The sequence below is a fragment of the Saimiri boliviensis genome, chromosome 1, assembly GCF_048565385.1.
Source record: "Saimiri boliviensis isolate mSaiBol1 chromosome 1, mSaiBol1.pri, whole genome shotgun sequence".
Lineage (NCBI taxonomy): Eukaryota > Metazoa > Chordata > Mammalia > Primates > Cebidae > Saimiri > Saimiri boliviensis.
In genome coordinates, this window is record NC_133449.1 from 253736487 (window position 1) to 253880665 (window position 144179).

The 144179-nt window shown below is 36.0% G+C and overlaps 1 protein-coding gene across 2 annotated transcripts; it reads right to left on the reverse strand.

Moving 5' to 3' along the window:
• Positions 1-1244: 1244 nt before the first annotated feature.
• NDUFS4 (NADH:ubiquinone oxidoreductase subunit S4) lies at positions 1245-114415 on the reverse strand. 2 transcript variants are annotated; one of them, XM_003925864.3, is made up of 5 exons: positions 114276-114415; positions 73793-73871; positions 34311-34483; positions 21956-22029; positions 1245-1465 (listed from the first exon to the last, which is right to left on the reverse strand). In XM_003925864.3, exons 1-5 carry the CDS (start codon positions 114371-114373, stop codon positions 1362-1364), a joined length of 528 nt encoding a protein of 175 aa, XP_003925913.1. In that variant the 5' UTR covers positions 114374-114415; the 3' UTR covers positions 1245-1361. The 2 variants fall into 2 exon arrangements, with proteins under 2 accessions (XP_003925913.1, XP_039325904.1); XM_039469970.2 differs by lacking the exon at positions 21956-22029.
• Positions 114416-144179: the final 29764 nt, after the last annotated feature.

Sequence of the window (144179 nt, forward strand, 5' to 3'; positions counted from 1 at the left end):
AATGCAGTTGTTAAGAAAATGTATATTTAATTTATAACTTTTGAAACATCAAATAACATTAAAAATCCTAAGAAATCATCTGCCATTAACTCCATTAGCTATTTTAAATTATTTTCATAACTAAAAATAATTAAAAGTATGAGTGTTGAAGACAGACATGAGTTCATGTCCCAGATTTGGCATTTTGGACTTGTGTAACTTTTTTTTTTTTAAAGATATGGGGTCTTACTCTACTGCTCAGGCTGGAGTGTAGTGGCATGATGATAGCTCACTACATGATGATAGCCTTGACCTCTTGAGCTGAGGTGATCCTCCTGACTCAGCCTTCAAAGTAGCTGACTACACATGAATGCCACTATGCCAGGCTAATTTATTTATTTTCAAAATTATTTATTTACATGTTTTTAGAGATGGTCTTGCTATGTTCCTCAAGCTGGTCTTGAACTCCTGGCTTCAAGTGATTCTCCCACCTCAGTCTTCTGCATAGCTGAGATTATAGGCATGAGTCACAGTGCATGACCTGTGTGACCTTGAGCAGGCTATCAAGCAGCCTTGATTTTTGTCTTTTCTTTGCAAAATGGGGAAAATAATAGTTTCTGCTAATAGGGTTATTAAAATGTTTTTTGAATAGAATAGCCAAACAAAGCATGTGTTTAACTCATAATGTGTGACCTAATTAACAAACAATAAAAGCATATATCTGCTTATATTAAACAAACAAACAATGACTATTACAAATCTCCATGAATGAACTAATTTTTATTTTCTCTGAGTCTTGATTCCTAAGAATATAAAATCTTCACCAGAACTGCTCACAATCATGAAGTGTTGATTTCTGGGCAGAGATTACTATGAAATGCAATTCATTCAGGCTCAAAGTACCTTAGTAAATAATAAAATCCTAATTAAAAGAAGAGAACTTCTTTACAATGAAGAGATAGTGGTTTAAGTTTATAAAACTCCAATGTTATTGTATACTTCTCTACCTATGATAAAACCACTTCTAAGACAACATTTTAATAATATTGGCTGGTGATTTATCAACAATATTTACTTGAGAATGGCTATAAAAAGCAAACATAAAACTTCAATGTTGCAGCTGATTTCAAGCATTCCTTTTAATAGATCCTAAGTACCAATATTTTCCAGAGGTATGATCACCTCAAATCTTCTCTCTACATAGGAAATTGTAACCTGCTCAGTTTGAAACATCAGAAAACATTTAAAATAGCCACCACAAGATGTTTCTTTAGTTTAAAGGTCAAATTTATTAGGAGATTAAGAGATGTATTATACATGGACTATAAATACTGCACAGCTGACTTTATTCACAGTCAAGCACAGATATAGTCAGTGCCAACCTATTTTGTGGATACTCTTGTTCTTTTGTTCCAAGAAAAGTTTGCACCGTAAGACTTGGACTTGGGTTTTGGAACTCTCTTCTCTTCAACATCATAGCTCCATCCTAGGGGAAAAAACAAAGAAATCCCCAGGAACAGAATTAAAAAGGATACCTGAAAAGCCCAGCGAGCAGAGGCTAGCTTTTATAACTTAATGTTCATTTATCATCAAGAGTATATGTCAATACATCTGAAATATAAATACTTAGTATTTGTTCCCTTATAATCCTCTGTGAGAAAAGGGTACAAAAGATTGCCTGCAGATGATTTACCATATCTCAAGTTAGTTAAAGATATAAACGATGACTCAATTTCTCCTTGCTCAATTACTGATATCGATGCATTATGTATAAATTTCTTAATACTCTGTGGTTTAACATAGGATTTTAAAAACAGCTGCAATGAAGAGCAAAGAACAATGTAACCAATCACACTATTCTTCTAAAAGTTGGTTTATTTACAAGTCTGGAGTTCTTCCAAAGGGATACAGAAAAATATGTACACACACACACACACACACACACACATGTACGTGTGTGTGGGTGTGTACTACATAGTTGAAGTGAACCATGAGAGATTATTTGTTTCAATCCCTTGGACTTGGACAGGCTGATTAAACTTGAAAAGATTTTCAACATTTGTTTCAAGAGCTATCTTCAGTAGGTGGAATCACATGGGAGTACCTGATAAACAGTGCAAATTGTTAGGCCTGCCCAAAGGCCCACTAGATCAGAATCTCTGATGGAGGCCCAGGAAACTACATTTTAACTATCAATTCCAGGAGATTTTTATGCTTTAAAAAGTAAGGACCACTAATCAAAGCTGTCTATTCTCTTCTGAGTATTTCTATTTTCCTTCCAAAGCCATTTTAGTATTTTGTAATTTTGAAAACTGGGTATATGTATGTCTACATTTTCTGCATCAAGTCCTATTCTTCAGTTCTCCTAAAATATGGGAAACAAATCAACATCCTCCTCCTTAAATATATAATTAAGCCATTCTTTTATTCCCTAAGCTAGGCAACTGCTATAACATTCACTTTTCTTCATAAAAATCTGTTTTTCCACACCTGTAATTTATCCTTATTCTCTCGGGACTTTTATTCAAATAACTCATCTTGAAACATCGAATTCATGGCTGTATCATGCAGTCATGTACAAAATGTCCAAAATGTGATTATTATATCGTCTAATTAAGTGATCTTCTTGATCTTGGTGAGTATAGTACTTTCTGCCACAAAGTTTACATCTCAATAGTCCCTTAGTTAGTATTCAGTTTTACCACAGAAGTTAAGCCTATGAGACTCAACTCATCAAAGTATACTACTGCTACGGTACACAAAGGAAAATAATAACATTTAACATAGTATTTTAAGCTTTTAATCTATTTTATCCATAATATTACATTCCCAACTGCTGAAACTCCATCTCTAAAGGAAGTCCAATAACTATAAGGAAATGGGGAAGCAGGAAAGCAAATGAAACATCCAAGTCCAGGAGAGAAAATATTAATTTACTTGCTCAGCATAACCTTCCTTTCAAAGAGTAAAAAATATGTTTTGAGAACTTTTTTATCCATTTAAAAGTTACAAAGCTATAGCCAACTTTAATAGAATCTAGACTTATAAAGTAACTATGTTAACAAGCAGTTATCTCCATTTCCAAAAACTTACTAAAGGGCATAAAAAAAGTTTGTATTTTATAAACTTGTCACAAGAGTTAAAGTACATGTCTTGGACTTCACAAGGAGGTCATAATTCATGTAAAGTGCTCAGAAAGCACCCCAATTTACAATCACTTATTGAGTTCTATGAGAAAAGCACTTTTACTAAAACCTTTATATGAAGTAATATTATCCCTTGTACAGCTGAGTAAACTGAGGCTCAGAGAGGTTAGGTAACTAGCACAAGGTCACTCAGCCAAGAAGCAGCAGAGTCAGGATTTAAACATAGATGGCTAGATTCTGGAGGCTACGCCTTACCTATTATGCTACATCATCTCTTGTGATTTATAGTAGGCACTCAATAAATGATAAGTATGATTTGGTCTTCAAATTTGATTCACAACTTCCTAGCAACACATCTCTATATAAATTTCCATCACATTAGAGCCCACTACATTTGAATTTGTGATGTTTCGGGTATAGCAAGCCATAATCTAACCTAGTTTTTTTTTTTTTTTTTTTTTTTTTTTTAAGACGGAGTCTTGCTCTGTCACCAGACTGGAGTGCAGTGGCATGATCTTGGCTCACTGCAGCCTCTGCCCACCAGGTTCAAGCGATTATCCTGCCTCAGCCTCCTGAGTAGCTGGGACTACAGGTGCGTGCCACCACGCCCAGCTAATTTTTGTATTTTTAGTAGAGACAGGGTTTCACCATGTTGGCCAGGATGGTCTCAATCTCTTGACCTTGTGGTCCGCCTATCTCGGCCTCCGAAAGTGCTGGGATTACAGGCGTGAGCCACTGAACCCAGCCCTAATCTAGTTATTAACTACAGAAAGGGGTTTTGGTAAGCAAATCAATAATGTGATCTGAGCATAATAACTTTAAAATTATAAACTTCTTAAGCACTTCCCATATTAACCAGCAAATGATGCTGATAATTACAGAAAATATTCAATTTAATAAAGGAGGTACAACAATATTTACAAAGCATTGCCATTCATTTAATAAATATTGATTGCCAATTCCATCTTAGAGACTGTTTTTAGACAGTGGAGGTAGACTAATGAAGAAAACAGAAAAATTTCCTGAACTTCTTCAAGTTAGTAGGGGAAGAAACGTTAGTAAGTATATAGTAGGTGCCAACATAGTAATACCTAAATTATAAAATGTGTATTATATGCCAATGAGCACTAAGGAGAAAACACTTAAGATGGGGTATATAGGGGAGCCCTCCCTCTCTGAGAAGTGGGCAGAGAACAGTAACTGCAAAGGCGCTGAGGCAAGAGCACTCCTGGTGTACCATGCAGTATGCCCTAGGCCCCATGCTGAGTGCTTTAAATACATTTTTATTGAAATTTTATGTATGGAGTTTATAGGTTGCATAGCTATAAATAAGGGAGGCATTATATATACCTTAATTTTATATTAACTTATAAGAAAAAATATAGCACAGAGAAAATAAAGTCACAAGGCTAGTAAGTGACAAAGCCAGGATTTTTACTAGCCTAAAGTCACAAGGCTAGTAAGTGACAAAGCCAGGATTTTTAACCCAGACGGACTTCAACAGCTACATACTTCATTAATAAAACTGCCATTCCTTTAAAAATACCCTGCAATTACAAATTTTATCTATTTCATTCATTTCCTTTTATTTGAAAAAGTATGCTGAAAAGACTTTTAAGAATTCCTGGAAAATAAATCTATGTTCCACATATTCTCTCCTACAATTGTGAGGAAGGAAATGTTTTCTAGTGTAGATTCTGTATTTGGTTATAATGATCGATGACAAATTAACCCAAGACCTCCATAATCTTTTCTTGACAAATGATAGGTAAAAAACCTAAGTTCTCCCTCCTCTCACTACCTCCCAACACACACTCTCTAGATCAATCAAGACATTAGGAAAGAAACTGCAGAAGAAATGAGAAAGCACTCAAATATTTAGGAACTAGTACTATACACACAAACACAAACCTGATAATCACTCTCTAATTCGCTCAATTACTCTTTCAGCCACCAGGGAGAATTCTTTTTACTTCATCAGATCTCCAACACAGATCTATTATCTATTCTGGTTATGAAGTTTCCAAATGCAGTCAGGGTCACTGCAACGTGAGAAGAACGAAGTTTTATACACATAAAAGAACAACTGGTTGGGGTTTTCTCCTGGTAACTAAGGAGTGAGCTGGCTCCTGGGAATTGTGAGCCAGATTACAGTTGCTGCTGGTGGTGATAACAACAATAAATAGAAGTATCATGACAGGGATTGGAATGTGAATGGTCAAAGCACCCTGAGAAAAACAAATAAAAAAAATACATAGAAGCAGCCTGCATTTGCTAATAGGATCCACCTCCATATAATTACCACTGGCCACTCATGATTTTTAGGATGTGTAAGGCAAAAAATTTATTATCTTTCCATTTTTTTTTGTGGCAAACAACTTGTTTCTAAAGTTGTACATGCAACTGTGCTTCTCTAAGTAAATGCAAAGGAGTGTATGAGGAAGTCCAATGACAATTCACAATAGAGACAAACTAAAATCAGAATCCCTTTTGATTTTCTGTTCATTATTCAGAAAACTTTTCTATTATGTAGGGCTGTCATCATAATAAAAATTTGCTGTTTTTTGAGATACTGTAAGAATCTGATCACATTTCCAAGCATTCTCCTCCAAAGTAGTTATCTTACAGTGCCTGGATAAACAAATTTACTGGTACCACTATACTTGAATATGAAGGTTACCTGAGCAAATGGTGAGGTTGAGCTAAAAAGATAAGACTCTAAGAATAACAACACTTGAAAGGACATTAAGCATGTGTGCTTAAGAATGGGTAAGTTAGATGAATTGTACTCATCTTTTCTACTTCCCATTTGAAACTTGTTCCTAAAATGAAAGAATATCTTGCAAGAAATAAAATATAGGTATGAAATGTTTTAAATTCTCTAAGAGTATCTTTTTTTAACTCTAATTTTTTTTTTTTTTTTTTTTTTTGGTTAAAGAAAGAGCCCAAACTTGTTTTTCTGAATGGGAATATGGAAGTGAAAACACTTGCACTCTCTGAAGAATGCTTATATAAAATGAAGGTGTAGTCTACAATCACAATGGTCCAATATGTTGTCCTCTTAGGGCACTGAAAAGTAGCCCTTGCTCTTCCCAGCTGTGCAACAGAAGATCAAAGCAATGGAGTCCAAGGCAGCTGCCCCAGAGATGGGTAGAGCTCCTACTGCTGCCGTCACTTCCTAGAGGAGAGTAGCCATATGACACAGATTTGCCACAAACCCAACTACCAGCACCTAAATGATGACAAGCTGACTCCCTTTGCTGTTTCACATACTGAAACACTTTCACAAAAATATTTTGAACTTTAAGCCCTAGTATCAGAGAAGTAACTTTGGAAAATGCTATAGTAAACTTAAAATGTGACCTTTAACATCCTATGCCCAATTTCTTTTTCTGAAATATGCCAGTTTATTTTGTAGGTCTCTACACTGTGGTTGGAATATTCTATTTCCTATGATATAAATGGTATAAATGGTATAATCTTTTCAAATGCCAAAAAACCCAACCTCTGAACAAAACCAGACCACAATTATGAATTTCACATAAGAGACAGAAAAATAGAATTAATTCATTTTTATACAGAATCATTTCATTTATAGTTCAGCAATACAAAAATACAAACATCCATCAGTTCTTTTATTGCCTGTCAAACGTTTTACCTCAAGTAACCTTGATTAACATCTTGTGAAAGGTCTTTCTTCTCTAATAACCTAATCTCAAACCCTGACATGAGTTTGGAAGTGAACAGCTAAATGATTTATCCTACTCTCCATTTGTGCACAGAACAAGAACTACCATGTAATTTGGCACAAACTGATGTAACTGACAGTCACTTCCAACTGAAGCATGGGATCAGAAGAGAAAAGCTTTGGGAGGCCAAAGCAAGGTATACTGGTACTTGGAAGGTTTCAAGATTCTTCACTAGGCTCCACATTATATCTGGCTGAAAGCAGAGCATAACTCTAACATATAATTTTAAGGAGGAGAAAAGAAAAATAGCTTTTTTGGAATTTCACTTTAAAAGTCTCTTTACTTTGAAATTACCAATTAGGTATATAATATCGGGGTGGGGTGGGGTAGGGGGTAAATGGTTCAGAATAATAAAGTAACCTAGATCTTCTTTAGAAATTACTATGGAGAAATAACAGCGGTTTTGGATATACTGGCAAAGCAAGTCTTTTCATGAAATTTACATAAAGTGATTTAAACAAACAAATAAGGTGAAAACATGAGGCATCTGAAATATTTGTTAGATTATAATACCCTACACCTGCTATAGCTGTGCCACCTCTCTAAGAACAAAACCCCAAAGTATCACTTTGATGTAATAGTAAATGCCCCTCTGAAATTTTACCTTTTCAAATAATATACTTGCTATATAACATTACTATTATTTTTAAAGCAGTAGTTGGAACTATTCAGCATTTGGCACAAAACAAGCCAAGATAGTAATCCATTACTCCAGCTTTTGTGTTCCAAAAGTACATCTGAAAATCAGTCATCAGAAATTCAGAACACATTTTTCTGGAGGAAAAAACTATACAAATAGCCAAAAACAACTCCCAGAGATTTGCAAGCTACACACAGGGATTCTCAGAATCTTATTTAACCTATAATAAACCAGGAACGTCAGTAAGCCACCACATGTAATTCTCTCTCTTTTGCTTTTGCTCTTGCCTTAGCAGTATCTTCCTAGCCACAGACAGGACCTGGGATTAGAAATTGAGAGGAAAAAGCTTTGTAGGAAAAAAAAAAAAATCTTTATTAGGTTGTAGTACAAATAATCATCATTTGCAGATTCTGTATTCATGAATTCACCTATTCACTAAAATTTACTTGTGACCCTTCAATCAATACCCATGGTGCTTCTGTGGTCATTTGTGACATGTGGAGAATGCCAAAACAATTGAGCCTGAAATGTGTGTTACAGGACTAGGGTTACAAATGAGGTGAAGAAAGATAATGCTCTGCCTTCTTGTTTCAGGTCTCATACTGTCAACAAAGCATACTTTTTGTGGTCTATTTAGTGCCTTTTTTTTTTTTTTTTGCATTTCTGTGCTTTTTAGTAATTTCACTGTTTAAAACAGTCCCCAAGCATTGCGCTGAAATGTTATCTAGTGTTCCTAAAAACAAGAAAGCTGTGATATGCCAATATGTGTTTCAGATAAGCTTTGTTTAGGTCTGAGTTATAGTGCTTTTGGCTGTGAGTTCAATGTCGATGAATTAGCTATATTAAATAAAGTGTCTTTAAAAACACATATATAACAAGTTATGTATTGGTCAGATGACAAACTATGTGACCAGAGGCCTGCAAGAACCTAACCATGTATATCCCCAGGAATGTGAATGTTTGCTAATTTAGTGTTTCATAGTGACTAAAGGGCATGATTGTGAATAAGGAGAAATCAACGATATTGATATAGACAGATAAAGTCTGTCCTGTCTCATAGCTTTGGCTCCCCTCTCAACCCAGTCCTGGAAAAACCAGTTTTGTCTCAATTTGCAACTCATCTCAATATTACTTTACCCTATATAAATTTGTGCTGTTTGACTTGTCCTTTGAACTGGCTGTAACATTTGCCTGGCTCCCTTATATCAGAGGAGTAAAATAAATTATGCAATTCATGTTTATTACATATATATGTTAGAGTCAGGGTATCTTTTTCTGGACAACTTCTTTTAACAGTTTTGGAGTACCCCCTGAGACATCCAATAGATTTATCAACCAAAGGCAGGCAAATTTCTTCATCCAAAAAATGGTGCACCTTATGCTTAAGGCTGCATACCATCCTTTTGGCTCTAAAAGGTGAATCCAAAGCAGCAAGAGAACATTGCTGACTCTGGTTTTTCTAATTTTAATTTTGCCCTCTACTAATCTGGGGAATTGGTTTTGTAATCTGACTATCTGATGATTCCTGTAAATGGATTAATGGTTTGTAGAGGTCTGTTTTCTGTTGGGTGGGAAAAAAATGGAGAATCTAGTTTGTTAATCTATTCTATTTTAGACTCAAATCAATTAAAAATTTGTACTCAGAAAAGAAAAACTCTTTGGTATGGACCAGTAAATTTCTTAACTTTGTATTATTAACTCATGGCCGAAAGTTTAGAACTGAAGTTATAAACTCTCTGTGTGACTGTATGTCTATCAATGACTACATAGAGAAAAGTCTTTACTTCTTATTGCATGTGTAGATAAGCCTTTTCTACCTTCAGGTGGCATTAATGAATTACATTATAACGTCTTTTTAAAGAACTCTGTTCTGATTAGCTTATAGAGAAAAATAAGTGATTATGTAAATTGGATAATCCTAAAATTTTCAGAGAAGAAAATGGAATTCTAATACTTCCAGTGTGCTAGACTTAAAAAATACTCTTAGAGCAATAACAAACATTTTGAGAATTCAAGCTCATACCGTGTAGGTAAATCTTTCACAAACAAGACTAATAATTTTGGTTTAACAAAAACAGCAAGGTTTTCTCTGGGTTATCAGTGTTAAATATACAAACACGGACTTTTATTCCACTTGTGTATGTTTTTGTTTTTTTTTTAAAGCTATACATGTTTACAGATCAAATAAGCCAGAATTAATGTTCAGTCGTGAAATATGTAAACTTATGATTAATCAAATTGATTCATTATTGATAACTGTATTTCAACAATAATTATGTTTTGTGTCACCTTCAAAATTAATTTCCAGGATTGTCAGGTAACTAATAGATATTTATTAGATATCCAGATCTTTTATTTACTTATTTTTTAAAATTATTTTTTAAGGCTAGTCAAGTCAAGCAATGGGAGTGGAAAGGGAATAAAGAAATCTATAACTAGTTGTGATCAATTAGTTGTGAACACTAGATCTCTTCTAAGACAGAATACTATTCCATTGATAATGATGGGGTTCAGGACATGCTACCCAAAAATAATGGCATCTTGGCATTTGAAGAAAATAGAGAAGGCCACTCTGACCTCTTCCCACCCTTCTACCTTGAGGTAAACCATAAAATACTTACCTGGTCTTCCCATGAAAGAAGTTGTAAGACACTCATGTGCTCTATAACTCAGAGGCAAGGAATATCACAAAGGGATGAACACAAGAGAAGAATCTGAACAAACAAGCCTGGCTAAGTTCTCTCTAGCTTATTACCATTGGATCATACCTTCTTTATCCAATCATACTTCTGCACAACAATGTACTTTTTCTTCAAATTTACCATAAAATGCACAAGTATTCCTGCTTCTTTGGGTCTTCATTTCTAAAGGCTCCTGTACCACATAAAACTTACATTAAATAAATGTGTGCTTTTCTATTTTTAACTGTCTTTTATTATAGGAAAATACTGTAGGAGACTCAATCACAAACCTAGTGATGAGTTTTCTCTACTGTGATGACTAAGCAAAAATGTAAATTTATATACTCTTGCTGCTTATTTCCATATGCTACAGAGAAGCTGAATCTCTGGGTTGGTTAATGAACATGTTTATTTTTGCCACCTGGAGAAGGTGCAGCATAAGGAATGCATATAGCTATGGAAAGTTTTTTTTTTTTTTTTTTTTTTTGAGACGGAGTTTCGCTCTTGTTACCCAAGCTGGAGTGCAATGGCGCGATCTCGGCTCACGACAACCTCCGCCTCCTGGGTTCAGGCAATTCTCCTGCCTCAGCCTCCTGAGTAGCTGGGATTACAGGCACACGCCACCATGCCCAGCTGATTTTCTGTATTTTTAGTAGAGACGGGGTTTCACCATGTCGACCAGGATGGTCTCGAACTCTCGACCTTGTGATCCACCCACCTCGGCCTCCCAAAGTGCTGGGATTACAGGCTTGAGCCACCGCGCCCGGCGGAAAGTTTTTATGTATATTTATGAGCTCTGGTAGTTTACTAAAATGCTGATGTATAACCAGTTTCAATTATCCATCTTGCAGTTTCTCTATGGAATCAAAGTCACTTTGGTTAAAAGATGTAATTAATATACATAAATGAAACTTGAATAGGAGCAATGGTGGCAGAGAGGTGAAACTTTGCATGCAAGGTTATGAGACATGTTTTTGTTTATTAAGGGAAAAAAAGAATAGTTATGTTCTCAAGTAAAGTGACTGATTGTGCCAGAAAGAAACAGAATGTTAAGAGCTAAGGTTCTTTACCATCATATTACCTTCTATGTTTAAGTTTTATTGTGACTTTGCAATGAGTGGCCACATATCATTTCTCAAGTACTTGTGATTCTACATCTATCCCAACTGTTCACATCTCCTGACAACTTTTGATTTTTACCTTCCCACAACTGAATCCTAAATGTAAAATAAAACAAAACTTTCACCTAGAATTATCTTTGAGATTCCCTACAGGGCCTCTGGAAAATCACAAAGATTCAGTCTTTCATTCTGTGAAGAGAGGTGCTAGAAACAATTAGGTTTATTTTATATGCTATTATTAATGAACTACTTGGGAAGAGTTGTCAACTATGAGAAAACTTGCCAATCCAGAAAAAGAGATGCTTAGCCATCCAGAGGTTAAATTTCTATGGGTAAAGTTTTATTAACCAAAATTGTATGCTATATGTAAGTTCCTAGAGAATTATCAGTGCCTTCACTGCTCATGATGTTTCATTTACCTGATACTGCTTTACCTGAAAATAGATAATTACAGTACGGTTTATCAGTCATAACTTCAGTTATTTTAAAAAATATTGGCCAGGTACAGTGGCTCATGCCTATAATCCCAGCACTTGGGAGGCTGGGGCAGGTGGTTCACCTGAGGTCAGGACTTTGAGACCAGCCTGACCAACGTGGTAAAACCCCAACCCTACTAAAAATAAAAAAATTACCTGGGCTGGTGGTACATGCCTGTAATCTCAGCTACTTGGGAGGCTGAGGCAGGAGAATTGCCTGAACCCAGGAGGCGGGTTGCTGAGATCATGTCATTGTACTCCAGGGTGGGCAATAAGAGTGAAACTCTGTCTCAGGGAAGAAAGAAAAAAATTAACTTGGTCACATCTTCGGTAGTTTAAATCTTGCATCTTCTAGGCCAGTAAATGTCAACTGGAAATCCATGTCATTTTTCTGAGTTTTATTAATATATAGATTTTTAGGACATACTCCAGACTTAATCTTTTTTGCTTAGTATTTTTGGTATATTTTTAGTATATGTCAAGCTATTCACGGTATATTATGTTTCAGTTTTATTATGCCATTATCTCAAGACTTTTTAATCCATAAAAGGAGTATGTTCATTCATTTTTATAAATCAGATGAATATTTACTGTCTCTGAAAATAGGCTTTTTGCTGAAAACTTTTGTGGATTAACTTTAAGTTGCATTCTTGTCATGAACTCTTAATCATATATTTCACTTTTGAAAATTACCAGTAAATGGTTAGCTCACACCTGTAATCCCAGCACTTTGGGAGGCTGAGGCAGGTGGATCACCTGAGGTCAGGAGTTTGAGACCAGCCTGGCCAACACAGTGAAACCTCCTCTCTACAAAAATGTAAAGTATTAGCTGGGCATGGTGGCAGGAGCCTGTAGTCCTAACTAACTACTTGGGAGCCTGACGCAGGAGAATTGCTTGAACCTGGGAGACGGAGGTTGCAGTGAGCTGAGAGCATACCACCGCACTCCACCCTGGGCAACAGAGTTGAGACTCTGTCTCAAAAAAAAAGGAAAAAGGAAAAAAAAAAATCTTACCAGTAATGTTAACTATAGCCATTTTAAGTCTTTTATCATTTACAAATAGTTGTTTTGTTTTACTTTACTTTTTGATGCTTCCGGTAAGCTCTTGCAATCAGTTACAGGACAGAATATTTTTATCTTTAACAAAGAATTGTCTCAGAACCCCGTGGAAAAGGCCTATGCCAGGTGCTTTGAGGGTACGGGTTTTTGATGCCATCACTTAAACAATTTTAAAACCATACAAGTAGACTGAGTCAGGATATCCAGAGCTCTAGTCAAGAAGCAGATACATTTATGATCAAGTAGAACAAATAATAATTATATAGGACTGAAGAAATGATGAGGAATGATTTTATGTTTGGAATACTGTTATTGTTTTATTGTTTGTATTTTTTGTACATATAAGAAAGCCCTTTCTCTTTCCTCTATGATATCTATAACTCATGACAATTTAGTAGAGTTTGTTCCGTAAACCGAAATATTTGTAAATAATGTCTCACTCTCTGGGACCCCTCCAGAATTCAAAACTCTAGTTCTTATTCTTATTTTCATGACAGTATAGCTATTTGCATATGTCCAATAACAAATCTGTCCTCCTTTTTTACAAGGATTTAATTGGAAACATTGGTTATCCAACCAAGGCCTTACCTGGAATTACATATTCGAGAATGAATATTCTCATTTAGAATGGAATGCTCATTTAGTCTGATATGAACAAGTCACTTTTAAGAAACTAAAGATTGACTTTATGGAGCCAATGCTTTAAAAGTCCTTCCAGGAAAAATGGGCTGGCACTTGGCCTATAGGATTCCCAGCCTTACAACAGCAAGAACTCAGGATATTTTGGGGATCTCGAGAAAGGAGGAATTTGCCCAGATAAATCTAGTGGCAAGTTCTTGACTTGGTTTTCTAGCTCAAGAGACTTAAAAGTCCAATCAGAGAGATTCCTTGTAAAAACTTTCACCAAAGCAAACAAGAAAGCATGTATGGCAAATTAACACTCTTGCCACTCCTATGTAAATAATAAAGCTAAACAGGATACCAATCTTATTTTGTGATTATTTCTAATCACAAAATGATTAGAAATAATCTCTCATTTTGAGATTATTTCTTAATCAAAAAGGAGAAGAAATAGAAAAAAACTTTGTTTCAGTGGAAAGCTATGCATTGTCTCTAGCACATCCTTTCCCTTCCAGGTTATCAGATTTTAGATCAATTCCATCTCTTTCAGCTACTTGGCAACTCTTTTTAGGATATACACCAGTTGATACATATGCAATTTCTGTCCTGTGTTCTACTTAATAGGCTTCTTCCACCAAAACCCAATTTTGTCTCTATTTGCAACGGACTTCAACATTTCTTTATTGCATACCAATCAGTGCTGTTTTGACTTATACTTTGAACTGGTTATAATATCCTTGTTCCCTTATATGAGTAAAATAAATTCTTTTACTTACATTTTATACCTATATGAAAGTCATGATTCTTGCCTTCATTTTGAAAGTTTTTTTTTTTTTTTTTTTTTTTTTTTTTAACAGATACATGGATGTGAGGTTGAGACCTTCATAAGAGGTTAAGTTAGGTGGAAGCCCAGACCTTCCTGATCTTGTTCACTTTTGGGATAATTCTAAGTACTAAGCTGCATCTCCAATTATTTATTTCTTTATTTTTCCTGGATTCAGGGCCAGGCTTGTCTGCTTTCCTTCCCTGCTTCTACCTTCTGTTACTACAGAGGCGGGTTTTCCACCCCAATAGACCCACTATCAAGAGAATGAAGTTTCACAGCTTGTCCTCTGTCCTCCCATTCCTGAAAGAAACCTTCCTTTATTTTGAGAATTTCAAAGAGTTTTTATAGCTAACAACAATGAGAAAAACACAGGGGGTAAAATGACATACTAGAGAAAAGTCACAAAGTTTCAGATCAGATCAAACGAGGAAAAAAGGCCATTTCTGGTTTTCATTAGCATGTAAATGGTAGTAGAGCCTAGTCTTCCACCATTCAAATTTTCCACAGCTGTCTTCCACCTCCCCTCTCCATGATGTAGCTTCCTCCTCCCCCATCCTTCTACCCCATCACTTATTACATAACACAAGGAAAGACAAAAGCCACATGGGTGAGAAAGGTGGGTCTTTTTAGTACACAAAGAACTGAAGTAAGGCTCATCTACATTTCAGAGGAAACCCCAGATATTCTTTTTCCCTCTTTACAAAGAAACATTATCATTAAAGAGTTCCTGTGGAACAGATGCTAAGCTTAGGGGAAGATGTTTCAGATGAGGCCCTAAGGTTAAGGCTAAAATAAACACAGGGGTATTTATATTTGCTTTGTGTGTCAGTATGTTTGGGGACGGGGTAGTGGGAAAGGGAGAAAAATAAGTCATAAGGCGCATTCAGTCTTTTCTTCTCCACTACCCAATTTCAGAACACCAGACTTCCATAAGAAGTGAGAGCTATGCAAAAAAGATAAGCTGAGGGGACAGCTGCAGACATTATCAATAGCAGGAGAAAGAGAACTTCTTTTTGTCTCAAAAATAAAGAGTACTTTTATATAAAAAGATGAGCCTGCATAATACCACCTTATTTGGTTAAGAACTGAAAATATGATTAAAGGTGGACCTCTGGTACTTATAATAACAAAGTAATACAGAGATACTATAGGTATATAGTACATCCCTATATTATTATCCTTCCCTATTATCTCTACTATAAAGATAATATAGAAACCTATAGCATCTCTGGAGTATACTATATAGAGTATACACAGTATATGTCTCAACACAGAGATACTATCTAGATAATATATAGATTATATGTAATATGGTATATAGTCTAGACAAATTCTGTAGTCTATTCCATAGGTAAGTTTACATTTACATGTAAATTTTCAGTGCCACAAAAGAAGTAGCACTCGAATAGAAATTTCCTCAGCAAGGCATTTATTTCTATAGAAGGGTGCAGCTCACAGATGGAACAATGGTGAGCACACACCTGGACAAGGGAGGGGAAGGTGTTCTTATTCCTGAAGGAGGTCGCCCCTACTGCTGTGTAGTTCCCTTACTGGCTAGGGTTAGACTGCACAGTCTAGTCTAATTCCAATAGGCTATTTTAAGGGGAGCAGGGGTATAAGCCAGAGTGGCAGGGTGGGTAGTTTGGCAAGAAAGATGGTTATGGGACAAGTCAGAGCAGGTAACCAGGATGAGTCAGGATGAAGCAGGGGACTGGTGGAACAGATGTGAACTACTGATTAGAACTGGTAGAAAAGGTTGGTTTACTGAACTACAAGGAAGTTAAACTTTAAAATGGAGGACAAAGAAGTGAACATACTGACATACTGATTCTTTGAAGAGAAACTTGGAGTTTACTATATCTAACACATATATCTATATAGTATAGAGATATTATAGTATACTCTAGAGGTACTATAGCGACACTATAGTATCTCTGTAGAGACCTACAGTATCTCTGTATTATTTTATAAGTAACATAAGAGTTTCTACATATCCTTGATTCATTCTAGGGAAGAGTACCTGAAGAATAGAACTGTATTTCCTAAGAAATATAACATCTGAACTTTTCCAAGGTGGATATGATTTTCATGTTTCTCATATTTACTATAGAAATTATTCAATGAACTATTTACATAGAATATATATAAATAAATATAATGTATATCCTGTATACTGCTAAATACATCAGTGCTGTTCAATAGAAATATAAGCCATACAAAAGTTTCTAGTAGGCACATTAAGGAAATAAAAGTAAATATGTAAAATTAATTTTAATAACATTTTACTTAGTCCAGTATTTAGAATATTATCACTTCAACGTGTAATAAAAATCGAGATACTGTTTTTTTCATACTAAGTCTTCGAAATACAGTGTGCATTTTACATACACAGCACATCTAAATTTGAATTAAACACATACCAAGAGCAAAAATCACATATGGCTAGTGGCTACCATATCGGATAGTGTAGATCTAGCTTATTATTTTTTAAGATCTACTAGCATCAAAGAATCAGAAAAACCATCAGACTTGGAATCTAGAAGGTTAGGTACTGTCAGTTAGGAGCTATGTGATTGATGTGGGGCTTGTTCTGTTAACTTCTCTAGATCTCGGTATCCTATCAAAGGGAGAGTTTAGAATAAGTAACATACAATTTGGAAACAATTCTAACATTATGAAATAATCATTTTAATTATGTTGCAATACACTGCAGGATGCTAACCCTTAATAAACTCAGGATAAACTCCAAATTAACCTAACAGAAAAACATTCATTAGATTGTATTTTACAAACACACTAAAATGTAAGAAGTTGTTAATCATCCTACTATAGTTTTCTTTCTTGTTCAGGACTTGTTTTCCCTGGTAAATTCTTATAATCCAATATGCAGGATAAAACATTACAGTTTGAGTGTAAGAACTATGCCTTATTTAACTATCCCCAGAACCTAGCCATAAGGTGCTGACATACAATAGAGTGTGTTCAACATTTTCTGACTGAGTATAGAAAAGGTAAAATAGAAAACCATACTATAAGAGCTGCAAGAAAGGAACAAATTATTGTGAAAGTTAAAAGGAAGAAAGGAGTTCATCCAGTAGGAGGTAGAAGTGAGGGAGGGGAATAAGAAAAGGGACCAGGAAACGAGATAGATAGCATATACAATAGATTTTGAAGACTAGGTTGGAGTTTCATAAGCAGGGTTAAGAATGAGAAGGAGAACAGTATTAATGAGTTTGTAGAGGGAGGAAGGTGTATAGCAGGTTTGGAATGTCAGGACAGAAAGTAGAGTTGGAATATAGTAAGATAAGCTTGTTAGTGCTTTTGTGATAAGTCACTGCCTATCTTGTGAAGAACTCTGAATTACCAGTTGAGGAATTTTTCTATTAGACCTTTGAAGATATTGAATAAAGGGTATTTTGGCACTGATACAAATGTCAGCGTATTGAGGCAGTATACATAATGGTTTAGACTAGAGGTCACCTAACATTTTCTGTAAAGGCCAAGTAGTAATTATTTTTAAGCTCTGGGAGCCATATAGTCTCTATTACAACTACTTTTCTACCATTGTAGCCGAAAAGCAGTCATAGACCATATATAAATGAATAAACATAACTGTTCAAGTAAAACTTGTTCACCTCCTTGTAGGTATGTGACCTTGTTAATGTTACTTAATATCTCCAAACCTCAGTTTCCTTAAACAATTAAATGGCGGTAATAACTGTTCCTGCTTCATAGAGCTGTAATGAGGACTAAACGAGAATGAATGAAAAGCACTTAGCATAGTGCCTAGCTCATGATTTACTGTTTGTTACTTTCTGTGGTGATAATATTTATTATCTGAGTCTCAAAATATAATTAGAGTGCATTAAATATGTTTCATAAGGGTGGGTGTGGTGGCTCACGTCTGTAATCCCAGCACTTTGGGAGGCCAAGGCGAGTGGATCACCTGAGGTCAGGAGTTTGAGACCAGACTGGCCAACGCATGGCAAAACCCTGTCTCTACTTAAAAAAAAAAAAGTTAGCTGGGTATGGGTATGGTGGTACACACCTATAGTCCCAGCTACTCGGAAAGCTGAGGCAGGAGAATCACTTGAACTTAGGAGGTGGAGGTTGCAGTGAGCCGAGATTGTACCACTGCACTCCAGCCTGGGTGACAGAATGAGACTCTGTCACAAAAAAAAAAAAAAAAAAAAAAAAAGTTTTCTAGAAAGCAACTAAATCTGAAAATCTTACTTTCCTTATTGTATTGATTTTCTATAATCTTTAATGTCAAGGGAAACTATGCTTATGACTTCTTTTATTTGACATTTAAAAGGGAAATTTAAAAACTAAGAAGGAGATGAATGGTAGGCTATTTATTTTCAGAATAGTCCCTGAATTGATGTACAAATAATCAACTGTGTATCAAATACAATTGCTATTTGATCTGTATATCAATTATCAAATATAATTTGATAACTGTATTGCCTCAAAAGCTAATATACTTTTAGGCTGTATTAATATCAAATATCATTTGATAAGTGATACAAATCATCTTTTGTGTAGGTATGTGGCCATTTTACCTTACCTATTTCTAGATACTACTGAAAGGCAAGCATTAATGCCTGTAATTGTATAACCTTTGTAACATTTTACTATTAACACGGAATCAGCTGTATTAGCAAAAATTCATTTTCTTGTATAGAGCATATGAGTAAGGTACTGGGCTAGACAGGAAAGAAATAAAGGCGTATATGAACTAGCCTATGGGCTTTAACATCATTAATTCTATAGTTTTTGAGCATTACCCAATCCAATTTCTCATTTTAAAGATGAAGAAACATGCTTATCAAAGGCTAAGTATAATGAAGCATGACTTGTTCCAGTTGTCCTGTGAGGTAGACAACTGTGGAATGAGAATCTTAAGTTACCAGGCTCTTAATCCAGTAGTCTTTACATATTAGTGCTTCTGAACATTTTTTTTTTTTAATGCCTTATCAGAACATTGGTTCACTCAACCTTCAATAGCACTAGCTCACAACAAATGACTTTAGCTGTAGGGATAGGCAGGATCCATTTGTATGTCCTTCACCACTATTTACAGCCCAAGAGGGGAAAATCAGAATGAAGGGGATGCTGTGGAATTTGGAAAAGATCCTCCACCTCCACTTCTATAATGCTGCAATGGTGTTTACATAGATCTTGCTTCTACTATAGCTGAAGAAACAAGATTTATCTATTTAAAGACATACTATGTTAAATGTTAAATAAACGAGGCAGATCATAAGAACTACAGTGAAATCAAGAGTGAAATAATCATTGAGGACTTCCTCAAGAATTAAGAATGGTTTAAAATTCTTGAGTAGAGAAATATATTTCATTTAATTAATTAATTATTTTTTGAGACTGTGTCTCTATTGCCCAGGCTGGAGCATAGTGGCATGATCTCAGCTCACTGCAACCTCCACCTTCTGAATTGAAGTAATTCTCCTGTCTCAGCCTCCCAAGTAGCTGAAACTACAGGCGTGTACCACTACATCCAGCTAATTTTTGTATTTTTAGTAGAGACAGGGTTTCACCATGTTGGCCAGGCTGGTCTCCAACTCCTGACCTCAAGTGATCTGCCCACCTCAACTTCCCAAAGTGCTGGGATTACAGGCATGAGCCATTATGCTTATCCCAAGAAATATATTTTAGAAAGTCATTTATTCCACCAGATACTGAGTGTCCATTATATGTCAGCTTTTGTGCTACATGCTAGGCACAAAGTAGTGACCAAGACAGGACACAGTTCCTGCTATCTTATAGGTTAAAATTCCTGATTCATTATTAGCCTACAATTTTATGTCACTAATCACTAGGCTTTTTAAGGTTACACTTTCTACTGACTTTGCTAATGAATGTTCCTCAGTTTTCTTTCCCAGGGAGGTAGAAGTCAGATGAGAAAGGCACTTGATTTTAATAGGAACAGTGGCGAGTTCACACCTGTAATTCACATGGCAACTATAGTCGTGCAGTCCCTGTGACCACTTAGAGAAAGACTAACAAGAGATTTAACAATTTAATTAGATTTTCTGTTATTAAACTCACATCACAGACCTCAAATGAATAATTTTCAAGGTGTCAGACATGAAATATGGTAGACTGAAAAGATAAAAAAAAATTAATGGAATGGTTTTTCATAACCATGTTATAGTTTAAAAAGAGAGCAATGTTATTTGAAGTCAAAATAATATTTTAAAAGACCACTTTTGAAAACAATTATGTAATTAAGAAATTTAGAACTTGCCAAGAAAGTGCTAATAAGGAACTGCATTGCTTTAGAAGTTTTAAAAAGTCTATTATTAATAATAGGATATGCTTATATATTATTATATACATACTATTTGTCAGACCTTAGTCTAAGCACTTTTATTAACTCATTTAATCCTCACAGTAATTCTCACTGCACATATGAGAAAATAGAAGTATAAAGTCATACTCAACGCAGATTCAAAGGCAGATAGTTTGGCTTCAGACTTTTAATCATAAGCTATATAATATTTAGTGGAAAAGAAAAGCAAATATGTTAAGATTATAACCTTTATAGGACTTTCACATGTATATGTCAGATATTTTAGACACTAATAATCTCTTATTTTTACATACTGCCTTATAGTAACGATGCACTTAAACAGACAAATTCAATTTGACAAACTAGAATAACAGAATATATCAGGTACAAATGTACAGTAGTGCATTTGAATCCAAGGAAGACAAACAGTAGAAATACTGGCTGGAGGGAGGTGAAGGTCAGAACTAAGAGTTAACGACTAGAATATTATGTATCAGCTATCACCCACTTCATGTGGTAAGTACCCTTATTCAACTAAGAAATATTACGTCCATTATAAAATTAATCCAAAATCATATAGCTTCAAAGTGGCATAACCAAGATTAGAATCCAGAGGTCTAACTATAAAAATTCCTTTCACCCTGTGTTGGGTTAACAGCAGACAGTAAGGAAAAAAGAAGACATTTTGCATTTTTGTTGATAGCAAGATTAACATAAAACAATGAAGTCAGGTGGCTGCCCCAAAAGCTAATATACTCTTAGGCTGCATTAGTATTATTATACAGTTGAGATTAGGCTTGGTATTAAGCCCGCCATATCTAGAAAGGTAGCAGATGTGGGTATTTAGGCCAAAGGGAAATTTTACAAGGAATATGACAGTAGCAACTACTTTCAAATAATTGAAGTTAAATAGATTAATAGACTAGATTTTGGCATTAGATTTTGGCTCAAAGAAAGAACTTAACTGTACACAGAGGTGCCAAAACTGGAATAGGCTGCCATATATGTTCAACTGAAGTTTAACCAAATGTTAGTAATTTTATGGAGAAATTCATAAACAAGGTAGGTGTTAAGACATGTAGTTTCATTCCCTGTCCATACTTCACATTACAACAAGTTTGTCTTTTACACGTTATATGAGCATTCCAATTTAGTTTTTTTTTTGGGGGAGGTGGGTGTTCTGATATAGTTAAAAAGTCTAAAACCACTGGATTAGATACATTAAACGTTAGATACATTGAAACCACTGGATTTCAATTCAAATTCTGTATCCCTGAATGGTTTTGATTAAGGCTAAGAACACAGAATCACATCTTGACTTTGTCAAAAACAGACCCAACATACCATTTTTTTCTGCAAAGAAAATTGCATCTTCTTTAGTATGGAATGTTAGAACCATGTTGGATAAGGGATCAGCCCTGTAAGAAACAATAATTTTTCCAGATTTAACAATAAGCTTTGGCAGAGGAAAAAAAAATCAATATTTAAAATAAATAGCGACTATGAAATGAATTAAGTAACTACTTAAAGAATATCTTTAACTGTTAAATACCTTTTCCTGTGTTAAATTTGGAAGATTCCTAACGTGTACTGTTAAATGATAACATTTGTCATTGCAAAGGCATTCAGTTAGTCTTTTTAATCATTTTATTCAAATCTAAAATACTAATTTGAGATGAATTAAAAAACCCAAGAGGATTCTTAAATAGAGCTTAAAACTTACTAGCAAGATTACTGATGTGTAAAATTGCTAGTACTACCATTACCCAAGGAAATAAATGGCACCACCACCCATTCTTGTTTTTTAAAAATTAACTTCCTCTGAGTCTCCTTTTTGGAGCTCACCCACTCTTCTTAACCAACCTTCCATCATTAACAATATTCCTTTAAAACATTAATAAAGCTCCAAGATCTGACATACAATTGAATTCTTCAATGTAGGATAGCATTAATGTTTACAAATCTACACAGACTCTTTAGAAAATCCAACTTCAAAAAATGTCACTTTTTTTTTTGAGATGGATTCTCATTCTGTTGTCCAGGCTGGAGTGCAGTAGTGTGATCCTTGCTAACTGCAACCTCTGCCTTCCAGGTTCAAGTGATTCTTGTGCCTCAGCCTCCAGAGTAGCTGGGACTACAGGTGCACACTACCACACCCAGCTAATTTTTGTATTTTTTAATAGAGGCAGGGTTTCACCATGTTGGCCAGGCTGGTCTTGAACTCCTGACCTCAAACGATTCGCCTGCTTTGGCCTCCCAAAGTGCTGGGATTACAGGCCTAAGACACTGTGCCCAGACTACTTTTCTTCTTATAACAAGGTAGAACACTGTTTGCTACAAATGTTTATTATGAATCTCTGAGGTGAATACAGCATTCTATGAAATATTGTTTAGAAATGTGGAAGTAAAAAATATAGAAAGGAGGATTCAAAAAGTAATTTGGATAGTGGAAAGATATGAGATACAGAAAGAAGAGAAAACATGGGGAGTATCTCTCATTGACTGGAAGACCCACAAATTACTCCTGCTGAAGTTCTGGTCACAGACCGTGGTTGCTATTCTGAGATTTCTGTAATTATACAATCTTATAACCCAGCTACCCTCTGTAAGTAAAAGAGCTTCATGTGACTGGCTATATTAGTACTAATAACATCATAATTTTATATTGGTTCCTCCTTTTCAAAGCATACAAAATTTTTCAGTTGATAGTTAAATAAAGTATTTAAACTGAGAACGGAAGTGTCAACATAAATACAATGTAGTAATCTGATGAGTGTTGACAGGCACATTGGCTTAGTTGAGAAGAAGAAGACAGAAAAAATGGTAGGAAAAACTTAGGAGCCAGGAGACCAAAGCTCTGTTTCCTGCAAAGGTGGTATAGCCTTTATTATTATCCTCACTTTATTTATGAATACATACATATAGAAATCAAATAGCAACAACTTAACATCCATTGTATCTCATAGAAACAACATTCATCCACTGAAAGAAGCCACTATTCTTCCAGCCATTCAGTTTCTACCCTTCTCATTCTCCTTCAGTTCCTGTATTTTGGTAGTTCTTTTCTAGGTATGCTGCCACCACCAGTTTAAGCCCTTTTAATTCTTCCCATAACCCCATTCTAACTAATCTTTCTGCCTCCTTGACTCCAATCCACAATTCACCAAGATTAGTATTCCTGAAGTTCAAATCCCAAACTCACTGCCAAGTTCAAAACTTTCAGTCTTCTACCCTGGCATTTAAGCACTACTATAATATGGATGGAACTACTTTCTAGCCTTCTTTTTAATTACTCCTTTGAGAAGTAACCAGCTAGTCAAATGAGGTTGCTAATTGTTTTTATAAATGCAGGATATACTTTCCCATCATTTCAATTTGTTTCTTCCTCTTGAAATATTCTCCTAGTGTCTGCATATGAAGTCCATCCAAACAATCCCTCATGGTTCACTCTCAATACCAATCTATTCCATGAAGTCTTTCATATCCTACCCTCCTTCAACTATATATAATCTCTCTTTCAACCTCCACTAAATATAATTTGTGCTTTTATTTTTTGACTTTATTTGCTCAGTTCTCAATTACTGAAGTTCCAATTTGGGTAATGGCAGAATAGTATATCAGATTCATCTGCTTAACTATAAACTCTGGACAAAGCAGAAAAATAATTTTCAGAGACCAGAGACTAATAAGCAGGAAAGAAACCTAGAGAATTCAATCTTTGAAAAAAACGAAAGAACCACAATGGATTAGATCCAACTTTATACAGTGTTTCCCCTAAAGGTATTCTCTAGTTTAGACAAGCTAGGAACATGGAGAACTCAAGCAGAAAGCGGTAATCTTAGTGCAAGGAGCCTGGAGACGGATCCAGGACTGCCAGAGCAGCTGGAAAAGAGTAATTCACAGAGCAAAGAGCTTTTGAACTGTACATGATTGAGCAAGGCTTCAAAATGATAAGTGGGAGGATGAAAAGAGCTGAGCGAAGATTTCAGCAGCTGCCTGCTACAGTGGAGACTGAGTCTGAGGGAGAATGTGGTAAACACCTTGTGCTTTCCATCAAAACTTCAGAAAGGCTATGCCTTTTTATTTTTTAACACTAGGTACTAAGACTAAGGGTAAAACTGAAACAGATCCACTCCAACAATACATATTCCTCCACAAGTTCGAGGTGATCTATCAGTAATTTAACTGTCTGTTGGAACAAAACTTATCAAGATGCTACTGTCATTAACTTGAGAAGCATAAAGGATCAGATAATTAATTATTGTTATTTTATATAAATTGTTTGAATATTAACTAGTGACTGTGTCAGGGGCTAAGTAGCATATTAGAAAGCCACATATCCACTAAAAGATATATACAAGATTCTTCATTTTAGTACTATATTATACATAATAACCCAAGCAGAAATTTACACAAATAGGCAAAAAAGCCAGTCACAGAAGAGCACATAAAGGATGATTCTCTTTAATTAAGTAAAAAAAAAGAAAGGCAAAACTATATTTATAGAAGTCAGAACAGCGGTTACCTCTGGAAGGCTTAAATCAGAAAAAAGCATGTGATGAAATAGGAACTTCTGAGGTACTGGAAATGCTGTTTCTCAATCTGGGTACTTGTCGTATGTGTGTGTGTTCAGGCTGTAAAAATTCATGAAGCTGTATGCTTCTATCTGTATACTTTTCTTAATGTATATTTCAATAAAGTTTTAAAAGCAATATTAAGCCTGGCAAAATAATACATTGTATCTGTTCATAGTTTCAAGATTAATCCCCGCCCCACCACCACCCCTGGCCCCAAGACAAAGTCTCACACTGTTACGTGGATGGAGTGCAGTGGCAAATCTTGGCTTACCACAACCTTTGCCTTCTGGGTTCAAGTGATTCTCCTGCCTTAGCCTCCTGAGTAACTGGGAATACAGGCGCCCACCACCATGCTCGGCTAATTTTTTCTGTATTTTTGGCAGAGATGGGTTTTCACTATGTTGGCCAGGCTGGTCTCAAACTCCTGACCTTGTGATCAGCCCACTTAGGCCTCCCAAAGTGCTAGGATTACAGGCGTGACCCACTGTGCCCAGCCCAAAGGTTGATTTTAGGTATTTTTCCTTCAATATCATTTTCATGTACTAAATACTAGTGAACATCAGTAAGCCAAAACATATCGAAAATTGTTTCATAATTACAATGTACAACATTGGTTGGCAGATTGCTTTTTGTTCTATACCATAAAACAGACTTTGTGAAGCTACCTACTAATTGTGAATTTCAATGATCATTTTCTGCTTATGAGCAAAGTCTACTTAATATTATTCAAAAGAGATGTAAATGTCAATACAACATAAAAATTAGTATTGTAAATATCAACTGACTCTTCACCTAAAAGAACTATTTATGCATAAAAGATATTGGTGAAACATTCTGGCAATGAGAATTTTTATTAGATACCCTCTGAATGGCACAGAACAGCAAGTGAATGAGTTTCTTCTTGGGAGGCTTAGCTTATTTACTTATTTTTTAGTTTAACTATCAATAGCAGTTATAAGCGGCTCTAAATGCTCTTAGTTTGATTAGCACCACTTAGAAATATCAAGTGGTCATTTTTCTGTAAACAGAATAGACATATATAATAAAGACCATAGAGAAAAAATATGTAATACTAAAACCAATATATTAATAAATGCTTTTGTTATTTAAAAATATTTATAAGGTAAGAAATGCCAAATAGCTGGGCAAAGACTAAAATTATATTCTGCTACAGAAGTGTATGTGTGTACACTCCCACCACCCTGCATCAGGCCAATTCCACTGATTGAGTGAATGCAAAAATGTTAAATACTTATTAACAAATCAAGTAATATACTTTAAAAATAGTACATCTATGTCCAATGACAACACATTTAATTGGATCAGAACATATTTAACTGAAATTCACTACATGTCAACAGATTAAAGAAGAAAACGACCTTCAATAGATGTCACAAAAACATTAAATAAAATTCAATACCCATTCTGATTAAAAAAAAAATTATTGGTAGATCAAGATTAGAAAAGAACTTTGTCCACTGTATATCAGAAACATTTCTGCTGAAGAAGCAAAGAGGCAATAAGGATGTTGGATATCACATTAATATCCAACCTTGTAAATTATAGTCAATGCAACAAGGCAAGAACGAGAAACTGGCCATAAGGAGAAAACAAACTGCTACTCTTGTTAGATTATACAACTAAAATATCAAAGTGAAGCCCTTGAAAAACCATAAGAACTAAAGAGATAGTACATAATGTGGCTTATATGCAAAATCAACTTTAAATATTAGCAGTACTCAACTAGAAAATGTAATGAAGAAACATCATCTGAAATAGTGATAAAACTAGGCATAATTTTAATAGGAAATGTAAAAACATTTCATCAAAAGACATATAAACTTAAATATATGCATATACATACATCGAAAAAAGTCTGGAAGGATATATTCCAAATTGTTGTGGGGACTTCTAGGGAGAGGTAGTGGGTATACTGGTGAGAGGGTAGTAAGCAGGGGAGGGAGAGGAGTAACTGGTAATGTTCCTGGCTTATTCTACATATATTATAAGACATATAACTATAGTTTAAATCTACAGTGCAAACACAGTCATTTACTTGCTCAAAAGTCAGTAATGAAATGAAAAGTAGAATCCTTATATATTTAAATTTCATAAAAAAACTGAATCACCTGATCAAAGCAAATTTTAAAAGCACGAATTGGCAATGTTTTAGAATACTGTAAAGGGGAAAGAGGATGCAGGCAATACTTTCATTTGCTACTTACTAACAATCAAAAGAACTATCTGTAAACCTAAGTAAGATGTCCACTCTGATGACTTAAGGCTTGAGGACTCAAGTGATGAGCTAATTTGCAACATCTACATTAGTGCACATCTCTGCTTAAACTGTTTGACCTTCAATGTCCACAGTGACATAGAACAAATCCTTGTTTCCAGAAGCTGAATGACAGAATCATAATTTTCTAATGAAAAAGTACTTAAAAAATTTAACACAGATAGTATTGAGTCCAATGTTCACTGAGTTTCAATAACCAATGAACATTAATACGGCTGAGGAAAAAAAATCATTTTTAGGTGTTGTCAAAATTAAAGTCTTGCTTACAGAAATAAATGAAAAGTATTTACTAAACTACAAGATAAAAAATTGTTAAAAAAAGGAGATTAATAACCGATAGTAATCTTCAGCAACTTGTTACAGTATCAGACAAGGATAAGTCATGCTCTCTCTCGCCAACAGGATCAAGGAGATTTAAAAGCAAAACACTTGTGTCAAACCCAAAGGATAATTCTGCACCTTAAGATATTTTTCATGTTTACACAAAGATAAATCTTTTACCTTTGAGTTCTAACATTTAAAGACTCAGGCAATTAAAAGAGCATAGAAAAACCTCCACTTTGAATGGGAAAAGAAATGTAAATATAGTACTTTAAAATATGAATTTAGAAATCTAAAAACAAATATCAAACACATTTATCCTAAAATCCTACAAGTGAACAAAAGTGGCCTTTCAAAAAAATACTATATATAAGCAGATAACAATAAAATTTTTTTCAGTGTAATTTAAAAAAAAATAAAACCATGTTCATAGTCATGAAGCCCATTTTCACAATAATGATCCTTCCCCTCAATCCTCACCGAGGAAAATATACGGGAAAACATTTAAGATTTCGAATTTGTCACAAAAATTACCATCGTAACTTTGTAAAATTACCTTTTCCATTAGCACCATCTCTGCTGCACAATGAAATGTGTCTTTTCCTGTGTACTTAATAGCAAGATAGTAAAAAAAAAAAAAAAAAAAAAAAAAAAACCTTCCAAAGGTATACAAAAATTCTCTCTGCAGGTGTTACATTTGTCATATTTCTTATTGCTCACACTCCTAACCCTCTGCAATACTCTTACATCAGCAGGGTTAGATGTCTGTTAAATCTTCCAAGCCATTCCACCTAGACAGAAGTAATCTGTTAGAACAAATGAATACAGTTAAGCCCAAGATGCCCTAAATTAGGAAATCTTGTGGCTTTGGAAACAAATATATTCTAGGTATAGAATGGACTGTCATTTCTCTTTTAGAATAGCCTAAAATCATTCCTTGACCCACAGCAAAAAACACATTAAAATATTAATATTCCCTTTTCTCCATTAAATACAGTAGTTTTCCTGATTAAAAACAATACAAGTCTATATGAACATATCTAGCCAGACATATCTTACATACTAAAAAATTTTAAATTATTAAAAAATTTTAAAATATTCTACATATTAATATTATAATTGTAAAATAAAACATAATTGTAAAATAAAAACAGTGTGAGAACACAAACTATGGTCAACCCATTAATTTATCTGGGACACAGGTTTATTTCTTTGTTAGGTACTAAAATTTAATTAGATGATCATGAAAAACCTTCAGCTTGCAATTCCAACAATTTTATAAAAAGCTTCAAAATATTTCACAAAAAGAAGTCAGAATTCAATATGTCCAAGCAGTAATTCATATTATATACTATTTTTGTGAATTAAAATGCTAAAAAAAGAGTCCCTGTTGTCTGTTCTAATAAAATAAGTAAATATTTTAAATTTTTTTCTTATATTTTTTCATGCTATTGTTTGTTTAACATCAGAACAAAAAGAAGTAATCAATTTTTAAAAAATATTCAAGATTCAAAACAATGTCTCAGATAAACCAACTGCAGACAGGGTCTATTACTTCAAAAAACTTTCACTTCAGCAAAACTACATTTTGAAAAGAACTTTACCTCCCAAACATGTACTGTATCTCATTTTCAATCAATATGTAATAAAAGCAGCATTTCCATATTTATGCACAATAGGTTACAGTTTTGTCTTAAAGCAGCAATTAAATCACTAAGTATTTCATAATTCAGTTATCCTATTTCTAGACTAAGCAATATTGTAATAATGATTGTGTGAACTTTTGTGCAGACACAGCAAAGTAAAACTTTATTTATTTAAACAACTCTCTAATGGGCTTTAGGACACACTATCCCCAAAATATGGCACCTTGGCATTTGAGAAAACAGCAAAGCAGGAAGGTCTCTCTGACACTTCCCTGAAGCAGAACATAACATAATTCTCTGACCTTCTGAAGTCAGTCCTAAGACCCTCATTCCAGAAGTGTCTACCCTATAACAGGAGGAATAGAATGTCCTTATTTCTGAAGACACAGGGACACAGACAAGAATCTGAACAAACAGGTCTGGCTAAGTTCTTCCTAGTTTATGACCATTAGATCATAAACTTTGTCCAACCAACCTTGTGTATGACTGTCCACTCTTCATCAAAACTAAGCATAAAAATACACAGTCTGTCCACTCTTCATCAAAACTAAGCATAAAAATACACATATTTCCTTGTTTTTTTTTGAGGGGGGGGTCTTCATTTCTGAAGGCCCATCTATCACATAAATCTTATACAAAATGAAATTGTATGCTAGTCCCTTGTTGAACTACCTTTGGTTATAGGTGTCTGAGCCACAAACCCTGCAATAGATGTGAGGAAGATATTACTTTTTCTCTTCTACATCACTCAAAAATTCTTACATGAAATGTTTTACCCATAAACAATTCAGAGTATACCAAGGCACAAATACTCAAATAATGATTTATTACTAATGAATGTTACTGGCAATGCATTACTACAGTTAGTCTGCAGAATAGACGAACATATAAAAATCTCATGTGATTGAAAAACAGTAATCATTAACATTTCAATCACTGGATACGGACAAATTTTTTCCTTATAAATTCCTTTAGCTTCTAGAAGCATGTGGTTTACAAAATGACTCCATATGTTACATGAAACATAAAAAGGATGCCACAACACATACTCTTCAAAAGAAAACATACAAATGGCCAATCAACATGAAAAATGCTCAACAGCACTAATCATCACAGAAATACAAATCAAAACTACCATGAGATACCAATGAGAATGGCTATTGTTGGCAAGGATGCAAAGAAAAGAAAATGCTTATACCCTAATGGTGGGAATGTAAAACAGTTCAACCCCTATGGAATACAGTATGGAGATTTCTCCAAGAACTAAACACAGAACTACCATTTGACCTAGCAATCTCACTAGAGTATCTACCCAAAGGAAAATAACTCATTTTATCAAAAAGAAACCATTCACAATAGCAAAATCAAGGAATCAACGTTAAGTGTCCATCAACAATGGACTGGATAAAGAAATGTGGTATATAAACACCAAAAAATACTACTCAGCAATAAAAAAGAATCAAATCATGTCCTTTGTGGCAACATGGATGCAGCTTGAGGCCATCATCCTAACGGAATTAATGCAGAAACAGAAAATCAACACTGCATGTTACCATTTTTAAGTGAAAGCTAAACAGTGGATACACATGGACGTAAAGATGGAAACAATAAACACTGGGAACTCCAAAAGAGGGGAGGAGGGAAGAGCACAAGAGCTGGAAAAAATACCTATTGGGCATTGTGTTTACTATTTGGGTAATGAGTTCACTAGAAGCCCAACCCCCAGCATCACCCAATATATTCATGTAACAAACCTGCACATGTACCCCCGGATCTAAAATTTAAAAAGAACAAATATTCAATTATGTATAAATGGCCTTTGACTAAAGGGCGTCTAAAATTTATTTCCATGAATGGGGAATACTCTAAATCACTTTATTACAAAACCAAACACAAGATAGAAAATATAGATTCTTACTGTTTCCGATATAAGGTGCCAGAGAGCATCCCCTCACCTTTGCCATAATCAAATGTCTAGAACAAGTCACAGATGTAGCTATACCTTATGAAAGAGGATGATTAGAGTTGTAACCAAAAAGCAGAAATCATGGGGCATCTTAGAATTTTGCCTATCACAACTACTCTTGTACAAAAATGTGATCCTACATTTCACATTGGTGGGCATACTGTGTTTCTGTAAGAAAAAAAAAAAAAAACAGTCTCAGAAAATATTCTCCTTGATACTGGGCTTTTGATCCTCAGCATCTTTACTTTTGGGGGCCAGAAAACTCTTTCTTGATTGCAAAGGAGAGCAGTCCTGTATCTCACAGTATTGCCATTATTAACTGGATGTCAGCAGAAGCCCCAGTTGTTACAACCAGGAATGTCTCCAGACACTGGCAAATCTCTTAAGGATACAAAAGCACCTTCAGTTGAGAACCACTGCTTTTGTCTATGTATGACCATATTTAACAGATGCAGGCACCACCAGGAATCTCTTGAAACAGTAAGGTGCATTGGGAAATCTGACCTGGTATTTATTCTTTGAAGTTAGGGTTAATGGGAGACTTCTGTTTTCTTGACAACTACTGAGACTATACAACCCACCAGAGCAAGATTACTTCAGAAAATTATCTTATGTATGAAAAAGTTTAGAAGCCAAATGTTCCTCCATCTGTTGTTTTCCAGAAACTGGGTAGATTCAGTTTTCCATTTGGTAGCTCCCCTTTCTAACAATTCCAAGGCAAGTCTTGTACTACTTCCACAGGAGACATGACAATTATGGGCTTCTAGGGAGATGAGCTGATTCCATCCCTTCCTTATAACCATGACTTGGTGGCCTCATCTCACATATACAGATTCACTCCAAAGACTAAACTGGGTAGGTATCTGTTTATCAGCTTTATTATCAGTGAGTGCTCAAGACTCTACCTAGGTGGTTTGATAAAGCAGAATATTCTTAGCAAACTGTTTCATTTTCATTCTCATACTTTTAATGTTATAAGACATTTAATTTTTTTTTTTTTTTTTTTGAGATGGAGTTTTGCTCTTGTTGCCCAGGCTGGAGTGCAATGGCACAACCTCCGCCTCTTAGCTTCAAGCGATTTTCTGCCTCAGCCTCCCAAGTAGCTGGGATTACAGGCATGTGCTACCATGACCAGCTACTTTTTTATTTTTATTTTTAGGAGAGATGGAGTTTCTCCATGTTGGTCAGGCTGGTCTCGAACTCCTGACCTCAGGTGATCTGCCCGCCTTGGCCTCCCAAAATGTTGGGATTACAGGCATGAGCCACGACTCCCAGTTCACACTGAATAATTAATCTTATAACAAATCTGTGGAAGCACATTTTTATTTTTTGTGATGTTCTAATTGAATTCGTGTTGTCTTTTTCTCATTTAAAATTAAACTGCATTTAAAATTTTAAATTTAAAAAATCTCATTTAAACTGCAATGAGAAAAAAATTAAAAATTGTTCCTAAATATCATTTGCCTAATATAATTCTATTTAAACTGCAACATGACAGATGTTTTCTGAAAAAAAGTCTCCTAAGTAATCAAAAGGAAATGATGTTGAGTATTATACTTTTCTAAAACAAGACAGTTTACATTTTCTAAGTTTATAACTACCTTCAACTGGAGACTGGACTAAGAGTTTCAATGTGAATGACAATTTTCTAGCTTATCTGCCTAATGTTTTCTCTAATGGTAGCTTTTTGAATTTAACTAGAATCAGCCCTCCTACTTAACATTTGGGCCCTATTCCATTATGGAGAATTAGATCACTGACTTCATTAGTGCCAGAAGAATCTATTCTAATACACTGTTAAAAAGCAATTTAATGGCCAAGCATGGTGGCTCACACCTATAATCCCAGCACTTTTCAAGGATGAGGTGGGCAGATCGCTTAAAGCCAGGAGTTTGGGACCAGCCCGGGCAACAAAGCAAAACTCCACTTCTACAAAAAGATAAAAAAAATTAGCCAGGTGCTGTGGCATGCACCCATATTCCCAGCTACTTGGGAGGCTGAGGTGGGAGGACTGCTTGATCACCCAGGAGGAGTTCAAGGCTGCAGTGAGCTAGGATCACATCACTGCACTCCAGCCTGGGCAATGGGGCAAGACCCCATCTCTAAAGAAAATAAAAATACAAAGTAATTTATTAATCACAATATCTCAGTAACTTAAAAGTTTCCCTCAAGTTAACTAATTGCTAAATTCAACTAGTTCCTACCCACCTTACAAACAAAAAAGATATATATATATATATATATATATATATAACAAAGAAGTTTTATTGTAACTTAAAAATAAAGTGTCACTATGTTATAAACACGATTCACAGAGTATCTTAGATAAAATAGTGAGGACAAGTTCCAGAACCCCCAGTGGATGCTTAAAAATACAAATAATATCAAACCCTATATTTTCCTAAACATGTAGACCTATGATAAAGTATAACTTATAAATTAGGCATAGTAAAAAATTAGTAAGTTGTAATAAAATTGAACAATTATAATATACTATAAGAAAAGTTATATAAGTGTAGTCTCTCTCCATCTCTCGAAATATCTTATTGTACTGTTTGTTGGATAACCAAAACCGTAGAAAGCAAAACTGCAGGTAAGGGGGGACTACTGTATACACAGCTTTGGGTTTCATGGTAACACAGCTCTCAATGTCAGTCATTTTTATCTAGTAAGTAGTACTTTGAAAAAGACTATGTCAGAGTTTACTGTCCTGAGCCACATTTATATGAATATATAAATATATATAATGTATATCTTTGAGCAATGATAGCCAACAGTGTCAAAACGTACTGTTATAATCATACTGTACATAAAAGTTTGAAAATCCTATTTAAAAGAAAAATATACACAGTAAAAGAGAGCTGACAATATTCAGTTAAACTAAAGTACTCACGTCGATGCCCAACCCATCAAAGGATTTTCCCATCGCTCCCTGGTATCAAATTCCATCTTCCATTTCTTTGTGTTGTTTACTCCAGATTGCATGTTATTGCGAGCAGGAACAAAGATTCTGACTTTTCTAGTTTTTACATGCTCTTCTGGAACACCAGTTAAAGTAGTGATATCCTATAGGAAAGCACAAAAAAAAACCAAAAAACAAAAAAACAACAAAAAAACATGTTTCAAACAGCCTACATACTCACTAATGTACTTTTGTTGTTTCCTATATTCATGCAACTCTATTTAGATTTGTTCATGAATTGAGATAAACTTTCTGGCTTATTTCACTACCACTCTGATACTTTACAACATAAATTGCTATTTAGATACCTGTAAATGGTTTATTTAGGGGGTAGTGTTAGGAGACAGTGGAAAAGGGTCTTTAAAAAAATTTATGCCCTTTTGTCCAACAAAGTATTGGTATTTTCTGAAGAGACTGTTTGCTCGCAGAAGAGCCTGTAGTCAACGTGCTCTTATTTTGTGAGCAAGTGTAACTAGTCAGAGGAGAAAAAATATAAGGGACATATAAAAAGCAAATCTTTATTTGTATGTTTATTTAAATCTTAAATAGAAGACAATCTGTTACTTATAGTTTCTGTGTCAAACTGCTTACCCACAAGGCATTACCTTCAGAGGGAAACCTGAACCTTTTTTAAACAATTAAAATTAACAACTTTAATTAGTACTTTGATTTATCTTCCTTTGGTGAAACCTACTAAAGAGAATGATACAATCAAACATATTCTGCAAAAGCAACCCCAAAAAGTGGCACAATTTTTGCCAAAATGTGAGATGCAAACAATGGTAACTTTAACTCAATTTTCTATAATTTTATCCAGTAACAAATGCTCATTTAGAAAATGCACAGAATATTGGCACCCCAGAGTAGACACATTAATATAAAAACATAGTGGCAGTCAGGACACAAATTAGTAAAGTAATTCAGAGTTTAAAACTTATTTATGCCTAGTGTTCCATTATTGGAATGCTAAGCATGTGGGAGTTATTTATATCCTACTGCTCAAGGTCATTGCTAAAGTCTGGTCACAAAAATTAAAAACATTAAAAAAAAAAATTGCAGAGAGAGATCCAAGATGGCTGACTAGCAGCAGCTCAGGATTGCAGCTCCCAGTGAAGGCGCAAGGAGTGAGTGGACACCAGACTTCCAGACGAATTTTTGTTGCCTACGGACCAGAAGATTCCCAGTGGAGAAGTCCCACGGGTCGCCAGCATGACTCTTTTGGCTGGCACGGCTGTTTTGCCAGCATCCGGGCGCGGCGGTTCTCAGTACGGAGTATGCGGGACTGGGTGCCCTTTTAGTTGGTGTTTGGAGCTCCAGGAAGGCAGAGTCACCCATTCAGCTGACTGAAAGGGGGACTGAAGCCGGGAGCCAAACAGGGAGATTTCCGGGAAGAAAAGCACCACGAATCTCAGCACCACTGCTGTTTCAGCCGGCATGGTCGCTATGCGGAAAACTGCATAGATCTCGGAGCCTTTTCCGCTGGCGACTGGGGCACCTGGGAGAATTGACCGTTCCATTAGGAAAAGAAAAAAAGGGGGCTCCGAGGCGGAAGCCACGTGATCGGGCTTGGCTGGTCCTACCCCCACAAAAAAACAGCAATTGGAAACGCCAATGGTTGAGAGTTTCACAGCAAGCAGAGCTGGACCTTCCCGGTTCAGCAGCACCCAGGAAGGTCCAGCTTTGTGGGGAGGGGCGTCCACCAAAGGAAAACAAACAGAAATAACATCACCAACAACAAGCTGGACGTCCATTCAGAGACCCAACCTGAAAGAAAGCAATTACAAAGACGACAGGTAGATAAATCCACAAAGATGGGAAGAAAACAGCGTAAAAAGGCTGAAAACATCCTAAATCAGAATGCCTCTCTTCCTTCAGGGGATCGTAGCTCCTCATCAGCAAGGGAACAAGGCCTGATAGAGAACAAGTGTGATGAATTGTCAGAATCAGGCTTCAGAAGGTGAATAATAAGAAACTTCTGTGAGCTAAAAGAACATGTTCTAACCCAATGCAAAGAAACTAAGAACCTTGAAAAAAGGTTTGAGGAAAGGCTAACAAGAATACACAATTTAGAGAGGAATATAAGTGAATTAATGGAGCTGAAAAACACAATACTAGAACTTCAAGAAGTATGCACAAGTTTTAACAGTCGAATTGATCAAGCAGAAGAAGGGATATCAGAGGTCAAAGATCAACTCAATGAAATAAAACGAGAAGACAAGATTAGAGAAAAAAGGGTAAAAAGGAATGAGTGAAAGTCTTCAAGAAATGTGGGGCTATGTGAAAAGACCTAATCTACGTTTGATAGGTGTACCTGAATGTGATGAAGAGAATGAATCCAAGCTGGAAAATATTCTTCAGGATATTATTCAGAAAAACTTTCCCACCAAAGGCAGGACAATATTCAACTCCAGGTAATAGAGAGAACATCACAAAGATATTCCTGAAGAAGAGCAACCCCAAGGCACATAATCGTCAGATTCACCAGGGTTGAAAAGAAGGAAAAAATGCTAAGGGCAGCTAGAGAGAAAGGTCAGGTTACCCACAAAGGGAAGCCTATCAGACACAGCAGATCTCTCAGCAGAAACCCTACAAGGCAGAAGAGAGTGGGGGTCAATATTCCAACATCCTTAAAGAAAAGAACTTTCAACCAAGAATTTCATATCCAGCCAAACTAAGCTTCGTAAGTGAAGGAAAAATAAAATCTTTTGTGAACAAGCAAGTACTCAGAGATTTCATCACCACCAGGCCTGCTTTATAAGAGCTTCTGAAAGAAGCGCTACACATAGAAAGGAACAACCAGTATCAGCCATTCCAAAAACATACCAAAAGGTAAAGAGCATCAACATAATGAAGATTCTACATCAACGAATGGGCAAAACAGCCAGCTAGCATCAAATGGCAGTATTAAATTCACATACATTATTATTAATCCTAAATTTAAATCGACTAAATGCCCCAATCAAAAGACACAGACAGGCAAATTGGATAAAAAGCCAAAACCAATTGTGTATCCTTGCATGTGAGATGGGCCTGGATGTATGCTGCATCCAGACCCATCTCACATGCAAGGATACACAAAGACTCAAAACAAAGGGATGGAGGAAGATTTACCAACCAAATGGGGAGCAAAAATAAAATAAAAAGCAGGAGTTGCAATTCTCGCCTCTGATAAAATAGACTTTAAAGCAACAAAGATCAAAAGAGGCAAAGAAGGACATTACATAATGGTAAAAGGATCAATACAACAAGAAGAGCTAACGATCCTAAATATATACACACCCAATACAGAAGCACCCAGATACATAAGGCAAGTTCCTAATGACTTATAAAGAGACTTAGACTTCTACATAATAATAGTGGGAGACTTTAACATCACATTGTCAATATTAGACAGATCAACGAGACAGAAAATTAACAACGATATCCAGGACTTGAACTCAGACCCGGAACAAGTAAACTTAATAAACATTTATAGAACTCTCCACCCCAAATCCACAAAACATACATTCTTATTAGTACTACATCACACCTACTCTAAAGTGACTACATAATTGGAAGTAAATCACTCCTCAGTAATTGCATAGCATTTTACAGGCTTAAATGAAATATTGGTTGGCTGCTTGTTTGTTATTTTCCTCCCTTATTCCTTCCTGTCTCCATTGTTAAGCACAATTATTGGCATAAAAGAGGTTTTTGATACCCATTTTTAGACTGCATTCTAGCCTGGGCAATAAAGCAAGATTCCTGTTCTCTCTGCCTCTTTCTTTCTCTCTTTCATTCTTTTTTTTTTTTCATTTTCTTTTCTCTCAAAAAAAAAAAAAAAAATTGCAAGCTCAGCCATAAATGCATTAAATCTCCATTTAGTAGTGGTAAAATAGGTAAAATACTTCATTTGATCAAAGTAAATCACACTGGGGTCTACCATATCCTTATTAATGAAGCATTTAAAAAATCATGGTTCACTTACTAATATACATTTTGGATAACTTGGTAAAAACAAGAGTTAACATAAAATTATACCAAACTTGTGAAAACTAGAAAATGCCTGTGAATTTTTACATCATTACATACACCCTAATGAAGACTAATGTTTATTTGTAGTTTCAATCTAGCAATGCTATGAACCAAATAATTAGCAAGGATACTTAGCTGCAATATGTACTAGTGGGAAAAACACTAAGCACATTTCTGATAGAGAGACTTGACTAGTCTCTCTATCCATAGTCTCTCTATCCACAAGATTAAAAACCAATTCTTTAAAGTTATTTTAGTTGGCAACCAATCCATTATTCAACACAATACCTTTCTGCCGGCACCAATAATTAGGTGTAGCTTTGTCACAGCTTGTCTGTTTAGAGAAACTATCAAAATGATCCATATAAATATTTACACAAATATGTACTTCTAATATGTGCCTACATTTATTTTTTCTCAAGTTTATTTACATTTAGGTTAAAGTAAAAACAAAATGGGCAAAGTTGGTGCATAATTTTTAAAGGTGAAATGTTTTAGTTGGTAATTTCTAATATTGAGATTCAACTTCAAAAAAAGTTTAAGTATTACTGCATTTAATGACTTTCTGAAAAATATGTCTCTACTTAAGAGCTTAAAGTGGCTCAACTCCTGGAAAGTCCTCAATGTTTAATTCCCCCTTTGTATTCACTATAATACTTGCAATCTGGCATAGTAGTCTATTATTCAATATTACGTATTTTAGATTAATCTATCTCATTTCCTCAGCTACAGCTTAAGTAGGGTATAAACAAACACCATAAGCATGTTATAAATTATGGAGTGGGGCATCTTTTCCAAATTCCAAAGTTCATAAAAGCCCTGGAGCTGTAAGTTATGTCTCTTTTTAAAACTAACTATATGAAAGGTAACACATTAAACATTAAACTCTTAACACTAGTTACCTCAGGAAGACTAGAGGACACACTTTACCTACGTCTATAAGGTGATGCATATATGCCAAAGTGATTAAAAAACTTAAAATTTTAAACGTTTTCAAGCTTTGAAAAAAATGGAAATAGTATTTCTTGATTCATACTATAATACAATATTGGATCTACAAAGTAGAAAAGGACAGAATAAATTTTAGGATAGAAAACAGTTTTTTAAAAAGTATCTATACAATGCTGCTAAGCTCTTTATAGTCTGAACTCATAAATACCAATCTTCCATGTCTTCTCAAATTATGACAATTATTTATTGATCACTTCCCCCAATTTAAAGTTGGCATTTGAAGAAGTGGGTTTCTGATTTTGGAAACGCAAGTTGTCATGACACAGAATCACTGTTTTTGTGTGTAGAAGACATGTAAGGTACTATAGCCCAGTTGAGCTGCTGCCAAAGATAGAATAAAGAGGCTTGGCATCTCTCATATACTTGACACCTAAAGGGCACAGAGGCTCTAAAATTCCGAGTCCCTGTAGGCACACTCTCAGTCTAGACAACCTGATTTCTCACACTTTAAAAATGCATCGCGACACCCTATTGTTATCATTTCATCCACACAGCTTCAGCTAGTGACAGAAGAACCTGTTCTTTAAGCACATTTCAATGGGCTAAAGCTCCCACTCCAAGATTCCATTAAAACAATGTAAGTAACACTTGAAAAGAACTATGAGGCAGTATGCTGAACTCTACTTGTGTCTTCAGTGCTTTGTGGTTCCCTCTTAATTCTCAAGGAGCTACCTGAGATTTAACTTTCACACAAAAATTAAAAATCTGCAAACTATTTAAACTACATTGAACTAATGCTATTTATGGATTTCTACTTTTGTATTGCAATATGGATCACCTGTGAGTTTTTAAAGCCTATTTAGAAAAGCTAGAAATGCTTTGGAGAAAGATGTCACTATAGCCTTTTACAGATTTCTCATTTTACTGGTAAAATAGAGATAAATAATTTATAAATAATAATTCAAAAAACTAAATCACATAGGTATGAAAAGGCTTCAGGCTTGCACCTGAAGAACCTAAAGACTCACCAGTTAATAATTATCTATAAATTCTGATAAAACAAGCTACTCTATAAGTAACATACATAGATTTACTGAATTTTAAAACTTTTAATTGTTGAGTAGTTGGGTCAAGTATGAAACCTATGTTTCCATTATTAATAAATGTCATTATCCTAATAAAGTTTCAGAAATACAACCTTACATACAAGATGCCATTTTAATAAATGATAACTAATAAGTCAATGATAATTCACAGATTAAGGGCATTCAAGTCAAAATTTGCTAATGGAAAGATGCATGTTATAATTCCAAAGTTCATTCTTTCAACACCATATCTTCAATTTTAAATTTTGGAGGAGATGATAGCTGATGCTGCATTTCACAAGTCTACATAAATGAAGAGGAGTTTTAGAAATCACTATGAATGTACCACTGTATGTGTATGAACTTTACTCTTTCAAATACCAATTTCCATGATAAAATATTAGTTTTCCATATTAAAACTGTATGATTCGGTTATCAACTGTCTCCATTTATCTTATGTGAATTCAACTTTTTTTTTCTTTAACAAAGGAAGCAGGGAACAAGCAATGGGAAGTTGGTGTCAAAATGCAGAAAAACCTCCCAGCAAGCTTCTTGCAACCACCCAGGATTTAGAGTCTTGCTGGCCGCTCTCTTTTCAATACCAGAATTTCACACATTTCAATGACTATTATGACTTCAAAGAATCAAATTTTCATCATTGTCCGTCATCTGCCGGTTGATTTGTATAAAGGAGTTCTTCTGCATGCACTCCAAACAAAAGCCTCCTTACTTTTGTGGCTATATATCAAGTTTAAAAGTTTTGTTTGTGACAGTTGTGTCTTTGGTAAATTAGGGTAACACTGAAGGAGTGCAGCTGCTCTGCAGGAACCTCCTTTTTGGCACCATTTCACTTAAATAAAAACTGAATAATTAGCTTCTGCCTTTATTAAACCACAAAAATGCCACTGGCCTTAGTAATTACTTCCGGTTGCCCCACCCACTTAACCATAACAGTTTATACTTGTCATAAAGATAAATAAATGTAAGGATTTTGCACTTTGGGATGCATTTTTGCTAGATCGTTCAGTACACCCAGAAAAACTGAAACTTTTACCATGCTTTCTCCTAGTAAGTTCACTAAATTGCATGCTAGTATGGATCAATGCTGAAAAGTTTTAATAGAGCACATATTGAAACATTAAGTAAAAATACTGCTTATAGAAACTTGTTCTATTACAGACTATTAGTTATTTACATCTAAAACTAATCTAAATTTGTTGAGTGTGTTGATATTCTATTTCAACCATGAAAGATGTTAAAAGAAAAACAAGTCTTAGACCTGTAATAAAAACTTTCTTTCAAGTAACTCAGAGATACTTAAAGAAAGAAACTCATTAAAGGTCTCATAAATAAGGACATTTTACAAAACAAAATTTTACAGTTTAAAAAATATAAAGAGTTGGCATACAGCATAATCCTATTTACTTACTGTTGAAGAACTTAAACATGTCTAAAACTTTGGGGCCATAGATATTCAGATATAATAAAAATAAATTTGAGTTGTGCCACTAGAACCTACTTTTGTTTGTTTGTTAAAGTAATGAATTGATGTGGGAGTCCAACCAGGCAATGAATCAAGTGTTGGAATGTGGCATCTGTTACATTTTGCATACTGGGCAAAACTACCATCAAGCCAAAAGTATAGTTTAAATGAAATGCTATGGATATGACAGAAATAGGTCATGCAAATGATGCTACTAATCATACAACGAGTAAAAAATTAATAATTAGAGACACGTTTTTCAATCTCAAACTATTTCTACCACTCATAGTCCTTCTGAGCAGGAAAGCCTTGGCTAAAAGCAAAGGGCTGAGTCAAAACTGGGTTGGACTCCCAGTTCTCAACTTTGGGCAGATTAACAGACTTTTCCTTTTTCATCATCTAAAAAATCAGTTTGCTACGCTAAAATAAGTACTAAATAACGTATGTGAAGTGCTTACTTTTGGCAACAAAAAGAATGTTTCTCATTTATTCAGTGTATTTTTTAGCACCTACTACATATTAGACACTGAACACAATGCTCAACAGTGAAAATATGATCTCTGTTCTCAAGAAAATAACAATTAAACATTTTTTAAAAGGGTATTCTCTTTATCCAACCACACCAATTCTCAGGGAAGTTTGTGATAAAGGTCCTGGTCTTTAAGGGGATTTTGCCATCTCAACCTTAGCTGCTTGGTTACTCACTTGGTTAATGTCACAGATTAGTGTGTGTGTGATTAGAGGCATGCCATGTTCCATGGGAAACTGGAGATCCATAACCATTATAGCAACAAAGGTCTTTTCTTTTTTTTGGCCATCTTTTGAAGGGGCTGTCTCCTCCAAATTTCATGTTGAAATTTGATCCCCAATATTGGAAGTGGGGCTAACGGGAGGTTTTTGGGTCACTGGGGCAGATCACTCGTGAATGATTTGGTGCTGTCCTTGCGGTAATCAGTGAGTTCTTGCTCTATTAGTTCCTGCAAGAGTTCCTCCAAGAGCTGGTTGTTAAAAAGAGCCTGGTACATTCCTTCTGTCTCTCTCTTTCCTCCTCTATCACCATGTGATCTCTGCATAAGCTGGCTCACATTCACCTTCTGCCATGAGTAGTATCACCCTGAAGCCCTCATCAGAAGCAGATGCTGGCACCATGCTTCTTGCACAGCCTACAGAACCATGAGCCAAATATACTTCTTTTCTTTGTAAATTACCTAGTCTCGGGTATTCCTTTACAGCAACACAAATGGACTAAGATACCGCCCATACTGGCTCCTTCCTCTTCCTTCTGCTTTTACATTTTCTTCTGCTCCTGTTTCCTCCTTTTGATCTTCCATAAAGTACCTTTGAATCTTGCTATGTTCCCCTTCAAGTTCCTACTTTGTCGTCCTTCTGTCTACCCCTGCCAGACTCTCTCTCTTTCCATTCCAACTCCTTAGTAATTTGAACTTTAGCATCCTTACTCTCAAAGGATTCAAGGTCTCCCAAAAGCAACCACCTAAGGCTGAGAAAAATAAAACAAAACAAAACAAAACAAAAAAACTATCTGAAAACATAAACGGATGTTTTGTTCACTTAGATAGACTTTGGGGAAAGACAATGGCTAGAAGTTCTCCTGAGCAGTTTAACTGTTGAGAACAAGTAGGTAAAATAAATATAACTGGAGTAAAAATTTGTTAAGTGAACTTTTCAATAATAACATTTTATACAATATGTCAACTTAAAAAGAGGTTCCAAAAATCTTTTTGGTAACTTGCAACCTTAAAGTTATACTTAATAAGATTAAGTAACAGATACTCATTAAACGTCTAGGCCATTTCTTAGTAAAATAAAATGCTGAAACAGTAATTGCTGAACGTAAATTTGAATTTATATACTTTTGGCATACTGCTTTTGTATACTACAGAGTATACAAAACATATTTGGTCTGTTAATAAACATGAGAAATTGTACTATAAGGAAGCATGTTTCTAGAATTATAATAATCCACAGAATATTAGTACCTGACAGTTCACAATTGCTAATTATTAAAATTCTAATATATATATATATATAGTTTAAACTACTAGAAATTAAGAAGGGTGAAGAGAAACAATTTTCATACAAACAAAATGCACTAAGAGATGTATTTTTTGGTAAGAGAAGTTCTAAGGCATATTTATTTTCCATTATGGGAAGAAAGAGTAAATCAATTCTGTACTAAAGTATAATGACTGGTTGTTTCAGAATAAGAGAAAAAAGCAGAGGCAAAAAGCTGTTGGATATTTTTTTAAAGACTATAAAAAGGCTTATGTAAAAGGAATCTTAGGGGGAGAAAATCTTATCTCATAGAGATGGCTGAGACTGAATGAATTCATTTACACAGTGTTATCAAAATTAACTAAAGCTATAATATTAATAGTTCACTGTTGCAAAACTAGAAGTTTGGTCTTTTCTGTTAAAATGACGAAGTTTTTCTGGAGCACTGGTCTAATAAAGTGAAGTCACAGTCACTATGGCTGTGGCCCAGAGACACCCACCCAGCCTGCCCCCAGGTGGATGTCCCAGCCACCTAGACCTTCCTCTGTGTACATTCCAGGTGCCTCGATGGTTCGGCCACCAGTGATGTCTCAGTGCCCCCTGGCCCACATCAGTGGTGTCAGGCAGGCGTCCACCCAGGTGCCACGCACGGTGCCCCACACCCAGAGAGTGGCCAACATTGGTACTCAGACTACAGGACCCAGTGGGGTAGGATGCTGCACGCCAGGCCGGCCTCTCCTGCCGTACAAGTGTTCCTCAGCAGCACACAGCACCGATCAGGTCCAGGAGCCGGCTGTGCACATCCCGGGACATGAGCCCCTGACTGCATCCATGCTGGCTGCGGCACCCCTGCATGAGCAAAAGCAGATGATTGGGGAGCATCTCTACCCGCTTTATCCATGATGTCCACACCCAGCTGGCTGGCAAGATCACTGTCATGCTGCTGGAGATAGACAACTTGGAGCTGTTGCTCATGCTGGAGTCTCCAGAGTCCCTCCATGCCAAGATAGATGAGGCAGTGGCCATGCTGCAGGCACACCAGGCTGTGGAGCAGCTGAAGGCGTTCATGCATTGAAACCAGAAAAGGAAATCCTCACTTCCATGGCTGCCAGAAGAACAATGTTTCTGGCTCTCAGCCCTAAGGCCGTGAAAACTCTAACTTGTTTACCAATTAGTCGGTATCTATACTTGGGCTCTGTATGCGAATGAAGGTTGGTCATCCATACAGCCTATTACCTTTTGCTTTATGTATTAAAAGTGCTACAAAAAAAAAAAAAATCTGTTTTTAAGTATCTGTTTTATCTGTTTAAGATATTATCTTAAGTAACTGGCCAAATAAAGATTTTGTGTTTTACCAATATATATTTTTTTAACTTTTATTTTAAATTCAGGGATACAAGTCCAAGTTTGTTATACAGGTAAACTCATAACATGGGCGTCTGGTGGACAATGATTTCATCACTCAGATACTAAGCACAGTACCTGATAGTTACTGTTTTTTGAATCCTCTTTCTTTTCCCACCCTTCTACCTCAAAGTAGGCACCAGTGTCTTGCTGTTCCCCTCTTCATGTCCATTTGTTCTCATTATTTAGCTCTACGTATGTAGTTTTCTCTATTTGCCTTTAAAATCTTTTGCCACTTGGTAATGTTTCACAGTGACCTATGGGCCTATTTAATCACATGCTTTAAACATTTGACATTTTTCACTTCTCAAAGTAAAATTCTAAACTATGTCAACTATGTCTCCTAAACCTCTAACTTTGGAACTTTCCAGAGGATCCCTGGAAAAGGGATCTCACCCTTTTAAAGATATTAAATTAATTAGGTTATTTGATATGTTAGATTATATGGGAAGCACTGTCAAATAATTAAGTGATGTTCAGACTTCTCAAAGTTTATTCTAAGAGTATGTTATGAATGAGTGTTCCATACATTATTTGAAATTTCAAAAATTCTATTATGTTCCAGTATAATGCTATCAGTCATAATTTTGGTTAGTATGTTAACATTTTGTATACCAAAAACTGCCAAACTTCCTTACCAACTGCATCATTATGATAATGAACACTTACCAGATCTTTAACCACAGCTATTTCAAGTCTCTTGTCATTCATAGACAGTTACTATATATTTTGATTCTTCTCTGAAAGTGTCTGCAGCGAGCGATAGTCTAAATTTGCTCATTTTCAAGGGGACTCATAAAAAAGACTGACGAGTACTCTGGAACACAGATTTCCGGTAACTTTAAGATTATACCATTGGACTGCATAAAAATTTCCAGAACTTGAATGAGGAAACTAATGGGTTCATAAAACTGTTCATCAAGATCAAGCAGAACAAGGACTAATTACATGGGACTGAATGAACTAATGAGGATAACTTTTTTTTTTTTTTATGTTTGAAACACTGCAGGTTCTTTAATGTTTCGTTTTCCAGATTGAAGGAAATTCTTTTCTTTTAAGCTATCTATATAGCTTACAAAAGTATGGTAAAGCATACTTTCGTAAACAAAAATGGAAAAAATTATTATCTCCTTGCACAATCCTTCTAGAGTCCAGGAACTAATAGCAAGTATTCTTATACAATATAGTTACTTGCGCAAGTTCAGGAAGAATCTGTTCTTGGTAACAGGAATTTGTGTATTTACTGCTTATATTACCAAGGCTTTGACTAGAATGTTATTTTCAAATACAACCAAATAACTTTAAGAAACTAAGTTTGACTTTATAGAGCCAATAAAAGTCCCTCAGGGGTAAAAAACTGGCCTGGTAACTTGAATACATGGTTGTATGGTTACCTTACAGCTAGATGAGTAAGGAATGCCACTTCATGGCAGGCCCAGGAAACTCAGGATATTTGGGAACCTCAAAGAGGAATTCACCTAATCTCTAGGAATGCAAAGCCTTATAAAGAGTTCTAGGCTTGGCTTTCTAGTCTTGAGAGACTTTTACAAGTCCAATCTGAGACTCCTTATGAAAAGTTCCAGCAAAGCGGACTTAAAAGGAGCCTATGCTGCACATAATGTAAATAACCAGGCTATGTGTTTAAGTCTGTTCTCACATTGCTGTAAAGAAATACCTGAAACTGGGTAATTTACAAAGAAAAGAAATTTAATTGGCTCACAGTTTGGCATGGTGTGTAAGAAGAAGCATGTCTGGGGAGGTCTCAAGGAGCTTTTACTTATTGCAGAAGGCAAGGCCAGAACAGGCGTCATCACATGGCTGGAGCAGGAGGAAGAGAGAAGGGGTGGATGCTACGTACTTTGGAAAAATCAGATCTCAGGATAACTCATTCATTTATTATCACAAGAACAGCACAGACAGGATGGTGCTAACCTACCCCCATGATCCAATTACCTCCCGACAGGTCCCACCCTCCAATGCTGGGGATTACATCTCCACATGAGATTTGGTAGAATACAGACCCAAATCATATCACTAAATTTAATTAGTTAAACTTAGTTTGCAAACAAATTAGTCTTAGTTAGATTATATTTGATAAAAATGATGGCTGTAGAAGGAAAAAATTATGTTTTAGAAGAAAACTATAGTACACCCATTATTAGATCTTAGCACACTGTTTTTGAAGTTTTGTTATTTACCTACAAACTGGAATGAATCCTGAATTCTTCTAGTTTCTTCTAATATCTAGCTACAGCTCTCCAAACTAATATCTCCAATTTTCTCCCAACTTTTGACCTGGAATTACTGAAATTAAATCTTCCCTTTCCTGAAGTCTTACAAATGGAGGCTGGATAAACTAATAGAAACTTGGCAGAGAAATCACAACAACTCATGTATAGACAACCTCTGTGACATTAAAACTGCAAACCAGAAAAATCTATCAGACTGCCACTGCCTATAAAACTCCGGTTTAAAAAAAAATCTGTTAGCTGGGTACAGTGGCATCCGTCTGTAATACCACCTTCTAGGGAGGCTGAGGGGGAAGGATTGCTTGAAGCCAGGAGTTTGAGACCAGCTGGGGCAACATAGTGAGACCTCAACTCTTTAAAAGACAAATATTAAAAATTTCTTATGCTTTTTTCTTGCTACTCTGTCTTTTGCTATAGAAATGTCAGCCATGAACTTTATAATGGGTATTCAAAATGTTACTTTTTCTCCTCAAAAGTAGTATATGATTTGACATACAACATAACCATATCAAGTCTACTAAGAAGCTGTTTTATGATGAAATGCAATTTTAGAAAAATGATATAAAATTACATGTTTTCCCCCAATAAGAAAAATCTATTGGAACACCTTTTTGCATTTTTATAAGAAAAACCTAAAAATCTTTGTTTTCTAAGTTCAAACTTAGGAACAACTGAAACTGTTTTAAAAAAAATGCTTAACGAATAAAAAGGATCAATGCCTCAATGAAAACCAGTATGTTTAACAGAAGCACTTTGAAAATTATTAAAGTAATATATTTAAATATTTACAATTACAAAAATATAACATTTAATAATTTCACATTTTAGCAGCTAAATGGATTTGCTTTTTAACCCAATACTTCAGGATTTTTTTGATTTTTATTTATTTTGAGAAAGGGTCTTACTCCACTGCCCAGGCTAGGGTTCAGTGGCATGATCACGGCTTACTGCAGCCTTAACTTTCTGGGCTCAGGTGATGCTACCACCTCAGCCTCCTAAGTAGCTGAGACTATAGGCACATACCACCACACCCGGCTAAGTTTTTGTATTTTTTCTGTAGAGAGGAGGTTTTACCATGTTGCCCAGGCTGGTCTCGAACTCCAGCGATCCACCCGCCTCAGCCTCTTGAGTAGCTGGGATTATAGGCATGAACCACCATGTCTGGAAGGATTTCTTGGATTTTTACTTTTTATTTTTATTATTAATTTTTTTTGAGATGGAGTCTTTGCTCTATTACCCTCTCTGAAGTGCAATGGTGCGATCTCAGCTCACTGAAACCTCCGCCTCCTGGGTTCAAACTATTTTCCTGCCTCAGCCTCCCAAGGAGCTGGGATTACAGGCGCCCACGCCCACCACCTCACCTGGCTAATTTTTGTATTTTTAGCTGGTCTTGAACTCTTGAAGTCAAGGTGATATACCTGCCTCGGCCTCCTAAGTGCTAGTATTACAGGCGTGATCCACCACACCCTGCCGGATTTTTCGGATGTTTAAATCAAGTCATGTACCTTATCTTAAGATACCTGGCAGCTTTTCAGAAGCTATAACAAAAGGTGAAGAAAAAAAAAAAGTCTGGCCACAAAGTACCTAGAACTTATATAACACTACCTTTTGAAAAGAACCAATTTAAACTAGACAACATGACGTACCCATGTTGTCCTAGCTAGGTGGAAGGCTACGTGGAAGGCTACGTAATCCTAGCTACGTGGAAGGCTGAGGCAAATGAATTGTTGGAGCACAGGAAATTTCAGACCAGCCTGGACAATAGAGCGAGACCCAAAGGGAAAGATAAAGGGAAGACAGAGAGGAAGGAGGAGGAAGGGAAGAGAAAGGGAAGAGAAGAAAGAACAGAACAGAACAGAACCTATCTATTATTTCTTAATTAAACATTACTCTTCATCTCCTGGTAATAAATTAAAAGGCTAAAGAACATATAACATATATTAAGAGTTATGAAAACAAAAGGTATGGCAGTAAAGAACTAAAGATGAAATAATTCCTGAATCAGCAAACATCAGGCCAAAGGGCCAGAACATAAATTTCCTAAAATCAAGCAATGGTTTAAGCAATAAGTGAAATAAATTACATCAGAAAAGGAAACTGGAAATAAGATAAAATAATGGATTAAAAACTGAATGCTTCTGATTAAATAATGAAATATTTATGAGGCAATGATGTGCAAGTCAAACTAGATTGCAAGAAGGCATATTAAAAAAGTGTAAGGGGATTCCCTGTCAATTTACATAGGAATAAAAGTTAAACTATGTAACAGAAGTTTCCTTTCTGTTGTTAAGAGCTTGTTATAGCTCTCAATTACCTGAACATATTAGGAAAACCAGGAAAACACTAAGTAAGCAATATATACAAACCTTAATCATTACATTATAATCCAAGAATGTACAATCTGATACAGAGCAATGCCTTTTCTTTGAGTACAGGTCCATTTATGAGAATCCCAAGTGTTGTTTTTTCCATAAACCACCAAAAAAATATGCCATCTACAATTTATGGTTTCAGTTTTGTAAATGTGAAGTGATGAATATAAAAATGTTTATGAAATAATCTGGGTCCAAAATCTGTCTAGAATTTTATTATTTCCTTTTACACCACAATCTTTTACAATTGTCTTACTCGACATATTTTACAGGAATTATTAGTATGGGGGAGACAAAGTAGCTTTTCTTCTACTCATCTTAGGTTCATGGTTGAGGGTCCCAAAATAAAAGACAGATTAACAAGAGAAAAGCATACAAATTTATTTAATAAAAACTTTATGTGACACAGAAGCCTTTGTAATAAAATGGAGACCCAAAAAAGAGTTAAACCTGTGTGATTTTATTCGTAGGCTAGATGAAGAGTGGATAGTCTAGAATATGATAGGGCAAAGGGGGTGTGATCTAACAGTAATCAACTGCGGAAATCTAGCAAGTCTTTTTGTTCGGATTCTACTCTGTGATCCTTTATCTTCCTCAACGTATAGGAAAGGCATCTCATGGCTGGACGCAGTGGCTCAAGCGTGTAATCTCAGCACTTTGGGAGGCTGAGGTGGGTGGATCACAAGGTCAGGAGTTCAAGACCAGCCTGGCCAATATGGTGAAACCCCGTCTCTACTAAAAATACAAGAAATTAGCCAGATGTGGTGGTGGGTGCCTGTAATTCTAGCTACTCTGGAGGCTGAGGCAAGAGAATTGCTTGAACCTAGGAGGCGGAGGTTGTGGTAAGCAGAGATCATGCCATTGCACTCCAGCCTGGGTGACAGAACAAGACTCAAAAAAAAAAAAGAAAAAAAAAGAAAAAGCACCTCTCACATGAAGGTTGTATGACCTGCTTCAGAGAAAGGTCAAAAAATCCTTCCTAGGTTTTACAACCTACCTCATAAGAGATGGGCAGTGGGGAAGGTAAGGGTGACCTTTTGCTTCTGCCTTCATAAAATATTCAATATGCCAATGTGCCATATTGTAAAATTGCATGTCTTGAACACCATCATTAGAAATTCACCTTTATCATCTTCTCAAAGTATTCAACAGAACTGTTAACAGAAAGGACTCTCTTGTCCTCATATAAACAGACTATAGTATTCAATTACATTATGAATTACAATGTCAAGTATAACTGGCAGAGACAGGTATGGAAATAAGCCCACTGAGTCTTGATAAAGCATATGACTCAATGACTGAGAGATGAAGTCTGCCAATATACTAAAATGAAGGCTTAATTTAGCTATATATGTAGTATGTCAATGGTGTTAGTAAGTATGTTTTATAAAGATAACTGAGAACCACCATAACTGAGCACATTTTTAAAGCTTGGTTTAAAAAGTAAAGCTTCATTAACAAGTCATTATTGCAAAAGAGCTGTCACAGTAATACATGGATCCTGCTGCAATCCATAACGGTACCAGACTACTTTAGCCTTTTACAAACTATAAAACTAGGAAAGTTATTTTAAGCAACTATTTTCAGATATTGGACAATCTGATAACAGAAAGCATAACACGGTGATCCCTGAAATGTGAAGTAAAAAGTAAAGATTCATTAACAAAGTCATTATTACAAAAGAACTGTCACAGTAGTACATGGATCCTGCTGCAATCCATAATGGTACCAGACTACCACTTTTGCCTTTTACAAACTAAAACTAGGAAAGTTATTTAAAGCAACTATTTTCAGATATTGGAAAATCTGATTACAGAAAGCATAACACAGTGAGCCCTGAAAGAAGGAAAACTCAAGACATAGTCCCAAAATTGTCTCAGTTTCATGCATGGGGGCACATTTCAGACTATGGTCCAGAGAGGTACATTCCAAGCAGAACACAGCAATCTCACAGAGCAGAAAAGGTAGGGACTGGCATTCTGGGATGCTGAGTCAAATGACATTTCTGAGGCAGGGTTCTGAAGAGGAGTTAAGCAGAAAAGGAGCTTCAGAAATCTGCACAGTCTTTGTCTACAATGAGACTCTGTGAAGTAGGACAAGTAATGAGAAATTCTAACAAGTGAGAGTGAAGATTTTGCTGAATACTCTGGGCATTAAATTGACACAAAAAAAAGGTCAAATATAAAAAGCAGGGCAACTCTATGACCACCCATACAATGCTTAATATCAATCACTAAAAGGATTAAGTTGATCAGCCAGTAATGGATGGCAAAAACAAAACTAAATGCTCTATAAAGGAAGACAATACAATCTAGGCTCCCAGTAACAAAGTAATCGGAACATCAATTACACACTTAAAAGCATTAAATGTGTACATAAACAGGAAACAACCACCACAATAACAAAATAATCAATAGAAATAGGCCCTGAAACAATGCAGATTTTTAAACAGCTACTATAAATGTTTAAAGATTTAAAGAAAAAAGATGGACAAAATGAGTGAACAGGTAAAAAATTTCTGCAGAGAAACAAAAACTATGTTAAAGAACCAAACAGAAATTCTGGAGCTGAAAAATATATCTAAAATGATAAATACTCTAAGGGATTAATAGAAAATTGAACACCACAGAAGAAAAGATCATTAAATTTGAAGACAGGACAATAGAAACTAACCAAATTGTACTACATAGTGGAAAAAGACTGGAAGTAAAATAAATTGGGCCTCAGTTACTGGTTGGATAATATTAAGCAGTACAATGTAAGTGTTAGAGTTACAGAAGAAGAAAGATTGATGCAGAAATTTTTTTGAAGAAATAACTACAAAATGTCCAAATTTTCCAAATTTTGTTTAAAAATACCAATCAAAAATTCCAAGAATCTTAATGAACCCTAACCAAGATACATATAAAGAAAACCATACATAAACAGAGTATAACTAAATTTCTAAAGTTTAAAGATAAAATGATAATCATAAAAGTAGTCTTAAGAAAGACACACTACCTATATGGTAACGATGATAAAAGAAAACAGAAAACTGTAATCCCAGAACTTTGGGAGGCTGAGGCAGGCGGATTGCATGAGCTCAAGAGTTCAAAACCAGCCTGGGTAACAGGCCAAACCCCATTTCCACAAAAAATTTAAAACCAAAATTATCTGGGTATGGTGGTACATACCTATAGTCCCAGCTACTCAGGATTAAGTGGGAGGATCTCTTGAGCTCAGGAGGTCAAGGCAGCAGTGAGTCAAGATTGTGCCACTGCACAGAGCGAGACTCTATCTCAAACACACACACACACACACACAAACACACACACACACACACACACACACACCCCCACACACCCACCCACACCAAAAAACCCAGAAAAGACTGAAATCTTTTCCTCTAAGATGAGGAAGAAGACAATGATGCCTACTTTTACTAATTCTTTTCAATGTAGTTTAGAAGTTCTGACCACAGCATTTGAACAAGGAAAAGAAATAAAAGCCATCCAAACTTTTAAAGATGTAGAATTATCTCTGTTCCTAGATGACATACGTCAAAAACCCTAAAGATTCTACCAAAAAAAAAAAAAAAAAAACCTATTAGGGATTATATAATAAACAAATTCACCAAGGTGGGAGACATAAAATCAATATATGAAAATCGGTTATGTTCTATATACTCACAATGAACAATCTAAAAAGTAAATTACAAAAATAATCCCATTTACAATAGCATAGAAAAGAATGAAACACTTAGAAACAAAGTTAACTAAGAAAACAAAAGATTTATACACTGAAAATTACAAAACACTGTTGAAGGAAATTAAAGACATAAATAAGCGGGAAGACATCCTGTGTGTTCATCAACTAGAAACCTCAGTATTGTTAAGATGACAATACTACCCAAAGCAATCTATGGATGCAATGTTATCCCTATCAAAACTTGACATTTTTGGGATCAGAAACAGAAAAATCTATCATCAAATTCATGTGAAATCTTTGTTTCAAACAGTCTTAAAAAAGAACAACAAAGCTACAATAATTAGTGTGGTACTGACAGAGAACAGACATATAGACCAATGAAATAAAATAGCCTAGAAGTAAATCCTTGCCTATATAGCCAATTGTTTTTTTAAAGGACCGGCAAGACCATTCGATGTAGAAAGCACCAACAAATGGTGCTGGGAAAACCGGATACTGAATTCTAAAGAATGAAAATGAATCCTTGTCTTACACCATATACAACAGTTAACTCAAAATGGATCAAATACCTAAAGGGAAGAAGAGCTAAAACTATAAAATTTTGAGAAGAAAACACAGGAATACATCTTCTTGACAGTAAATTTGGCAAGGAATTACTGAATATGACAATACACATGCATGCAAAAAACATACAGATAAATTAGATGTCATCAAAATTTTTGTGCATCAAAGGGCATCTAACTCATAGAAGATTGATATTTAGAATATACAAAAAGCTTAAAACTCAATAAAAAACAACAACCCAATTCAAAATGAGCAAAGAGCTTGAATAGGTGTTTCTCCAAGGAAGATATATGAATGGCTAATAAAGACACAAAAAGATGCTCAACGTCACTAATTTATTAAGAACATGCAAATCAAAACCATATTGAGATACTACTTCACACACATTAGGATAGTGATTATAATGAAAATGGAAAATAACAAGTGTTGCTGAGGATGTAGAGAAACTGGAACCTTTGTGAACTGCTGTGGGAATGTAAAACACTACAGCCAATAAGAAAAACAGTATGCAGTTCCTCAAAATGTTAAACACATAATGATCACATATTCCAACAATTCTTCTTTGGGGCATCTTCCCAAAAACTTGAAAGCAGATATTTCAACAAATATTTGGACATCCATATTAATAGCGGCATTATTTACAATAGTCAAAAAGTGGAAACAATCCAAATGTTCAACAACAGGATGGATAAACAAAGTATGATATACACATAAAATGGAAATACTATATATAGCCTTTGAAAGGGATGAAATGCTGACACATGCTACAACACAGAATGTATAACAGAGGTTATGAGGAACAGGGGAAAGCATAAAGGAGAGTTACTATTTAAATGGGTACAGAGTTTCTGTTTGGGATGATGAAAAAGTTCTGGAGATGGACAGTGGTGATGGTTGCTCAACATTATGAATGTGGTTAATGCCACTGAATTGTGCCCTTAAAAATGGCAAATTTGTGCAATGTATATTTTACCACAACTTTTTAAAAAAGGAATGACATTTAAAAATCATTCCAACCTCCAACCTAGAATTCTATATCCAATAAAAAGGTCTGTTATGAACTGAATGTTTGTGTTCTCTCAAAATTCATATGGTGAAGCCCTAACCTTAAATGTGATGGTATTTAGAAATGGGACCTTTGGGAGATAATTAGGTTTAGATGAGATGAGAGTAAGGCCCTCATAGTGGGATTAGTTACCCTTATGAGAAGACACACAACAAAGCTCACTTGCTTTTCTCTCTGGTCATGTAGACACATCAAGGTGGCCTTCTACAAGATAGGAAGGGAGCCTTCAACAGAAATGACCATGCTGGCACCTTAACCTTGGAATCTAGCCTTCAAAACTGTTAGAAAATAAATTTCTGAGCCAGGCGTGGTGGCTCTCATCTGTAATCCCAGCACTTTCGGAGGCTGAGGTGGGTGGATCTCCTGTGGTCAGGAGTTTGAGACCAGCCTGGCCAACACACTGAAACCCTGTCTCTACTAAAAATACAAAATATTAGCTGGGCATGGTAGTGGGTGCCTGTAATACCAGCTATTCAGGAGGCTGAGGCAGGAAAACTGCTTGAACCCAGGAGACAGAAGTTGTAGTGAGCCAAGACTGCACCATTGCACTCGAGCCTGGGCAACAAGAGCGAAACTCCATCTCAAAAAAAAAAAAAAAAAGAAATTTCTGTTGTTAAAACCACTCAGTCTATGGTATTTTGTTGTGGCACCCTGAGCAAAGACAAGGTCTTTCAAAAGTGGAGTCAAAATGAAGGGATTTCCAGATAAACAAAAGCCGACAGATTTTTGCCCCACAGACCAGCACTGTAAGACATGTTAAATAAGGATCTTTAGGCTAAAGGAAAAGGATAACAGATGGAAACTTTATCTATATGACGTATGATAATTAACAGCAACAAAAATGATAAATTTGTGAGTAGAGATAAAAGATTTTTCTCTCGGGTGGGCGTGGTGGCTCAAGCCTGTAATCCCAGCACTTTGGGAGGCTGAGGCGGGTGGATCACGAGGTCAAGAGATCGAGACCATCCTGGTCAACATGGTGAAACCCCGTCTCTACTAAAAATACAAAAAATTAGCTGGACATCGTGGCACATGCCTGTAATCCCAGCTACTCGGGAGGCTGAGGCAGGAGAATTGCCTGAACCCAGGAGGCAGAGGCTGCGGTGAGCTGAGATCGCGCCATTGCACTCCAGCCTGGGTAACAAGAACGAAACTCCGCCTCAAAAAAAAAAAAAAAAGATTTTTCTCTCATTTCTAAATTTATTTAAAAGACAACTGTTTAATGCAAAAATAATTTACTATGAGGTTTATAACAAATGTGGAAGGAAAATGTGTATCAACATTAACACAAAGGACTGGCGTGACAAGTGGAAGTGCTGTTATAAATGCAAGGGTCAAACTATAAATACAAACTCACAAATGAGAATAAGATGTACCACACAAAACTAAGACTAAGAAAACTGAGGCAGTTACATATTTTTTATCAAATTCGACATCAAAAAAAGGAACAGCACCAGGATAAAGAGGGACATCACATAAGGATAAAGTATCAATTCATCAAGAACACACAACTATTTTCAATGTTAATGCACCACCCAACAGCAGAGTTTCAAAATAAGTGACGCCAAAAAGTGATCCAACACACACAGGAAAGACACCAAATATAGTCTGAAATGTTAACTCTTCTCTCTCAACTTTCTCTAAGTTTCTATAACTTACAGAAAATGTAGACAAAAATATTGGTAAAGATATACAAAATGTGAGTAATACTATTAGTCAACTTAAAACTTAATTGAAATTTTTGGAACACCAAACCCAAGAACTGAAGAATACATATTCTTTCAAAATATACATGAAACTTTAATCAAGACAGACCATATTCTAGGTGATAAAAAAGTCTCAAAAAATCTGAAAATTGAAATCATAGAGTATGTTGCTGACTATAAAATTAAATTTGAAGTCAGTTAATAATGTAGTTCAACCAATGATGAAGGTAAGTACTGCAGATATTTCAGAGGATACTGTTTACCTTGCATTGTTCTGGAAAGGCTTTATAACAAAACAGACTGAATCTAAGAATAAGGAGAAAGTTTCGTAACTTCCTCAGATACATTATTTATGTCACAAACTATGTTATAATGCATTATAGACTAATAGTAACAGTAGTACTAATGTAGTAGCAGCAGCAACAGTTAACACTTACATAGCACTAACTGCTATGCATTGGCTTAGTTATTTTACAGAGATTTGTGACAAATCTTATCAACCAGCAATATTCACCAATTTATAGGACAATGACACATATATTTATAATGTTGATCCTTAAGATGTACTAAGCCTTGAAGTACTTCTAAATCAGTGTTGTATCATTAATGTATTATGTCTTTTTCTCTAATTCTTAGACCTATGGTATTCATCTATTAGGTAAAATTTGCTACTTGCCACCTGTGTTAAGAGTCTAAAAAGTATCCGCAGAACTAGGCCATGTATATTAAAAATAAAACTATATCTCTAAAGTTACATTGAGCTAACTGGCAAAATCCTTTCTAAAGCATTCAGTATCAATTATCTCTAGGTATCAAAAAATATTTTAAATGTTGATAGTTTTTTTTTCTACATTTTTTAAGATGGGGTCTTGCTATGTTGCCCAGGCTAGTCTTGAACTCCTGGGCTCAGGCAATCCTCCCACCTTGCCACTGAGCCTGGCCTAAAATGTTGGTACTAAACCCTTCGATTTAGTAATGCCACTTCAAAGAACTGATCCTAAAACAAAGATGTCATCAAAGATTAGACTTAGGTATAAGGATATTCATTCTAGCATTGCATACAGTTGCAAAAAATGGTAAACAACCTGCAGTACAAAAACTGCATGATGGTTGAGGCATTATGGTACAATCATACAATGAGAGATTATACATTCATTTATAATTAGGCTTTTGAATAATTTTAAAGAAATATATTCATAGTATAATAAAGCAAAAGAAAAACAGGATAAAAAACTATAAAACCATTTGTCTTACATATAAATATATTAGATATAAGGGTGTGTAAATATTCACATAAAAAAGAAGTAAATTCACCAAGATTGAGATTAAAGGTGATTTTAATTTTTTTCATTATGCTCTATCATTTGCAAATTAATGTTTCCACATAAGATGTACATATTAATATGTTTTAAAAAATATATCTATCTTTTTTATTGGTAGTAAAATTTGATATATTTATGATGTATAATTTGAGTTTTGTTTTTTTTTTTTTTAGACAGAATCTCACTGTGTCACCCAGGTTTGAGTGCAGTGGCACTATCTCAGCTCACTGCAACCTCTGCTTCCCAGGTTCAAGCAATTCCCCCACCTCAGCCTCCCAAGTAGCTGGGACTACAGGAGCCTGCCATCACGCCCAGCTTTTTTTTTTTGTATTTTTAGTAGAGACAGGATTTCACTAGGTTAGCCAGGCTGGTCTTGAACTCCTGACCTCATGATCCACCCACCTCAGCTTCCCAAGGGGCTTGGATTACAGGCATGAGCCACCATGCCTGACCTCTAATGTGATTTTTGATAAGTCTATGCCTTACTATTAAAACGTAATTATTATTATTAACTATTATTCTTATTTTGGAGAAAGAATCTCACTCTGTTGCCCAAGCTGAAGTGCAGTGGCGCCATCTTGGCTGACTGCAACCTCTGCCTCATTGGTTCAAGCAATTTTCATGCCTCAACCTCCTGAGTAGCTGTGACTATAGGCACACACCCCCGTGCCCAGCTAATTTTTTGTTTTTTAGTAGAGACTGGGTTTCACCACGTTGCCCAGGCTGGTCTTAAACTACTGAGCTCAGGCACTCCACCTGCCTCAGCTTCCCAAAGTGCTAGGGTTATAGGTGTGAGCCACTGCACCCAGCCTAAAACCAGTTGTTTTTGTAATTACACAGAGCTTAATGACCAAATATAATAATAGGAATAAGTACTTTGGAAATTTCCTTGGAGTAATACAGTTTCAAATTTCTACCATTAAAAAGAAATTACAGATGACTAAAGAAATTTCTCACTGGAAGGATAATTATATAGCAATACATCTATGTACCAATTAAAGAGTTACATAGTTGATTCTCAAACTACATAATGAGAGATAATGTCACAGATGATATTAGTGCCACAGGCTGTTAGGAAAGGCAAGTCATATGACAAAAATCATTACCAACTATACATATACATACATATACACACATGACTGATACAAGACCACTGTGAGGCCAACATTGTGCTGCAAGGTCCCCTAGAACTCAGTATCTGCACTGCAGATTTGATTCACAAGTGTGGTCTTCAAAATTAATTCAAAATCGATTAAGAATAATAATTATAATTCCAGTTCGTTTCTCTCACCAAGCTAACAACTCCAAGTAGCAAAAAAGGGAAGAAAAATACTTTTACTGAAAAATGAACATAAATGTGTTCTGTATTTATTTATTTTTGGGACAGGGTCTCGCTCTGTCACCCAGGTTTGAGTGCAGTGGCATGATCACACCTCATTGCAACCTCAACTTCCCGAGTATTAACAGCTCAGCTCCTGCCTCAGTCTCCCAGGTAGCTAGGACCGCAGGTATAGGCCACCATCCGCGGCTAGTTTTCTTTTTTTGGTAGAAATGAGGTTTCCCTGTTTTTGCCTAGGCTGGTCTCAAACTCCTGGGCTCAAGTGATCCTCAAAACTCGGCCTCCCAAAGTGCTGGGGTTACGGTTGTGAGCTACTGCACCCAGCCTCTCTTCTTGTTTAGTGTAGGTATTCTCAATTAACTTTCAAAACAAATATAAAAAGGTATATTCATTTTATAAGATGAGGACACTCACATAAGTTAAATAATTTGCTTGAAGTTATAAAGCCAAAAGAAGAGATGACTAAAGATGTAAGGCTATATGTATAATTAGGTCGTGATCTTGCCACTATCCCATATATCTCACTAGAGTGAACATTTCAAATAATGTAATAATCTACAAACCACAGCATTTCTTTTTCTAGTTACTAAATGTCTCTAAAAGTCTTATATATTTATAAAAAAGGAAATATGACAATTTAAAAAAAAGTGCTTAGAGGGTAGGGCCACCTTCTGTCTCCACCCACTAGTTCTGATGTTGCTCCTTAGTCATTTTGGGAAAGTGAGAGAAGAAAAAAGATGAAAGAAACAGAAGTATAGAAGAAATAGAATGGAAGGAAGAAGAAAACGGGGAGTAGAAAAGACAGGGGAGTGAGAAAAAAATGACAGCCAAAGAATGACACAGAAATCCACAACCAGCGAGAGACAGAAGGGAAGGCAGGAATAAAGAAAAAAATGGAAGGGAATAGAGGGTATCAGGAAAACATATGCAGCCAGAAAGGAAGAGAGAGATGACCTACAGCTACACAGTCCTCAAAAGACAGAGAGAGAGTCACAAAGACAGAAGGAAAAAGCCATACAAACTGTGAAGAGAGATTTCAATGGGCAGAGAGAAAGAGGGGGGAAAGGAGAGGCAGAGCAAGAAGAAGTGGAGCCAAAGTTACTATGAAGATAGACAATGATCACCATCAACCTATGCCACTGGCAAAAGCAAGGTGCAGAACACAAGTGTATTTGAGGCTTATCAGCACTAAACTGGTGGACAGCACCTCAGCCAATTTATTCTTCCGTTCCTTTACCACTATGACAAACCTTTTAACATTTTTTCCCTTGGTGGAGAGGGGGCAGGACAGAGAAAGAAGAGCTATGGAGAGTTAGAGAGACAAGTTTGTTATTCCTGTTCCCAATATTGCCTTTCTCAAAAAGCAATTTCATATTCAGAAAATTCTTTAACAGAAAAAAAATCATCAAATTGTTATAGCATATATAAAACCTAAAATGCAAAGACAAAAATTAGGATCTTTCAAATAAAAATGGGAGCAAACTAACTGTTTCCTTTGAGCTTCTTTGAAGTCACCCTTAACCATAATAGCTCAGTAATTTTCTGGCTTTTACTGATCAGTAAATCAGATCAAACCACTTTTCTACTTAGAATTATATAAAAGCCTCTCATTATAATTTTAATAATATTCAGATTTCTTACGAAGGGCCTAAAGAGCCTTCTTACCTGATCCAGCTCCTGCCCACATCTCTAATCTCATTTTACATCATTCTCCTCCTTTCTTATTGTGTCCTATCTTTCTCTCTGTTATTTGACTAACCAGCTACACTTTTGGTCATTAGCTTTTTCCTTTACTCAAAACGCTCTTACCTTGGATTCTCACACAGCTGCTTTTTTCTCACCAATTCAGATCATAATTCACATAGCACACCATTTCAAAGTGGGTTTCATTGACCGCCCTATTTAAATGACCCCTATCTCACCCAAACTCCAGCTATTCTGTCTCATCACCTAGCTTTTTTTCCATAATATTCATTATCTATGAAAAACCATAATTATTTATGAATAAAGCTAGTGTATGCTTAAACATGAGAATATAAGCTCTAAGGACATGGATGTTGTGCTTTGTTCACAGCTATATCCTCAGGGCCTAAGATATGCTAAAAAAAAATTGAATGAAGGAAAGGATAATAATATTTCATATTATAAATAAGAGACAAGAAAAAAAATCTTGAATGATCTTCACAAACAACTATAGATTGTCCTAGTTGAAAACTACTAGCCCTAGAGGACTTTTAACTTCAGAATAATCTAGGCACAGGCTATACCAGCCATATTTGAATTTTTAAGATATTATAAGGCATACTAAATCAGACATCTTGTTGTTGTTGTTGTTGTTGTTGTTTTTTTGGAGACAGAGTTTTGCTCTTGTTACCCAGGCTGGAGTGCAATGGCATGATCTCAGCTCACCGCAACCTCCGCCTCCTGGGTTCAGGCAATTCTCCTGCCTCAGCCTCCTGACATCTTGTTTTAATTCTTTGGATGTCAAATCTTAAACTACCCAATTAGGTTTAAAACACACTCAGTAGTCATTGGAATAGAGGTGTATCAGTACACTAATCAGATCCTCAGTTCTTTAAGTTAGCATTCTTGGCCCAATATTTTGGTATATTTCTGTATCCTATATGCTGTTTAGAGAAAGCCAAGTTTATTTTTCATGTCTGTTTTGTTGGAAGCATTAACATTTTAAAAACCCTCATCAACTAACATGCAATATGCTGAAAGCCTTTAAAAGTAAAGTATTAAACATGAAACAGCAACTGAACAGAAAGCCCATTCCCATATTTCTAGAAAAGTATGCCTTATAAAGAAGCAGTTTTGTGGAGATATAGTACGCTGCATACAGTCAAGCTACCATATCACTGCCTATTTTTCGAACTTTCCCATCTTGTAAACATGAATATCTTGCATGCTTGCAGATGGTATTTTGAAGAGTAGAATCAAAGCATAGACTAGGTCATAAAATTAGAAAGCCTGAATACAGAAGCAGAATCATAGTTTGCTAGTCTCAAATTTTAAAGTCTACATTCTCCTTTCTTTTGCTCTAATTCTATTCTGAGATACATGATATAAAAAGAAAATATAATTGTCACCAAAAGATACTACTTCTATTTCTTTACCTCCTCTTACCCCTACCTTCATTGAGAACTTACTACAAAATGATAGAGATAAGGCTTTAACAAGTTTAAGTAAGTATTTGGATTAATTCTTGAGTTCCAAAATTTTCTGGCAAGCTGGCCAATTCGAAAGCTGTAACTTTAAAAACAAAATACTATTTACTACCAAAACAAAACAAAACAAAAAATCCAAAAACCTACATCCAAATACAGTGTAAAATAAAGTATCAGGTATCTCTATCTGCATAGTCTAATATAAATTTGATGGTTTCTTTATAATTATATTCAGTTAAATAAAAAAATAAGGAATTTTCAAGGAGATAATAGTTTATGTACTTCAAATTCATTAATGAGTAATAGATTAATAATGCATTTTCAGATATAAATGAGTACTTTCTCGAATATGACCAAAAAAACCTAAAGTTAAAATCCAAACAAATAAAATATTATTAATTCTATTTTATTGAGAGCCAAAGTTTCCTACATAATAGCATGCAAGAATTTTAATTCTTGAAAGCAAGTGTCAAGTACTATACACAATTTCCATACACAGCAGGTAGTAAAGCAAGAAAAGAACTGACACAGTTACTCTCCTTAAAAGAGACATACAATGGAGAACTGTTATACAGCGCTAGCATACTACAGGTCTATGCATTAAAGATGTTGTGGCTATTAACAGTTTAAACCTTTACTGTATTTTGCTAATTGGTACATAGAACTTTAAACCTTTTGAAAGATAAAACATTTCAGTCAGTTCAATTCTCTAGTATTGTTCAAGTATTCCAAGTAGGAACAAAGAGGAAAATAAATCTGCTTTAATTGCTGAAGAATCACAGATAATAGAGATGGCTGAATACTGTAGGGAAAAGATCTTTTGTTCCTTAAACAACTTAAATATAGAAAGATCATTCTCTATTTAAGTTTTAATGGTTCCTCTCTGTATATAAAAACTGTAATACTTAACATTCATTTTCTTTGTGATATTTAGTAAATTTAAGTTTTATATAGCTTGATATTATGTAAAAATAACATTTCAGTAAGCATATATTTTAAACGAAGTTCTGCAGAATTATTTATCTAGAGAATTTTATTTAGAAATAATTATATTTGAAAAATAATAACTGACTTGTTTTAATGATCATCACAGCTAAATATAACAGGTTGTTTTAAAATTATATCACAGAGTAGAAAATTCTATTTTAAATGATTAAATAACTATTTAGATAAACTTTCAAATATTTAAGAGCATGTTTTATTTATTTACATAAAAAACTTTTAATATTAGTTCATATGCTTATATATATATGTCATGAGACAGAAATACAAAATACCATGTAAAAATCTTCCAAACATGTAAAGCAATAACTTTTTATATGATTAGTTATTAACTTACACAAAAAGTACAAAAATAAGAATTTTCCTTCTGTCTTCAAGAAGTCTTAACATTTTTTATTACTTGAGTCTGGTATTTTTCAAAATCAATCTCTCCTACATACACACATGGCAATACTAAAAAATGAACAATTAAAGAATGGTCATTTCACTATAAAATCTACACTTTCAAAATCGTTAGTCTTTACTTCTTCCTTAGAATCTTAAGCAACAGTATTGCTGAAAACGTAAAGGCTATTCATCTTTTTCTTTTCAATAGCTTGTGAGCAGTGTAAAAAACAAAAAAACAAAAAACTACACAGTTGCTTTTAAAACAAAATGTACAGCAACCAACATTTATATTTAGTCATGATTCTTCTCTTTTTATATTAAAAGTTTCATCTAAGTAAAAGAATAAAAATAAGCATTTTGTAGGATGAAAAACTTGAGGAAACATTACCCACATTTAGTGAAAGTCTTAAAGAAAAAAACTCACATGTTAAACTGCCACCATGTTAGGTTCTCAAAGGCTGCTATTCTTTGATGTAAAATGAAATACTACTTAGTGAATAAAACATAAAAAACTCCTGTCTACCCTTCAAAGAGACATATCCTTTGACCCAGTGCTCCAGACTAAAGCCTTGAAATTTTTGCACAAGAATGCTGCATGAGTAAAGTCCAGACAAAACAGACACTTGAGATGCTAGAAAGCTGAACCCCAATCGCAGACACTACTCCTTCCAATAATCTAGCAGAGATAGCACTGCCATACACCAAAAGAAAGTAATCTCACCAAAAAGAAAACTGACCCCTTGGGGGCAGGGGGGAAGTAAACAGTCAAAGCAAAAGTAAGCCTTTAACTTAGGGTTATCTTTTTGTGTAGGTCACCTCTTAATGATCAATTTTTAATTCAAGTTTTCAGACTTATATAAGTTTCATCTATAAACTTTTAGTATGTCAAGAAGAAAAAATAAAACAAATAAGTAGTTGTACAGCCAATGTTATTTTCGAAGGCTTGCAAAAACAATTCAATTTTATAAACTTCTTAGAACAAGTTCAAGTAATGAAATTTTTTAAACTATTAAAAATTGACACAAAAATTGTATTAAATAACTTGTTGCTGCTTACAGACATTGTAAAACAGCAATATAAAAATCTCTCCAGCTGAGCATGCTACTAGTATCATGTGCTAATTAATCAAATAGCGATTTATTTACTGCAAGCCTCAGCAAGTACCAAAGTTTAAGTGCTGTTTAATTGCTATTGGGAAGAAATTTTCAAGTAGCAAAATACAACCAATTGGCAACATTCAGAATACTGTCAAGATTTGTTTTACATGTACACCTGATTTTTAAATATATTATTAGAGTGCCAAAAATATAAAAAATATCAGGATTTTGCATTAATAGCATTGTGCTATAATTTCCCAAAAAAGTTTTAGAATAATAGCTGTCCTTCCCCACTCTATATAGCCCAAAAAGATTTAAGTTTTACAGATTGCTAAATTAAAAGTTTCCTTTTTCACATACATTTAAATTGAGGATGCACATCTAACTAACCATAATACCTTTGTAAAAGTTAAAACAGGTGGTGCTTAATAGTTTTTAAACAAAATAACTTAGTACATAAATGAAAACAATATAAAGTGTCAATATAACACTGAAGCATAATGCCTGGCACATGTAAGTATTTATTGAATAAATAAAAAATGAAGGGAAGACAGCCAACATAATTTATATAAAAGCAATATACTAATATCTAAATTACTAAAGCTTGTTTTACGTCATTTTTACTAATAAATTGAAACGATTCCTATATTTTCTATTTTCTTAGAAAATTTTTCTATTTTCTTAGAAATATTTTAATCGTGCCAGTAAATCATTATATAAGGCAATTGTCACAAACAAGGAATCAGTGTATAAAAAATGGGCTAAAAATGATTAGAAAGCAAATTGAAGGCATATCTATGTAGGACTAATTTATATTTTGTTTTTTTTTAGGGGAGTACCTACTCAAAATCTTTAAAGGGCATTGCAAATTTAACTTCTCCTTTGTATAGCTGAAGTGAATATAAAAAAGACAACAAGTTCATTGGACTTGGGTATTCATCAAATGTCCTGAAAGGAGACTGAGGTGGAAGGAGGCATAAAGAAAAAAAAAGTTAACCCTCATAATAAAGCACAAAGGCAAAGACATTCTTCACCTAACCTCCATGGCACAGCTTCTCCTGCAACAAAAACCAAGGGCCATGCAAACAACCATTTATTAGATCTCCTTAGTATCCGCAGGAAGTATCATATCTTAGGAAATAACGGTGTAGCCCACAAAAAGTTTTTTTGCTTCTAAACATAAGTTTACAGGATTATTTTCAGATGCTGTTATCTACTCTTTTAATATTTAAATTCTTACTAGTTTCAAGAGTAAAAAGATTAGTTAGTAGTTTATACACAACAAACTAAAACTGACTAATTAGAAACATAGAAAGTACTCTGATACCAGATTCTTTATTAACAATCCAAGATTTGCCACAATTTTATTATTTGAAGATTTGTACTCAACAATGTTAACATTGTATATAGTTCTAAAATGAGAGAATGGATTCTTGCACTAGAAAATGCTAGGCAGACTTCTCCTTTCTACATTTTATGCCTAAAAGAAAGACAGGATACATGTTGTTGATCTATAATTGATACCCAGGAAAAAAACATTTTTTCTTTGTACTTGTATTAGCACTGACCTCCACAAAGTACTATGAAAATTCTTGTAATTTATTATATACTGTATATAAAATTCTGCCTGTAAAATGTAACAGTAAAAAAAAATTAGCTTTACTGGGTAAAATGTCCTTTGAGTGACTCTGGGAATATGTTAAAAACAATGATCATATACTAAAGATAGATGAAAAGAAACACAACTTGATAACAGCACACATAAGAAAGAATCTGAGGTTTTAGCTCTCCATGAAATCCACATAACAAGTATGACAACCTAAATTTAAAATTGCCTTACTAGAACTGCTATGATTAAAAGAAATAAAGGCAATAATCCCCACCACAACCTGCACCACATCTGTAGTATGAAAAATTCTGGCAAAAACATTTTAAAAGAGATTCAGTCAAACTGGATGGCAATCAAAATGATTAATTAACTGGAACTCATATGAAATAAATCAAAGCCCTGGCGATGTTTAACCCAGAAAATAAGACTTAGGAGAATGATTCTAAGACTTTTTGATGTTGAGATTCCTTTATATTGTTAAAAACTACTGGGACTCCAAGGTTTTGTTTACAAAAGATATAGGCATTACCTCATTTTATGACTTTGCTTTATTGTGCTTCATAGATTAATGGTACTTCGTTTTTTTTTGTTGTTGTTGTTTTGTTTTTAATTACAGATGTAAGGATTCTGGCAACCCCGTGTTGAGAAGTCTACTGGTGTGTACTCACTTCAAGTCTTTGTGTCACATTCTGATAATTCTCCCAGTATTTCATTATATCTGTTATGGTGCTCTGTGATCAGTGATCTTTGATGTTACTACCGTAATTGTTTTGGAGTGCCACAAACTAAATCCATATTAGATAGCAAACTAAATAATTAAAGGTTGGTTGTGTCCTCCACTGACTAGCCATTTCCTCCTACATCACCCTTTCCTTAGGCCTCTCTATTCATTGAGACAACAACATTGACATTAGTCAAGTTAGTAAGAGTTCAAGTGAAAAGAAGAGTCTCATGTCTCTCTTTTAACTTTAAGTTAAAAATTTAGAAATGATTATGCTAGGTGAGGAAGGCATGTCAAAAACCTAGACAGACCAAAATCTAGGCCTCTTGCACCAAACAACCAAGTTGTGAATGCAAAGGAAAAAGTTCTTGAGGAAAATTACAAATGCTATTCCAGGGAACACATGAATGATAAGGCAGCTTAACAGAGCCTGCTGCTAATGGGAGAAAGTTTCAGTGGTCTGGATAGAAGATCAAACCAGCCACAACATTCCCTTAATTCAAAGTCTAATCTAGAGCCAGGTCCTAAGTCTCTTCAAAATTCTATGAAGTCTGAGAGGGAAGGAAAGCAGAGGTTGGCTCATGAGATTTAAGGAAAGAATCTGTCTATATAACAGAAAAGTACAAGATGAAACAGCAAGTGTTGATGGAGAAGCCACAGCAAGTGATCTAGAAGATCTAGATAAGATAACTGATGAAGGTGGCTATACTGAACAACAGATTTTCAATGTACAGCCTTGTATCAGAAGAAGATGCCAGCTAAGATTTCCATAGCTGGAGAAAAGACAACACCTGGCTTCAAAGCTTCAAAGGACAGGCTGATTCTTAGAGGCTAATGCAGTTCCAGTGCTCACTGACCATTCTGAAAACCCTAGTGCCCTTAAGAATGATGCTAAATCTCTTCTGCCTCTCCTCTGTAAATGAATAATAAAGTCTAGATGGCAACACGGTTGTTTACAGCATGGTTTACTAAATATTTTATGCCCACTATTGATACCTACCATTCAGAAAAAAAGATTATTTTAAAAATATTACTGCTCATTGACCATGCACCTGGTCACCCAAAATGGAGCTGTACAAGGATGTCATTTTCATGTCTGCTAACACAACATCCACTCTGCAGCCAGTGGACCAAAAAGTAATTCTGACTTTTGAGTCTTATTATTTAGGAAATACATTTCGTAAGGCTATAGCTGCCATAGAGGGTGATTCCTCTGATGGATCTGGACAAAGTAGCTTGACAACCTTCTAGAAAGGATTCACCATTCAAGATGCCACTAAGAAAATTTGGGACTCATAGGAGGTGATGAAGATAGCAACATTAAGCTACATTTGAAAGTTGAATCCAAAACCTTAAACTGGGAGAACCTTAGTCCCCTCTCTTTCCTTATCCTCCTTCAAGTCCCACTTACGGTCACCTTGTAATATTCAGAGCACGCTTGGATTATGGATCTGAATACAGAAATGCTTATAGATAATCATTAGCCACATACCAGTAACTTAAAGATGGGATGGAGATGTAAAGTGCTTTTATAATACGACATAATTGTTAAGGGCAAGGGCTGACTCGTTTTATTTTGACATGTCATATCCTGAAATAAATATTGATTCAATATGGGGGGAAAAAAGGGGAAGAAATTGAGTCCACCCCTCATGAATGACTTTGAAGGTCTAACACTTCAGTGGAGGAAGTCACTGCAGATGTGGTGGGGAGAGCCTGAAGAAGTGACTAAATTGTTACAATCTCATGATTAAGCTGGAACAAAGGAGAATTTGCTTCTCATGCATGAGCTAAGTCATTTCTTGAGATAGAATCTACTCCTGATAAAGACTGTGAAGTTCTTGAGATAGAATCTACTCCTGATACAACAAAGGATTTAGATTATTCCATAAATTTAGTTGATAAAGCAGCAGCAGGGTTTAAGAGGCTTGACTCCAATTGTGAAAGAAGTTCTACTGTGAGTAAAATGATATCAAACAGTGTCACATGCTACAGAGAAATCTTTCATGAAAGGAAGAGTCAATCAGTGTGTCAAGAGTTCATTGTTGTCTTATTTTAAGAAATTACTCAGCCACGCCAACCTTTAGCAACCACCACCCCATCAGTCAGCAGCCATCAACATGAAGGCAAGACCTTCCACCAGTCAAACGATTACGACTTCCTAAAGGCTTAGCTGATCATTAGCAATAAAGTATTTTAAAATTAAGGTATGTACATTATTTTTTACACATAATGCTATTGCACACTTAGCAGACTTCAGTGTGGTAGAAACATAACTTTTATATGCACTGGGAAGCCAAAACAAAATTCCATCACTCACTTTATTGTGGTATTTGCTTAACTGTGGTGTTCTGGAACCAAACCAGCAGTATCTTCAAAGTATGCTTGTATATCTATAGATATCTATCACATAATAAATTAAAATGAAGACAAAAATAGAAACTTAATTTAAAATAAGCCAGTTATATAATAATATAAAGATTTTAATTTTAAAAACTCTATTTTCAAAAACCGAACAGTGAGAAGAGTGGCATTCATTTGCATTTTAGCATTCACTTGCATTTTGGCACTCATTTGAAAATCTAATATCTAGCTTAATGGAGGACAGCTGAATTCTAACATCTGTTCTTGTATTCAAACTGTTGTGGTGGATTGTTTTCACTGCAATATATGAAGAAAACTTGTTATCATACAGATATATAGTTAGAAAAAGGAGCAAAATTTTGATAGCCTTAATATTTTCATGCTTGATTACCTTAAAACCCATTGTGGTATTTTGTACTTTAAAGGAAACTTTTAACAGTGTATGATTTTATACTGTGCAATAATCATACAGAAAATACTGGTTCACAGAGGTATACAGATATTCCAAACGTTAATAAAGTCCATTACACAGTATCAAAAATCATATCTGTTAATGTCATTACCAATCCCACTAGAATAGTCTTTTTTTAAAATAAAGTTTCAATTTTTAATTTTAGATTCAAGACGAACATGTCCATGTTTGTTACCTGGATATATTGCATGATGCTGAGATTTGCAGTAGATAAATCCCTTCAACCAAGTACTAAGCATAGTACCCAATGTTAGAATTTTTATAGAACTTAAATCTGCCATTGATGTGATTGACCTTGACATCTTTCTAGTATTTAAAGACTGTTCTGGGAGGTAGAGAGGGGTGCAAGGGTTGAAAAACTAACACTGCACTTGAAGTTTCTCATGGGTAACACTTCCTTGAAGTGACAGGTTTATTTTCAAGAAAATGTCTGCCATGTACCAAAGATAATAACCAATTGATTTCAGCTTGAAAATCATAGTGACATTTCGGCCTGATCTACAGTCAGGCCTCCGTATCTGTGCGTTCTGTATCAGGGATTCAACCAACCGCAAGTCAAAAATACGTGAAGAAAAAGAAGTATGGTTGCATCTGTACTGAACATATACCTCCTTTTTTGTTGTCATTATTCCTTAAACAATACACTATAACACTTTCATTGTATTAGGTATTGTTAAGTAATCTAGAGGTGATTTAAAGTATATAGGAGAATATGCATAGGTTATATGTAAATACTATGCCATTTTACATAAGAGACTTGATATAGTTTGCATATTTGTCTCCACTCAACTCTCATGTTGAAATATAATCCTCAATGTTGAAAGTGGGGCCTGATGGGGAGTGATTAGGTCCTGGAGGCAAATCTCTCGTACATAGCTTAGTGCTGTCTCTTAGTGATGGTGAGTTCTTATGGGATCTGGTTATTTAAAAGTGTATGGCACCACCCCGTGCCTTGCATCTGCTTTTGCCATGTGATGTGCCTGCTCCTGCTTCACCTTCCACCTAAAAGCTCCCAGAGGCCTCCTCAGAAGTCAAGTAATGTCAGTGCCATGCTAGTACAGCCTGCAGGACCATGAGCCAATTAATCCTCTTTTCTTTATAAATTACCCAGTCTCAGTTATTTCTTTATAGCAACATGAGACCATGGATTTTGGTACCTGAAGAGAGTCCTAGAACCAAACCTCCTTATAGGTACTGAGGGACAACTATTACTTCAAGAAAGATATAACAAAGCTGGGGAAAATCTATATAAGGCAAGAAAATTCAACAGTATGCAACTGATTTTATGACATATAATTAAAAATACCAAACCAAACCAGTCTGTCTACCTCTTTGGTATGCTTCACAGCACTCTGTTTAGAGCAATGTGTTACTGGCTGACTCACTCATTCTTCATACTAGAAAAAAGAGAACTTATAAGAGTTAATAGTAAACTCTCAAATTTGAAAACTTAATAGAAAAGAAGGTTACCTCCTGAGAGCTAAAATAGATGCTCATAGGAAAAATTAAAATAATAGTCCTCATTAATGAAGACATGGGATGTGATAATCATCCTCGTCTCATACACACATAACTGCCTAGTTTCTTTTTCTTTCTTTTTTTGAGATGGAGCATTCTTGTTGCCCATGCTAGAAAGCAACGGCATGATTTCTGCTCACTGCAACCTCTGCCTCCCAGGTTCAAGCGATTCTCCTGCCTCAGCCTCCTGAGTAGCTGGAATTATGGGCACCCGTCACCATGCCCAGATGCCTGGCTTATTTTTTGTATTTTTAGTAGAGATGGGGTATCACCATGTTGGTCAGGCTAGTCATGAACTCCCGACCTCGTGATCTGCCCGTCTTGGCCTCCCACAGTGCTGGGATTACAGGTGTGAGCCACCATGCCTGGCCCCTCATTTCTTTTATACTTGACTAAGCAAGTGGTGTTTGATTAACATTTGAAGAATAGGTAGATGGTAACTGGATGAAGACCTCAAGGTTAGTAAAAAGCATCCAGGTAGAGTGAACAGGATCTCTAAACGCCCTGAAGCAGGAAAAAGAATAGCAAGTTCCAGGCTTGCGTGGCTGGACCACAGAATATAAAAAACACAGTGGTACAAGATAAACCTAGAGAGGAAGGCAGGAGCTAAATCATGCAAGATGTCAAAGGCCATGTGAAGATTTTAATGTTTAAGGGAAATGGGAAGCACCCAAAGGACGAAAAGAGGGTGACAAAACCAGCATTTCAATGACAATTTTGGCCATCCTATGGAAAATTAATTGGATTAAGATTAAAGAATCTGGGGAGATTAATTAAGAGACTACTGTAAAAATCTAGGTGAAAGAGGATGTAACCTAGATCAAGATGATGACAATGTCAGTAGGTAGGCCTAAGAGATTAACTTTAAAATAAAACCAATCAGCATAAGATGTGAATTTTCCGAACTGTCTCTATTTACTTACACATTTATTAGTCTGTATCTTTAATGGTGCAAATAGAAATTTAAGTGTGACCTATTACTTAGATTTTGCTTACAGGCTCAAAGTTCAGTGATAAAATACTGTACAATAATACAGAAAGGGGGCAGCTAAGAAACATACCTATATATCTGATAATAATAAACCAGATATAAAATGAAAAGCACATATATACAATTACACATTTCTATCAGAATTTTTGGAAACATTACAAAATGTATGCTATTGAAGTGTAAATATCAAGTTTCATATAAAGTAACAGACCACACTCTGAAAAATTCTATAAGTGATGGCTGCCAAAATTCTGTTTGCTACTGATTAACAGAATATTATTACTCATTTGTTGCTAGTCTTGCTAGTTGTAATCTCTCATACACATGAAGAAATAAAATGTGTATGAGTTTGTATGCATACACACACACACACATATATATACAGTGATAATAAATGTTGCATGCTTCTAGGAAAATATAATATACTTAGTTTTAGATAGTACTAGTAATTACCTCACAACTTAATAGGAGTGTAACTGAGAAAACAAAAAGCAAAACATTCATTACAAAAATAATGAATGTTCTGTCTACCTGCTAGTTATAAACACCATAAAAATGAAAGCCTTTCATAATTTTAATTAATATTTGCACATGATTTTGTATTTCTACATAATGCTTAATATAAATTATCTTTTTATGACAAATATTTCTTCTTTAAATTTAGGTATTTTTAAGGCAATATACTTAAATTTGAATTTGAATTTCTAGATTTCTAGATTCAAATTCAAATCACTTTCCTGAAAACTGGTAACACCGTACTGAATATCTGTAATATAAAAATAACCCTGAAGGCAGAATCATAGCAGTGTGTAGTAGAAAATACTTACCAATTTTTCATCAACTGTTATGAGTTGCGTGTCTTGAGTTTGGTCCTGTGCCAATCTCCATGCGGAAGTGCTCAACGACCTGCGGTACAAGACTTTAAATTAAAAAGGACCCAGGCAATGAGAAGAGAGACAGACAAATCTTACATAAACAAGCTACTTTAACAATATCCGTCTTATTAAAAGGAAAGGAAAGAAAGAGAAGAGGGCACAAAAGTCCTTTTTCTCTGCAATTAGTTCTGTCTGCTGAGTTTTTGGCAGACTCACTTGACAGTTCACAACAGGCTGTGCTTTATGTCAGTCTTCAGGCTCTCTGTCACAGAAAGGCCACCAGTGACAAGTACTGTACTGCTGTCTGTGAGTGTACAGTGGCTGATTTGTCACGACCAGGCAGAAACATGCAAAGCTATACCAACTGTTCTGGAACGCTGATTCTTAAACGGATGGCATCAGAAATGAAAAGAAAAAAATCTCAATCATAATAAAAACTTTCTTCGCTCTAATTTCACACCAAAAGTAGTTTACATAGGAATTATTTGTACAATTATTTTAACTAATGTTATTAGTTTAGTCCTGTAGCCCATTTAAAAAATAGGAGAATATTGGTTAAAATGAAAATATTAAGTTAGAAGTAAAATGGGCACAGAATCTAGCTCGTTTATATTAGCATTTTCCTACTCTCCAAAAAAAATTACTTAATGTTAATGGACGTTTCATGTACACATTGTTGTTTATACTACTGAATGTCATACCTATCCCTGACTGTGACGTTTAGAGTTTTCCAAACTATTAGGGTATCTTATACAGATTTTTCTTGCAAAAGTAAGTATATACAACTATGGCTCAAATTTCCACCCCAAATATATGGCATTTGGTCCTTTCTTTTTTTTTTTTAATACAATACATTCACTATTATAATTTTAATGCAACATAACCAATAATTGACAGAAACAGTCGAACTTTTTGTACTAAAAGTTCAAATTTTGATAATGTGTACACAGCCATATAGAAAACCTTCTTATTAATTATAATTTAAAGAAAGCATAACACAGGAGGCTTTACTGCTTTATGTATATTAAAATACCTGTCAATTATTTCCCAAATTCAAGATATTATGTAATTCTTTATCACTGTAAATGTCCCACTCAGAAATACACCTACACAAAATACACTAACATGGAAATAACTTCAGATGATTTACACAGAGTTAAAATATATGTCCTGGTTGTTATAATAGTCAAGAAGTATAATTAAGCACCTCTTAGTATCTGTTTTATCTTGGAAATCATTAAGGTCAATAACATGGCAATAAACAAAATTTAAATATTTTTAAACAAATCCACATATTACAAGAAAAATATTGGGTAATGACAAGAGAACTCATGAGAACTTGTAATATCAGAAAATGTCATTACATTTTCTAAATACAGCAAGTAGATCCCCCTCATCCTCGTGGGATACCTTTCAAGGTGCCCAGTGGATGCCTAAAACTGTAAATAGAACTGAACCCTATAATACATACATACCTATGACAAAGTTTAACTTATACATTAGGCAGTAAGAAATTAACAATAATAATAAAATAGAATAATGAAGTAAAATAAAGGCAACTTGAACACAAGCACTGCAATACTGAGACAGTCAATCTCATCACCAAGATGGCTACTAAGTTTTGACTAACACAGACAGGTATCCTATACAACCTGGATACACTAGACAAAGGGATGATTTACATCCTGAATGAGTCACAGCTGGATGGCATGAGATTTCATCATACTACTCAGAATGGAACAAATATAAATTCATGAATTGTCTGTTTTGCGAATTTTCCACTGCATATTTGTGGACTATAGCTGACTGTGCGTAACTACAACCATGAAAAGCTACACTATATTTTCTCAAATGAATAGACTTGTTAGATGAAAACAGTGTAAATTATTAGGTAGATAAAAACTCCATAACCATTTGTGCAATTTTTGACTACACAAGGGATTTAACTTAATTATGTCTTCATTGTTTAAGAAAATCTTAGTACATATTAGTTGTAACCCAACGTAAAGTTCTTAATTTATAGAACCATACATAATTTACTTTAAGGATAGATAGATTTTAATAATTTTAGGTTAACTTCCAACTAATTACAACAATAAAGTGACATAACATCTTTTTTAAATGTGAAATATTATAAACAAATGCATTGACAAAAATTTATCTCATGTTGTTATCAAGCTGTACATAAAAGACAATACAATAAAAAGGACAAAAATGTTAAATAAAACAATCCTATCGTAAATTTAAAAAATCACAATAAAAATTTTTGGTAAAAAAATTTTTTAAGATAGGTTCGAGTGCAAAAAGATCATAAATAGGGATTTTAATTTTTATTTAAAACAATATATTTATATGATTTATTTAAGAAAAATTTGCCTAAATTAAAAAGTAATATGTGCTTGTGTAAGTTATATCATGTGATAAGTAGCTACCCTCTAAGCAAAGAACTATTATTTAAGGACTCAAATATCAGATATGGAGAAAAGGTTTTCTCCAATTCTGGACGGTTAAGGCAGCAACGAAGGTCCAGAGTCCATTATGAACACAGCATTTAATAAGTTATACCTACTGGGCTGGGCACAGTGGCTCCCTCCTATAATCTCAGCACTTTGGGAGGCTGAAGTGGGCAGATCACCTGAGGTCAGGAGTTCAAGACCAGCCTGGCCAAGAGGGCAAAACCCCATCTCTACTAAAAATACAAAAATTAGTCAGGCATGGTGGTGTGTGCCTGTAGTCCCAGCTACTTGAGAGGCTGAGGCAGGAAAATCTCTTGAACCTGGGAGGTGGAGGTTGCAGTGAGCCAAGATCGCACCACTGCACTCCAGCCTGAGTGACAAAGCAGGACTCTGTCTCAAAAATAAATAAATAGATAAATTATACCTATAAAATATAATATACAGTAAATTTTAGACTACACATGAATTATATAGTAAATACCTGTTTGTTGATTATCCTATAAGGAATGTCATATCAGTGAATGGTAAAGAAAATATTAGAGTACAAAACCCTTGCTAAGAAAAAAAAAAAAAGATATAAGGCCTACAAAGCAAAAAGGAAAAAAATGACAGAAGCTATTAGATAAAACCAAAAACATCAAAACCAAACATACTGTAAGTGAAGTGTAAGACAGATGAGAAGAAAATAATACAAAATAGAACAGTAAGGGATCAACATCTAAAAAAGGTAAAAGTGCTTCTACAAATAAGTAGAGGGTCATTTCTAAATTTTAAAAGATGAGCTCAAACAGTAACAAAACAACCCAATTAAAAATGGGGAAAAGACCTGAACATTTACTTATCCAAAAAAGATATACTAATGGCTAATAAGTACATGAAACAATGCTCAACAGAACTAATTAGAGAAATGCAACCAAAACACAAGATAGCATTTTACACCCATTAGGATAGTTTTATATATATATATATATATATATATATATATATATATATATATATATATATATAAAACAGAAAAAAAGTATTAACAGAAATGTATAGAAATTGGAACCCTTATGGGAGTGTAAAATGGTACTACCACTATGGAAAACAGTATGGCAGTTTCTCAAAAAACTAAACAGAATTATCCTATGATCCAACAATTCCATTACTGAGTGCATACCTAAAAGAACTAAAAGTAGAGATGTGAATAAATATTTATACACCCATGTTTATAGCAGCATTATTCAGAATAGCCAAAAGCTAAAACAGCCAAAATATTAATAATCTATTTTACTGGGCAATGTACCAAATAGTAAGAAATGTTCATGTAGAAACAATGAGTAATATGTAATCATTAGAAAATAAATGGCAATTCCACTTACTCTGCTATTTAATACTCATTTTTGAGAAACTTAAAAACATTGTTTGCCTCATGGGTTTGCCTTTATTTTTGTCCATCTATTTGTTTTGTTAATTGGCCAGTTCACATTTCCAGGTGTACAGAGTATCATTCTTAATTTTCAGCCCAAAGGATAAACCCTGAGGGTTGTGATTATTATTATCAATTACCATTACTGGTCAAGGTAACTGTAAATGTACAAGCCATTTATTCTACTTTTCTGTATACGTTTCCTGAAAGAAAAAGAGATATTCTAGAAATGAAAATCAATGAACCTTATTTCTACTCAGGGTTTTTATCAATAAACCTTATTTCTAACTCTGGTTAAGTAAAACAATCTGGTGAGACTGTTTTACTTAACATTTTTCTTTTTAATTGTGTTGTCTTTTACATACAACTTGACAAGAATATGAGATAAATTTTTGTTTATAATAGTTCATATGTTTACAAAAGACGTTACGTAAACATATTTTGCTGTATATGAGCAAATCTCAACTCCTCTGTCTTTAGGTTTTATTCTTTGAAAAAATGAGAAATTTATTGCTCTAAAGTTTCTTCTAGTGATGACAGTCTATTTGATTCTAGTAAGCAGAACTGAAGGTAGTTCTACTTTGTTTTAATAATCTCCCGTGGAAATGCAATGCAATCATAACCCAACTCACACAATAATCTGTTTTTCTTTAAAGAAATCTTTCAAAACCATATATATATATATATATATATATATATATATGGTTTTGACATATATATATGGTTTTGATATATATATATATATATATATATATATATATATATATATATATCACATTTTCTTTCTTTCTTCACCCACTGATGAACATTTGGGTTATTTTGCTAAAAACATTCATGTGCAGCTTTCTGTGTGGACATTAAGTTTGCCACTCGTTTGGGTAAATACCCAGGAGCACAACCACTGATTATGTTACGACTATGTTTTAGCTTCACAGGAGACTGCCAGACTGTCTTCCAAAGTGCTGTACCATTCTGCATTGTCACCAACAATAAATGAGACTTGTTCTCTTCATCCTTGCCAGCATTTGGTGTGGTATTTTGGATCGCAGCCATTCTAACAGGTGTGTAGTACTATTTCATTGTTGTTTTAATTTGTAATTCCTGAATGACGTATGATGTTGAACACATTTTCATATGCTTATTTGTCATCTGTATATCTTCTTTGGTGAGGTGTCTGCTTAGATCTTTTGCCCACTTTTTAATTGGGCTGCTTGTTTTCTTACTGTTGAATTTTAAAAATTATTTGATACTGAAGATATAGTTCTTTATTACATATGTGTTTTGCAAATATATCCTCCTAGTCTGTGGCTTGTCTTTTCATTCTCTTAAGGGTGTCTTTCACAGAGCAGAAGCTTTTAATCTTAATGAAATCTAATTTGATTCATTTTTCATTCATAGGTGATGCTTACAGTGTATTCCTATCCATGTATCCATTAGGATCTTCTTTGATATCCTTCATCAGTTTTCTAATTTTCTCTACATAGATCTTGTACATTTTAATACTTCAAAATACACTTTTCAAAAAGTCTTAAATAGTGAAAAGATTTTTTAAAATCTGCACTGAAAAACAGTATCTGAGTAACACTACTAACCCAACTTACTAACACTATGTCCCTTTTGAAACAAATTAACCTATCAACTAAGAATAAAGTTAGTAAAATTCCCATATTCCTTGTAGTGGTTTGAAACTGTGACTCCAGATTTCTCTGACACTCTTCCCTCCCACTAACAGCTGAAGTCTATATCCCTTTCTCCTAAAATCAGAGCTCTGTGATTGCTTGATCAATATAAGAAAGTCAAACTGAAGTTATGTGTGTTTCTAGCATCAGACCTTAAGAAACTAGCATTTTTCACTTCCTGTCTCTTAAAATATTGTTTCTTAGGATGTTTCACTTTTGGAACCCAGCCACCAAGTTGTAAAGAAGATTAAGCTGCCCCACAGAGAGATCCATGTGAAAAGGAATTGATAGCCAATACCATTTTGCCAGGCATATGGGTAAGGTATATTCAATATGAAACTTCCGATGGAAGTTAAGCTCTCCTAGCAGACATCACATGGAGCAGACAAACCTCCCTGCCAAAACCTGCCCAAATTGTACACTTGCAAGCAAAACAGAGAAGACTATTGTCGTTTTAAGAAACTATTAGAATGGTTTGTGTCCAGCTATAGATTAAAAACTAGCCCTATAAAGAACTGAATATGGTTTTATGAACATTAAAATTGAACCAGTAATTTCAAAGGACCGGAAATAATGTGTTGGACTTTTAGACAAAGTAGAAGTCCTAATCCTATAAAAACCATTATGGAGTTAATTAATCTTTGCCTTTTGATTAGAACTAATTATGTTTGTTGTCAATTTATTACAAATTAAATTAACCCAGATTCACATTAAATCATAAACTTCCATGAAATAAATTAGTATTTATTTCCATGCTAAGCCATAGGAAATATTGCTGAAAGTTCTAATTGAAATGATAAAATTATATATACATATTCTCCATGCCACGATAATTTCCTCACACCTGAAATGTGTTGATATTAAACCTTTGAAAACTTTTAAGTTAATAAACTTGAAGCTTTTCAATATCTTGAATCAATAAGAAAAATTTAAAACTGTCTTCAGCATACTGTATTCATTAGGCAGAAAAAAGAAAGAACCAAGTGTTAATGGGAAAATTAAAGATAAAAGGTCAAGTGACCATTTTATTATTTTATTTACTTTTTGACACAGAGTAGGGCTTTATCACCCAGGCTGGAGTGCAGTGTCATACTTACGGTTCACTGCAACCACGACCTCCTCGGCTCAAGCAATCCTCCCACCTCAGCCTCCTGAGTAACTAGAACTAGAAGCACACACCATTTCACTTGGCTAGTTGGGTTTTTTTTTTTTTCTCTGTAGAGATACGGTTTCACCATGTTGCCTAGGCTGGTCTTAAATTCTTGGGCTCAAGTGATCCTCTCACCTCGGCCTCTCAAAGTGCTGGGATTACAGATGTGAGACACCATCTATAATGGTGTCTCACGGCCTAAGGGACCATTTTAACATTCTGGAAAGACAGACTGAATAAAAGAAAAAGAAGAAAAAAACCTCACAAATGCTTTGTTTAAATTAGAGAAAACAATAGTGAAGATAATTTAAAATCTCTTTAGAACACCATAAATTATTTTTATTCCCAAATTTATTGCAATAATTTCTAATCTTCATCTACAGTATTGGATATTATCAAAATGTTCAGCTGGTCAAATCAGTAAAAAGTAAGCATCTCCTGCTCATAGAGGAGGAAAAAGTAAGGATCCTTTTTCCCATTCTTCTGAACCAGGTAGAACTGTGGTAGTAACTAACAGCAGTTGTGTCTCTGGACACAGCTCAAGCCAAAAACTGAAACTAATTCTCTGAGAGTCATCCAGCAGATTAAAGAAAGATTTGTGCAAGAGGGATAAGGGTAATTATGCTCACATAACAGACTCTGAAATGGAATTGAGGAGTAATAAGTAGGAGAATGGGGGCAAGATACTGGAGGATGATAATAAAGAAACTGGAGAGTGTGTGAAAAATGTAAAAGAGAAAAAAAGTGTATCTACATTTATAGCAACAGGTTATCCAAATAAATATACATGAGGTAAAATAAGACATGAGGTGAAAATAAGGAGAATAAGAAATAAAGATGTCATGGTGATGACAGTAATTATATTACAAGACACAAAGAATATATGAAATGTCAACATTTAAAAAGCTCAACTCATTGAGCTACCTTGGCTACGAAAGAGTAAGTGTACTGGTTTGGAATGCCTTACTGGAAGAAACTCTGTTGCTGTCCTTTGATATGTCTTATTAATAACGAGAAGCAAATTTACCACAGAGATGTCAGTTATTAACTTATAAATTAAATACAATAGTAATAAAAAAATCCGAATACAATTTTTATAAAACCAGGTAATTCTCATGAGGAAGAAAAAATTCATTAAAAATAACCAAGGAAATTTGAAAAGCAATAATAAAGATTTCCTTACCAGATAACAGACTACTGTAATTAAAATATCATAGTATATGCACAGGCACAGACATACACATCAAACAAACAGTACAGATCAGAGTACAAAAACAGACTATGTAGATCTGTGGATATTACATAAAAGTACCATTTTAAATCAGTGGCGAAAGGGTGGACTATTCAATAAATAATATTGAGACAACTGGCCAGCCTTTCATTGAAGAACAACGTCTGAATCCCTTTCTAAAAGAATTACATCATAGAGAATTCCAGATGGATTTAAAAATCTACACACACACACAGGCATATATACAAATGAAACGTGTATAATGTGTGTGTTAAAAAAATACTGGGACAATATATAAAAGAGGTTTCTTTTAATAACATTTGAGTGGATAAAGTCTTCCAAATTAAGGCAAAATACCCAAAAATTATGAATGAAAAATAATCTGTGAACAACAAAAGGCATACAAACTAAATTTATATAAAGGAAAAATCAGAGATAACAAGTAACACATATAGTAGATAAAAGACTAATCTCTAGAATGAAGAAAAAAATGCTTACAAAGCAAAAGAAAAATCATTCCAAAAAGGGAGGGGAAATGCAGATGATATAAGCACAATAGATATTACTATTAATGATATTAATAATCACTTTAAATGTGAATAGTCTAAACATACCAATTAAAATAGAGTATCAGAGTAGATTAAAAAATAAGACAACTACATGTTACTTTGAAAAGAAACCCATTTTTAAATATAAAGACAGATTAAAAGTAAAGGGATGGAAAAAGACATAGCATATTAACACTAATCAAATCTTGCTTCAATAGATGTATTAATGTCAGACAAAGGGGACTTCAGAACAAGAAAAATTATCAGGAATGAAAAAGGCATACTTAGTGATATACGGGTCAGTTCTCCAACAAGACATAACAATCATTAATGTGTATGTACCTAACAAAATAATGTCAAAATATGCTAGGCAAACACTGATGAAACTACAAGGAGAAATGCATTAATACTGTTGGACACTTTAAATTCTTTGAATAGTAACTGACAGAGCCATTAGGCAGAGTATCTGTAAGAATATGGTTGAACTAAACAGCACAATCAATTAACTGGATATAATTGGCATCTGTCAACTGCTTCATCTAACAACGGCAAAAGACACATTCTTCTCAAACTGAAGTGAAACATTTGCCAAGATGGGCCACATTCCTGGACATAAAACATACCTTAACTAATTTAAAAGAATAGAAATCACACAATGCAAGCTCTCAGTCAGCAATGGAATTAAAACAGAAATCAGTAACAGAAAATTGGAAAATCTCCAATTATTTGGAGATCAAACAACACACTTCTAAATAACTCATGGGTCAAAAAAGTCTCAAGAAAAATTTTAAAATATTTTGAACTAAATAAAAATACAATGTTCCAAATTTGTGGGATGCACCCAAAACAGTGCTTAGAGAAAAATATATAGCTCTGAATGCATATATTAGAAAAGAAGAAAGGGTTCCTATGGTGGAAGCTTAGATTATTATTATTTAGTTCAGTAATCTAAGCTTCCAACATAGGAAACTAGGGAAAAAAAAAAAAAAGGCAATATAAACCTAAGGCAAGAAGAAGACCAAAAAAAAAAAAAAATTATAGTAAACATCAATGAAATTGAAAATAGGAAATTGGTAAAGAAAAAATAAACAAAACCAAAAGCTGTTCTTTGAAAAGAACACTAAAACTGATAAATCTCTAGTCAGGCTAACAGAGAGAGTGAGAGGTATAGAAAGACAGAGAGAGAAACAAAACACTAATATATAAAATGAAACAGGTGTCATCACTACTGATCCCATGGACATTAAAAGATAATAGATAAATATTATGAACAACTCTAAGCCCAGAAATTTGATAACTTAAATGAAATGAGCTAATTATTTGAAAAACGGGAATTACTAAAACTCTCACAAACAGCAATAATCTGGACAGGCCTATATGTATTAAAGATACTGAATCAATAATTAATAACCTTCCCCAAAAAAGCACAAAGTCCAGGTGGTTTCACGGTGAATTCTACCAAACATTTAAGGAAGAAATGACACTAAATCTCTACAATCTCCTCTAGGAAATAGAAGCATGTAGTAACTCATTCTATGGGACCAGCATTACCCAAACATCAAAATTAGATAAAGGCATTACAGGAAAGGAAAACTACAGACTAATTCTCTTGTAAGTATGTAAGTATAGATGCTAAAATCCTTAACAGATATTAGCACTGAATTCAACAATGCATAAAAAGATTTACATACCATGATCAAATGAGATTTATTCCAGGTATGATTCTAAAATTCATATGGAAAAACAAAAGACTCGAAATAGCTAATGCAATACTGAAGAATGAAGTCAGAAGACTGATATTACCTGACTTTAAGACTTACTACATACTGCACAGCTATAGTAATCAAGACTGTATAAGCTATAACATAAATAAATGAATGGAACAAAAATAGACCATTCAAATACAGTTAACTGATCTTTGAGAAAGAAAGGCAACCCAATAAAGACACTTTCTTCAATAAATTATGCTGGAACAACCAGGCATCCACATGCAAAACATCAGTCTAAACAGTGACAATACACCTTTCACAGAAATTAACTGAAAATGGCTCATAGACCTATAAACGTAGAAATCAAAACGATCACATTTCTCAAAGATAATGTAAGAGGAAATCTAGGTGACCTTGGGTTTGGTACTGAGTTTTTAGATACAATGCCAAAACAATGATCCATGAAAAGAAAATAAGTTGGACCTCATTAAAATTAACAGCTTTGGCTCTGTGAAGGATACTGTTAATATTAAAAGAATGAAAAAACAAGCCACATGCTAGGAGAAAATATCAAAAAATATGCAAAACATATTTCTGATAAAGAACCTGTATCTACAATAAACAAAGAACTCTTAAAACTCAACAATGCTGGGAGTAGTAGCTCATGCCTATAATCCCAGCCCTTTGGGAGGCTGAGGCGGGCAGATCACTTAAGGTCAGAATATCAAGACCAGCCTGGCCAACATGATGAAACCCCATCTCTACTAAAAATACAAAAAATTAGCCAGGCGTGGTGGCACGTGCCTTTAATTCCAGTTACTCAGGAGGCTGTGGCAGAAGAATCACTTAAGCCCGGAGAGGCAGAGATTGCAGTGAGCCAAAACTGTGCCACTGCACTCCAGTCTGGGCAACACAGCAAGACCCCATCTCAAAACAACAACAACAACAAAACTCAACAATAAGAAAACAACCTAACCGAAAAGTGGGTAAAAGATCTAAACAGACACCTTACCAAGAAGATACATAGATGACAAATAAGCATATGAAAAGGTGCTCAATATTATATGTCATTAGGAAATTACAAATTAAAACAAAGATAGCACTACACACCTATTAGAATGGCTAAAATCAGAAACACCACAACAAATCCTAGAAAGGATGAAGAGAACAGAAGTCTCATTCATTGTTGGTGGGAATGCAAATTGGTACAGTCAATTTGGAAAACAGTCTGGCAGTTTCCTACAAAGCTAAAACATAGTTTTAACGTATGATCAGCAACTGTGCTCCTAGGTATTTACCCAAATAGCTGAAATCATATATCCATATAAAGCATGCAAAATAATGCTAGGAAAATGAAAAAGAAAACCAGGCGATACTATTTCATCTCCATTAAGATAGCTATGATCATCTCTAAAAAAACCAAAAATCAAACAAATAAAAAGTAGCAAGGACTCGCAAGGATGTGAAGAAAATGGAACACTTGTTCACTGCTGGTGGAAATGTAAAATGATATAGCCATTACAGAAAACAGCAGGGTGATTCCTCAAAATATTTAAAATAAAATTACCATATTGGCATTAAGTACGTTAACATTGTTGTGCAACCATTACCAGCGGCTTGACTTTGGGATTTATATTCAAACGAAAATGGGTACTAGAACAGATATTTGTACACTCATGTTTACAGCAGCATTATTAACAGCAGCCAAAAGATAGAAGCAACCCTACTGTCCATTGGCAGATGAATGTGTAAACAAAACATATATACATACAACTGGATATTACTTTGCCATAAAATGGAAGCAGATTATGACTTATGCTGTACCATGGATGAACCATGAAAACATTGTGATAAGTAAAATAAGCCAATCACAAAATAATAGTATATAATTGTGTTTAAATGGGGTATCTAAAGTAGTCAAACTCATAGAAACAGAAAGTAAAATGGTGGTTGCCAGGGGTTTATGGGAGAGGAGAACAGAGAGTTACTGTTTAATGGGTACAGACTTTAGTTTTAGAAGATGAAAAAGTTCTGGAGATATACAACAGTAATGGTTGCACAACAATGTGAATGTACTTAATGCCAATGAAATATGCTTAAAAATGTTTAGAAAGGTAAATTTCATAGTATGTATAATCCACCACAATATTTTAAAAAGAGCATGCTTGTGAAGAAACAGATAAACCCTACTTTACAACACCAATAAAGACACACACACAAAGATTTATAACTCTGCCTAGAGATAGCCTCTTCATATATGTACGTAAAAAACCACGTCTGTATTTATTAATCACTCATCTCCTCGGAAAATTCTTTAGAAGTCCAGACTGAAGCTGTTGAACTTCAATATGATTATTCATTTGTACTGCCTCATGGAGCAAATCTTCCCAAATTACATACTTTTTAAAAATGACTAGTGCTTGTCAATGTAATACAAAATATGTGATACTTTTTGTTGTATGTCCTACCAATTACTAACATCTTGATTTTTTAGACTTTGCATAGCATCATTATTCAACCTATGTTTTACATAAAAATAGTCGATAATTGTGAATCTTTCTTTATTAATAGATTTATGTTATAAACAAGCACATAAGATCAAATCTTTAATATACTCATGAAAATTTAACAGACAAAACACAACAAAAAGGATGTCCAATGAACCAGTTTACTCCTCTACTGGACATTTTTCGCTAAATTGCCTAGTTCACCTTTCAGTATCAAGATCCTTCATTCAATCAAAACAGGATTACTTCAAAGCTACTTGGCATTTTAAAAAAATAATTCTACCAATCAATCATGCATAATTCTGAATATTTCTCAAAAGGCTTATTTGTTAGTCATGCTAGCTGGGCATCCATATTCCAGTTCTTCTCTGTATTAGTCAGGGTTCTCTAGAGGGACAGAACTAACAAGATATATACATACAGTTCATTAAGTATTAACTCACACAATCACAAGGTCCCACAATAAGCCATATGCAAGCTGAGGAGCAAGGAAAGCCAGACCGAGTCCCAAAACTGAAGAACTTAAATTCCGATGTTCAAGGGCAGGAAGCAGACAGCACGGGAGAAAGATGTATGGCTGGGAAGCTAGGCCAGTCTAGTGTTTCCACATTTTTCAGCCTGCTTTATATTCTAGCTGCACTGGCAGCTGATTAGATGGTGCCCACCCAGATTAATGGTGGGTCTGCCTTTCGCAGCCCACTGACTCAAATGTTAATCTCCTTTGGCAACACCCTCACAGACACACCAAGGAACAATACTTTGCATCCTTCAATCCAATCAAGTTGACACTCAGTATTAATCATCACATTCTCCTACTAACCATATTTTGAGACTACACTCCCATTGCCACTTCTGGTTAGGTGTAGGAACGTAACTTACTTAAATCAGTGAAATATGAGGGGAAATGGCATTATCCAGTAGCTTTAGAAGTCAATGCATAACTGCCTCTTTTCATACACCCCAGCAACCAACAGTGGTTTGTCTGAGTTCCCAAGTGAGAATACATGGAGTAGCATTCCTGACTGTCCCATAAGGGATATACAGCATGAACAATAAATAAATCTCTGTTATTTTAAGCTACAGGTATTAAGGGTTTAGTATCCTGACTAATACAGCTTGATAAGCAATTCTCTATTCAAGTACTTCTCTAAGGACTACCACATGAGAATTTAAGTTGTATGATGTCTGTTTTATATTGACTAAGGTTGGGAGTGTTATAGCTTGACTGTTTACTATTTTCAAATAAATCAAAATGTCACTTTTAAAAAGCGACATCTTTTAAAAAGATGGTCTTTAAGGGCAGAATTTATTTTCTTACACTTTTGAAGGTCCAAAGGAGTCAATAAGCCATTAGATGATTTGCTTCACAACTGCTCTAATGCTACTGTCATCTTGGATAGACAGCCTCCTAATTTTCTTTTAAAAGATGGCTACGCGTTTTCTCATCATTTTGAAGTATTTCAACTTGTCACTTTTTGCTTCAGTTTAGGATTTTTTTTGGTCTAAAACTTCCCTATATCAGCTCTAAAACCACTGGGATTACATTTGTATCAAAAATACATTTAAAATAAAATAAAAACTGAATTGAAAAAATATGCTGAAATTATAGGGCATGATATTTCATTGTTTGGCAACATTACATCAAAGGGAAAGCTAGTTGGTACAAGCTGCGTACTTCAAAAATAAAGTGCCTAAGAGTGACGTATTTGTGAGAAGACTGACGTACTGTTTTCTAAAAAGCCGATGATCACATCTTTAAGAATAACGAATACAAGCAGAAAAAAACAAAAATCACCAGCATTCATATTTTTTTCACTTCATGAAACAAATTGGAAAAGTCATGTAGTAACTTCAGAGTTAGCCAGACTCATGTAAAATTCCAGATCTGCCACTTAAGAGCAATATAATCTTGAACAAATTATTTCACAACTCTGCACTTCAATTTCCTCATCTGCAAAAATAAGGATAATAATATCTCAAAGAATTACTGGTAGAATTAAACAACTAGTTAAGTAATCGGCATGAAGTAGCTGGTGTACGGAGAAAGAAATGTTCACTTCTTTCCCTCTAGTAACAAGTAGGACCAATTCATCAGATGACAAGAGAGGAAAGAGAACCCCTCTGAAGGCTCAGATGATCGCTAACATGCTTGAGCAGTAAAGGATTTTTAAAGTAGGGTATGTACATTGTTTTTTAGACTTAATGCTATTGCACACTTAATAATCTACAGTGTGGTGGAAAAATAACTTTTATATGCACAGGAAAACCAAAAAAAATTGTGTGACTCACTTTACCATGAGATTTGCACAATAAAGTTGTGGTCTGGAACCAAACCGGCAGAATCTCCAAGATATGCCTGTACACTTATTAATCATTTATTAATAATTGGCCTCTCTGCCTCTAGTCTTCTTTTCTTCAAAGGTACCATGAACCTAAACCAGTAATTATATCCAATCATGCAACTCTTTTAGTTTAAATCCTTCATTGATTTAGTGGTAATTTACCTTAAAAAATGAAAGTATTCCCAGGCATGTTGTCACACCTGTAATTCCAGTTCTTTGGGAGACTGAGGCAGGTGGATTCCTTAAGCCCAAGAGTTCAAAACCAGACTGGGCAACATGGCGAGATCCCATCTCTACCAACAAGTACAAAAATTAGCTGGGCGTGGTGGCACATGCCTATGGTCCCAGCTACTTGGGAGGCTGAGGTGAGGATCACATGAGCCCAGAAGGTGGAGGCTGCAGTGAGCCATGATGGCACCACATACTCCAGCCTGGGAGACAGAGCAAGAGTCTGTCTCCTATTTAAAAAAAAAAAAAAAGTATATAGGGATGGAATACCATGATATTTATAACTGATTTTCAAATGGCTTAGGTCAATATATGTGTTTGTCTTTTGCTCATCTACATCTATCTATCTATCTATCTATCTATCTATCTATCTACTCTCATATACATGCATTCTGCTTATTTATATACATATATATGCAAAATAAGCAAAAACCAGCAAAATAAGCAAAAACCAACAAAATACTAACCTACTAACCATGTTAAATCTAGGTGGTAATAGACAAATGGGACCTAATCAAACTCCACAGCTTCTGCACGGCAAAAGAAACAGTCAGTAGAGTGAATCGGCAACCAACAGAATGGGAAAAATTTTTGCAGTCTACCCATCTGACAAGGGGCTGATATCCAGAATTTACAAAGAACTAAAGCAGACCTACAAGAAAAAAAAAAAACAAGCCCATTCAAAAATGGGCAAAGGATATGAACAGATACTTTACAAAAGAAGACATACAGGAGGCCAACAAACATATGAAAAAATGCTCATCATCACTGGTCATCAGAGAAATGCAAATCAAAACCACACTGAGATACCATCTCACACCAGTTAGAATGGCGATCATTAAAAAATCTGGAAACAACAGATGCTGGAGAGGATGTGGAGAAACAGGAACACTTTTACACTGTTGGTGGGAATGTAAATTAATTCAACCATTGTGGAAGACAGTGTGGCGATTCCTCAAGGACCTAAAAATAGAAATCCCATTTGACCCAGCAATCCCATTACTGGGTATATATCCAAAGGATTATAAATCATTCTACTACAAGGACACGTGCACACGAATGTTCATTGCAGCACTGTTTACAATAGCAAAGACCTGGAACCAACCCAAATGCCCAACAATGATAGACTGGATAGGGAAAATGTGGTACATATATACCATGGAATATTACGCAGCCATCAAAAACGATGAGTTCACGTCCTTTGTAGGGACATGGATGAACCTGGAAACCATCATTCTCAGCAAACTGACACAAGAGCAGAAAATCAAACACCGTATATTCTCACTCATAGGCGGGTGCTGAACAATGAGAACACATGGACACAGGGAGGGGAGCACTACACACTGGGGTCCATTGGGGGAAAATGGGGGAGGGACGGGGGGGTGGGGAGGTGGGAAGAGATAGCATGGGGAGAAATGACAGATACAGGTGAGGGGACGGAAGGCAGCAAACCACACTGCCATGTGTGTACCTATGCAACAATCTTGCATGTTCTTCACATGTACCCCAAAACCTAAAATGCAATAAAAAAAAAATTAAAAAATCTAGGTGGTAGATTTATAAATTTCACCATACTCCACTTAACTTTTCTGCATGTGTGAAAATTTTAGTAAAATGTTAAAAAATTGAAAGCAAAATAAAAAATATGATTAGTATGCCTCCTCTGTGAAAAACTGGGGAAAATAATGTATTTTCTTAAATATGCATAAACAAACTCCAAGTATAAGAAACTAATAATGATATTTTTGGAAGTGGGGTAAGCAGTGATAAATGAGTATATGGGACAGAGATGGAGACTTTTAGAATTTATTTTATACATACATACGTCAGCCAGGCGTGATGGCTCATGCCTGTAATGCCAGCACTTTGGGAGGCCAAGGTGGGCAAATCACTTGAGGTAGGAAGTTCAAGACCAGCCTGGCCAACATGGTGAAACCCCATCTCTACTGAAAATACAAAAATTAGCTGGGCATGGCGGCACATGCCCGTAATCCCAGCTACTTGGGAGGCTGAGGCAGAAGAATCATTTGAATCCACGTGGTGGAAGTGGCAGTGAGCCAATATTGTGCCACTCAACTGCTGTCTCGGTGATACAGTAAGATTCTGTCTCAAAAACAAACAAACAAACAAACACACAAAAAACTCTATGACTGCATTATTCAAAATATTACATTGAAAAGTAATGTTGACTATATTTTTACTTGTGACATATGATTATGGTGAGGATTAAATCAGATAATGTACATTAAAACCTTAGTAAGTGCTTGGCACTTGGTCAAGGCTCAATGAATGTTAGCTAGTCCAGCTGTTGAAGTAAGAAAAATAATCTTCAGTATTAACAGTACAAGTTATTTTTAATCAAACCCTAGAGATAGTTACTCACACTCACGAGAAGTGGTTATTTATGAACATGAACTTCAAACACCATTATCAAAATTTATATCAAAGGGTTTTTCTGACTGGTATAAATCAACATTGAAATTATTTTCCTTAATGAAATGAATGGCATTTGAAATATATGGTTAGCTAGAAAACCTGCTTGGCACCACTAGACAAGGCTGTACGATTTAGCAGGCTCAGCAGCCCAGACTTTTAGAGTAACACACACTGTTCAGAGCTCCATTTGGACCTAGGATTTACTATTTGGTGGAAGATACTCTTGCCTGACCTGACCAATACCTCCATCAGACTACTACTGTTATTTAGCTTTAGTGAACTAAGATTCTTGTCACGGGGCCCGTGAACTACCTCTTCATAGAGGACACCATAGCATGGCTTGACAAGTGACCATTCCTATAATCAAAATACACTGTCTACCTCGTCTTTAGTAAGCCAAGGTATCACCTTGTCGAGCTACTGAGAAACTTAAATGAGATGTAAATTTTAAGCACTTCGTATAGTTCCTTGCCTATTAGAAGCAAAATTATTAGCAATGATGATTATTATTACTTTTGAGAATCTAAAGTTGCTAGATGAGATTCAACTGAAAGAAAAGGTTCAGATAAAAATAACTGAACAATTCATTTTCCTGAACAACTACAGTAGATAAAGTTAGCTACCTATGGCCTGTTCTAGTGTAATCATTTTTATGAAATCAGATACAAATCAAGGAAAGATTTAGTAATAAATGACTATAACCAGAGATTATTTTTTTGTGTTTTGATTTGGTTTTGAGATGGAGTTTCACTCTTGACATCCAGGCTTGCTGTCCAGGCTAGAGTGCAATGGCTTGATCTCGGCTCCCTGCAACTTCTGCCTCCCAGGTTCATGCGATTCTCCTGCCTCAGCCTCTCCAGTAGCTGGGATTACAGGCACCCACTACCACACCCAGCTAATTTTTGTCATTTTAGTACAGATGTGGTTTTGTCATGTTAGCCAGGCTGGTCTTGAACTCCTGACCTCAAGTGATTCATCTGCCTTGGCCTCCCAAAGTGCTGGGATTACAGGCGTGAGCCACTGCACCTGGAGGAGATGATTTGTTAATAAAAGGAAAACTGAAAATATTGTGTACTCATCAGCAAAGCAGTGTCACTTTAAAAAACACTTTTTAAAACGGATGTCTACAAACTTCATGTACTTGATAATTTGCTTAAAATTAATAGAAAATTCCAATACAGTTTTAAAACAAAGAAACAAAATATCAGCTCAGAAATGTAACATAAAAAATATATGCATAAAAGCACAAAAGGCCACATAAATTACAACATACCCAGGTACGCGTGCATACACACACATAAACACACACACACACACACACACATAAAATTTCATAGTGGTTACCTTAATGAAGAAAATAGTCTGCTTGCTATTCAATTTATTCCTGTATAGGCCTTCATACTATTTAGTAAAAACTCAATAATCATTTACTATAAGATTCATCCAAATCCAGTCAATAAAACTGCAGGCTACTAGAAATTAATGAGTAATTAAAACTCCTACTAGCTTCCCTTATAAATTATTAATAGTTACCTAAAAGCCTAAGTCGATGACTTTTTATTAAGGGAATGTGTCCTCTTTCTGGGTCCACCAGGGGGCGTAGTTTCAAGGGCAAGAACTTTCCAGCACCATGCCTCTCTCCCATCTCTCTCCATCCGTGAGGTTTAACGGTCTCTGTTTTAAATTTTTGCATGCACAAGAAGAACCAAAGGTCAGTCACTGCAGTGGAAGTTTAAGGGAACTCTTTGCATTGGCCAAGAGACTTGGAGAAGAAGGGAATTCCTCCCAAGTTAAAAGTCCCTGTCTCCCTCATCCGGGCGGATTTCCCCTCTGGAGTCCGCTTCCACACTCTTCGTGGAAGTTTTCTCTCTTCTTCTTTTTTTTCTCTTTCTCTACCTAAATAAATTCACTTTCTGCAAAAACTCTAGGGTCCGGTATTTACAAGTGCACTTGGTCCCCTCTCTCATGCTTGAGAGCACAGGAGACCAGGAACCTTGGAGAAACATCCTCTCAGGGGAGAGGAGGGTTCCCCTGAACCTCAACATTTTGGCGAGCCAGCCAGGAGAATATAACTTCTAACTGTAAGTAAAACCAGCCCTATTCTGTCCTGTCTCTTTAAGAACACCTGAAGCAGTCAGCCAGGTAGGGCTGCAGGGAACTAGAGCAGCGGGGGCAGCCCATCCCGTCTTAAGCAGCGTGGGGCCAGCTAAAATTAAAGGCGCAATTTTTCCTCCAAGCTCTCTGGCTGCTTTCTGCTCCTTCTCTATCCTTTGGCTATTACAGGAGCCTATGGGGCGGAGAGGGTGAGCACTCCCCTCTCCCCCTACCTCCCCAGGCCTTCCGCTCCTTGTCCGCTGGGCTCAGCTATTATCTCTGGGACAAAAACCTGGCAGGAGCCTGTGGGGTGGAGAGGGTAAGCACTTCCCCACAGGCCTTTCCTCCTTGCCCGCTGGGAACAGCCCAGCCCTGAGGGTGGGCCGGGCATGCACAGCAAGCCACAGCTGCCAGCACTGCCAGGAGAGAGAAAAGCAAAGCAGGGAAGTGCTTTTGCTGGCTGTAGCTTGGTTCCAGAGGCAGGGCCAGCATAAAATCGCAGTCAGGGACAGAACAAGAAGACTTCCTCCAGGGCGTTCACCTGCCAGCAACGAGTCCCTGTGCAGGCAGTGGCTGGGGGGGGTGGCCCAGGGTGCACACATGGTCCTGGCATCACGGCAGAATGAAATGCCGCAAGGGGCGGGACAGGACTTCCCCTCTGGCACACAGCAGGGCAGCGCAGAGGCCTGGCTTTTAAAATCACAGTGGCTGCAAACGTGGCTTTTAAACTGACAGTGACAAGGGGTTATTTTTTCTCCCAGCTACAGAAGGGAAGTGGCTGCTGGCTGTCAGCCCCGCCCAGCTTTCGGCAGGCCACACTTTCTCAGGGTGCAGCATTCGCATTCAGATATGGCTTAAGAAAGATTTCTGCCTTCCTTTAACGCAAGTGGCCTGTTAGCAGAGTTGGTTAAGGCCTAGGGCCTACAAGTGCATAGCTGCTGGTTCAAATCCCTGGCGGAGTCAGTCGTCAATTAGAGAAACCTTCTGGGAAATTCAAAAGCTGAAGGCTATGGGACTTTGTGTTTGGTGTATAATTTGTCTTGCTTAGGACTGGCTCTCTCTCTCTAAGGCAGAACTTTTCCATCTAGAAGATCATAGTTAAAGGAGGTCTAGGGCCCAAATAGTTAACGGCAGGTCTCGCATCTGTAAGGGCATTTTCCTACAATGGAAAATGGGGTCGGGAGAGGAGACCCAGGTCCTGAGGGTATTGTTCCAGGCTCAGCCACATGGCCTGCCTTCTTTGAACTGTGTGCTCTAATGGTCCCTCCCTAGAAGTTTACCCTTCTGGGGTAGTTTTATAAATTGGCCTGTGTAAATTGGACTTTTGCTGGGGAATATTGGTACCCATCTCCTAAGCCTCACTGGCCTCATCAGGCTCATTGGTATGATTACTATCCAACATGATAGACCCTTTCATTCCATGCCTCATGGTAGTCACTAGAGGTCATGCAGACAGTGAGCGTGAGTCCTATGACACTGGTAGGTCGTGATTCGAACCCAGTACATGAAGGCCCTCCGATAAGATGGATCACGCATCCTGGTCACATGAAATTTTGGGGTACTGACCAAAAGACGTTTCATTTCAGTACCCATTTTACCTAAGGGATGCCTTAGGTTGAAGCAGCTGTAATTTCTTTAACTGGGGTGCAGGCATCCCTCGTGTTCAGTTTCAGGTGGGTGCCAATCTTCCCAAGATCAAGTCCCCATTAAAGTGTATACTGGAAAATTGGGACCACTTTAGCACACGGTCTTTAAAGAAGTGGCTCATTTTTCTCTGCTGAAGAGAGTAGCCAAAATACCCACGGCTGAGTGGAAAAACCTAGCCCCCAAAGGGAAGAGGAAAAAACCCAACAGTTTTCCTTAGGAGACTGTGGGAGGCCTTAAGAAAGTACACCCTGTCACCAGACTCCATTGAGGGTCAGTTAATATTACAGGACACGTTTATTACTCAGTCAGCAACAGGTATCAGGCAGAACCTCCAGAAACTGGCCTTAGGGCTGGAACAGAATCTAGAATCATTACTGAACCTGGCAACCTCAGTGTTTTATAATAGAGACCAAAAGGAGCAGGCTAAAAGGAACAGGAGAGACCAGAGAAAGGCTGCTGCCTTAGTCATGGCTTTCAGGCAAGCAGACCCCTGAGACTCAAATGAGGGAAAGGCTTGGGTTAGCTGCCAGTCTGGCAGAGCCTGTTACCAGTGTGGCCTGAAGGGACATTTTTTAAGAAATTGTCCCCAAAGGAATGGACCGCCACCTCATCCATGCCCCCTGTGCCAAGGTAATCACTGGAAAGCACACTGTCCCAGGGGATGCAGGTGCCCAGGGCCTGAGGTGTTTGACCAGATGATCCAATGGCAGGACTGAGGGTGCCTGGAGCAAGTGCCAGCAGGAGCCATCACCCTCACAGAGCCCCAGGTAAAGCTGACCATAAAGGTCCAGGAAGCTAATCGTCTCCTGAACACTGGCATGAACTTCTCAGTATTTCACTCCTGCCCTGGAGACTTGGTGCTTGTTAATTCTCTCCCCTCAGACTCTCCCTCCCTAGGCCCATCCTGGGAAGGACCATTTTCAGTTATTCTGTCTATCCCATGGCAGTTAAGGTGGTGGGAATTGACTCATGGATTCATCACATTCGGCTGAAGCCTTGGATACCTCCTGAGGAAAGTCACAGACCCTCCACTCCGCAGCCTGAAGTTCCAGAAGACAACCCTTCATATCACTGTGAGTCATTAGAAGATCTACATCTGCTTTTCCAACAAGATCCTCAGGGAAGTAACCACTCATAACTCTAACTCATGTCCTGGCATTAACAGAACTATAACCCTCAACTTTGCTATCTCTCAAACTCAGATTACCCTTTTCATCGTGGAAAGGGAACTTGTCTCTTTCTAGGAAAAATGCTATTTTGTAAACCAGTCAAGTATTGTTTTGAACACAGAACTCAGGAATCAACCAAACACAGGGCTAAAGACCTTCAAGAAACAGTATTGTGAAGCTTGTTTAACAACTGACTATCCTGGCTCTAGTCTCTCTTAGGTTCATTTATAACCATTTTATATTTGTTGGCCTCTGGGCCTCTCATCTTTAACCAGGTTGTCACATTCACTTCATCTAGAACCATAAGGTCACAAATAGTCCTGCCGCTGAAATCCTGGATGTCCTTGGCTCGTGGGCTCTATTGTGGACCTCAGGATCAACCTGCACCCCTGAAAGGCTCCCCACTGGAGGAAACCTCAACTTCAGGGCCCCTTCTATGCTCCATTTCAGCAGGAAGTAGCAACAGAGCGATCCACACCCATGTTCCAACAGAAGTTGAACTTTCCTATTCACAGGGGGCAATGAGGGAAGGTGTCCTCTTTCCGGGTCCACCAGGGGGTGTAGTTTCAAGGGCAAGAACTTCCTAGCACCATGCCCTCGCTCCCATCTCTCTCCACCCAGGAGGTTTAATGGTCTCTTTTAAATTTTCACACATGTGGGAAGAACCAAAGGTTCACCACTCCAGCAGAAGTTTAAGGGAACTCTTTTCATTGGCCAAGGGACTTGGAGAAGGACGGAATTCCTCCCAGGTTAAAAGTCCCTGTCTCCCTCATCAGGGTGGATTTCCCCTCTGGAGTCTCCTTCCACACTCTTCGTAGAAGTTTTCTCTCTTGTTCTCCTTTCTTTTTCCTCTTTCTCTACCTAAATAAATTCACTTCTGGCAAAAAACAAAAACAAAAACAAAACCCTTTATTTGGGGTCTAGTATTTACTTTGCGAGCGTACCTGGTCCCCTCTCTCATTCTTTTTTTTTTTTTTTTTTTTTTTAAGACGGAGTTTCACTCTTGTTACCCAGGTTGGAGTGCAATGGCGTGATCTCGGCTCACCGCAACCTCTGCCTCCTGGGTTCAGGCAATTCTCCTGCCTCAGCCTCCTGAGTAGCTGGGATTACAGACATGCGCCACCATGCCCAGCTCATTTTTTGTATTTTTAGTAGACAGGGTTTCACCATATTGGCCAGGATGGTCTCGATCTCTTGACCTCATGATCCACCCGCCTCGGCCTCCTAAAGTGCTGGGATTACAGGCTTGAGCCACCGCGCCCGGCCCCCTCTCTCATTCTTGAGAAGTAGATCAAGAACCTTGGAGAAACGTCCTCTCAGGGGAGCTGAGGCCTCCCCGAACCTCTGAACCACAACAGTACTATCAGAATTACATATGGAATTTGCTTTTAATCACAAAACCAATCTGATCAACAAGAAAATGAGACATAAAATCAGTACTTCCACAACTGACTTTTTATAATATCCCATAATTTTGAAATATTCACCTCAGATTTTTTTAACTTTAAAACATTTTGGCTGGCCCTATATCTGAAATCCCAACGCTTTGGGAGGCTCAGGCAAACAGATCACTTGAGGTCAGGAGTTTGAGACCGGCCTGGTCAACATGGTGAAACCCGTCTCTATTAAAAATATAAAATTAGCTGGGTGTGGGGGCACAGGCCTGTAACCCCAGCTACTCGGTAGGCTGAGGCACAAGAATCACGTGAACCCAGCAGTCAGAGGTGGCAGTGAGCTGAGAGTCTGCCACACTGCACTCCAGCCTGGACAACAAAGACTGTCTCAAAACACAAACAAAAAAAAAAACATTTTTTGTTATGTTGGTAAATACCCAGGCAATAAAATACTCTGAAGACAAGTTTGAAAGATCTAACAGGAGTTAATACTTTTTTTTTTTTTTTTTGAGACGGAGTTTCGCTCTTGCTACCCAGGCTGGAGTGCAATGGCGCCATCTCGGCTCACTGCAACCTCCGCCTCCTGGGTTCAAGCAATTCTCCTGCCTCAGCCTCCTAAGTAGCTGGGATTACAGGCACGTGCCACCATGCCCAGCTAATTTTTTTTTTTGTATCTTTAGTAGAGAAGGGGTTTCACCATGTTGACCAGGATGGTCTCGATCTCTTGACCTCGTGATCCACCCGCCTCAGCCTCCCAAAGTGCTGGGATTATAGGCTTGAGCCACCGCGCCCGGCTAGGAGTTAATACTTATTAACTACAAATTAGCATGACTATGTTTAAAGAGACAGTTGAGGCCAGGCACAGTGGCTCATGCCTGTAATCTTAGCACTTTGGGAGGTCAAGGCAGGTGGATCACCTGAGGTCAGGAGTTCAAGACCAGCCTGGCCAACATGGTGAAACCCCATCTCTACTAAAAGTATAAAAATTAGTCAGGCATGGTGGCAGACACCTGTAATCCCAGCTACTCAGGAGGCTGAGGCAGGAGAATCGCTTGAACCCAAGAGGCAGAGGTTGCAGTGAGCCGAGATCACACCATTGCATTCCAGTATGGGCAACAAGAATTGCCTATCTCAAAAAAAAAAAAAAAAAAAAAAATTCGATTCCCATTCTCAATTCATGAAGTATCTACTATGAAACATATTATGTCTTAAGCACAATGCTAGACCCAATAATAACTTGCTTTCAAGATTTTATAATTTATTGCCAGAAGGCAGACATATAAACAATAATTTCAATGCCAATAGTTTGAAAGCAAATGGTAATTTCTAGGAAAAAGGTACATGTGAGGTACTTTTCTATGCATGGAGAAGTAACTGTGCATTGGGGAGTGGGAGGTGTAGTGAGATGCAGCAGGGCTGTAAGGAAAAGCTTTCTTAACAATATTGCCTGTATCTGCCAGATACTTTTGTTTTCATTGATCATCCAACACAGGATTGAAAAGGAAATTAAACATTTAGTATATCACTTGAATTCTTTCACATATTAGTACCTATTAAGTGTGGTACAGTCGTGGCAACTGCGTCATAACTTTTAAATGTCATAACTTTTAAACTTTTAAAACATACCACATAACCAGTAGCTTAAATTTTGGTTGAAAAGCCATGAATTCGTCATCTTCCCAAATGTATTTCCACCAATGCTTCTTCTTTTGCCACCCCTCAACTCCCAGTAATTGAAATAATAAAATGTAACAATATCTACACTATTTAAAAATGCCTTAAAGTCTAGTTGATGTCTTTTTGAGTTGCTTTTATTTCCAAAATAAATAGAACTGAACAAGTTTAGCAAAATAAAATAATGCAGTTTATTTAATGCAGACTATAAACAGAATGCATAATTTTCTATTTCAAAAGTCTGGGTTTATACTGCATACCAAGCATTCTGCTATTCGAAAATCTATAACATAATAGCTATACAGCTATTTATTACAGAAAAAAATTACAATTGGCAATTACTTAGATTTGCAATACATTTCTATTCTTTCATGAACAACTTTGGAGTGCTAATAATCCAAATCACATAGAAAGCTGTCTTATTGACAGAATTTCATACATACATTTTAGTTACTATTGCTGTAAGGTAAAGTTTACAATAGTATTATTCAAAAGTACGAAAGAAGTAAGAAGTATCATAAAGCTACAAAAGTCATCATTTTTTGGTAATCTCTGACATTGTCCATGATGGCTACATTTAAAACCCGAAGAGTATTTCATAAGAAAAATATATATAAAATACTATACTGCTTATGGAGATGCTGCTGTGCATTATTTTTAAATTTCTAGGCTGGGCGTGGTGGCTCATGCCTGTAATCCTAACACTTTGGGAGGCCAAGGTGGGCGGATCACAAGGTCATGAGTTCAAGACCAGTCTGGCCAACATAGTGAAACCCCGTTTCTACTAAAAATATAAAAAATTAGCGGGGTGTGGTGTTGTGCACCTATAATCCCAGCTACTTGAGAGGCTGAGGCAGGAGAATTGCGTGAACCCAGGAGGCGGAGGTTAAGGTGAGCCAAGATTGCACTATTGCACTCCAGTCTGCGCGACAGTGCAAGACTCTCAAAAAAAAAAAAAAAAATTTCTATACAATCCCATATCAAATGAGTCCACAGACGTTTACTAAGTATCTATTATATGAAGTGTATATTATATGCTAAGCACTATGTTATCCTGTAAAAACACACAGGTGAAGAAACAGTTCCTGATCTTGAAGAACTTAAGTCTAAAGAGAAACACAGACAAGTAAACAAGTCATCATGACGAAGCATAGTAAGTACAGCAGGCCTTTGAACAGAATTGGTTTGTTTAAGTCATTTCGTTATCTGTTGATGAAAAAGAAAAAACAATATGGATTCCCAGCCACAGATACTGTCTGTGTAGAGTCTGCACATTTTCCTCATGTTCACATGGGTTTTCTCTGAGTACTCCAGTTTCCTCTCACCTCTCAAAGACATGCATGTGAGGTGAACTGGCATGTATGTATACATGTCCCCAGTATGGGTGAGTGTGGGTATCAGTGTGCCCTGCACTGTGATGGCATCCTGTCCAGGGCTGGTTCCTGTTTCGTGCTCTGAGTTTCTGGGACAGGCTCTGGCCACTCTTGATCCTGAACTGAAATAAGTGGATGAGTATCTTATTTGTTTTTATTTATCTTCCTTAAATGTGTGTATAGCTCAAATTTATTTTAATTATTAATATTAGAAATGCTTGGGCCTTTATTTAGAAATGTGCTTTTTTTTTTTAACTCTTGTTTTATATCAATTAGCCTATGGTTAAACTGGTTTTTTTATACATTGTTTCTCTTAAAGTAGCAGTTTCCAAGAACATCATGATGAGGTAACAGGGAGCTCTAAGACATTATAGAATTACTACTTAACTAAACTTGTGAGTTCAGATAATAGTCCTCAGAGAAAATGATGGTTAAACTGCCACCTGAAGGATAAACAGGACTTAAATATGCAAAGGGTGTTGGGGATGGGGCAGGGACAGAAAAGGCAGAGATAGGAAAGCAGAAGAAATAGTCTAGTCAGACAGAACCTTAATTATAAAACAGAGAAAAAAACATGTAGGGATTGCAAGCAGTTGAGAAATACTAAAATATATAGTTTGTGTACAGCTAGAGATTGGGTCAGGAAGGGACTGATAAAACTATGAATGCCAAAGAATGAAGTGAACAGAGAATAATATAACGGACTCTATGGCATGCTGGGAAGCTTAGACTTTTGCAACATATACCCAACATGGAGGACAAATTGAGACTGATGACAGGAAGATCAATCAGTTAGGAGGCAGGACAAGAGCAATAGCTGCAGCAAAGATGGAAATTAAGAGGAAAATGAATACTAGGATTTAATGACTAGCTGATAGGCCTAAAAGAGGGAGGAGACAAGAATAATACATAGGTTTCTGGCTTAGATAACTGGCTGGATGTTGGTGAAGGAAAATAAGTGTGGCCAGGCATGGTGGTTCACACCTGTAATCCCAGCACTTTGGGAGGCCAAGGCAAGCGGATCACCTGAGGTTGGGAGTTTGAGACTAGCCTGACCAACACGGAGAAACCCCGTGTCTACTAAAAATACAAAATTAGTTGGGCATGCTGGCGCATACCTGTAATCCCAGCTACTTGGGAGGCTGAGGCAGGAGAATCGCTTGAACCTGGGAGGCGGAGAGTGTAGTGAGCTGAGATCATGCCACTGCACTCCAGCCTGGGCAATGAGCAATTTTTTTCTGTCTCAGAAAAAAAAAAGGAAAATAAGTGAAATTGTGGAGGAAATCATCATCACAACATTGTTTCGGATTTGCTGGATTTGCGATGCCTGTGCAAAATTCAAGATGTAGATGTCTTGGTTAAAGCTAAGCATCTAGAATTCAAGTAAAAGATAGAGAATCACATCTTTCATGAAGAGCAGGTCCTAAAGTCATTGTTAGGCAAAAATTGCAAATAATAAAAATCATCTTTGGAAATTCTAATTTAGGAAGCTCCCCTCCAAAGGAGACCCACATACTATCTCTTAATAAGCCAATCCTCTAGCACTAGAACAAACTTCTATTTCTTTAGTTGAGTACTAAATGATCACTAAGTACAAGAATGTGAATATTAACTTGCATTTTTAACTGTTTTTTAAAAAATTACCTACCATTTGTAGCTGTCATATATATGTGTTGAATTTCTTAAGTGAATAGTACATATGATGTAAATAAATCATATACATTTAGGCTTTAGTGTAAATAGACAGTAAATGAAGTCATGGTTGATAATGAGACACAGGGAAAGTATATTAGTTTCCTACAGCTGCAGTATCAAATTACTATGAAATTGGTGGATTGAAACAACACACATTTATTAGATTTATTCTCTTACAGCGCTAGAAGTTAGAAGTTGGAAATCAGTCTCAAAGGGATATCAATGTGTCAGAAGGGATGGTCTCTTCTGGAGGCTTCAGGGGACTATTTGTTTCTTGTTTCTTCTAGCTTTTAGAGACTGTTGATATTCTTTGACACATAGTCACACGACTCCAATCTCTGCTACCAACTCTAAACTGTTTCTCTGACTACCTGCATCCTTCTTATAAGGACCATTGTGATTAAATCAGGCCCACCAGGATAATCTTCCCATTTCAAAATCCTCAACTTAATCGCATCTGCAAAGCCTCCGCTCCTTTTTATTTTAAAGAGATGTGGTCTTGCTCTGTCACCCAGGCTGGAATGCAGTGGCACAATCATAGCTCACTGAAGCCTTGAACTCCTAGGCTCAAGCAAAACTCCTGTCTCAGCCTTCCAAGTATCTGGGACTCCAGGCACATGGTACCACACCTAGCTAAATTTTTATTTTTACTTGATTTTACTTTTTTCTGGAGGCACGGTCTTGCTATGTTGCCCAGGCATGCAAAGTCCCTTTTGCTATATGAGGTAACATTCTCAGGCTCTAGGGATTAGGACATGAACATATTTGGTGGGTGGGTGTGTCATTATTCAGCCTACCATAGAGAATATATACAAAAATAAAAGCAAAAAATGAACAATTAAAAAGAAAACTTCCATGTTACATAAAACTTACATTAAATATATTTGTATGGTTTTCTCTTCTTTTTTTTTTTTTTTTTTTTCCAAGGTTGCAGATTTAGGGTTTATAGATTGTTTTATTTTCAGTTGTAACTTGTGTTATATAGTATCATTTATTTGGGTATTGTGAAGTGAAGAGAGAACAGCAGGAAAATACTGCCATGTCACTTCCATCTTTTTTCCAAGAGAGGAAATAAAATCTGTGGTGTTTAGGATTATATAGTCTAGGTTATATAATTTAGGTCACATTTTATGTCTATTAAGTGGTTAACATAGTGCTTATTTCAATACCAGTAGTTATGGGGCCAATAGTATTAGGAAGAAATGAGCAGCCTTAGAAACTTTCTAGCCCTGGCAGATAGCGAATCTTGAATTCTTTACATATTTATATCAAACACTAGATTAAAATGTCTGTTTTTAAATTCTGACTTCTTAAATCACACCTTTCTCCCTTCCTAGGAACTTGTTGAGATGGTAAAAGCAAAGAAAGCTGCTCAAGAACAAGTGCTGAATGCAAGTAGAGCCAAGAAATGACTTAATGACAATCTTTGTTATGTGTGCATTTTAATAATAAAACTGAAAATACTGCAAACATTTTCATTCTTAAAATTATACCTATGGTAATAATTAAAAGTGTGCTCCTTACAACATAATTTCTCAGAGGACAAAGACTGACCACTGATGCAAAACAACCTTCTCTTCTTAATTTGTCTTTTGTTATAGGGGGCTCAGCCATAAACATAGAGAGAGATATTTTTTCCCATTCATGACAAATAATTTGTATCCAGAATATTTTAAGATCTATAAAAGCTGAACAAGAAAATAACATGATTAAAAATGGGCAAAAGACATAAACAGATACTTCACCAAAGTTCAACATCATTTGCCATTAGAGAAATGCATATTAAAACTACAATGAGTTAGCCATCATAGAAGTACAAATCAAAACCAGAATGAGATACCACCTTATACTCACATGGATAGTTATAATTTCAAAAAGACAAATAATAACAAAGTTGGAGAGAATGCGAAAGACACTAGAACCCTTATTCACTGCTAGTGGGAATGTAAAATAGTACAGCCACTTTGGAAAACAGTCTGACAGTTACTCAAAAGGCTAAATACAAAATTATTACATTTTATCCTGCAATTCTACTCCTAGGTATATGCCCAAAACGATAAAAACCTACGTTGACATAAAAACTTGTACATGAATGTTCACAGAACACTATTCATATAGCCAAAAGGTTGAAACAATCCAGATGTCCCTTAAAAATAAAATGTGGTTTGTCCATACAAAAGAGTACTATTCTTCAATAAAAAGGAATAAAGTACTCATACATGCTACAACATGGATAAACCTTGAAAACATTATGCTAAGTGAAAGAAGCCTATCACAAAAGACCATATATTATATGATACCATTTGTATGAAATGTCCAGAATAGGCAAATCTATAGAGACGACAAGTAGATTAGTTGTTATCTAGGCCTTGGAGGGAAGTGACTGCCAATGGGTACAGAGTTTCCTTTTGAGAGATGAAAATGTTCTAAAATTGTGGTTTTGGTTGTTCAACTCTGTGAATATACTAAAACCCATCAAATTATATACTTTGTATGAGTAAATTTTATAATATATAAATTATAGCTCAATAAAGCCTTTCCAAAATAAAAAACCATAATGAAATACCATTAAACACTTATTAGAATGGCTAAAATTAAAAAATACTGACAATACAAATGTTAACAGGGATGCAAAACAACTAAAACTTTCATATGGTGTTGGTGGAAAGCAAAATGGTACAACTCCGGAAAACGGTCTGACAGTTTCTTATAAAGTTAAACATATACTTAGCTATGACCCAGGAATCTCCCACCCGGGTATTTACTCTAGAGAAACAAAACCATTAACTCACATAAAATCCTGTATACTGCCAAAACCCAGAAATAATTCGTATATCCTTCAATAGGTAAATGGATAAACTGGGGTACCTCCACACAACAGAATACTACTTAGCAGTAAAAAGGAATAAACTATCGATACATAAAACTTATGTGAAGTTCAAAGGCATTATGCTGATTAAAGAAGACCATCTCAAAAGGTGATATACTATATGACTGCATTTATATTACAATCTCAAAACTGTAAAACTATAAAGATGAAAAAAAAGATAACTGGCCAGGGATTACAGTTGTCAGGGAAGAATAACATGAGGGACTATGGGGTAATGTCTTTGGTATTCCATACCCTGAAACAATACAGTTACACGGTTATTTACATAATATTACACTGTATTCTATACTATGATTATGGTGGTGGTTACACATAACCATACATGAGTTAAAACTCTAAGAAGTACACACCAAAAGGAAAAAAAGTTAATTTTTCTTTATAAGTTTTAAAATAAAATAAATCCAACCTAGAGTCAACTTTTTTCCTTAGTTCAATTTCAGCTCACGAAACTATCATCTCTGATAATCTCATTTAAATAAAAGTACAGTATATAGTTCAAAGATTAACATTGACAAAATGGAAAACATCCTAAGGGGTAACAAGAGGTAGTAAAGCCTCAGGAAATTTGATCATTAATAAAGTATAAACAAACTGGACACGCTAAGCCTGGAGCACAGACTTGCAGGAAGAATGAGTGATGATGAATGTCTTCAATTATCTGAAGGGCTGACAAGTATATACAGGGTTAAAGTTGTTCTATATAGTTTCAAAGAAAAACATCACTTACTAGTAAGTCTAAAAGTATAGTGTGTTTTCTGGGGTTATCAGAAAGTCACCTAACTTCCTCAACAACTAGATAAATCAAGAAGCAGGAAGTTCTAGAGATTCTTGCATTAAATAGAGTTGGACTTAATGATTCTAGAGTTTTCTTTCAACTTAAACATTACCTAAATCTATGAACTGTAACTCTAGAGCTAACCTACAAAGATAGAAGACATTGAACATCTAAAAAAGTAATCTTTTCTGCCAAAATATCATTTTTTATTGCACAAAAGTAAATGTTACAAAGCAACTTTAAGTTTTACATTTTTTAAAAGGTTGAATACAAAATCTGAACAAAAGCCGTATTATCAGATGTATTTCCCCAAATCTCATTTGTACTACAAATATTAAAATTATATTCAAATTACTAATATCTAATTAAGCCTAATCTTATTAGACTTAAAAGGCAAAAGTTATAAATTTCATGCAAATTTCTATAAGTATATTGAAAAAAATTGCTTGAAAAAGAAGTACTCTTTCCATACAAAGAGTGGTAGTCCTTAAAAGAGCCAACACATCTGTATTCACTTTAAAGCTCATCAAGACAGACTGACATTTTTAGGAGAAGCATATGGCTTGCTGAACAGTCATCTAGAACAGAATCTTTTGTCTAGCAAGCCCTATTCAAGGACCATTTACTTATGTATGAAGTGGCTGAATAAAGGAAAAAACATATTTTTGAGTCCTAGAAAACACAAAGAAATAAACTCTTCATCTAGCTTTAAGAATACAGCAAAACATATTGCAAAAGCAGCCAGATTTTACTCCCAGAGACAGTTCTCTGAATCACTGAAATAATTCAAACACAAAAGAATAGAGAAGCATGAAACTTTCTTAGAGAACTATATCCAGCCAAAGACCACCTCCCTAAAAAAACCTTTTCCATTTTAAAGGAAAAAACACTTTCTTAAAATTTTGAAGGGCAGAGTTCAACAGCTGTGCTATATTAAACCTGAGCCCTTCCAAAAGGAAGAACAAGAGTCTCTAGAGAGAGAGAGTAATATGGCCTGCTTTCTCCAAAATTGTCAAAATGCCTTCTTTCCCTCTAAGGAAACTTTCTCCAACAAAATACCTCTTATGTGCATGGGTGAAAAGCATAAAACTTTATTTAGATTAGAAAAATACGCAAAACTGGAAGAATTTTTGTTTCTGGAAATCTCTCTGACCTCTCCCAAGGAAAAATGTCTTTCCTAAGTCTTACAAGATACAACATGGACACTTAAAAAAAAAAAAATCAGTTTTCAGCCCTAGCTTCCCATTAGAATCACTATAGAGTTAAGCCTTAACCAGAACTTACTGAACCAATACAGACTGGGGCCAAGGGAATCTGAATTTTTTAGGCACACAACACATAATTTTGATGCACAACAAGGGTTTAAAAACCAGTGAACTGAAGAATGATCCCATAAAGGAAAAATTAAGTCTAATGAGTCCAGACAAAAAGTAAAGGTCACACCTGAGCAACTAGTTCTAAAGTACCTCAAGTTGTACTTACCTACCAAAATACTCAGTAACAGACAACAGAATAGAACTTGAAGCAAGAATTCTAAAGTGCTCTGTTGATAAAAGAAAAATATTAGAATAGTTGATTAAACTATTCAAATATTTCAATGAAAGTTGTTATGAAAAATGTGGTCACTGCATAATTCAGGTACAATAAGGGTCCATCAGGATCTTTGGACTTCTACAAACTAAAAAAGAGAAGTCATAAGAGCTCATGTATTAAATATAAGTATTTGTTAATTTTAAAAGAGCTCAAGTCTTTAATCACAAAAAGTAAACTTCTGCCATCATCAGAATTTCATTAAGCATACTTGGTTTTACACAAAATTCTAATAGATTTAGTTGTTTGACATTCAAATCCATGATAAATGAAAAAGGGATGCTAAAACTGCTAAAGGGAAGCAGACCAGTCAAGGAAGAATGCAACACTATTAAAAAGCAGACACAAGAACTCAGAAAGCATAACAGACACTAAGACACTTAATCGTTTTTAAAGGCAACAGAAAGCAACTGATTTTCCTAATGATCACTGCAATCAGTAAGAAAACAGAAAAACAAAATGTCCAGTATTTCTTGTTTAATACATACATTACATATTTTTTAAGAGGGTAGGTAAAAAAGTACAATAATCAAGTCACCTATGGAAAGTCCCTCACCAAAAATAATCACAAAATTTAGGGCAACAAAATTATTAGCTAAAAAAAATAAAAAACGAATTGTGCATTTGAGACTCTCACTGTACAAATGGAACCACGGAGCAACAGTAAAGATAAAAGCATCCCATAGTCTCTCAAATAAAGAACACACTTTGCTAAAAGGCAGAAAAAACAGAGGACACTAGGGTTTGAACTGATTATTATCAGATATAATACTCCTCAGTGCAAAAGTCAACATATTCATTTAGACTGCTATATCAGACTACAGTCAACCCTCTGCATCCCTGGGTTCCACAACATGGCTTCAATCAACCTCAGATTAAAAGTGTTCGGGGTGCTGGGCACAGTGGCTCATGCCTGTAATCCCAGCACCTTGGGAAGCCAAGGCAGGTGGATCATGAGGTCAAGAGTTCAAGACCAGCCTGACCAACATGGTGAAACCCCATAGTGAAACTCTACTAAAAATACAAAAAAATTAGCTGGTCATTGTGGGGCCAGCTGGAATTGGCCTGTAATCCCAGCTACTCAGGAGGCTGAGGCAGGAGAATTGCTTGAAGCTGGGAGGTGGAGGTTGTAGTAAGCCAAGATTGCACCACCATACTCCAGCCTGGGTGACAGAGCAAGACTCCATCTCAAATACATATATATATATTCAGGGAAGGAAAAAACTGCATCTGTACTAATCATATACAGTCTTTTTTCTTGTCATTATTTCCTAAACAATATAGGACAATAATTACTTTCAAAGCATTTACATTGCATTAGGTTTCATAAGTAATTCAGAGATGATTTAAAGTATATAGGAGGATGTGCAGAGGTTATATGCAAATACTACACCATCTTAAATCAGGGACTTGAGCATCAGTGGATTTTAGTATCCCTGAGGAGTCCTGGAACCAATCCTTCATGGATACCAAGGGATGACTATATTTCCGGGCAATGTCAACTTAAGTAATTTCACTTCTGTACCTGTTTCCTCGTCCGAAAAATGAGGATAATAACACCTGAGTTGATAGGATTACTGTGGGAAATACATAAGATAAATACAGGTGAAGTCCTTGGCACAGTAGCTGATACACAGTAAATTAAAAATAAATGTTATTAATTTTGCTCAGAATAAATGATTCTCAACTTCTATCAAGCTATATGTTTTAGAAGCTTTTCCATTTGAAATTGTTTGTATTCAGTACAATCTGTAGTCTGTCTAAATTCTATGTATACCCCACCCCAAACAGATCTCTTTTAGCAGATATTACACAGGAACCAAGTTGCTCCATCTTTCTCCATTAAGTCCCATGTATTAACTTTTTAAAACTTCACATAGTTACTCTTACTCCAAAAAAGTTCTCATGTTCCAGGGCACCCTTTCCCAAATAGATTCATTTTCTCTTGCATTTTTAAATTTGAATACAAAAGAAGTATCTGAACACTTGTCAAAATGTATGAGTACAAAATCCATTCATAAGACAACTTCAATCCAAAAGAGTTCTAGGTGAACAGCCTACACTCAGACACTGCAAATAATCGCAAAGAATATATGTTATAAATTATATTCATATTTATGTAGGCTAGTGCCTATCTGGCTATCACTAATGAAGCTATTAAAAAAAATACTGCGTAATGCTCCCTGTTTTCCGGATAATCACTCACCTCTAAATATGTATTTATTTATCTACAAGATAAGCATTTACCTGCTACATGCAAGCCATTACATTAGGTGCCATGAAGTACCTAGTAAACAAAGAAAGAAAGAAAGAAAGAAAGAAAGAAAAATGTGGTGGTTGTGTCCTCAAAAAGCTTGTGACTTCACTGCTGATATATTGGTCCATGTGCTAAAACCTCCTCACTTGCAAAGATGTGTGTATACGAAATAGAGTCAGCATATAGGTTGTAATGCTTAGGTAACCAACAATCCAAACACCTTTGTGGCTTACAGTGAAGGTTTATTTTTCACTCAATTTATATTTTACAAAATCTTGCAACAAGAATCATTTTCCGCTTTGCACTATGTAGTCTACATCCCAAGATCTGGGCTAAAAGAGCAGATCCCATCTGAAGTATGCCTACTTCACATCAGAGGGAAAAGCAATATGACAAAACACAGGACAGCTCTCAAAGCTTCTGTCTGACATGATATATCATTTCCACTAACATTTCACTGGATAAAGCAAGTCAATGGGCCAATGGTTTCTGGATATGTAATCCTGTTAGAGATAATGGTAATGAATACTTTAAGCAATAATACCATCTATCACAGTAGTTATGACCACGATTAAAGAAACGAAAAATATTCAGGCTATTTGAACCAATAATAAAATTACCACTTATATAGTCTGGCTTACGTGCCAGACATTAAATATTAAATATTAAAATACTTCATTTTCCGGCTGGGTGCAGTGGCTCATGCCTGTAATCCCAACACTTTGGGAGGCCGAGGCAGGTGGATCACTTGAGGCCTGGTGTTCGAGACCAGTGTGAAATCCTGTCTGTACTAAAAATACAAAACTTAGCTGGATGCGGTAGTAGGTGGACTACAGTCCCAGCTACTTGTGAGGCTAAGGCAGGAGGATAACCTGAGCCTAGAAGGTGGAGGTTGCAGAAAGCCAAGATTGTACCACTGAACTGCAGCCTGAGCAACAGAATGACAGAATGAGACTATCTCAAATAATAATAATAATACTTTTTCTAACAAAAATTCAACAAAGATGCCTGCTACTGACAAAAACTAAGCATGGGCATTTGGAAAGATTAAAAGAAACAGAACAATAAACCTATTAGAAAGCATATTAGAAACCTTTCAAGCTCTCAAAATTTGGCTTGGATGCGTTACAAAGATAGCAAAAGTAGCTGTCCCTTGGAGAGGAATTTGTTTATTCAGTTTATCTGATGTAGAAGTGAACCTATTGGTCTTAAGTGTCCTAAATTTGGGCTGAGCCTATTTCCTAGCAAGGTATTAACATACACAAAATTCTTGTCAACCTTAAGGACTGCTACTAATTGGAGGTCCCAAGTCAATTCCCCAATGAATTGAAGACTCAATTTCATGCTAGTTTATTTAATGCTGAAAAAAGACATACAGCAACAGAACAAAGACACAGATAAGGGCATAAATAGGCCCCACAAACAGTTCCCATACACTCAGTCCCCACCAGTGATTAATTAACATCCTCTGGTGATTTAACACCCTAAAGACTTGTTTGAGGAAAACACAAGACCTAGTAAATATTGAGCAGTGAAGATACAGCACTAGGTGAGATAAGCATACATGAACACAAATAAAAGAATAAATAACATCCCTGCATCAAATATATTAAATGCTGCTATTTTGAAATAGAGTGCCATTTCATCTGGCTGATAAATCCATTTTGAATATGTTTACCCTGGAAAAATCCTTAGGAAAGTCAGGGAAAGTAAGGATAAATGTAGACAATGTAGGGCCAGGTGCAGTGGCTTGTGCCTGCAATCCCAGCCCTTTGGGAGGCCAAGGTGGGTGGATCGCCTGAGGTCGGGAGTTCAAGACCAGACTGGCTAACATGTTGAAATCCCATTTCTACTAAAAATACAAAACTTAGCTGGGCGTGGTGGGGGTTGCCTGTAATCCTAGCTACTCGGGAGGCTGAGGTGGGAGAGCTGCTTTAACCTGGGAGGCGGAGGTTGCAGTGAGCTGAGATTGCGCCTTTACACTCTAGACTGGGTGACAAGAGCGAAACTGCATTTCAAAAAAAAGTAGACAATTTAACCTGTTTTTTCCTTCCTCACATTCAGTACAAGGAAATGAGAAGCACATGAAAACTGAGAACAACTCTTAAGCACAAGCTCAATGAGTAACTAGATCAGCTGAATCACCCAAATAAATTTTTTCTTCCTCTTGTGTGTATATGTTGTTGCATTATTTTTGCTTTTTACTGATGATATACTATAACTGAATTCATATGTGACTGTAGCAGCTAACTGCATCCTTCCTTTTCTTCAGTTCCCTACTCCACTCCTTACCTTACTGATTCCACTTCCCATATTTTATTCAAGTGATCTGAAATATTACATGATTTGCAAATGTTTTTCTAAGCACAATAAAATGAATTTTAGACGTAGATTTCCCCATTAATTCGTTCTTTCTACTCACCTTTTTCAGATCCTCATTACTATCAAATCATAATGGGAAAAGAATGCTTAAGGAGACAGTATGTAACGGAGAGGTCTAAAAATTTCCATCAAATTAAGATGAACATGGCACGGTCTTGGGGTAAAAATGTGGCACAGAAAACAAATAAATGTGTTAATTTGTATTTTAAAAATGACTTCCTTTGCTGTTATGCTTTTTAAAGTTTTTTAAAATTTTATGATTATACAATTTATTTTCAAATCTCAAGCAAAAACTCTTAAGTTTGGATGTGCAGTAATAATTATCATCAGAGTTCTCAAAATCTAATGTCATCTTAACTTCAATTACTATAATTGCTGGCAAAATGGCTGTGACTTAAACTTAGAGCCACGTTTTGCTTAGCCATAAACCAGTGGCCCCTTCAAGCTTGTTTTCAGTTCTGGGGCTACCATGAGTACCTTATTATCTGGGAATGCACAATTAATCCCTATAATGTGTACGGGGGAATTGGTCACCGCTATATGAGCTCTAAGTTAACCAGTGAAGTATTTTACATTAGAAAAATACTTTCCACATATGGAACACTTAATTACAAACATCATTTGCCTTTTCCCAATCTTAGCACCTTATTTTTGAGTGACTCTATTTTATGTATTTAGTAATCGTTTTACTAATGCCTTCGAGCCTTTTCATAAGCCACGGACCCTACTGGGACACTCTCTTGTTTCTCACCCAACACCCACTATTTGAAAACCCTTAATAAAATTCATCCTTAAAAATTCTTCCTAATTAACTCATCCTAATTCTCTGCATTCCATTTATATTTATTTAACATTACATCAATTAGCATTCTATTAGAACTTCTTTTCAACTTTTAACCATTTGCATCCCTTCTACCCCCTTCAAATCTCTCCATCCAGTTTTTCCGTTCTTTGTTCCAATGTGTGTATTTATGTATAGTATTAGTACTACAATAAAAAAACTCAAGAAAATTCTAAAAAATAGAAAATGGAAGATTAAGTAATCCAGCAGGAAAAAAAATCATCAGAAAAATGCTTCAAGGAAAAAACAGTAACAACTCAATCAACTGACAAATGAATCTGACAATACTTTGGAAAAGTACTTTAGGTTCTCAAGAATGCAAAGAGCCCTCAGCAACTGAATTCAATCCCTGAATCACTGTGAGGCTTTTACAAAACTGTTGATGTAAAACCTCCGAGCATTACCATCAGCCTTTTAAAACTCACTTGCCAATATTATTAGCAGTGCTATTTTTACCAACACTGAATTCCAAACAAGTTTTCTTCCCAAGCAGACTAATGAACAAAAAAAATCTCCAAATTAAAAGCACTTAAAACCATGTAACGAATACAGTGATTTAACCCTTCTGTAAGGATTGTTGTGGTGGGCAAACAGGTGACAAACGGAAGGGATGCAGAAAGTGGAGACAGAAATCATTGAGACTCCTCCCCTTCTCTGAGGGCTAAGGTTGTTTGCAGCTCCGCAGGCAAACCCTCCCTACAGACCCTCTCCCTCAGCCACATGCTAAAAGCCTCCAGAAAACCACAGGTCCTCCTCCCCAGCCTCGCACTCAGGCCCTCACTCGCCCGGCCAGCGCCGGTGGATAGCAGACAGTCTCTAGTCCACCCGACCCCTCCCGAGAAAAGGGTCAGCAGAGGACGCTTTCCCCGAGGCCTCCTCCGGGACTCAGCCAGCAGGGACTCCGCAAAAATGGAGGGACCGAAGAAGCTTGAAGAAGAAGTGTGACAATTCTGTTACCTGGTCGGAACCTTGGAAACGGAAAGGGCAGCCACAGCCACTGCCCTTTTCCACCACAACGCCTGCTTCAGCGCCACTGACATTGAGACCGCCGCCATCTTGCTGCAGGCAAACACCAGGATGTGAGGACGGATCACCGCAAGGGACTAACTTCCTTCGTTCTCAAGCCAGTGCAATCGCAATGTAGCGAAACTCTGTGGGATTTTCCTTTTAATGCTGGGGCTTAAAAAAGAGGAGAAACGTTTAGTTGAAAGAATTAAGACGAAAAATGTATAGGAAGAAATGCAAAAGTGCATTAAATGTAACTATTACCACCATAAAGTGTAATCTTTACTGGTTGTTAGGACTGGTGTTTTGCAATGATAATGAAAAGACGAAAAGAAGGTGCTTGCAAATTTAAACACCTGCAACTCGTAATTTCTTGAAGAAATTAGAATATTTGGGGCTGAGCCCACTGGAAAAGCCGGAGAGCTTTTTGGGTCCTTAAGAACATAGAGTAGTACTTTTCCAAAGTATTGCCAAATTCACTTTGCAAGATCTCAAGACAGGGTTGTATTCATTTTGATGTTCTGTAGTTGTGATGTTCACATTTTCCAAACGAAGAATCTGGATACATGATCTGACAATGGATTATTTTTTGACATGTAAATTTATACGAAGAATCAATAGAACATAATATTTGCTGTCACTGTTTCCCCCAGTAAATCCTGAATGTGTGTGTGTTCATAATCCATAGACACAAAGAATGATATTAAAGCTCCATGCATGTAAAACAAAAATTATCTTCCAATACACGTGTTGGAAACATGTTTGTATTGCGGACTTCTGACCTTAAAGAACAATGATTAACTGAGTTATATAAAATAAAAAGCAGGTTAGTTTTGGGTTTTGTTTTTTAAGACATTTGTTTAACGAGTTAGTACCTTCCTGCCTTTTTAAGCACATGAAAACATAATCTTCATTTAAATAAATAGGAACAATGGGAGGATGGGCAATGACTTAGTTTGGCATTATGGAGCATTAAAGGAAAATCTAGTACATAAGGGAAAGGGGGAGAGAAGGAGAGAAAAAGTCATACTCGGGGAAAGAGAAATGCACAAGACAAAGGAAGGCAAGGGAGAGATGCCTCAGAGAAAATTTTATTTTAAACTTTTCATTTTGAAATAATTATAGATTTACATGAAGTTACAGAGATAGTACAGAGATGTCTTGTGTACCTGTTTCCTCCATTGATTACATCTCTTATAACTTTAGTACAATATCAAAGTCAGGAAACTGGCATTGATATAAAGTATTTGTATTGTCCTGTGTCATTCTATTACATATTTGTGTAAACACCACCAAGATCAAGATACAGAACTATTCCACCCTCACAAAGATCTCCCTGATGCTACCCTTTTTGGTAACACTTGCCCTCCTAACCCTAGTGATCTCTACACTGTTTCCATTTTTATAATTTTGACATTTTGAGAGGTTATATAAATGGACTCATGCTGTATGTGACCTTCTGAGATTTGCTTCTTTCACTTAGATCCAACCACTTGAGATCCAACCAAGTTGTTGTGTGTATCAATAGTTCATTCCTTTTTATTGCTGAGTAATATTCCATGGTATGGATGTACCACAATTTAACCATTCACCTATTGCAGAACATTTTGGTTGTTTCCCATTTTGGGCTATTACAAATAAAACTGCTGTGAACAATTGAATATGTTTTTATGTCGACAAAAATCTTCATTTCTCTGAGATAAATGCCCAAACGTGCAATTGCCAGGTCATATGATACATGTATGTTTCATTTTTTAAAGAAATTAAGGACTATTTTCCAGAGTAACTAACATTTTACATTCCTGCCAGCACTATATGAGAGATCCAGTTTCTCCAAACCTCACCAGCATTTTCTGTTATTGCTATTTTTATTTATAATAGCATTTTCTATTATTGCAATTATTTTCTATTATTACTATTTTTATTTCAGCTGAGCTAAAGTAAATAATGAGTGCATAGTAATACCTCATCACGGTTTCAATTTACATTCATTCCCCTAATGCCTAATAATGTTGAATATCTTTTCATGTTTTTATCTGCCATCTGTATATTCCATTCAGTTAAATATCTTATGTCTTTTGCCCATTATCTAATTACCATTATTTTTTTTCTATAATATTTTGAGAGTACTTTATATACTAGGTGTGTCTTTTACCAGATACATGATTCACAAATATTTTCCAATCTGTACTTTGTATTTTCATTCTCTTAACAGGATCCGCCACAGAACAAATATTTTTAATTTTGATAAAGTCCAGTTTATTCATTTTTTAAATTTATGGATTGTGCTTTTGGTGTCATGTCTAAGAACTATTCTCCAATCCTATGTCCTAACAATTTTATCTTGTTTTCTTTCAAAGGATGTTTTAGTTTTACCTTTTACATTTAAGTCTATGGCTCATTTTGAGTTAATTTTTGTGAGTTAAGTTTTCCATTAATAGGTATGAGGTTTAGGTTTAGGTTTTTGCTTGTGGCAATTCCATTGCTCTAGCACGATTTATTGAAAAGCTTATCCTTCTTTCATGGAGTCCCTTTTGCTCCTTTGTCAAAATGTCAGTTGGCCATACTTGTGTGTAGCTTTTTCTGGGTTTTCTATTTCAGAGAGAAATTTTAAGCCCAAGGGTGGCTTTGGTGTTTAGGTTAAGTTTAATAAAAATTTTCTATGCCAAGGAGTAACAGGATGTGTCCCAGTGTTTATAGAGCAACTTACTATAGCCCTGCTACTGGCCCTATCAACCAAAGCTCAACCTCTCCACCTCCCACCTATTCTGGTCCTGTGCTTCCATGGATCTGAATTCCCCAGGAAAGCATCCAGTCTCTAGTCTCTTTGTCTTTCAAACAGTCTGTAATCCAACATCAGCACTGCCAGCACTCCAGTGGATTCTTTGATTCTTTTCACCTTCTGCTGGATTCCCTCCATTGCCCATTCCTGAGGTCCTTTCTGACCTTATATACAGGATATAGGCTTAAGAATGGAACAGAAATAACCTGATATATGCATTTATTTATTTATACTATTTCACCTATAATAGGCTGTACTATTAAACTTACTAGAATGTCTAGGTCCAAATACTATTTTGTTGTTTCAATGTGCTGCTCTAGAGCCTTTCACAGGGTGTTGACTAGTGGAGTCCATCTCTTAGCCTCTTCTCTAGTCATCTTCCTTGCCCTTCAGATCACAGCTGTGGTCACAACCTTCAGAGTCACTCCCCATGGTAGAAACTGTGTCCTACAGGCATTTTTCACCTCTAACATCCTTGCTGAGAGATCCTGACTTCTACGATAGAGACTATGATTGCTATATGTTGGCTTTCCCATGAGCTCCTATGGCTAGCACATGAACATGTCCAAAGACAATGGGATCTGAAATCCCTTTTAAGAAAGAAGACTTCTGAAAAAAAAAAAAAAAAAAAAAAAAAAAAAAAAAAAGAGACATACAAGAAGAAATATCTCTTTTCTGGCCTCTGAATGCAGTTCTATGAGGACATAATGCCTAGAATTGTGACATCTTCTGAACTTGAGGAGACAAGCATAAGAAGGGGTGGAGGAATAGAGAGCAGGAAAGAGCCCAGGGCTTTGTTGACATCATTGAGCCAATCCTGAAACAACTTCTAAACCAACCCTGACTAAAATACCTCCAAATTTCGTGTTGCATGAGATAGTAAAATGACTGAATTGTTTAAACCTCTATTAGTTAGTGTCCAAAACCTCTTGTTCTGCAAGATGTTTCACATACAATCACTATAGACAAGATGTTTTGGATGTTCCATATCCAAAAACATCTTTTCTGATGACGCTGTTTTGTGAAAAGTACTTCTCTGACTTCCCTTTATGTCAACTCTTTTTGTAGACACTCCTAGCATCATATCTTCCTTCTTCATACCACCTCTCATGCCTCAGTTTTAACACACTATCATCGTCACTTTCTCTACAATGTAAATTTGAAGACAAGGATCATATCTGATTTTGATATTATTTACCCGACATATAGCCTAGTCCCTCACATACAGTAGACCCCAAACGATGTATACAATAAGTGAATGAAAGTAACTGCAACTTTTAAAATGTCAAAAAACGAAAAAAAAATGTGCTATCTCTATTTGCTATTTTTGCTTAGGAAAAACTCATACAAATTAATATGATTTTTCTCTTGGGGGTACAGATCTTATTGGTTTCTAAAATTTCATCTTTGATCAGGTGTCATTTCCTGAAGAACTCAGTGGGATATTGGGGATAGGAGCTCCATGTTGCTGGCAAGAGACCCAAAAACATAAATTTACCTTTTACCAGGCTTGCATTAAAAAAATTTAATAACTTATTTCATTTCCTTATTTCTCACATTTCAAATACAGGATATAGACCTGAGAATGGAACAGAAATAATTTGCTGTGTGCATTTTTTTTTTTACAACTTCAACCAAACTATACATTCTACCAGTAAGCATAGTAGAATGCCTATGTCCAAATACCATTTTATTATTTCAAATAGGAGCATTAGAATGTAAATTGACTTTACTTTTTGCTTGCACTTCATCCATGATGGGAAAAGAAACATTTATCTTAGACTTTCTGATGGCATGTGAAAGTTACAGTGGACCCAAAGTTATCTGTTTTTAATTTTTCTCCTTGTACATGGGTCTTTGGTAAAGCATCGAGAAAAAAATAAAGTAGAACCAGACATTTCTCTCAGAAGTTTAACATACAATTACTGTAGACATGACAAAATTCCACCATCACTTATTGACTACAAACTAATTTTTTAAATCACGTCTCATTTTTCACTGCCAATTTATTTGAAAAACTTAATTCTTGTCATCTTATAAAATTGTCATGACATCTAGCAGGGCGGCTGAGACTTCGGCAACAAATGAAAGAATTTCTACCTATATTGAAGAACTGCTGCTTGAAATTATTTTTGGAAAACAAGAGGTACAAATAATCAAATTCCTAAGAACTCAAGGAATTGTCCCATATAAATTTCAGAACATGCTCCATCACCCTCTGGAGTTTCAGCCCTAAATTTTCAACTGAATGTAGGTCATTCTCAAACTTAACATGTAGAAAACCAAGCTAATTCTATTTCTCCCCTTTCTCTTGCCCCAAGAAAATATGTTCCTTCCCTCAGTATCTCTGCCTTGGCAAGGTAAGTTCTACCATCTTCTAACAGATGTCATCTGCTGTAAAAGGCACCATTTTTTTCTGTACTAATAAGAAAGAAAAAAATGCAGCAATTGAACCATAACATAGTACCAGTTATCCATCTTGATTTCACAGAAGTAAGCTGTGGGAAAATAGACATCTTAGAATCAAAGAAATATAGTAATGTCCTGCCCCAATATACTTGCTCCCCTTTTTTGTTGGTTATAGAACCTGTTTTTGTTCTTTTGTTTGTTTGTTTTACTGGTTTCTGGAAGAAAGGCTTTATTTTTCATCTTCTTTATTGCTAAGAGTAACCATGTGACTAGATTCTGGCCATTGAAATAGCAGGGGGCAGTATCATGTGACAACTTCTGGGAAACCTCCTTTAAATACATATAGCAGTCATATCTCTTTTCTCTTCCTTTTACTTCTTTTATCCTGCTGCCTGGAGGTAAGTGTGAAGACTCAGAATGTGAAGACAATATCTATACTTAGCGATGAAAGAATAATGATATGGAAGAAGCCTGGATCTCTATCATTTCATTCCACAAGAAATGCCAGTCCATTGATCCTACTACCATTTCCCTGTTCTCTACTTCTTCAATGAGGACTCTCTTCTCTTATCCAGATTGAATGCCATGGCCAACTCTTATGCTTCTACTCATGACTCTCCTATTTCCCTCTAAATTAAATCCAGCTCTTTTTCTGTTCTGCAACTATACCCATGCAAGTGAACAGGACTGTAGAAAAGCGTCAGATCACACTGATTTGTCTCACTTGACCGTAAACTTCAAGTTGACCATATTGCTACTTGGCAATTACATTAAACTTCTTTGCATTCTTATCCCATTAATTTTCTCACGTTATTATGTGGATCTTTCACACTTTGTCCTCTCTCCTCAAATCTCTCCATTTCTCAATTCTTGCTAATGACTTTCCCACATCACTGAGAAAAATGGAGCAATCAAAAGACTTCTTCAGACACCCACTACCTTATCACTTACCAGCAGCTGCACTCACATACTCTATCTGGTCTCCTGTTATCGTAGATGAACTATTCATGCCTCTGTCTAAAGCTAATCCCTCCACTTATATACTAGATCTCATCCCACCCCAAACCACCTATAGAAAATCTTTCCGGTAAGTCTGCCTTTTAGAAGAAAACAGGAGAAAATCTTTCGGACATAGGGTTGGTGAATAGTTCTTCAACCTCATACCAAAAGCACAATGCATACATTTAAAAAAATGAATATAGCCGGGTGCAGTGGTTCATACCTGTAATCCCAGTGCTTTGGAAGGCTGAGATGGGTGGATCACCTGAGGTCAGGAGTTTGAGAGCAGCCTGGCCAACATGGTGAAAACCCCATCTCTACTAAAAATACAAAAATTAGCTGGGTGTGGTGGCACATGCCTGTAATCCCAGCTACTTGGGAGGCTAAGGCAGAATAGCTTGAACCCAGGAGACAGAGGTTAATGAACTGAGATCATGCCACTGCACTCCAGCCTGGGCAACAGAGTAAAACTCTGTCTCAAAAATAAACAAATAAATAAACAAAAATAAACAAATAAATAAACAAAAATAAATGAATAAATTGGACTACATCAAAATTAAAAACACTTGTTCTGTGACAGATCCTATTAAGAGGATGAAAAGAGAAACTAAAGATGGGAGAAAATATCTGTGAACTACATATTGATAAAACTTGTATCTGGAATATATTAAGAACTCTCAAAATGTAACAGGAAAAATAATCAAATATTGCCATTTAGAAACTGGGCAAAAGATATGAGACATTTAACTAAATAGAATATACAAGGTGGCAAATAGGTACACGAAAAGGTATTCAACATTGTTAGCCATTAGAGGAATATAAATTAGGACCATGATGAGACATCACTACACACATTATTTATTTTACTCTACCTTTAAAGTATAACTATAATATGACCACTTCTCACTACCTCTATTGCTAGCACACAGGTCCTTGCTACTATCATCTCTTGCCTGGAATGCTGCAAGAGTCTTTTAATATGTCTCTCTACATTTATCCTTACCCACCTCTAGCATATTCTCAATATAGCAGCCACAGCAGTCTTCTTAAAAATGTAAGGCAATTTATTTCCCTTCCTTGCTCAGTACCCTCCAGTAGGTCCTAGCATCAGAGTTGATCTCTTACATCTGCTATTAGTTTTATCTTCCTCTCTTTGTTGTTTTCTTAAACACACCAAGCAGGTTCTCAGGTTAGCGCTTTAGCATGGAATGCTTCCTCTGCCTAGAATTCACTTCCCCCCATATCAACATGGTTAACATCCTCCTTTCTTTAAGTCTTTGATCAAATGTCACCTTTTCAGTGAGCCTTTCCTTGCTGTATATATCAGTCAATGTCTTGTAAGGAAAACAGAAACTCCTTTAGATAATTCAAACAGAGGACATCTAATTTAGGGGAATTGTTTACACAGGTGATAGTATTTCTGAGGAACCAAACAAGAAAGAGCATGAGGCAACTCAGATATTAGAATGAGCAACATCTGCTATCACCCCAAAGAGCTAAAACACCGCAGGAAATAAGTGGTGTTACCAGAGCTCTAAAGCTGGTTTAGCCAATGGGATCTGACACCACAGCAAGGGCTGTGTAGCAGGAGCTGGGATCAAGGAAGGAGATGCTGTCCAGCGGAAACTAAAATCATGTGGAAAACTATGCAACCACTGCCAAGGATAACCCCACCCTAAGCAGGGTAAGGAAGGATAAGTAGCCCCAATTTACTCTCCTGTCTGCCGGTGCCTCCCATTAGCTAATGCAGCTAGAAGCCAGAAGTCAAGAGAACCCAGGGAAAGTTGTATCTTATAAATGGCAGAGCAGGGAAAGGCAGGGAAGAAATCTAATAGCAAACTGGCAGAATTCCAACATATCACCCTATCCAAAATTGTAAGGTCCCAATCTTCATGCCTACCACTTACTACCAAACCCCTTACCCTCCTCCACTTTCTTATCTATCAGGACTCTTAGTTGTAAGCAACAGAAGCCAATTGTGGTTATAGAAAGGAAGTTATCGAAGATCCCAGACAGCTCAGTCAGTGGAGCATCAGTAAAGGAAGTTATTAAAAACATGCTGAGTAGGAAATTGAATCACAAGAGGTCTGAAGAACTGAGATAAATTTTCAAAGGGCAATAATAAATGAAGCTAGGCAGAAGGCAGGACCAAAGCCAAATCATGCCACAAAAACTAGTCCAGTGAGGACTCCAGTATTGTGTTAAATACAGGATGCACAGCTTCCTAGACCACACTTCTGGAACCATGGCCGCTGCTGTCCATGAAAACTATGGCTGCTGCCACCACTACTGCCACCTATCTCAATAATGGATCTTTCACTGCCTTGGGCCCCCAGTGGCTCCCTCTCCGAAATCTAAGGCAAATATATCTCAATTCCTGAATCTGGGTCATATGCTCATATCTTAGCTGCATAGGAGATAGGAAAGGGGATGTATCATTTTCAGGTGTCTTGGTAAGAGGCAGTCTCTACCTCTTGTTAATATCCATAAGATGGTAATTTCCCAAACATACAAATGGGATTTACATGCAGGACAATAAAAAAATTATAAATGTTCACTGTATCCTTGTATGTACCCAAAATGCCATCACTTTTCTCCCTTGGATACCCGCTAAACAATCTTACTTTTTAGAAATTTCCAATGCAACCTTAAAGACCTAAGTTAACTGTTGCTCTTTCATTTAATGTCCCCACCGGGAAGTATCCATCAGTCTTTTCTTTTTGCCATCACTATATATTATATAAACTTCTACCATGGCACTATGTATATTTTTTGAGACAGAGTCTTGCTCTGTCACCCAGGCTGGAGTGCAGTGGTATGATCTCGGTTCACTGCAACCTCCAACTCCCAGGTTCAAGTGATTCTCCTGCCTCAGCCTCCCAAGTAGCTGGGATTACAGGCACGTACCACCACACCTGGCTAATTTTTGTATTTTTAATAGAGTAGGGGTTTCACCATATTAGCCAGGTTATTGTCAAACTCCTGACCTCAAGTGATCTGCCTGCCTTGGCCTCTTAAAGTGGGATTACACACATGAGCCACCGTGCCTAACCTGCACTTTTTTTTTTTTAGAAAACAAGTATTATATACCTACTATGTGCTGGAAATACTAAGGGCTTTACATATTTTATTTGCTCTTTAATAATATACTCAGGGCTTTACATATTTTATTTTATTATATTTTAATTCTTAATAACATAGTAAGGGCTTCACATATTTTATTTAATCTTTAATCATCTCTAAAATGTAATAATAAATATTTTCTTTGTGTTGCAAATGAGAATATTGAGCTGCACAAAAGATAAAATGACTCACCCAAGCTGGTTACTTCCAGAAAGTGACAGACAAGATATGAAACCCAGTCCATCAGAATCTAGTATATGAATTTTTAACCATATGAGAAATACACTTCAAAAACAAAATGTGCATGTATGCGTGCATATAAAAATAAGAAATGAGTGGCAAATGTTGATAATTATTGAAGCTTGTTGATGAATACATGTGTACTAATTATACTGTTTTTATTTTTTAAATTAACACACATGCATACGTATGCATATATCTTCTTCAAACTTTTTTTTTTTTCTGGGAGTATTTCAAAACAAATTTTGGTCATATATTTTACCCATCGATCAGCAGAAGCTTATGGAATTCACGCTAGGATCCTGCCACTAAAATGACTTAGTTTTGATCAATTCCTGCACAGTAGTTTCCCAATACCAAAATCCTATGGAGCTGGAATCAGATTGGTTCATCTTGGGTCAAATTTCCACCCCTGTCAATCAGCCGGACTGGTGGTAGCACTGATTGGATATGGCTGCTGAAGCCAAACCCATCCCTTCAGAAGAGACCAATGCCAAAGGAAAGAGCATGTACCAAGTAGATACCCCAACATTTGACTAATAAGAGGTATAGGTTTTATATTGCTTCTGAACCGCTAAAAGAAAATAAAAACTTAAAAATGTTTGTTGACAGTGAACACGATTGGGTTTACTGATTATAAATAAGACTAATGTTATACCTATAGTCATTGTGACTCAGGTAACATTCGTCTCTGGTACATTCGATTTCCTTGTGTTAGTTAACAATTGCTTTAACAAATAAACACTAATTTCTCAGTGGCTCACCACAATAAAAATTTATTTCACTAGGGACCGGATGAGTTGGCTTTCACCTGTAATCCCAGCATTTTGGGAGGCCGAGATTGTTGGATCACTTGAGGCCAGGAGTTCAAGCTAGCCTGGAAAACATGGTGAAACCCTGTCTCTACTAAAAATACAAAAATTAGCCAGGTGTGGTGGCATGCACCTGTAGCCCTAGCTACTCAAGAGGCTGAGGCCTGAGAATTGCTTAAGCCCAAGAGGCGGAGTGAGCTGAGATTGCTTCACTGCACTCCAGCCTGGGTGACAGAGCAAGATTATGTGTCAAAATATATATATATAGGCCGGGCGCAGTGGCTCACGCCTGTAATCCCAGCACTTTGGGAGGCCGAGGCGGGTGGATCACGAGGTCAAGAGATCGAGACCATCCTGGTCAACATGGTGAAACCCCGTCTCTACTAAAAATACAAAAATTAGCTGGGCATGGTGGTGCGTGCCTGTAATCCCAGCTACTCAGGAGGCTGAGGCAGGAGAATTGCCTGAACCCAGGAGGCGGAGGTTGCGGTGAGCCGAGATCGTGCCATTGCACTCCAGCCTGGGTAACAAGAGCGAAACTCCGTCTCAAAAAAAAAAAAAAAAATATATATATATATATATATATATATATATATATATACACATACATATACATATATATATATATATATTTCTCACATGTCAGTACAATTGAAGGTGTTCCCTATCAGGCCAGAAAACTAGGCTCCATCCTTCTCAAGATCCTTGGAAACCTTTCCATTCAATAAGCCAAGGAGAAAAGATGCCATGCAGGTGGTGTGGAAAGTTTTTATGGATGAGACCTGGATGTATCACTTCTCCTCATAGTCTATTAGTCAGAATTCAGTCATATGGGCACACATAACTGCAAGGTAATTTTGGGAAAAATGGCGTATCCACGTGCCTGGACAGAAAAGGAAATGGCCTTTGGTTAACACACAAAAGCCTCTGCCGCAGCCTGCTCATCTCATCACCCAGCATCTTTTTTCTCTTTTCTCCTTACATACAGAAAACCCTCATTCCCTTCCTAAGACAAATAAACCAAAGTTTAAAGTAGACACTCCAACCATACATTATCTGTGTAGATGTGCCAAATTGTAGCCTACCATGATCTACAAAAGGCCAGTTATATGACCCCTCCCCCAACTGCCATCAGTCAAATTACAATGGTAGAATTGCAATGGACACATCTATTTAGGAAGAAAAAGAAAGATATCCAGCTCTCATCGATCTTTGCAATTTTTTTTTTTTTTTGAGAAGTTTCACTTTTGTTTACCAGGCATGATCTTGGCTCATCATGACCTCTGCCTCCCAGGTTCAAGTGATTCCCCTGCCTCAGACTCCCAAGTAGCTGGGATTATAGGCGTGTGCCACTGCACCTGGCTAATTTTTTTTTGTGTTTTTAGTAAAGAGGGGTTTTCACCGTATTGGCCAGGCTGGTCTTGAACTCCTGACCTCAGGTGATTCACCTGCCTCGGATGACAGGCATGAGCCACTATCCCTGGAAGATCTTTGGAATTTTGGAATTTTGTTGCACAGGCATTATAAAGATTTTGAACCTTGACTAGATCCTTATTCTTTTCTCTGGTAGGAATTCCATTACCCATTGTTCTCTATGGTTCCTAGATCCTGGCCTCTAAGAAATATTTGCTTGTCCTATCCTCTATAGATACACCAGAATTTTGTCCTTCTTGGTTGTGGACCATGTTTACCACTCTCTCCTGGTATGCAAGTTTGGGCTTGTGATGATATTGACAATTCAATTCCTTTAGAATCATAGTAGATTGCTGATTTATGTGCTTTTCAGTCAGTTTCATGTGTTGGTGACCACATCCGAAAGTCCTTAGACATAGCTCTCAGGCCTCATTTATTTCTTTGCTTTCTTGACACTTATGGTGAATAGTGATCCAGATAAATAGAGCTAAGAGATCCTTTGTGGGGCCGCGACAAGGCATCCTCACTAAGCTTCTTCCCAATTGCGCAAAAATGAGTAGATAAATGGTCGTGTTTAAACTATTAAGCTTAGGGTGGTTTGTGACACAGCAGTAGGTAACTTTATTATGATATACCTTTTTCTCTTCTCTTATCTGTCCAGCTAACTTAAAGGCACCTGGACTTTGGATAGGAAGGCCACACTTGTAATCCGTTTATTTGGCTCAGAATGAGTTGTATTAGTACTGTTAATATTTAGGCAGAAACAACAGTTAGAAACCATGACTATCCTGTGTAAACTGGGACAGAAAGTCACCCTATGGCCCTTTGTTGCTCAGAGCCTTTTTTCTCAATGTTATCTTCTATTCCCTAAAGTTTAAAAGCAGCCAACTTTTCCAGTCCTTTGAGGAACCATATTTCTAGCCTTTCTTTATACCCTTTATTTCTGTTTGCAAACCAGTTCATTCTTTCCTGAGCACATTTGTCTCTTGTGATAACTTGCTGAAAGCAACCAGTCTAATTTTTTCCAGTCACTTCCACTGATGCTACAGGTTCTGCGGTTCCACTGACTGTTTTCAAGTTCTCACTGGAGGCAGCTTTACCATGTGTTTTGCTTCTGGATATCACGAGTCTCTATCTCTCCAGCCTGCAGTATCCATTTCCTCGTTAATACCCAGCCACTAAAACCAATGTCATAAAATTTCTTATATTCAGCAATTTTTTAGTTTCAATATGAAATGTGTAATGGTTCAAAACTGATATATATTTTTTCACTCACATAAAGTCCAATATACGTATTCCTGTTTGGTGATTCTCCTCTCAATTGTTTCTGGAATGTGTTTCAAGACTCTTTCTATTTTGTAGCTCAGTCCTCTTCATCCTAAGTTTTCAGTCACTGTGTTCTGAGAGAGGCTGAGAGATGGACAAAGGGCATAAATGATCATGTATAAGAGACTTTTATAGGCCAGACCTGGCAGTGAAGCCACATCCTATTAGCTAAATACATCCTATTAGCCGAAACTCAGTCACATAATTATACCTAACTGCAAGAGAGGCAGGGATGTGTGGTCTGGCTGTGTGCACAAGGGAGAAAAAAAAAAAAAAAAAACATACACAAAAAACAGAAAGAGGCTTTCTGAAAAGCCAGCCAGTCTCTGCTAACCTAGGTCACAGAAGTAACAAGATTTGCTCAGTTCTCAATCATTAACTCATTGGAAATAAAAGCAAATATGTGGATAATTTAAATTTCTGTAATCTAAAAAACATTGCGCATTGAAATTTGGGAGGTATTTTCTTTCTGCTTTTGAGTATATATGTGGCTGATACTCTTGAAATGTCTCTCTAAGCAAATAACAGGCACTATACAGATTTCATTCTTGCAAAGCCAGGAAACTGCTCAGTTTTGCCATCTAGTCTCCTCCTTTGGAACCGTTTGCAAACTAATCTAAAGTGTGTCGCCTTTCAAATATTCTTTGGAAATAAATATGCTATTTCAACAAACTTACTGGCTTGCAGATTAAATGTAGCATGAGTATAAAATGTAATAAAACAGTCAGCATAGAATCAGAAGTCATCTAGTTCACTTCCTTTAATTTTCAAATGATTGTTTTGTGTTTATTCCATTTTCCTGTGGATTCTGGGAGTTAATAAGCATGAAAAAATATTTTAAGAAATAAAAAAGAAATAGTGCTGAACAATAAAGGGTTGACTATAAAAGATACTACAAAATATTCATAGTTTAATTCAATTTTGAAAAATTGCTTTCTAAGTCTGGTATCATCTTTATTAGAATTTTTAAAACGAAGAGTATGATAAGAACTGTCAACAGTTTCTCCAAACAGATTAGATTTGTCTTTTTAAACTCTTAAAACCCAATTATGAGTGAAGCTAGCATTTCGATGCTGTGTCTTCGCTTTTCTCAATCCTTGAGAGTTTCACTAATACTGTGCCTCCTTTCAGGCATTAAAAGTTGAGCACTAATAGTCAATAGATTTTATTACCAGGAGGAGTATTAATTTCTGGAAGACATCAAGATTCCAAAGCTTGCCTTGAAATCATCAGTTAGTCACGTGGCCCAATTGCAACAATTGAGGAAAGCAGAATGGAGCTATCCCATGCCACTAAAAGGCTTAGCATACTAATGGCCCTTTGACACTACCAGCCATTCAGAAATCAGACTTTGTCATGCTGAAGAATAGACCACTCACCCCCAACAGGAAGCATTGGGGAGGCGAACGTGACAGTAATTCCCTGTCAGATAAAACTGAGGTATTGTTTTGGATTCCATCATATGTGAAAAGAATTACCCAGTCATAAATTTAAAATATTCTCTCTTTACTGTTAGTCACTCTGTATTAGAGTTAAGTATTTGTGACAGATTAAAGTTAACAATTCATAAAATCTAGGTGTTTCTGAATGAGTTGTAGAACTTGGAATATGGTCCTTTGCTATAGTTTGATAATTTAAGTATTGCTAAAGATTACAAATACAGCTCTGGAAGGAGAAAAACTAACCAAGATTCAAATATTTTTATTAGCTAGTAGAAGGCAGGATACAGTGTGAGAAAATAAAGCATAGCAGGAAATAATCCACTTTAGAGTTACTTTTCTCCATATTTACATAGTTTTAAATGACCTTGTATTAACAAGCAACAAAACGCTAGAAACAATTCAGTGGAAAGCCAGCATAAAAACCCAGTCATGGTCTGTGGAAACTTAGGGAGGTGGGGGGACTCACATTAACACATCAAAACTAATTTGAAGAGGATTTAATTGATCTGTGGGTTGTCAAAGGAAGACTTCAGCTTGTAAATTACAAGTGGGTGTCTACTCATTACCTTTTTCCTTTTGAAAATAGAGCGAAGAGACTTAATCTTAGTGTTTTATCTGTTTGTATTTATTTATTATTTCCCACCTTAACTATGAATACAGTGACTTATTTTGCCCAATTATCTTTTGTTTGCATCATTTTTCAAAGGGGGAAATATTTATTTCAGGGTGATTATCTCTTGTTCCATGAAAGAGGAAAAAACAGGTTCAAATCAGGGAGACTCCATCAAAGAGACTTGTAATCCCTATTGTGTCTGTGTATTCTTCCCATCAATTTAGAGAATGTGATAAATATCTTTTTGAATCAAGCATTGGCACTTACTTTTTCAGTCTTCAACAATTTAAATGTGGTGCAAAAATAGGATATTCAGATACAGTAATTTACTACATTGAGTTGCTTTTGAATGTAAAAACAAAACCAAAAAACACTTGTAGTTCTTTTAAAAATGCCCCCTTTGCTAGAAGTACATTAATTTTTTTGCATAACTTTTATTTTATAATAGCACTGTGTTTTGGGGCGGGGGGAGAAGAAAACTAAAACAAGATCATTCTTTGTGACTCAACACGTTTCACTGAACCCAAGAAATGAATAATTGCAAAAGAATAAGAAGCCTTTTAAAGTTTCATTTAGCTCTGAAAACATTCCCCAGACTGTCAGCTCCAGCTACACTTTCCTGCAAAAGCAAATATTATTTTAGTTTTTGAACAAGCAGCACAGGTTTACAACAACATGGAATTATTTTCTTGATTGCTCAGTTACCACAAATTTTAAAAGATTAATTTTCAAATTTTAATTTTGTTGTCCTAATAGTCTTGCCAAGTTTCCACGTGGTTTTAATTTAACGTTCATCAGTTGGTGTCTTTATTACTCCATCCTGCTTCATCTTGAAGTATACCGGGTAATAATTTTTTTCCTTTCAAAACAAAAACGGTGATAAAGGTTATGGATAGATTTTGAGTTATCTAAGACCTTTATTATAAATTTTTCTTTTTTTTATTTAAAAAATTGTAAGAACAGTTTTCTTAAGAGAAAAAATGCATGCTTTAAAGAATAATGTTATTATCTGGGGATAGATACATACCATAAATCATCTTTTCCTATCCTGGAAGAGGAAGAAAAATATCTTATTTTAAAATTAAAGTTCATATTGTGGGTGATCTATGGATATATAGGGGCTTGTTCATTTGCTAGTAAGCATCTGTAAAAAATTTTACAAAAAATTTGTAGTAAAGGTGTAATATTGACAGACTACCAATAAGATCAGCAGAAACACAGTCTTTTGAAATAAAAAAAAATTCAGTTTTATCCCTGATTTTCTTTTTGTGTACCAAAATTAAACTACTTAATGAGTCCTTAGTGACTATGTTTTATTTACCTTATCAATCCATATTTTGCTTTTTAAAATACTATTTTAATTTTAGAATGTTGAAAAGAATGAGTTAAAACAAACAATATTTTTTAAAGTAACAGAAAGTAAAATTGAACACCTTCTGTGACATTTTCATCATGTGTTTCCATTCCCTGTTCTGTGATTTCCATCAGATGCTGAGAAGCCCTGGCAGAGTTGATCTTGGTTCACAACAGCAACTGGTCTGTAGAAGATGCTGATTTTACAAACTGCACTTTGAAAACTGACTTGCTTCTCTAGCTAGGATGAGCACCCCCACCTTCTTAGCCTACCAGGCACGCAAAACCACAAGAAAAAATGCAGTCAGCTTTTTCTTGGAACTCTATTTACTCCAGGGTAGTTAATTTTAAACCTCATTTTGCATTAAAAATGCGTTAATATTATGGAATACAGTGCAAACATCTCATAATTGTTTAGGTCAAACATAAGACACTTCAAAACAATTTTGAAGTTGTGGAGACCTTCTTGATACCTTCTCAAGTACATTCTTCTGAACTGTTAAGCTGTCCAAGTAGAAAAGTATGAGAAACACTGAATTAAAACACAGTAATGTGAAATCTTTTTTCTTCCTAACTTTATAGAAGTTACATTATGCACTGCTATCTTAGATGAGTTTTACTCACTCAAATTATAAATCATTTTATCTCTAAAACTTGGGCTTAAAAAGAAAGAGAGAGAGACAGAGTCTTGCTATTTTGCCCAGGCTGACTTCAACCTCCTGAGCTTAAGCAATTTTCCCACCTCAGCTTTCCTGTAGTAGCTGGGACTACAGGAACTTGGGCTTTTGAACAAGAGAAAACCTGAAACAAGAAGATAAAGGCAAATGAAATCCAAACTGAGTGATGAATGGTATGTCAAGACTATGTGTTACTGAATCACATGTAGGGAGGTAACGATGTTATTTGTGTGCTTTTTGTTTAAAAAAAAAAATGTCCTACTTGTAAAATATTTGAAAAAATAAATAAAACCATATAGAAAAAGAAAAAGAAGTGACTAAAATTCACCTTAGGGCTTACCACTATAAGATTAACCCTGTTAATCAACAAACTATCTATTGGGTGCTTACCATATAATGGATATCTCTCTATACACACATGTAAATGATTTTACATAAATAAACATACCATATACATGCTGTTTTATTACTTGCTTTTCTATAATAAAAATATGTCAAATATATAATAAAAATATGTCAAAAGATGATGTCTAGATCATCTTTTAATAGTTATCTAGTATTCCCTTATGTAGTCCTAGACTACTTAACATGACTACTGTTGTTACAGCCTTTCTTAATTTCTTACCCTCGCATCAATCCATTGAGACTGAAGCCTTCTCAGGTTTCCCTCCAAAAATGAGTATTTCTGTCATTTCATGACTTTTCAACTAAAGAACACAAAAGATAGTTCTTATACATATATTTATGAGTTGATATATCCATATATGTATGCATGTATGTTTGAAATATGTCTGTATTTATTTTTTGCTGTATTTACTTTAAAATGTCACTCTCCATTTAAAATAATTTCCCCATAGGTAATGATAAGAAGATCCAAATATCTTTATCAACTCCATTAAACAATAGATTATTTGCAAATGTAGCTTACACAAGTTCCCTGCTTATAGCATAATCACTTCCATTGCAAGATATCTTTCAGAACTGTAACCACTGTCTTGAGAATGAATACACCTAACTAGATCTTAATTTTCAGTATAATTGCACAAGTCTAGCATGTATTCCTTGGTTATTCTCATCCCTTTCTTTATGCTTTATCTTCTCATAGAGTTAGTCAGCCAAACTGAATTTCCTCTGAGGAAACTGTATGCACATTTTCTGCATAATCTCTTGAGGTTAAAGCTTTGAGGATCTTTGTACATAATGGAAGAGGCCAGTCCTTCGATTACAATTGTCTTAATCCTTAAGATGTTTTGTGTGTCATGAATGGAGAAGCCATCATTTCTTCTAAGGCTTCCTGAGACAGGGTCTGTAAAATACTTACTCCTCAGTGATTTTATTGAGTAATACATTGAATAGGTGAAGTTCATAGTCACTAAATAAGCACATGCTAAATAAATTTGCTGTAACTACATTTTAAGGTTGATCGGTGCCCTCAGGTTATATCTGTTCATACATGCTAACATTTCATAATGAAAAAGGATTTACTTGTTGAACTAAGTACTTTTTAAAAAGTTGATGATGAGGGTTAACATATTACTCCTAGCTAGATTTGGCATATTAAACTATTTCTTATTCCAGAAGGAATTTTAATTTTGTTCACAACATTTACCTAGAGATAATATTTTTCTTAACAATTATTTTGTTATCAATATCTATGTTTTAAGCCAGAGTTCATATAGGAGTCTGTTATAATTAGGATCATAAAATAATTTTGTGCTGTATGTGGCTAGATTTAATATAGAATCAAATGAACACTTTGCCCTTTGTTTCTTAAATTGTTCCCAAAAGAAAATTCATAGACTCAACATTTCTCCTTGAGTTACTTAACCTGCAGAACATTGTCAAAAATAATGATATATTGATATATTGAACAACATGGAAACCCAGTGGAGATATTGGATTTCTCATTCTAGAATACTTCTTGTAAAAGAGACTTAAATTTCTTTGGAGTACAGCCTCCCTTTAGTTAATAAAATGAGCAAGATGATTTCTTACAGTCTCCTTCACTGTCATAAAAGGGAAGTCCTAGCAGATCATACCAGTTTCACTTATCTCTCTCTTATTTTTAAAAATTTTTAATTGCAGAGATGTGTTCTCACTATGTTGCCCAGGCTGTAGTACAACGGCTATTCATAGATTCAATCATAGTGCACTGCAGCCTTTAGCTCCTGGCCTCAAGGGATCCTTCTGTTTTTCAGCCCCCTTAGTAGCTGGGACTACAGTAGTGCACCACCACATCCAACTTCATTTTTAATCTCCTCTGAAGACAGATAAACCCTGACATTTGGAGACTTAGTCACAATTCTCAGAAGTTTGATTTCTGGAATCTATTTTTTATTTTGTCTTACTTTATCTCTGGAAATACAGTTAAATAGAATGTTTGATGTTTTTAAAAATAATTCGCAAATCTTCTATGGCTACTTATTTATTCCTTCATTGTCAATCAAATGCCAATTCACATTTTATATAATTAAAACTTGAAAGTAAACTTAAATAGGTATTAAAGTTATGCATGTTCACCCTAAAATATTTAAATACCATAGACAAATACCCATAAGAGTGATTCATAATGTTACAATGCAGAAATAATGACTACAGGCATTTTAATGCATTTTTTTCTAGTTTGTTTTCTCCACCGTGTGTAAATTTTTATATATATTTAAATTGGAATCTTCTGTTGGTCCATACCAAAATATATTTGTCTAAGACTGATTCCTATTATAGATGAGGGATTGCTAGACAAGAGAATGAATATTTTTAATGGTCTTGATTCATGCTGTCGTATTGCTTTGAACTGAATTGTACCAATTTATATCCTTACCAGTTGTAAGTCAGTGTGCATATCTGGTTTGTTTTTGTTTTTGTTTTACTGTCTTGCCTACATTAAAATTTGTTTGATTTAAAGCTTTGCCAATTTAATAGGTGTGGCAGGCTAAATGGTGGCCCCACCTCCAAAAAGTGATGCCCACCTCCTAATCCCCAGAATCTGTGAATATTGCCTTCTATGGCAAAAGAACGAATAATGCCTTACATGGCAAAATATGTGATTAAATTAAAGATCATGGGGGAGGATACAACATGGCTGAATAGGAACAGCTCTGGATTGCAGTTCCCAGCAAAAACACAGTGGGTGAGTGATCACTGCATTTCCAAACGAAGTTTTACTGCCCACAGACCAGGAGATTACTGGGTGGAAAAGTGCCACAAGTCTCCAGGGTGGCTGTTTCAGCTGGCGCAGCAGGTCTCCACACAAAAACTCACACAAATCTGGGCACCATTTCAACTGGCAACTGGATGCCTTGGAGACACAGTCACCCATTCAACTGAAAAAAAGGTGGCTGAAACACGGAGCCAGGTGATCTGGCTCAACTGGTCCTATCCCCACAAAGACCAGCAATATGAAACGCTCTGGATTGAGAGTTTCACACCAAGCACAGCTGGACCTGGGATGGTCCAGCTCTATGGGGGGAAGGGTGTCCACCATTATCAAGGCAGTCCACCATTATGGAGGCAGTCCACCATTACCGAGGCAGTCCGTCACTACCGAGGCAGTCCACCACTACCGAGGCAGTCCGCCACTACCGAGGCCATCCGCCGAGGCAGTTCACCATTACTGAGGCAGTCCACCATTACATAGACAGTCAGCCATTACTGAGGCAGACCAAGATTACCGAGGCAGTTCTACCTATACCCCTATAAACTAAACTGCAAGGAAGTAAACACAGCAGCTGGGCAGAGCCCATGGCAGCTCAGCAATGCCTCTGCTGACAGACGGTGACTAGGCTACCTCCTTGCTGGGCAGGGCATCTCTGAAAAAAGGCAGCAGAATGACAGGAACTTATAAATAAAGCCTCACCTCTCCAGGAGAGAACACCTGGGGAAAAAGGCAGTTATGAGTTCTACTGCAGCAGACTAAAATGTACCTGCCCAGCAGCTCTGAATGGAACAATGGAGCTCACAACTCAGCACTTGAGCTTCTATAAGGGACTGACTGTCTCCTCAAGCAGGTCCCTGACCCCCATATAACCAAAGAGACACCTCATAAAGGAGAGCTCAGGCTGACATCTGGTGGGGTATCCTTCTGGGACAAAGATAACAGAAGAAGAAACTAGCAGCAACCCTTACTGTTCTGCAGCCAATGCAGGTGATCCCCAGGCAACCAGGGTCTGGAATGGACCTAAGCAGTCCTATAACAGAGGGGCCTGACTGTTAGAAGGAAAACTAAGAAAGAAAGTAATAACTTCATCAGCAACAAAGAGACCCCACTGAAAGTGGTCTCCACTCAGAGACCCCATCTGAAAGTCACCAACCACAAAGACCACAGGTAGATAAATCCACAAAGATGGGAAGAAACCAGTGGAAAAAGGATGAAAACACCCAAAACCTGAATGCCTCTCCTCCTCCAAGGGATCACAACTCCTCACTAGCAAGGGAACAAGGCTGAATGGAGAATGAGTCTGAGATGAATTGACAGAAACAGGCTTCAGAAGGTGGGTAATAACAAACTTCTCTGAGCTAAAAGATCATGTTCTTACCCAATGCAAAGAAACTAAGAACGTTGAAAAAAGGTTTGACAAAATGCTAACAAGAATAAACAGCTTAAAGAGGAACATAAATGAATTGTTGGAGCTGAAAAACACAACAAGAGAACTTCACGAAGCATACACAAGTTCCAATAGCTGAATCGACCAAGCAGAAGAAAGGATATCAGAGATTGAAGATCCACTCAATGAAATAAAATGAGAAGGCAAGATTAGAGAAATAAGAGTAAAAAGAAATGAACAAAGCCTCCAAGAAATATGGGATTATGTGAAAAGACCTAATTTATGTTTGATAGGTATACTTGAATGTGATGGAGAGAATGAATCCAAGCTGGAAAACACTCTTCAGGATATTATCCAGGAGAACGTCCCCAACCTAGCAAGGCAGGCCAACATTCAAGTCCAAGAAATATAGAGAACACCACAAAGATATTCCTCAGGAGGAGCAACACCAAGGCACATAATCATCAGATTCACCAGGGTTGAAATGAAGGAAAAAATGCTAAGGGCAGCCAGAGAGAAAGGTCAGGTTACCCATAAAGGCAAGCCCATCAGACTCACAGCAGATCTCTCAGCAGAAACCCTACAAGCCAGAAGACAGTGGGGGCCAATATTGAACATCCTTAAAGAAAAGAACTTTCAACACAGAATTTTATATCCAGTCAAACTAAGCTTCATAAGAGGAGAAATAAAATTCTTTATGAATAAGCAATTGCTCAGAGATTTCATCACCACCAGGCCTGCTTTACAAGAGCTCCTGAAAGAAGCACTAAACATAGAAAGGAACAACCAGTACCAGCCACTCCAAAAACATACCAAATGGTAAAGAGCATTGATACAATAAAGAAACTGCATCAACTAATGGGCAAAACAATCAGCTAGCATCAAAACAGCAGGATCAAATTCTTACATAACAATATTAACCATAAATGTAAGTGAGCTAAATGCCCCAATCAAAAGACACAGACTGGCAAATTGGATAAAAAGTCAGAACCCATCAGTGTGCTGTATCCAGGAAACCCATCTCACATGCAAAGATACACATAGACTAAATATAAAGGGATGGAGGAAGAAAGTGGTCTCCACCAAGCAAATGGAGAGCAAAAAAAAGAGCAGGAGTTGCAATCCTAATCTCTGATAAAATAGACTTTAAACCAACAAAGATCAAAAGAGACAAAGAAGGACATTACATAATGGTAAAAGGATCAATGCAACAAGAAGAGCTAATGTTCCTAAATATATACACACCCAATACAGGAGCACTCAGATACATAAAGCAAGTTCTTCATGACCTACAAAGGGACTTAGACTCCCACACAATAATAGTGGGAGACTAACACTCCACTGTCAATATTAGACAGATCAACCAGACAAAAAATTAACAAAGATATCCGGGACTTGAACTCAGACCTGGGCCAAGCAAACCTAATAGGCATTTACAGAACTCTCTACCCCAAATCCACAGAATATACATTCTTCTCAATACCACATCACACCTACTCTAAAATTGACCACATAATTGGAAGTAAATCAGTCCTCAGCATATGCAAAGGAATGGAAATCATAACAAACAGTCTCTTAGACCACAGTGCAATCAAATTAGAGCTCAGAATTCAGAAACTAACTCAGAACCACACAACTTCATGGAAACTGAACAACTGGCTCTTGAATGTTGACTAGATAAACAATGAAATAAAGGCAGAAATAAAGATGTTCTTCGAAACCAATGAGAATGAAGACACAATATACCAGAATCTCTGGGACACATTTAAAGCAGTGTCTAGGAGAAAATTTATAGCAATAAATGCCCACATGAGAAGCAAGGAAAGATCTAAAATTGACAAATTTCAGTCCTCAAAATTGAAAGAGCTAGAGGAGAAAGATTAAAAAAAACTCAAAAGAGACAAGAAATAACTAAGATTAGAGCAGAGCTGAAGGAGATAGAGACACAAAAAAACCTTCAAAAAGTCAATAAATCCAGGAGCTGGTTTTTTTGAAAAGATCAACAAAATAGACAGACCACTAGCCAGATTAATAAAAAAGAAAAGAGAGAATAATACAATAGATGCAATAAAAAACGATAAAGGGGATATCACCACAGATTTCACAGAAATACAAACCACCATCAGAGATTACTACAAACAACTCTATGCACGTAAACTAGCAAACCTGGAAGAAATGGATAAATTCCTGGACACTTACACCCTCCCAAGCCTAAACCAGGAAGAAGTTGAAACCCTGAATAGACAAATAACAAAGGCTGAAGTTGAGGCAGCAATTAATAGCTTACCAACCAAAAAAAAAGCCCAGATCCAGATGGCTTCACAGCCAAATTCTACCAGACATACAAAGAGGAGCTGGTATCACTCCTTCTGAAACTATTCCAAACAATACAAAAAGAGGGACTCTTCCCCATATCATTTTACGAGATCAATATTATTCTGATTCCAAAACCCGGCACAGACTCAATGAGAAAATAAAAGGTCAGGCCAATGTCCACGATGAACATAGATGCAAAAATTTTCAATAAAATACTGGCAAACTGAGTGCAACAGCACATCAAAAAGCTTATCCATCATAATCAAGTAGGCTTCATCCTGGGGATGCAAGGCTGGTTCAACATAAGCAAGTGTATAAATATAATTCACTGAATAAACAGAATCAAAGACAAAAACCACATGATTATCTCAATAGATGCAAAGAAAGCCTTTGACAAAATTCAACAGGCCTTTATGCTAAAAACTCTCAATAAACTAGGTATTGACAGAACATATCTCAAAATATTAAAAGCTATTTATGATAAACCCATAGCCAATATCATACTGAATGGGCAAAATCTGGAAGCATTCCTTTTGAAATCTGACACTAGACAAGGATGCCCTTTCTCACCACTTCTATTCAATATAGTATTGGAAGTTCTAGCCAGAACAATCAGGCAAGAAAAAGAAATAAAGTGTATTAAATTAGGAAAGGAGAAAGTCAAATTGTCTCTATTTGTAGATGACACAGTTGTATATTTAGAAGACCCTATCATCTCAGCCCAAAATCTCCTGAAACTGATAAGCAACTTCAGCAAAGTCTCAGGATACAAAATCAATGTGCAAAAATCATAAGCATTCATATACACCAATAACAGGCTTAAAGAGAGCCAAATCAAGAATGAACTGCCATTCACAATTGCTAAAAAGAGAATAAAATACCTAGGAGTACAACTAACAAAGGATGTTAAGAACCTCTTCATGGAGAACTACAAACCACTGCTCAATGAAATAAGAGAGGACACAAACAGATGGAGAAACATTCCATGCTCGTGGTTAGGTAGAATCAATACTGTGAAAATGGCCATACTGCCCAAAGTAATTTAGATTTAATGCTATGCCCATCAAGCTACCAATGACTTTCTTCACAGAACTGGAAAAAAACCACCTTAAACTTCATATGGAACCGTAAGAGAGCCTGAATAGCCAAGTCAATTCTAAGCAAAAAGAACAAAGCTGGAGGCATCACACTACCCGACTTCAAACTATACTAACAGGCTACAGTAATCAAAACAGCATGGTACTGGTACCAAAACAGAGATATAGACCAATGGAACAGAACAGAGGCCTCAGAGGCAACACTACACATCTACAGCCATCTGATCTTTGACAAGCCTGACAGAAAACAGCAATGGAGAAAGAATTCCCTGTTTAATAAATGGTGTTGGGAAAACTGGCTAGCCATGTGCAGAAAGCAGACTCTGGACACCTTACACTAAAATTAACTCCCAACGGATTAAAGACTTAAACATAAGACCTAACACCATAAAAACCTTAGAAGAAAACCTACACAAAACCATTCAGTACATAGGCATAGGCAAGGACTTCATGTCTAAAACACCAAAAGCATTGAACGAAAGCCAAAATAGACAAATGGGATCTAGTTAAACTTCAGAGCTTCTTCACAGCAAAAGAAAGAATCATTAGAGTGAACCAGCAACCAACTGAATGGGAAAAAATTTTTGGAATCTACCCATCTGACAAAGGACATATCCAAAACCTACAAAGAACTAAAACAGATTTACAAGAAAAAAACAAACAAATCCATTTGAAAGTGGGCAAAGGAAATGAACAGACACTTTTCAAAAGAAGACATATATGAGGCCAAGAAACATGAAAAAAGTTCATCATCACTGGTCATTAGGAAAACACAAATCAAAACTACATTGAGATACCATCTCATGCCAGTTAGAATGGTGATCATTAAAAAATTTGGAAACAACAAATGTTGGAGAGAATGTGGAGAAACAGAAACACTTTTACACTGTTGGTGGGAATGTAAATTAGTTCAACCATTGTGGAAGGCAGTGTGGCGATTCCTCAAGAAACTAGATAGAAATTCCATTTGACCCAGCAATCCCATTACTGGGTATGTATCTAAAGGGTTATAAATCATTCTATTATAAGGACACATGCATATGTATGTTCATTGCAGCACTGTTCACAGTAGGAAATACTTGGAACCAACCCAAATGCCCATTGATGATAGACTGGACAGGGAAAATGTGGCACATATACACCACGGAATACTAGGCAGCCATCAAAAATGATGAGTTCCTATCCTTGGTAGGGACATGTATGAACCTGGAAACCATCATTCTCAGTAAACTGACACAAGAACAGAGAATCAAACACCACATGTTCTCACTCATAGGTGGGTGTTGAACGATGAGAACACATGGACACAGGGAGGAAGCATCACACACTGAGGTCTGTGGGGGAGGACTAGGGGAGGGACATTGGGGTAGGGAGTTGGGGAGGGATAACATGGGGAGAAATGCCAGATACAGGTGATGCAGATGGAGGCAACAAACCACATTGCCATTTATGTGCCTATGCAACAATCCTGCATGTTCTTTACATGTACCTCAGAACCTAAAATGCAATTATATACATATAAATTAAAGATCTTGAGAGGGGGATTTATCATTGATTATTTGGGTAGACCCTATATGCAATCTTGTGTATTTTTACGAGAATCAAAAGAAGTTCTGAGATACACAGAGAAGGAGGCAATGGGAAGACCAAGACAGAGACTGGAGTGATGAGTCCACAAGCCCAGGAACGTCATGCAGGACCAAGTATATATGGGTATTTATTACATGGTAAAAGTGTATTCGAAGTAGTGGAACAAAAGATGGGTTTTCCATAAAATGACATTTTAGCATTTGGCTAGTCATTTAGAAAAGATAAGCCAAATTCCTATTTTTAGATCTCTACAAACTTAAATGAACGATTTCAATGTAAAGGAAGTTGAATAAAATATGTGGATATATTTATATTTCATTGTTTGGACATTATTATAGAAACTGGAAATTGTACTAAATCTTAGAACTTCCTTACGGTAATGAATAATATAAACAAGCTGAATGACAAACAATTGTGAAAGAGTCACAACACATGTCAAAGGATGAATGGCCATAATGTACAAATGAATAAGCCTGTAAAAATAATTCAATAGAAAAAAATCAGTGATAGGCTTTAGCACATGTGTGTTTTGTGAAAAAGCACAGCTAGTAAATAAATGCAAAATTATATTCAACTTTATTAATATTAAGAGACATGTAACTAAAATCAACCATAAAATGTAGTTTCTATGTCTATAGAGTTTTGAAAGATTAAAACAACCCATTGTTGTAGGAGGTGAAGGAAAATAGACCCTTTTATTCACTGTGGATGTTTAAATCAATACAGTTTTCCTAGAAGGCAGTTTGACACAATTTATCAAAATGTAAAATGTCTGTAGGCTGCAACCTATCATTTCAATTCTAGGACTTATTGCAAAGGGAAAATTGTACAGGTGCAAAATTATATATATATGTGTATATATATGTGTGTGTATATATATATATATATATATATATACATATAAAGATATTTATTATGATTTTGTTTATTTTAGCCTCCCTTCCCAATTCATTAATGTAGAACTATACAAGAAAATTAGGGTATAATCCTACTGTGAAATATTCTGTGACCATTAAAAATTAATATATGATTCTGTATTGAATCATGAAAAAATATATCCACAAGATTCTATCAGTGAAAAAGAAAGCATGTATAGAATGGTCTCATTTATTTAAAATTGACTGCTAAGTACAGCACTTGGCGTAATAGTAGCTGGAAAGATACTCACAAAATCAGCAGCAGTTATCACTAGGTATGGATATTCATATTTTGGATGCTTCTGTTATTTGACTTTTTCTGTACTGTTTTGATTTTTTAAATGAATACATGAAATTTTACAAAAATATATAGTTACAATATACACCTATGTGAAGAATTACATACTTCATTCCTGTGTTGTATTCACCAGGCTCACTCTAACTTCTCTCTCTTCACTTGTGTGTAAGTGTGTGCATGTGTGTTTAAGACTTCATTTTCTTTAGAGCGGTTTTAGGTTAACAGCAAAACTGAGAGGAAGGCACAGAAATTTCCCATCTACTCCCTCACCTCACACATGCATAGCCTCTCCAGTAATCAGCATCCTCCACTATAGCGGTTCATTTGTTACAACGGATGAACCTACATTGACATACCATAGTCATCCAGAGTCCATAGCTTGCATTAGGATTCACTTGGTTTTGTATATTCTTTGGGTTTGGCTAAATGTATAATAATATGAATCTGTCATTATGGAGTATTTTATACAGAGTATTTTCACTGCACTAAAAGTCATCTGCACCCTGCCTATTTATCCCTCCTCCCCCTCTTCCCACCATCAGATAACCCCTTACAGCCACTGATCTTTTTATTGTCCCCATAGTTTGCCTTTTCTAGAATTGTCATATAGTTGGAATCATACAGTTTGTAACCTTTTCAGATTTGTCCCTTATGCTTAGTAATATGTACTTAAGGTTTCTACATGTCTTTTCATGGCTTCATAGCTCATTTCTTTTGTTGCTGAATAATATTCCATTGTCTGAATGTACCAGTTTATTTAACTATTCACTTACTTAAGGACATCTTGGTTGCCTTCAAGTTTTCCAATTATGAATAAAGCTGCTATCAACCTCTGTGTCCCTAAATCCAGAACATTGACACCACCAAATGCTGGCAAGGCTGTGGAACAATAGAAACTTTGATTTATTGCTGCTGGGAATGCCAAATGGTATACAACCACTTTGGAGATAGTTTGATAGTTTCTTGTGAGAGTAAACATGTTTTCACCATACAACATTTGTAGTACGCAGTCTCCTTGGTAATTACTGAAAGGAGTTGAAAACTTATGTCTACACAAGCTCTGCCTTCACTTTTTATGTTTCCCTGTCTAAAATATCTTCCTCCTTTCTGATATCTGATTCTATTCTGCTATAGTTACAATGTGCCTCCTCAAGTTCAAGTGTTGAAAACTTAATCCTAATACAACCAGTGCTGAGAGGTGGGTCCTTTTGGGAGATGTTTGGGTCATGAAGGCTCTACCCTCATGAATGGATTGATGCTACTGTATAAAGGGTTTGGGAGAATCAACTCTCTCTTCTACTCTTCTGCCTTGTGAGGAATCTTCCTCCTCTCTGGAGGAACAATAAGGCACCATCCTGTAACCAGAGACCAAATCTGCTGGTGACTTGACCTTGGACTTCCTAGCCTGCAAAACTATGAGTGAATAAATTTCTGTTTTTTTGGTTTGTTTGTTTGTTTTTTTTTTTTTTTAATATAAATTACAGCAGGTGTCCCCGAACTTTTTACACAGGGGGCCAGTTCACTGTCCCTCAGACCGTTGGAGGGCCGCCACATACTGTGCTCCTCTCACTGACCACCAATGAAAGAGGTGCCCCTTCCTGAAGTGCGGCGGGCGGCTGGATAAATGGCCTCAGGGGGCCGTAGTTTGGGGACGCCTGCATTACAGTCTGTGGTATTCTGTTATAGCAGCACAAAATGAACGAAAGCATATCTATATTTCAAGAACAAGTTTAACTCCCATGCTGGTTTTAAACTGTACCTGGACTAATTTAATTCAAATAGAACTTACTTGGTGTTTCACATTAAATGGCTAGACTTCGAGTTATAAACTCCGTGTTTTATTTTCCAGTTGTTTTATTTGGTGTCTTAGCTCACCAGTGAATTCATGCTCTACTCATGGGAAAA

Coding starts and splice junctions, on each gene's coding strand:
- NDUFS4 (XM_003925864.3), bottom strand. CDS start 114,373: ATGGCGGCGGTCTCAATGTCAGTGGCGCTGAAGCAGGCGTTGTGGTGG. Junction 34,484..73,792: donor TAACAGTTGATGAAAAATTG/GTAAGTATTTTC, acceptor GCTTTCCTATAG/GATATCACTACTTTAACTGG. Junction 22,030..34,310: donor TTGATGGGTTGGGCATCGAC/GTGAGTACTTTA, acceptor TGTTTCTTACAG/GGCTGATCCCTTATCCAACA.